The 144179-nt window shown below is 39.5% G+C and overlaps 1 protein-coding gene across 1 annotated transcript; it reads left to right on the top strand.

Moving 5' to 3' along the window:
• Window positions 1–53059: 53059 nt before the first annotated feature.
• Window positions 53060–129031, top strand: ACSL4 (acyl-CoA synthetase long chain family member 4). The gene is made up of 16 exons (XM_065901343.1): window positions 53060–53150; window positions 81143–81195; window positions 94040–94279; window positions 94518–94695; window positions 95093–95202; window positions 95320–95458; window positions 99091–99241; window positions 99387–99510; window positions 101550–101621; window positions 107925–108064; window positions 108854–109026; window positions 111388–111462; window positions 115549–115740; window positions 117317–117431; window positions 120483–120640; window positions 126193–129031. Exons 3-16 carry the CDS (start codon window positions 94052–94054, stop codon window positions 126348–126350), a joined length of 2013 nt encoding a protein of 670 aa, XP_065757415.1. The 5' UTR covers window positions 53060–53150; window positions 81143–81195; window positions 94040–94051; the 3' UTR covers window positions 126351–129031.
• Window positions 129032–144179: the final 15148 nt, after the last annotated feature.

The following is a 144179-nucleotide window of genomic DNA, read 5'->3' as shown; positions in this document are numbered from 1 at the left end:
ACTGGGATGGATATGAGTATCAGGAAACAAGTAGAGCAGATTGAAGTTCAAGCAGAGACGACAGACAGATAGGAATGACAGGGCCCCAGTTCTAGAGGAATTACAATTCTGAGATGACCAAATTAAATACGCAGAGATAAAGGAGCAAGATGAAGGCCAAGTTAAAAGAAACAAGGCAAGAATCTAATCATCAAAATCTGAGTACAAAGAAGCCAGACTCTTCTACTGGAGCCACTTTATATGAACCTTGTACAGCAATCCATTTAAGCCTGATCTGTGATTAGGTGAAAAAAGTGGGAGGCTTCTGTACTCACTTTGTCTCTAGGAGTTCTTCATGTTTGAGTTTTTTCACTCAATTCTCTTTTACTTCTAAGTTTGTTGTTACGATTTGTTTGCATTTATTTTGTTTTGTTTTGTTTTGTTTTGCCCTTAGTCTGATTCCAGACTTTAGCTCTTGCTCTCTATTGAACCTATTGGAATGCCGCTTCTGTAGTTATACAAAACTGCCTTGGCTTTGGTTCATGGCACTCTTCAGGATACCTGGAAAGCCTGGATGTGCTCTCAGGCTTTTCACACTATAGCCACAGTGAAATTGTGCTCTGTTCTGGTTCCATTACAGTAAACCGATTCGTCCTACACTTTGGCCCCCATCTGACAGGGGAGGGGGAGTCCAATATAGAGTAATACCACAGTTGGCTTACTACTGAGGCACCAGAGCTACTGGCCTAGGGCTCGTTAAATCTCTTTGACCACCATCCTTGGTCGCTGTGATCAGGGTGGGAACGAGTCTGTACGTGGGGTCTAAATGACCCAGTCAGGCAGATCATTTCACTTAACCTCCTAGTATCTTTAAAGGTCAATATAAAATTTAAACAAACACCACTTAGAAGTAATAATTGTTGTTAAGTCACTCTTGCACATTTTGACAGCACTCTAAGCTTAATAGAACAAAAATATATGACAATTATCAGGTTATTAAGGCAGAGTTACAAAACCATTTCTCATAGAATGTCTAAGACAGACATAAGATGCATATGGGCTCTTGTCTGGGTATGTCCAGACACTGGTGGGAAATGGGGAATGAATGGAGGAAGGACAGCAAAATTGGAGGGGTTAATGTTTACCAGGAGCACAAAGTGAGAAACACTGAGGTCTAAAAATCAGTGAAAGTAAATAACTAAAAGCTTATGCTTTTAAAATCACCTTCCTTTCCATGTTTCCTCAGCACCAAAGTGCCTGAATCTTCCTTCCAAAAATTATGCTTTGTCTTGCCCGTACGCTCACATCTCAGCCGGGGAGTTCCAAACAGAGACTCTCACCTACAGGGTCTCAATGAAGTTTTCCGGGATTGGTTCTTGCCTTAACAGGAATGATATTAAGCTCCAAATCTCAGACAAACTGGACCAGTGTCAAGCCCTTATTCATCCCTTTTACCTGTTGCCGGAAATTCTTACCTCTGTTCTGATTTTGGACACCAAAACTTCTAATCTGGTTTCTAACCCTTGTAACCTCTGCCTGAGTTTCAAGTCCATTCTTTCAGTGTGTTCCAGAACTGCTCTCTATTCTAACTTTATACTTTCTTAAACTTTCACTCTTGTCTGAGCATCTCATTCTGTCTACCATCTAGCTCTGCTGACCTTTCTTGTCCGGTTTCAGACTTCAAGCTTCCCGGTTACCATCCATTTCTGGGATCTTCACCAGACACGGCCTGTTTTGTACCTAGTTTTCTTGGATATCTAGCCTTAGCTTCTGTTTTTCAGTCCTGGGCTTTTGTCCTGGTCCTTGATATTGTCGGCATCCCATGTTCTTAGTTTTGACCCAGGATCGACCTGGCTTTGGTTGTTCAGTAAGTAAATTGCATGGTAGCCATGCTCTTAGGTCCTTTGGGCATTCATACTGATGACCTTGCCTCCCATTCCAGGGACTCCCACCTCACTCATTCTTCCTGTAACTGTACCCTATGTTTCCAACTTTTCTAGATTCCTCCCCTCCAACAAATACTATCTAGCTTTATGTCCTAATTTCTTACCTATACATTTAAAATAGACTAGTTTAGGGCTTCCCTGGTGGCGCAGTGGTTGAGAGTCCGCCTGCCGATGCAGGGGACGCAGGTTCGTGCCCCGGTCCGGGAAGATCCCATGTGCCGTGGAGCGGCTGGGCCCGTGAGCCGTGGCCGCTGAGCCTGCGCGTCCGGAGCCTGTGCTCCGCAACGGAAGAGGCCACAGCAGTGAGAGGCCCGTGTACCGCAAAAACACACAAAAAAACTAGTTTATGTTAACAGTTAGTTATCTAACCATTCCTTTCTTCCATGTAAATCTATATGCACTTTATTTTTTAAATTTTATTTATTTATTTATACAGCAGGTTCTTATTAGTTATCTGTTTTATACATACTAGTGTATATATGTCAATCCCAATCTCCCAATTCATCCCACTCCCTGCCCTCGGTTTCCCCCCTTGGTATCCATACGTTTGCTTTCTACATCTGTGTCTCTATTTCTGCCTTGCAAAACGGTTCATCTGTACCATTTCTCTAGAATCCACATATATGCGTTAATATACGATATTTGTTTTTCTCTTTCTGACTTACTTCACTCTGTATGACAGCCTCTAGGTCCATCCATGTCTCTACAAATGACACAATTTCCTTCCTTTTTATGGCTAATATTTCACTGTATATATGTACCATGTCTTCTTTATCCATCCGTCTGTCGATGGGCATTTAGGTTGCTTCCATGACCTGGCTATTGTAAATAGTGTTGCAATGAACAATGGGGTGCATGTGTCTTTTTGAGTTATGGTTTTCTCTGGGTATATGCCCAGTAGTGGGATTGTCAACAGCTCTTTAAAATGTGGGCATAGTCCCTGAGGAGGGAGGAAGTTAATTTTTCTTTAGTACCTATTTTCACTAACTGAAAGAAATCCAAAGAGGATTTTCAGTTTTACAAAAAAAAAAAAAAAAAGGCAAAAAGCAAAAATAGCGTTCAGCGTTTATTTTGCAGCCAGCAACGCATCTGAACAGGCAGAGTGGCACTGCCAAGCTCCTTCCCCTGGAACTACACTTAACATCTCAACATCAAGCTGCCATTGCTTTGAACTGTGTCTGTGGGCATCTGTACTTTATCTCTATTTATTTTTTGCATCCATCAGGAAGATATGTCCTAAGGTAACTGTTTCTTTGCTTTATGCCATTTTGGCTTACAAAAGATTTCATAGGAATGTTCTACTTTTGGAAAGCGGGGGAAACCCCTACTCATTAAACAAAACCTCCCCTTCCCCCCCCCCCCCCCCCCCCCCCCCGTCCCGTCCCAGGCAGCCACCATTAGCCTTGTATCTACTTTTGAATGGGGTCAGCTTCTGCTTATAACAGGCTCAATATGCATATTAAAGGAAGGCCACACTCTGTTTTTCTTTTTAACCCAAAATTATGAATGGGCGTTAAGGTAGAGTTGGTGGACCTATTCTATTCCAACAAGCAGGAACGACCTAATTAATCCTGTCCGTTGCGCTTAGTTTTGAAATGTGATGAACTCTAGAGGCAAAAAAGAGTGCTGTGGAAATCCATTTTTTCTTTCTTTGTTTAAAAGAGTCTCTTGGATCTGGAATGTGCTATGATCTTTCTCTACATTGGAAGAATTCAGCTAATTATCAACCTTAGGTCTTTCTTCCACTCTTTGTGTAGTTGACATTTTCAGAATATAAATGCAACAAGAGAGGTTTCAAGGTGCCGAACATGTTTCAGCAATATAAAACAATACCATTAAATGCATTCAGTGATAGGTTTGAACTTTGTGGACTTGCAGTAGTAAATTGTCCCATGTATGAGTACTCTCTATATTAATTTCCTCCTGGCCCACACGTTCTCCAGGAAGCTCATTTTGACTCAATTTTCCGAAACAAAGTCACAAATGCTCTCCAATGCCTATTGTCTCTTCACCCTGGAGTATTCAGAAACTTGGGGACTGCCTCCCATGACCTACACTTTGGGACATGGATGACATCAGGGCAAGGGTCATTCAACAGAATGTGACTCTGGAAAGTGAAGAATTAGATATTCAAAGTCAACATAGAGAATAAGTCCAAGGAGTTAGGCAAGGTGCGTGGGCTTCCGCAGTTCTTAAAGGAGAAGATGGGGAAGGGTCCCAAATCCAGAAAGACATGGAATTTGAAGAGCAGTGACCATGGGTACCTTATGACCTTCTTGTACCTCATTTTTATTATCTGTAAAATAAAGGGATTAGATTAGTCAATGTTATGAGTTGAACTATTTGCCTCAAAAAGGTATGTTGAAATCCTACCTACCAGTACCTCAGAATGTGATCTTATATGGAAAATAGGTCATTGCAGATGTAATTATGAGAGAAGTCATACTGGAGTAGGGTGGACCCTTAATTCAACATGACTGGTGTCTTTATAATAGGAGACTAGAGACACACAGATTTGAGTTATGAAGCTGCAAGTCAGGGGATGCCTGGGGCTACCAGAACCTGGAAAAGACAAGGAAGAATCTTTCCTAGCAGCTTTGGAGTGTGAGAATAAGTTTCTGTTGTTTCTAGCCATCCCAGTTTGTGTTACTTTTTCACAGCAGCCCTAAGAAACAAATATGACCAGCATCTAAGTTTTCTTTTCCCACTAACACTTTTTGATTGTGATTTAGAAAAGCATTTCTAATGGATATTGTAGTTTAATAGTGCTAGGCACATTTACTATCCAGTGAAATGCAGATGGCTATTCTAGGTAGCCGAGTGAAATTTATGCTGATCATAACGTTTCAAAGCTCATTTTGGAGAAAGCCACATCTTGTCTAAAATGTGACACTTTATTGATGTCCATGTGGAGAAAGTAATAGTTCCAGACTGAGCAATTATTCTAGAAGATAACAGACCTGTTCCAGAGCCACACAATTAATGCCTTTTCAAAATGCCTTAATGCAGGGGAAGAAATGAAAGTAAACGTCTTTATGATGTCTCAGGTTGAAGTAAAATAGGAAGCAAGAGTGGGAGGAGCTTAAGTCCTCAGTCATGACAAGGAAATTGGAGGAGTTAAGAGAACAGACTCCTTTTTACTTGAGTCACTACATAATCCCTCAACAGACCAAATTCAGGGCCCAGTGTGAGAAGGTATAGTAGGAACATGTGCAGATATAAACGGAAAAAAAGATAAGTCATCTTCCTTTACCCTGATTCATAATAGTAGTTGATGATGATAATTGTTGTGAGAAGCAGTCTGCCCTAGCCCCTGAGTTTTCCTTCATGCTCTTTCTGGGTATGCCAGTCATGCAAGGCCCTGACCGCCCTTTACCTGGGCCATTTCTCAGAGCTGTGTTTTCACACACAACCTTGCAAGATGAGGTGATTTCTCTTCCTGGACAAAGAGCAGGCTTGCTTACTGCTTTACTATAAAAGCTATGAATCCCCCAAGCTCAGCGTTCCTCGACAATGATTCAGACCCACTGTGTGCTCGCTGTGCTGTGAGTAAAAATCCTTTATCCCTGAACAACTAGTCTCCTGTCTTCTGCCAGCAATCCATGAACCTGCAGCAAGTTAATTTGCTGGCCTGCAAGTAGGGTGAAATCCCATACTTAACAATAATAAGATAAGCTGTCTTCATCTACTGTGGTTAATAATAGTAATAGACAATAATAATTTTAAAAGAGAATAACAATATTGAGGGCTCACTATGTGCCAGGTGCTGCTTTATGCACTTTACATAAATTATCTCCTGTCATACCCACAACAATCTTACTAAGAAGTCAAATGACTTGTCCAAGGTCACATATTCTCAAGGTGACCTGACCATTATCATTACTGTTCCTTCTTCCTTGCTAACATCTTTCTTTCTTCCTCATTTCTATCTTCTTATTGTAATTCATTTTTCTCACGATCAAGGAGACTATCATACAAAAATAATGTAAAACTTACTCCTCCAAAAAGCTCTTTTGTGTCTCATGTTTCTTCTCGTTATAGTAGAAGACTCTAGAGCCAGTCTTCACTCAGTAGCTGGTTGACGTTGGGGCAAGTTATTTAATTTCTCTGTGTGTCAATTTCCTCATTTGTAAAATGGGGGATAGTAACAGTACCTACCTCACTGGGTTGCTGTGAGTCTCAGATGGGTTAATATATGTAAAGGGTTTACAATAATGCCAAGCATATACTAATAGTTCCATTCAAGTTAGCTCTTCTTCTCATCTTTCTTCTTTTCTGAAGGCAGAATATTCCTGAATTGTCTTTTCTACCATATAAGTTCCTGATTGATGTAGTCATCTTCAATACCATCATCATCTTCAATTGAGTGCATATCATTTGCAAGGTAGGTACTATGTTTCCATCAGAATACTATTGCATTTCAATTAAGGAATCTATCCTATCAGGAATCTAACACTGCTAGATGCAACAGGGAATGCAAAGCAAGTTGAGGGCATTGTCTCCTCACCCTGGCGTATTCAGAAACATGGGGGCTGCCTCCCATGGCCTACATGCTGGGACATGGATGACATCAGGGCAAGGGTCATTCAACAGAATGTGACTCTGGAAGGTGAAGAATCAGATATTCAAAGTCAACACAGAGAATAAGTCCAAGGAGTCCTAAAGAACCTTACAATCTACCCAACCAGTGAAATTAACACACGTGAGATCATTAGAGGGGAATAAATAATGATTGGTATGATATTGCTCACATAAACTCATGTAAATAAAATACGAATTGAGAGAAGGGTGACAACAGGGTGGCTAAAGCAGGCGAGAATCATTACTTCCTAGTTTTACAATTCTTTCCTGTATATAGATTCATTCTATCTTTGTGGCAAGCCCTTCAGGTAGACAGAGAAGGCATTCTTATTCTAGCCCATAGGTGGGTCCTGATGCACAGTGGTAAGTAATTTGCCCTGGGTCTAGAGCCAGCGAGTGGAAGCACGTACCACTCCAGGTCCAGGAGAGCCTCTGCCTACAAGGAGCTTACACCTGTTCATCATGACTCTCCTAAAGGTATAAAATGAATGTGTTAAAGATTTTATTCATCTTGTTATTAATGAAAGAAGTGGTAAGATGCTACAACCAGTTCAAAGGAGTAGTTGAAGATGCACACCTTTATATGGAGTAAAGAAATGTTGAAATGAATTTAAAAATAGATGGGACACTGGCTTTTTCCATGGGGGGCAGGGAAGAGGAGGAAACTCAATTGAACCTCCACCAGACAGAACTTATTTGTATGTCTGTGGGCAAGAATTATTTTTCATTGCTACCAGTTATCTCCAACTTCCAGAGTTTTAAAATAGCTCAGGGAAAATCAAAGCCTGGAATCAGATAGCCCGGAAGAATCTGCTCTAAACAATGCATAGTTTCCAATGGAGACAGCCAGTCATCTTTTTTGCTTATTATAAATTTCCCTATTCATCTGACTTATAGACACAAACAGAATGCAAATGAAGTAGTAGCAAATGGTACCAGGCCACAGGGCTGGAAATGGGGGTTACGGATACCTGCAACCATACCTTGGGCTCCCAAGCTGGTCTGGAGCTTCTTAGGACCAGGAACCTAATCAAGGGTGAGGGAAGTTGTTTTGTATTAAAAAGAGTCATTCAGAGGGATCTGCCCTAAGCCAAGCCAGTTTTGAGTTCAAGGCAGGCTTGAAGATGAGGTTTCCAAGTTGCTAAGTGGTAGATGGTGGTGGATGCATTCCAGGCTGGCCAATTTTATAGTACCCAGGTCCAGAGATTCAGATGACTATTTAATTAAGTTTATATCTAGCACAGCTGCTTTTTTTAAAAAGAAATTAGTAATTAATTTTATGATCTCAACATGGATGCACTCTCCTTACTGCCAGAAACTAGGGGTTCCAGATGAGCAAGGAAGAGGTTTTTATTGATGTCCTAATGAGGGGGTTGCACAGACATGCACTTACGAAAGTTGCATTCATATCCATATATGTGAATATATAGCTCATCCATTAAAATGTAATTATGTACTTATGCAAGGTGACACAAATACTAATACATAGACTTGGCCTTCCATGTATGCAGCCACCTACATGGTGTGATCTGAAGGGTGATTACCAGCCTCCCTGATCCCTGATGTCCCCCTAGCGACATTAATTTATGACATTCCCACTATTAATGTTACTTCTTTGGAGAAAGAGTTAGTTCCAGAAGGCCCGTGTTAAAATGCAGCAGGATCTTTTAAAGAGGAGTAAGAAAAGAGTGGGATGAAAAGGTCTAGAATGCAGGCAGAGAGGGCAGGCCTGAGAAGGAAGCCATGGGGGCGGCTCTGGAAAGTGCCATGAGAGGTGCCATGAGAGCTCTAGATACCAAGAAGGAGGATCAGTGACAAGGAGGGCAGGAAAAGAAGAGTGGAAGCGTTAGAAAATAAAATTGACCATATCACAGAGTTGTGATGGCTCTGTAACAGTATCCAACAATACAAATACTGTACATTAAGAATTACTCTGTAGGAGAATTTAATTTCCAAAAGTCAAGTCACATATTTTATGAGAGGCATCTAATTTTCCTAATGTTAGTATGTTGTTGAAAAGTACTTGGCTGAGAACTGATACTCTGGGACAAAAGTTGCAAATCAGGTATTACCAGAAAACAAGAGTAGAAGTGGGAAAACTGGTTTATCAGCCAAGGTTAAGGACTTAAATGCAAATAGCCAGGAGAGACATCTTTACCTCCATCTGCATCCTCGTCATCCTTGGGATCAAAGCAGTCATTAAATACCTATTGGTACACGGAGCTGTAGCAAATAAGTAAGCATATACATGGTCCCCTGCCCTCATGGGATTTCTAATGCTGTAGACAATTCCATGGCAGAAGTACAGTAAACAAATTCAGAACTTGAAAATTTAATACCTGACATTAATGTAATAAATTACATGTTTTCACTGAGTGCACATAAAAGGGTAAGTGCATCTACCAGAGCACTGAGCAAAGGAGCTTGAATAAGGAATTACTGCCACTTTCTCAAGACTTGTCTGGTGGAGATAGACTTTTAAGAGCTGTTTAAATGATGGGAAAAATGAAGCTCATAGAATGAGATTGGGTATATTTTCGTAGAATATTCAGAGACGGGCATCAAATGAATGGGTAAATGACATCTGTTAGGGAACTCTGTTCCTTTACCCTCACATTTTCTTGAGGGAACATAGATTAGAGGGACCCCCATGGTCTCTGTCCTTGACCCTCCTTTATGCTTCACCCTACCAAGTGAAGAAAGACTTACCTGGGTAATGAGTTTCTGAGAAGAGATTGAGAATGCTCTGCTCTGCCATTTCCAGGTCTTCTGTGTAAGGGTTTTATTGTGGTTTTCTCTTAGCTTATGGGAGAAAGCCTGAGCTTGTCTCCCTGAATCAGTGACTAAGTGGACGAGGATCCCTAATTCAGGGGTGGAGGGAGGTGTTAGAAAAACAGCTGAGGTCTCACATCTCAGCTGTTTCTTCCAGCCCAGTTTTCTAACTGATATTTTCAGCTCCTATCTGACTCTGGTGTTTGTCTCAGTTGCTTTCAAATTAGGAAGAGGAAAAGGGGTGTTCTCTATCGTTCTCCTAAAACCCAACAGAACAATGGGTAAATTTATCAGGAAGAAGTAGAGAGGGATGATAAAAACAGAAAGAAAACTCTCACAAACCTCATGAAGAAGCTCAAACTTCACCACCTTCCGTTTTCCTTACTATAATAGTCTTCACGAAGATATGCTATCTAGTTCAGTGCTTCTCAAACCATCTATAGTGAAAAGCCAGTGTTTCTTTCTTCCTTTTTTAAAAATTCCAATCCATCATGGAATGATGCTTTTAATTTTTTTCACATTTTTTATTGGAGTATAATTGCTGAATGATGCATTTAAAAAATAAAATGAGTCCATCAACAAACAGATGAACGGATAAAGAAGAAGTGATATATATACACAATGGAATACTACTCAACCATAAAAAAGAATGAAAGTTTGGCATTTGCAACAACACGGATGGACTTGGAGGGCATTATGCCAAGTGAAATACATCAGACAGAGAAAGACAAATACTGTATGATATTGCTTCTATGTGGAACCTAAAAAATACAACAATCTAGTGAACATAACAAAACAGAAGCAGACTCACAGATATAGAGAATATAGTGGTTACCAGTGGGGAAGAGGGAAGGGGAAGTATAGGGGTAGGGAATTAAGAGGTACAAATACTATGTATAAAATAAATAAGCTACAAGGATATATTGTTCAGCATAGGAAATATAGCCAACATTGTATAATAACTATAAAAGAAGTATAACCTTTAAAAATTGTGAATCAGTACATTGTACACATGAAACATATAATATTGTACATCAACTATATCTCAATAAAAATTACAATGAGAATGAATTACTATAAAATGATAGTAAATAAAAACCAAAGACACATAAAATGCAAGCCCCCAATTTTTATTATTGGATTGGCCAAAAAGTTCGTTCAGGAAAAACGAATGAACCCAATAATTAGGTCCAACAGATATAATCAATACTGCTGCTTTGCTATAAATGTTTATAAAAGCTAACTCTTAATATCTGACTTATCTCATCACAGGCCAGTAACAAGCAGTCCGTGAACCACCACTGGTCTGCAGCCCACACTTTTTAGCGGTATTGATCTGGTCCACTCGGTTCACAGAACCCTCATCATCCTCCTGTAATGATGCAGAGTGGCATATAGTGGTTAAGAGCACGGGATCTGGCAACAGACTTCCAATTCCCCATGAATGAGTGGTGGAGTTAATACCTCCCTTAAAGGGTAGGTGTGAGGAGTAAACGGGAATTTGTGTAAAGCAGTTGACTGTGTCAAGCCTCTTGTAAGTGTTCAATAAATGTTATTTGTATTCTGGACCAATATCCATGCTGGGTGGTAGGTTTCTGCTTAATGTTTTGGAAGAGGCCTAAATGGGTGTAAATAAATATCTCCACAATTTGTTCTTTGAATGAGTCAGATTGCATTATCAATTATTATCTTATAATAATTGGGGTAATTGGGTCTTTGTGGGTTTTTTTGTTTTTTTTTTTTTGCCCAGAGGATGTGAATCAAGGGACTTGAAGACTAGGTCTCAAATCTGCATTGGTTCATCCTCGAGATGCAAACGTGACTCTCTTGGGTAAGCTCTAGAGAAGTAGTCTAGTCAAAATCATAGTCATCAATAGCTGTAAACAGTCATAGTCAGAGGTCTACCCTGGCCTCAGAAGATCACTGTGTCTGTTTCTAGCAATATTTGCAATGTTTGTTAGTGCTGCCTAATATTTTCTCCTAAAATATTGGTTCTACTTCCCATGAGACAAGCAGACCTGGAAGGCGTGCATGGAACTAGAACAACTCGGGAGTCGGGGAGGGGTGCGTTGAGGGTGCCCTGGAGCTTATAATGTACCCGACTGAGTTGGGTCAGGAAGCAAAGTGTGCCAAATGGCCTTGTAACAGTGTCACACAGAGATCTCTACTTGTCAGGGAAGCGGCTAACTGTTCCAAGCCCCGCCCCTTCCTTGGAACTTCCTATTCTGCAATTTTCCGGTGCCAGCTAAATCTACCTCATTATAAAAAAGTAATAAAGTATAAAAAAAGTAATAAAGCTACACCTGAGTGGCATAGAACATTAACTGGTTGTTTCCCCATATCAAACAAACATGCTTTTCAGAAAGGCAGAGCTAATGAAAGTCTGATTTGCTTTCACTGTTCCGGTCTGTTCAGTCTGTAGGGCCAAAGCTGAGGTGATCTGGGTCATGGGGACTCACCCGGCCGCCGAGGATCCTGCTCTGTGGAGAACCGAACCGACTTTTTTTTTCCAGTTTGGTCTGGTAAAGTTACAAGTTTCATGTTCCAAATTTACTTCAAGGCACTGCAGAGTTGAGTCCTGTGTGGTTATAAAGGGAATAGTACCTACTAAGACAGGTGAACCAAAATTCTCAGGGATTAAATTTGCTTTTTAACAGAGGGAATAAGCTCAATGATATTTGAGGGCCGGTGTGCGTGTGGTGTGATGATATTGTAAAGTCAGGCCTTCAACAGGCATGTTATGTTCATCTCTGAACTTAACGTTTCTGAAACCCCATGCATTCTCACCAATGGCAGGAAAGAGGGCCTAAGGGTTACCAGAAGAGAAGGAGATTTATTACATTGTTATATTATTGATAAAAAGAAAGCTGAGTGATGAGTAAGACATTTCCCCCTAGAAACAAGGCCATCTGGCAGGACCTTGGCAGAATCGAAAACAATACAAAGAATATTAATGCTCAAATCCTCCTTCAAAATTAAAAGCCATTCTTGTTTCTCAGCTAATGAGTAAAAATGCTGCATATTTACCTGGAATATAAACTGCAAATGCCTGTCTCACTGTCCTTGAATTTTTCGAGAGATGAGTGGGGAGGATTGCTATTTTAACGATTGAAATAAAATTACTCTCCCATTGAAATGATCCACTTCCTGGTGGGAAGCCTCACCTGGGGAATCGAGCTCTCTGTAGCCACATATTCAAATTCAGTTAAGGAGACAATGAGAAATAATAGAAGAGTCATTTAAGAGGAAGTCAATCTTTTGACGAGACAGAACAAAAGACTGACCCCCAGGAGGCTTCATGTTTCCTTCTGCCATTTTCTGAAAAGGCATAGTATAAAGTAGTCACTAGTGAATGAGAACACCTTGGTTCTGATCCAATGGAGTCCTTGGATAGCCCAGGCCACAGTGAGAAAACACTGGGCTAAAATATCCTGGTAACCTAGAGCTAATAAGCACACTGTAGAAGCCACTAATGTTCCCATGGCAGTAGCCCCCACCTACACCCCAAATTCCATCTGCCATAGATGATTCACCTGACTGTGTTCCTCCCACCATTTGAGCTTTTTCTTTTTTGGTTCATTCATTTATGCTTCAGATTAAGTGGCATTTAGTTGTGTGGGAGTCCTCTTTGGTTAATATGTGACAATCTTCTGAAGACTTTCTAGCCTGTCTTCACTCAGGGCTGACTGAACCTTCTCAGGAAGGAAGACTCAATGGTTTTTTGTTCTGGACTTACTGAAGTCCCCTGAGATCCAATCCAGACCTCCAATCAGATTCTTAAATAGTCACTGCTCTCCTGGTGTCCTCATAATTCTTGAGCTGCCCTAAGTGCAGGATGAACCTTCTAGATACAATAACTGTCTTATAAAGGGTTTCTAAACCTTACTTGACTTCCAGAAGAAATTTAAGGACCTCTTAAGCCATTCTTGGACCCAAAGATTTGGGATGAATATACTTAGTGGTCTAAAGTATACTCATCTTTTGGGGCAGGAAGGCTAGCCACCTTGCTTCTGGGGTAGAGAGAGAGAATACTTGTTACACTTAACACTTGATTAATGCTTTACCATTTTCAATGTGTTTAATATTGTCTCATTAAATCCTTCCAAGCTGTGAGGTGAGAGTGTGGGTATTTCCACAAAGAAACTGAAGTCAGAAGGTTAAGTCACTTCCTCAAATGTACTATTCCAAACTCTTTCAACTGGAAAGGTAACTTGAGCACAAAAGTGGATTTATTTGTTCTCATAACTCTGATACCTGGCAGAATTGAAGGAAGAAAATGTTGCCAGGAACCAGGGCCTCAGAGATTGAAATAAGGAATCAAAATTACCAGAAATGTCTCTCTAATCATCTTTATTTCTTCTTGTCTCTGCTTGGATTCCTTCTATATGCAGGTTCTCTTCATATGGTGGGAAAGATTGTGGGTAGTAGCCCCAATCATATGCCCTTAAAAAGTCATGATCAAAGTGAGGACTACCTTTACTTCAGACAATTCTGGGTAAGGATTCCAATTTGCTTAGCCTAGGTCACGTGCCCTCTCCCTTCGGCCAATCACCATTTCCCAGGAGATGCTGTGCTATGGTTGGTCCAGGCCTGGACCATGTGCCCATTCTTGTAGTGCAGAGTTGAGGGTGAAGGGGGAGCACTTGATTGACAGCTTCACCAGGAAGACAAGGAATGGGGAGAGGGTTCACTAAAGGGAAGATAATGTTACTAGGCAAAGAACAATGGGCAAGCGTGTGGGGTAGACGAGAACCACAACTACCACTGCCCACTACACCAACATTCCGGAAAATGCAGGTCACTCTTTCCAAATCACCACGCTAGGAGAGAGTGAAGAAAAACAAATTGGGTGAACACACAGGAGAACGTTTAAGGAATTTTAGAAGGCTAATTTAGAGCCCTTAGTCATTATTTTTGAGAAGTCATGAAGAAGAGATAGACCTGGAGATATGAAAAGTCTGCGTACAACACATAATTGAATATTTGTCTAGTTAAGAGTCATGCTTGGTAAGTTAAGAGAGCAGCAGTTTTCAAATATTTTGTTTTGAAGAACCTCTTACACTCTTAGAAATTATTGAGGGCCCTAAAGATCTTTTGTTTATGTGAGCTATAGCTATCCATGTTGATCAAATTAGAAATTAAAACTAAGACAATTAAAAATGTTTATTAGCTTAAAAATAAAAACGAATCACATGTTAACAAAAATAACATTTTAATGAAAAATAATTTTAATTTCTACCACTTCATCAAGGATATTCCTAAGCAAACTGGCATTTCTTTTTCAGTAAGTGGATGGTGGTAAAGAATACAACGACTAGTAGTATAGTTTCATGCCTCTGTCTTGATTCACACTAAGGCACAAGCAGTTTTACCCACCACTGCTTTTTCACCATCAGCACAAATGCCAACACTCCAGAAAAAAGGAAATCCTATTTTGACCTCTCCAGTGCCCCCAAAGGGTCATGGGAACCCCCAAGCATCTGTGAACGATACTTTGAGAATCACAACTGCTCTGGGGTCAAGTACTAGATAGCAATCAGCCCAGCTTTATATAAAGGGAGTCATTCCATGACATTTTAATTTCTTTCTTTGATAGAAAAATAGGCCAAGGAGTTGAGTGAAACAGTATCATTGTAATGAAGTCACTTTGAAACTGTTTAAAAGTCTTGTTAGGTTTTCACGGTCATCAACAACAGAAAGCATTTGTTAAGCTTGCAGTTCCCAAGGATAGATCCCTGTTTCTTCTAAGGATTTAAAAGTGTAAGCTAGAATATATTGACAGAGTCTGCCACAGGAATAAATATGTAAGAAAGGCAGGTGGCAAATTAAAAAAAAAAAGAGCTCAGATTTAAACAATTGAATTTATATGTCAAATACTCAGATTAATTGATTGTCAGTCTTGCCCATGATAGCATCGTCAATGGCAAGTTGCGTAGACTTGTCGATATGAACAGCACAAGGGAGCCACATCTGTCTGGAAGCTCACACCCAGAAAAGAGATACACGGTGTTTCACAGGCCGAGCCCTGGGGATGATATATCAAATCCATTCATGATTCCAAAAAGAAATGGATAGAGTGAGTAATATATCAATGTATAGCTCTAACCAGGGCACTTGGTTAAATTGGGACTGCATCTTGGGAACAGCCCAGGTAATTAAAAAACAAATATATCAGGCCACTGGACAGAGTTTTGGGGCGTTGAAGTTCTAGAGGTGGAACTTTGTTATTATAGATTTATTTGTGTGCTTGTTTAATTGTCTGCCTTTTTCCACCCCAGTATCCAGAGCCTAACATATTGTTCAGTAAATATTTACTGAATAAATAAATAAATGATTGCTTCTAGGTGTTCCTGCATGGTCTGACCTCTACCCCGCTTCCCAACCCCTTCTCCCACCACGTTCCACCTGGCTTTCTGGACTCAAGTCACAGTGACCTTATTTTCATCCCTTGACCACACCCTACTGTCTACCATCAAAGAGCCCATGCTGTTCCCTTTGCTTGGAATGATCTTCCACTCTATTCCCTAATTACTACTCATCTGTCAGGTACCAGCTCCAGTTTTAGATTTATGATCCTCAGGAAAGCCCACCTTGAGCTCCATGACTACAGCAAACCTCCTCTTATAGGCTTGGGCAGGACCCAGCACAGCTGTGGGGTTCCATTTATTTGTGCGGTTATATGACCGATGTTGGTCCCTATTCCTACCTGATGAGATTGTAAGTCACATGAAGGCTGGGACTTGGTCTGTTTTCACTCAGCATTAGAGGTCACAGCACAGTGCCTGGGGCCCGGTGAGTGTTTCACCATTACTTGTGAAATGAAGGAGAGAATGAATGGAATATGCTGTTCCCTCGTCATGGAAGACATCTAATACCATTTAGGATGGGGGAGGCACATTGGAGGAGCCACTGCTTATCCTCTGGTTTCTTCAATTCTTCTCACTCTCTTTATTCCCCTCTGCAATTTATTTGCTTTCTGTGGTTACTCAGCTGAAATGGCCATTAGAATCCTGATAGGCTAGGATAATTATTTAGAGCCGGAGTGGGCCAACTATGACCCATGGGCCAAATCTGGCCCATGGCCTGTTTTTGTAAATAAAGTTTTATTGGAACACAGCTATGCCCATTCATTTACATATTGCCTGTGACTGTTTCTGCCCCACAGCAGCAGAGTCAAGTAGTTGCAATAGAAACTGTCTCGTGAAGCCTAAAATAACTCCCATCTGGCCCTTTATAGAGAAAGTTTGCTAACTCCTTTTTACAGAAATGTACGGGCTTTTTGAAAACACAGTATCTGCGTTTAACTTCCCATGTGTTGCTGGACTTCCTAGTTACACACTTAAAATGATCACTGTGTGTGAGGGCTTAACACAAAAGGATATTAGGCAACTAGTAGTCTTTCCACACAATCTTCACAAAAGAAGGTGTTCTTTGATTTGTAGCCAAAGTCGGCCCTACTGAGCCCGCAAATGTTGAGTACCTTGCATGATGATACTTAATATTTATTGAGCACTTTCAGTGAACCAGGCTCTTAACACCTTACATGGAATTTTCTCATATATTCCTCACAACGACTCTTTGGTGCATAGATTATTATTATTATTCCTGCTTTACAGATGAGGCAAGTAAGGCCCAGAGAGGTTACACTGCATGTCAATATCACACAGCTTGTGGAAGTACCTGAGCAAGAATTTGATTTGGAAGATTCTGACTCCACGCAGGATCTGTGCTTTTAACCACTCTACCATCCTTCCCATTTGATTCCTTCACTCCAAAAAAGCCACCCCGCTTTTGATTTCTGAATATGAAGACAGTTCATGTGCTGCTGTTTCCAAGTGGGACCACTCAGAGTTTTGAGGTTTGAAGGTAAGATGTGGAAAGGTTTAAAAAAAAAAAAAAAAAAAAAATCCCAGTACTTGGCAGACTGCCAGACACATTAAAGTCAATCAATAAATGTCTTTATTGTAGTTGGAAGTGAGATGGCATTGAAGAGGAAGAGGATGAAAACAAAGAATTCTCCACTAGGAGATCCACCTCATCCTCAGTGGATGAGGATATAGTTCCAAGTATTGGATTCACTGCTTAGAGATCTGGCTACCTCTGAGCATGTGAGTGGAAGTAGAAATATCTCAATACTTTGCTTAGTTCTTCCTTGTAAACAAAATGGAAGATGGAAGCAAACAGTAATTAATTAACTATAGTACAGAATCAATAAGCCATACTCTATAAATATTAAAAATAATGAGAACACATTTCACTAAATGAATTATGAGTACAAAATCTAACTCGTTCAAATTTTCTGATATGATTAAATGGACTTCATCAAAACAGTTTTGTCTCCACAGTCAATGCTTAGCTCTTTTTTTTCTTTCTTTTTTTCCTTTTCTTTCTTTTCTTGTTCATTGCTCTTATGGGCTCTGGTTAGTTCAGTGATGTACTCTGACTATCCCCTCCTCTCATAAAATGGTCATAAGATCTCAGACACAAGATCATTTAAAGAGCGGATGCCCAAATTGCAACAAAATTAAGATTCCCGCCCCACTCCGCAACACATAGGACATATTGTGCTTCAGTTTGTGCACAAAGTTTTGCCTTGACCTTCTGTGTTGATAACTGCACCATTTGGAGTCAGCACTGGCAGCAGTAAGTTTCTGTCCTCTATTCTCTGGGTTGTTTTGCAATGAATTCAAATTGCTTCAATGCCATTAGCCTAGTTGTATTCCAGGACTTGGTTATTGGTGAATCTATCCTGACAATTAATGCTAAGTATATAGCTTGTAGCTGACCCCAACACACTTAATTTGCTAAGATAACAAGCTTAAAGGACACCTAGATGAAATGTCCAATTCCCACTAACAGGCCCATGTTGTTTTAGTGAGTGGGAACTTGTGAACCTGCTAGACTTCTCGAGGCAGCCAGATTTATTCAAAAGTTGCCGAAGCCCAGTTCTGTCGATGGCATTAAGGGCTTCGGTTAGGTCAAAATACCATGTGTAATCTTGATGCTCCTCCCCGCATTTTTGCAAAACCAACCACATGATCACGCCCAGCGGAAGCATCCTGCTACTTTGCATCCCATTCTGATTTCTTAAGTTCATGGTTTTGAGGTGCTGTGTTAGGAAGGACTTTGCCAGCCAGAGGAGTGGTAGGAATACGTTCTTTCATTCTTCCATTCAACAGCTATTTATTGTGTACCTATATGCTCTAAGTACTAAGGATACAACCGTGGAACAAACCAGACAAGAATCCCTTGCTCTCATGGAGCTTACATACTTGTTGGGAGGAAAACAGAAGAACAAATACAAGATGTCAGGTGGTTATAAGTCCTACGAAGAATAATAAAGCAAGTTAAGAGGAGGGAGTGAGAGAGAGAGACATGGATGATCAGTGTTAGGGATATGTACGACTTTAGGGAGGGCAGTTAGGGTAGTTAGGGATCCACTGAGACCTGAATGAAATGAGGGATGTCAGAGGGAATTGCATGACTAGCAGCAAAGCAAAGTCCGTGGGGAAAGACAGTGCTTGGGTTGTTCAAGGAAAAACAAGGAGGCCTTTGCTAAAGGGCAAAAGCAGAGTGAGGGAAGAGGGGGGTAGTATGTGGGGAGGTCAAGGAGATAGTTGGGAACTAGATAATGTAAGGTCTAGTGGGCTCAGATCATGTTACGATAAAAACTAATCTTGGTTTTACATTTTTTCTTTTAGAGTTTCCATTTGTAAACTGGACCATTGATTAATATAATAATGTTTAATTTAGATATTTTTATATTTAGTTGCAGAGGTAAAAGCAGCCAGCTTATATCTCAATAGCTCAGAAACCTTTAGTTTCAAAAGAAACATGGTTTGGAAATAAAACAATTAGAACAGGAATTGATACTTGTATGGTGTAACAAAGTTGTGTCTTATTCAAAACAGACTAGTTCCCAGTGGATGGCTTAATTTTTGGCATGATAATGCCTGACATTTTCAAAATGCTTTCAGATCTGTGATCTCATCAGACTCTCATAACAACTCCAAGAGATGGGGGGACAGGTGGTATTGCTGATATGGAAACGGAGGGAGTTGATATGGTTTACCCCAAGATAACCCAGTGTATGAGTCAGTATTAGAGCAAGAGACTCCTGACTCTGAATACCGCTCCCCCCAATAATCCTTTTAGCATCGCCTGCTAAAAGGATTATTGAGTAACTTTTTGACTCAGAGGTCAGCATGTTGAATCAACCAAATTATTAGCTTGTTCCTCCCTTCTACCTCCCAAGGGCATAAAAAAATGCACTATAGACTTGAGTAAGAAGGCAAGGGATTTCTCTCTGCCTCTCTGTCTCTCTGTCTCTGTCTCTGTCTCTCTTTCTCCCAGAGCAATCTTTGACCAGAAGCCTATAGACTTTGAAAGCATAGCTCTACACTCAGAGAAAGGTTGGGTACGTAGGACCCAACCATATTGAAGATCACAATAGTACGGGGGCTACCCTTTTCCCACTCTTCCAGAAACCACTCTGGAAGAGTACAGCAGCTCTCTCTGAGTCCCACGCATCTATGAATAAGGCTCATTACTTTAACAAGTTAAACTTCTGCCATCATATTCTCAACTTAACAGTATTTACAGTATATATATATATTTTTTTTTCTAGTTTTACTGAGAAGTATTAACAGTATATCTACTAACATCTTCCTAATGGTATATGGTAAAAAGTAAAAGTACCCCCTCATAAAAATAGCACAATCCCCTTCAAGAAATGGAATGTTGATTTAAAGAGGGGAGAGTTATTTTTTGGACGTTATCAAGTGATTGAGTGACAAAGCGAAAGAAAGAATTCAGGATTTTTGAATTCCGGAAGTGGAGAGAGAATCCACATATTGTCACGGCTACTTTTTCATTACAGATGTTGACTTTTCCTGAGGCCCAGTCCTCAGTCGTCTCCCATCTCTACACTCTCACCCTGGGCAAACTCACCCACATCCACAGCTTAATTGCTACATGCACACCCATGAGTTCCCCAATTTATATTTCCAGCTCAGACCTCTCATCTGACCTCAGACTGGTATATCCAAATGCCTAACTGGACCGGTCCTCTAGGATGTCCCAACGCCCCCTCAAACTCAACTTGCTCCCCAGCCTGGTCCTCTTCTAGCCTTCCCTCTCTCAGTGGATTGCCCTATCATTCTATCCAGTGGTACTTAGGGATATTTTGATACCTCTTTGTTCCTCCCCCACTTTGAAACCTGCTTTTCTGGGGTCAAATTTTGCTTATTTTACTTCCTAAAATCTCCAGAATCCATCCACTTCTTTAGATCTCCATTACCACCATCCTACCACCTCTTTCCTAGACTACTGCAATAGCTCTTCATCTACCCACATTCACTCTGGCTCCCTCTAATCTGTTCTCTTGATTGCAGCCAGAATGGTCTTAGCATAAGGGATGCCATATTGTCTTCATGCTTAAAAGCTTTATGGCTTCCCATCACTCTTAAAATAAACACAAAGAAAACCCCTTAATGTAGCCTACGAGGCCCTGCGTGACCTGGCACGTACTTATTTCTCCAGCCTTATCACAGACCCCTACACTTTCCTCACCTACTGCCACATTTGTCTTTAAGTTCTTCATGCCACCATGCTCCCTCCTGCTATGGGGCCTTTGCATATCCGGATTTCTTTGTTTGATTTCTTTGGTGTTCCTTCCTTTCTCACCTCTTATTCATCCTTTAGATCTCATTTTGAGTCCCCAAGCAGGTCAACTCCAGCTGTTATCAAGTGTCTGGGCACTGTGTACTAGCCTTTGTAGCACTTATTATAGTTCCCTTTTGACATCTGTTAGTGTGATTACTTGATTATTGTCTGTCTCCCCACTAGAGTGTTAGCTCTTTGAGAGCAAGAACTTAGCACAGTATTCCTAGCGCCTAGCACACACTATATGCCTGGCGCATAGTAGGCACTTAATAATTATTTGTTGAATGAATGACTGAGTATGTTTAAGTACATTGGGTCAGTACTTTTCTCCCTGGAGAGCAAACACTGGGCCTTTTCAGTTTTTTACATTCCTTAAAGCTACTGACTGGATTCCATGGCCATGCCCAAGTTTAAATAGTTACCCATGTTTTGTAACAGTAGATTCAAGGATGGCAAAAAATAGGCCTAGTTAGGGCTCCCATAAATTTAAATACCAGTGAAATAAAAGGCATAGAGTTTTGCAACTGGAATTTCTGATGTAAACCATTGAAAAGAATGCCACCTTATTAGTGCCATTAGAATAATTTAATTTTTAACATTTTGTCCGTTGTGGTTTTTCCCCTTTTAAATAGACTTTATTTTTTAGAGCAACTTTAGGTTCACAGCAACAGTGATCTGAAAGTACAGAGAGTTCCTATATACTCTCTGTGCCCAGGCACGCACGGCCTCCCCTGAACCAGAGTGGTACATTTGTTACAATCGATGAACCTACGCGGACACGTTATAATCACCCAAAGTCCAGAGTTTACCTTAGGGTTCGCTCTTGGTGTTGTATGTTCTATGGGTTTTGACAAACATATAATGACATGTATCCACCATTACAGTATCACACAGAATATTTTCACTGCCCTAAAATTCCTGTGTTCTGCCTATTCATCCCTCTCTCCCCCCTTATTCCCACATTCACTCTGGGTCCCCTCTTTTTATAGTGACCTTTTTATGGCAACCATAGTTTCGCCTTTTCCAGAGTGTCATATAGTTAGAATCACAGAGTATGTAGCATTTTCAGATTAGCTTCTTTCACTTAGTAATATGCATTTAAAGTTCTTCCATATCTTTTCATGCCTGGATTGCTTTCTAACGCTGAGTAATATTCGATTGTCTGGATGTACCACGGTTTATGTATCCATTCACCCGCTGAAGGACATCTTGGCTGCTGCCAGGTTTGGGGAATTATTATTTTTTTTTTTTTTAATTTATTCATTTATTTATTATTTAGTTATTTTTGGCTGTGTTGGGTCTTCGTTTCTGCGCGAGGGCTTTCTCCAGTTGCAGCAAGCGGGGACCACTCTTCATTGCGGTGCGTGGGCCTCTCACTGTCGCAGCCTCTCGTTGCAGAGCGCAGGCTCCAGACACGCAGGCTCAGTAGTAGTGGCTCACGGGCCCAGTTGCTCCGCGGCATGTGGGATCTTCCCAGACCAGTGCTCGAACCCGTGTCCCCTGCATTGGCAGGCAGATTCTCAACCACTGCGCCACCAAGGAAGCCCAGGTTTGGGGAATTATGAATAAAGCTGCTATAAACATTCATGTGCAGGTTTTTGTGTAGATGTAAGTTTTCAGCTCATTTGGATAAATACCAAAGTGTGTGAATGCTCTGCCATATACTGAGCATGTTTAATTTTGTAAGAACCTGCCAAACTAGCTTCCAAAATGGCTGTATCATTTTGCATTCCCACCAGAATCTACATCCTCACCAGCATTTGTTGTTGTCAGTGTTCTGAATTTCGGCTATTCTAACATGTGTGTGGTGGTATCTTATTGTTGTTTAATTTGCATTTCCTTAATGATATATGATGTGGAGACTCTTTTCTTATGCTTATTTGCCATCTGTATATCTTCTTTAGTGAGGTATCTGTTCAGGTCTTGTGTCCATTTTTAAAATTGAGTTGTTCATTTTCATATTGTTGAATTGTAGGACTTCTTTGTATATTTTGAGCAACAGTTCTTTATCAGATATGTTTCTTGCAAATACTTTTTTCCCAATCTGTGGTTTGTCTTCACATTCTCTTGGTGGTGTGTTTCACAGAACTGAAGCTTTTAATTTTAATGAAGTCTAGCTTATTAATTATTTCTTTCCTGATTCTGGCTTTGGTGTTGTACCTAAGAAAATCCTTGCCATACCCAAGGTCATCTAGGTTTCTTCTCCTACGTTATCTTCTAGGAGTTTTATAGTTTTGCATTTTACATTTAGGTCTATGATCATTTTCAGTTAATTTTCGTGGAAAGTGTAGCTAGATTTTTTATTTTGCATATGGATGTCCAGTTGTTCAAGCACCATTTGTTGACAGGATTATCTTTGCTCCATTGTATTGCCTTTGCTCCTTTGTCAAAGATCAGTCGACTATATGTATTTTTGTGGGTCTATTTCCAGGCTCTCTACTCTGTTCCTTTATTTTTCTGTTCTTTCACCAATCCCACTTGGTCATGGTATAGAATTCCTTTTATACATTGTTGGATTTGATTTTCTAATATTTTGTGGATGATTTTTGCTTATATATTCCTGAGAGATATTGATCTGTAGTCTCCTTTTCTTGTCATGTCTTTGTCTGGTTTTGGTATTAGGGTAATGCTGGCTTCATAGAATGTGTTAGGAAATATTCCCTCTCTTTCTATCTTCTGAAAGAGATTGCAGAGAAGGGGCATAATTTCTTCCTTAAATGTTAGATATAACCCACCAGTGAACCTATCTGGCCTTAGTGCTTTCTGTTTTAGAAGGTTATTAATTATTGATTCAATTTCTTTAATAGATATGGGCCTATTCAGATTGTCTATTTCTTTTTGTGTGAGTTTTGGCAGATTGTGTCTTTTGAGGAATTGGTCCATTTCATCCAGGTTAAGAAATATGTGGGCGTGGCATTGTTCATAGTATTCCTTTATTATCCTTTTAATGTCTATAGGATCTTTAATGATGCTACCTATTTAATTTCTACTATTAGCGATTTGTGTCATCTCTCTTTTTTCTTAATTAGCCTAGCAAGAGGCTTATTGATTTTACTGATCTTTTCAAAGAACCAAATTTTGGTTTTGTTGATTTTCTCCATTGATTTCCTGTTTTCAATTTCATTGATTTCCTCTCTAATTTTTATTGTTTTCTTCCCTGTGCTTGCTTTGGGTTTATTTTGCTTTTGAGCTTTGGAGGTTTCTACTGATATATCCTCAAGCTCAGAGATTCTTTCCTTACCTGTGCCTAGTCTACTAATGAGGCCATCAAAGGCATTCTTCATTTCTTTAACAGTATGTTTGATGTCTAGTGTTTCTTTTGTATTCTTTTCTTTAGAGTTTCCGTCTCTCTGCTTATATTGCGTATTTTTACTTTTTCTTTAGAGCCCTTAGCATATTAATCATAGTTGTTTTAAATTCATGGTCATAATTCCAATATTCCTGCCGTACTGAGTCTGGTTCTGACGCTTGCTTTGTCTCTTCAAGCTGTATTTTTTTTTTTGTCATTTAGTATACCTTATAATTTTTGGTTGAAAGCAAGACATGTTGTACTGAAAGTAAAGACCTTCCATATACAGGCCTTTAGTGATATGCTGGTAATGTGTAGCGGGGAGAGAAAGTTTTCTATAGTCCTATGATTAGGTCTCAGTCTTTTAATGAGCCTGTATCCCTGGGCTATAAAAGTCATCAGTGTTTCTCAGTCCTCCCTTCTCACCTTAGGTAGGACAGGATGGCTGGAGGGGATTGGAGTGGGTATTTTTCTTTCCTCATGTGGAAGGCTAGAGTAAGCTAAAATTGAGTATTTCATTCCCTGCAAGTAAGTCAGGCTCCACTACAACCCTAATAGGTTAGGCTCTGGTAAGATAGATTCTCTTGAGGGTTAAGTCTTGTCAAGAAAAACAGAATGCTCTGGACTATTTGAAAATGGATACTTTTCCCTTCCTCCTGCCAGAAACCTGAGGGAATTTCCCTTTTTTCCTCACTATAAGAACCTGGTAGACAAATGTAAAATAGATAGCTAGTGGGAAGCAGCGGCATAGCACAGGGAGATCAGCTCAGTGCTTTGTGACCACCTGGAGGGGTGGGATAGGGAGGGTGGGAGGGAGATGCAAGAGGGAGGAAATATGGGGATATATGTATACATACAGCTGATTCACTTTGTTATACAGCAGAAACTAACACAACATTGTAAAGCAATTATACTCTAATAAAAACGTTAAAAAGTAATTTTAAAATAGTAAAAAAAAAAAAAAAAAGAACCTGGTAGAGCTCCAGGAATAAAACTCACACAAGTGTGGGTTCTCCCCTTGAGTTTTTAACTCATAGACTTGTCCACACTAAGCCTCCAGTAATTCATCCATTACAATTCAGGTTTTCCTACCCCAGACTGGTTCCTCTGGAGGTTTCTGCTTAGATAAGCTGTGATTCTCTGTCTCTGCCTGTCTGTCTCTCCAATTTTAAGGGAACATTTTACCCTGTGACCTCACTTCTTCTGTGGATCTAAGAAGAGCTGTTGATTTTTCAGTTTGTTCAGCTTTTTACTTTTCGTCAGGATGGAGTGCCGACTTCCAAGCTCATTACATGCTGGACAGGAAACCAGAAGTTCCTGTTATGTTTTTAATGCCACCTTTCAATGTAGATGTTATCTCTGCAACGCTTAGATACAAACGTTAGAAACAAAAAGGTAATCTGATCTGTGTTAAAGAGTGAATTGCTTACTGAAATATTGGCAGGCTAGAATGACAGGCACTTCGTTGTATATTAACTGTACAACTGATCAAATAGCTATTATTCTCCCCAGGCAAGGGTTAAGCTTTTTTTTTGTAAGAAAAGGACTTCAACCTCAAAGGGTGGAGCAATAATGGTTAACTCTCAGAAGACAGGGACTACACCCTAAGCCATTCTTATTTATGATTACTTGCATCCATCTCTGCATCATCATCACCGCCTCTTGTACTATTAAGAGATGTCACTGTTGGTGGAGTCTTCAATGTGTGGAAGAGTGATTGAAGAGTCTCAAAAGTGAGGCAGTTTTCTCTACACTCATGTGTGTAAGGAGATCTAGGTGCCGTTTCTGTGGCCTTTCACAGTTCACAGCTCTAAAAGTCTATTCCCATTTGCAGTCTGTCTCTCCCAAACTTCTTTTCAGCTCTTCCCCAACATGAATCTTCTGCTCCAATCAGGCCAGTCTTCAGACTCTCCTCGACATGCCATGTTCATTCCCAGCTTCCGCCGTCACTCACATTGTTTCTTCTTCTCTGTTATCCTCTCTTGCCCTCCTTCAGGATCCGTCTGGCTCAAGTCCAGACTTCTCGGTAAAACTTTCCACTACCTTGGCCTTTTTGCACTTGTTCTGACACTTCTAGTCAGTACCAGGGCATTTAGCCCATTTGTTTTGTTTTATAGCTTCCTCTGGTTTATGTATTCAAGTCTTGTCTCCACAATAAGAGATTATATCTTATGTCTCTTTCATATCTCCCATGGCACCTAGTACAGTGGAAGGCACGTTATCATAGTTTCTGCTTGTTGATGACTTGCTTGATTATTATCTGCTGAGGATGTCTGAAATTCTATAGTAATGGGAAAATCCTCAGAGTTCTGCTTTACTTCGACTTTATGGCATTTTCCTGGGGAGAGGGACTACCTGTCTATAGTTACCCAACTTGTACCTGCTATGTGGAAACTGTTAGAATGTGCAACAGACCTGGTATAATTCCACTTACCTTCATTCTAAGACCTCTTTTTTGGTGATCCTCGTTTTTCATTTGATTTTAAAGACAATGATGATATAGTTATTAAAGAAACCCTAGACCAAACTCTGAAGATCTTTGGACTGATCTAAAGATTGATATTGCTTTAACAGTATTCTTGCTTCCTTAATCACCTGAGACATCGATTTTATAATTTTGATTTTCTGCTTTGTCCTGATAGCAAGATTTGTCACTAATTTTTAGTTGTCTATCTCCATGATTATCTTAGGATGTTATGTAATGTTTCCATTGATATAGCCAGTAAATGACCTCAGTAGTATTTGCATTTATTTCCTTGATTATTTGCACGTCATCTTGTGAATATTTTCCATGGCACACACTCAGACTACAGGAGCACTTGGATCTCGTATGAATTACATGCTTATTGAGAAGAAGATTGGAAGCTTACCCCAAAGACGAGTTTCTAAATTCCTTGCTGGGTTGTTAGTCTTGGCTACCAAAGATAAAAATGGACCTACTATGCAATCTTTTTTTTACATCCTTAGTGACTGAGGGGAATGGTCAGGATACCAATACCTACAATATAACTGACCATATTATTATGGGATCTTATGGACATTATCTGATTCTTAGCAAATAAGACAAGTGACTAGGGTTCAAGAAATCTGTGCTAAATCTTTTGTCAGTTGATAATATGTTCTAGAATTCTTCGTGTTGATTGAATTTTTTTTTGTATCTGTCACAATGCAAAGAGCATGAATGCCTGTTATTCCACATTAAGTAAATGGTTCAAAGAAAATGAGACAAGGAACAAAATAGTGTTATATTTATCCAAGAGTTGTAGAAGTCTGGATTTTCAGCCATGTAATGGTCTGAAGCTATCTACTTTCATAAAAAGAAACATTGGTCACTGAAAGAAGCAATGGCTCCCTGTGTGAAGTGTTTATAAAAGGGTATTTAGAGCTTACCATGGGGGATAAAGCTAGATGATTCCTCTGAAGGAGAAGAAGATCCTTGTTGACTTAAGAGACTATCTGAGGAAGACTAACTCTTGGGAATTTACAGAGGATGAGAACTGTAGCCAGTTAATGACATTAGATAAGATGGCTTGAAGGACTCTCAGTGGAAACTGCAGTAGAATTCCTTTAGCTCTGGGAGGGGAGTGATGGCTTAGGCCTGGAGGAGTAGCAGTCTTCTATGGTGGAGGTAGGCTTAATAAGTCCCAGTTTTCATTAGAAGTGTGGCCTTGAAGACAAGAATTATTTAACACAAATATGTCAGACTTTTCCAGAGGGTGAAATGAGATCACATGAACACTACTATCCAAATGTCATCAGCTGCAGGGCCCTGCGGGCTCACAGAGGAGTGTAACCCCCTTCCAAAGACTCTACAGTTATTTCTAGCCATCCTCAGCAAGAGGGTTCACCGCATGTGTTTATAACAGTACCATTCATATACTTATAGTCCAGCCTACTAAACAAGGCACCTCATCACTGCTTCTGTTGCTGATACCCTTCATGCAAATAGCACTGAGCTTCCAGTCCTTGAGGTATTGACATCTGGGACCCTCACCAACTTCATATTAATTTTTATCAATTTGGCCCTAAACAGCAATATTTGAGCCTAGAATCACAGAAGGTCCTTCATGAAGATGGATTCTTCAGCTTTTGGCTCTGTCTTCCACACTGAGCCTTGAATCCAAAGAATAGAGGGAAAGGTAGTGTGTCCCAGCAAAAAAAAACCAAAAAAAAAAAAAAACCCAACAAACAAAAACCCAACTTATCACTCCTTCTTCAGGCCAAACCACAAAGTCTCCATGTATGCAGAATTAGGCTAATAGGTGAAGGAAGGAATAGGAGAAAGTGTCAACTGATTTTTTTCAGACAAAGTTCTAGCACTAGCTTCAGCCTAGTCAAGATAGTCTCTTACACATATATTAAGAACATAGGCTATGTTTCTATTAGGGCCTGGGTGGAAATAGGAAGAGCATATCAGAGGAAGGAAACAGTGGTATAAAAGGAACCACCACTTCAGAAAGAGAATTCAACCTTGAAAGAGGTTTTGACTGTCTTTGTCATTCTTTCTTACTGCTCTCTTTCATTTTTTCAGGTTTAGTTTCAATATTGAGTCAAACTCTTTTGTTCATTCCTCTTTAGATCCAGAAGAGTACAGAGATTAATTAGTATTCGTGGCTGAACAGCCATGAGTTAAGATGGGTTTTCATCTTGAAACGCTATGGAAAGTGATGGGCGATGTTGAGTTTGGTAGACCTCTTTGCCTTGAATTAATTCTACTTTATATCTAAAGCAGAAGGCTTCTGTTCCATAATTCAGTGGGATATCTTTTCAGGAAAACCAGCCTTATTATGAAGATAATATCACTCTCGAACTACAGTTACTGCAACAGTGAAAACATGCAAGTACTCCCCCCATCCTTTTTTTTTTTTTTTTTTTTTTTGAGTAGAGAAAGTTTATTGCAGGGCCAAGCAGGGAGAACCGGTGGCTCATGTTCAAAAGACCCAAACTCCACAAGTAGCCCTTTTAAATTAGTTATCTCACTATGAAGATTTTCAAACCATAAAAAAGAAATAGTTGAACAATTACCTCATGTCTTGAAATGGAAGAATTTACAGACTTGATTTGTTAGATATTGTTACCCATGAGGGAAATAACAGTAAATCCCACTTCAATAAGTATGTTGTGAATTTCCAGACAAAAGTGGAGAAGAGGAAAGTTCTGGAAGCTATGGGTGATGACTCAGGAGATTTTAAAGTTATAAGAAAAATTCTTGAACATCAAGAGTTGCTGACAACATAGAGAAGAATCTCGACTTGGTAAAACATTACAAGGGATGGGAAGTGCTATAACGAAAAAGCAAATGGTTAGATTGACCTAGAGCTCTGTTTCTCAATCAGGAGACGTTTTGCCCCCTAGGTGATGTTTGGCAATGTCTGTAGACATTTAAAAAGAAACCTTTTAAACTTTAGTATAGCTTTAGAGTTACGAAAAAGTTGCTAACACAGTACAGAGACTCTCTGAATGCCTCTAGGTAGTTTCTCCTGTTGTTAACATCTCACACTAGTAGGATACATTGTTATGACCAAAGAAACAATACGGGCAACATTATTATTAACTAAATTTCATGGCTTATTCAGATTTCCTTAGGTGTTACCTAGTATATTTTTTCTGTTTCAGGATCCTATCCAGAAAACTACATTGTATTAATTGTCATATCTCCTTAGCTTTCTCTAAGTGACAGTTTCTCAGATTTTCTTCGCTTTTGATGATCTTGACAGTTTTGAGGAGTACAGGTCAGGTATTTTGTAGAGTGTTCCTCAATTGCTATTTGTCTGATGTTATTCTCATGATTAGATTGGGGTTGTGGGCTTTTAAGGGGAAGGACAATAGAGGTGAAGTGCCATTCTCATCACATCATATGTAAGGCTATCAACATGACATCACTAATGGTGTTAATCTTGACCACCTGTTGAAGATAGTATTTGTGAGGTTTCTCCACTGTTAAGTTATTCCCATCCACTTCCCGCCCTGCCCATCCCATACTCTATTCTTTGGATGCAAGTCACATGCTTGTGTAGCCCTCCCTTGCAGGGTAAGGTATGCTCCATCTTATCAAAGGGGGAGTATCTACGTAAATTATTTGGAATTCTGTACAGGAGATTTGTCTCTTCTCCCATATTTATTTATTCATTGTTCACTTACATTTGTATGGAATCCTGAATATTTATTACAGACATTTAGATTTTTATAACAGTCTGGGTAAGGTGCTTATGGCATCTAGTGGGCAGAGACAGTAGTTGCTGGTCCTATAATGCACAGGACAGATCTCCACAACAAAGAGTTGTTTCACCCCAAATGTCAATAACACCAAGGTTGAGAAACCCTGCTTTAGAGTCTTGGATGTTCTACTACGTTAGATATTGCATATGGAAATACAGGTCTAATTTCATAATTGAAGTCAGTGAATAAAAGTTGTGTTTTCAGAGAACTTTGCTGGAATACATAAAATGAATAATTCTTTTGGTGTTATATAGACATAAAGCAGGAGATTTAGTCTCTCTAAGACTATGTACAAAATGAGCTGGAAAGTTGAGGCAGCTACCCAGACTATTCAAATCCAGTGGTATCCTCCACCTATCACCCTGCTATTGAAAAATTTTGAGTAGTACAGAGTGGTAGTGTGCACTGAGTGAATTTACTGAATATTTACTTAGCACCAGTGTATGAGTTCTGGGAATCAAGAGAGGCTTTGGAATGACCCTTGAGGTGGGAAGGTGAAATGAAAAAGAAAATGCCATTTCCTTCAAAGTCTACCTCTGTACAGGCTCCTTTCCACTTCCTTGCCTTGTACTAGAATGGTGGTACTCAACCAAGGTCAATTTTGCATCCCCCCAAACATTTGGAAACATCTGCAGATGTTTTGGGGGAAGTCACAACCTCAGGGGAGGGGTGGTGCTGGCATCTAGTGAGACCAGGGATGCTGTTAAACATGGTATAATGCACAGGACAGCTCCCCAAATAAAGAATTATCCAGCCCCAAATGCCAATAGTGCCAAGGTTGAGAAACCCTGGACTAGAGGGGAAGAAAACAATCTTTCAACTTGATCAAATTAATTTCTCACAACCAGAGAAAGGTGTAGTTATCTTGGTAGAGCGCTTTTAAAATTGTGTGTGTGTGTGTGTGTGTGTGTGAGCGTGTGTGTGTGTTTCACCAAGCTATTTTCACTACTTCTTTGTCCAGATGATTTCCGGTGCTGAAAGACATTTTCAGAGCCTAGGTGCATCTGAGTAAAATCAAACTTCTTAAAAAAAAAAAAAAATCAAACTTCTTACGCTAGCCTATAAAACTCTGAAAAACCAGGCCCTCCTCACCTTTCTGTCTTCTTTCCATGCTCTTCTGCCCTTGGTTCTCTTGATCCAGCCAACTGTGAAAGGTGCAAGCCCAGACTGGCATTACGACCTTTGTATTTGATGATCCTTCTGCCTGGACCACTCTTCCCCAAGATTTAAGCATGGCTGGCTTCCTTTCATCATCCCCATCTCAGCTTAGACATCACCTTCTCAGTAAAGCTTTCCCTAATCACCCTATCTAAAGTATACCGCCACACAAAACTCTTGATCCCATAGTTTTATATTGTCCATAGCACTTACCACTTTCTGAAGTTATCTTATTCGTTTGCCTTCTACATTAACATACAAGCTCTCTAGGAGCAAGAACCATGTCTCTTTAGTTTAGCTCGTATCTGTGTGCCCCACACCGAGTCTGGCACAGAGTCAGAGTTAAATGAATATTTATTTAATGACAAAATGGATGGATAAATGAGTTTGGAGTAAAGATTTTAAATTTCTGGAAATTCGAATTTCTAAGAAATTTTTTTTTTTTTTTTTTTTTTTTTGCTTCAGTAGGCTCTTAAGAAAAAAAATGAAAATTGGGGAGTAAAAGTTCAAGTTCAGAATATTTAAAAAGAACTAGTTGTAGTTTGAAGTCTTCATCATTTAGGAGCACACTACATGGTATATAAATTTCATTAGATCATAAAATAGTTATGCTTGTTGTATTGCATATAAGTGAAGAATTTATTCAAGTAATTACAAATTCAGAATTAAATGAAAAATAATTAAACTTTCATTCCTAGATTTTTTCCCATTTAAGAGAAGTGGAAAAACCCTTGAGGACAGGTGAAAACATCAATGCTGAAGCTGTTAGGTTTTAGGATTTAGGATCTCAGGCAGAGATTGAAAACATTCACTCTTAGAAAACAAGCCAAGAGAAGTGAGCAAGAAAAATACCTCACAACTCACTGAACATAGATTTTACCCCCAGGGAACGTTGTCTACTCAGTTTTATTTTCTGAAGTATTACTATCAGCATTGAGGTATTACTGAGATATTACTGTCTTCTTTGATGCTTCAGTTCGTGATCTTTTGAAAATAGAAAGTTTATCATCTATTGCTTTGTTCTTTCAATGCAGAGTTTCAATAAATAACTTATTGAGGTGAAATTCACACAGCATAAAATTAGCTATTTTAAACTATACAATTCAGTGACATTTAGCCCATTCACAATGTTGTACAACCGCCAGCTCTACCTAGTTCCAAAACATTTCCAGAACTTCAAAGTAAAACCCTGCCCCCATTAAGCAGTGTCTCCTCTACCCTCAGCCTCTGACATTCACTTTTCCGCGTTCTGTCTCTATGGATTTATCTATTCTGGATATTTCATATAAATGGAATTATAGGGACTTCCCTGGCGGTGCAGTGATTAGGATTCAGCCAGGGCCCAGTGGGCCAGGGTTTGATCCCTGGTCGGGGAACTAAGATCCCGCAAGCCACATGGCACGGCCAAAGAAAAAGAGGAATTATACATTATGTGACCTTTTGTGCCAGGCCTTTTTCACTTGGCATGCTGTTTTTAAGGTTCATCCATGTACTAACACATATCAGTATTTCATTCGTTCTTATGGCCAAATATTATTTGATTCTATGGTTATACCACATTTTGTTTATCCATTCATAAAATGATGGATCTTTGGGATGTTTCCATTTTTTTTGGCTATCATGAATAAAGTTACTAGGAAATTGGGTTGTACATGTATTTGTTTGATTACCTGTTTACAGTTATTTGGGGTATATGCCAGGGGTGGAATTGCTGGATTATATGGTGATTCTGTGTTTACATTTTTGAGGAACTGCTGAACTGTTTTCTGCAGCTGTACCATTTTGCATTCCCACTAACAATGTGGGAGGGCTCCAATTTCTCCACATTCTTGTCAATACTTGTTATTTTCCTTTTTCTTTTTTTATAGCCTTCGCAGTGAATGTGAAGTGGTGTCTCACTGTGGTTTCAATTTACATTTCCCTGACGACTAATGAGGCTGAGCATCTTGTCCTGTGTTTATTGTACATTTTGAGTGTAGATTATTTCTGTTTTAAAAAATTTAATTTTATTTATTTAGTTTTTTTATACAGCAGGTTCTTGTTGGTTATCTATTTTATACATATTAGTGTATATATGTCAATCCCAAACTCCCAATTCATCCCACCACCACCACTCCCACCTCCCTCTTTCCCCCCTTGGTGTCCATACTTTTGTTCTCTACATCTGTGTCTCTATTTCTGCCTTGCAAACCGGTTCATCTGTACCATTTTTCTAGATTCCACATATATGAGTTAATATACGATATTTGTTTTTCTCTTTCTGACTTACTTCATGCTGTATGACAGTCTCCAGGTGCATCCACGTCTCTACAAATGACCCAATTTCGTTTCTTTTTATGGTTGAGTAATTTTCCATTGTATATATGTACCACATCTTCGTTATCCATTCGTCTGTCGATGGGCATTTAGGTTGCTTCCATGTCCTGGCTGTTGTAAATAGTGCTGCAATGAACATTAGGGTGCATGTGTCTTTTTGAATTATGGTTTTCTCTGGGTATTTGCCCAGTAGTGGGATTGCTGGGTCATATGGTAATTCTCTTTTTAGTTTTTTAAGGAAACTCCATAATGTTCTCCAGAGTGGCTTTATCAATTTACATTCCCATCAACAGTGCAAGAGGGTTCCCTTTTCTCCACACCCTCTCCAGCAGTTGTTGTTTGTAGATTTTCTGGTGATGCCCATTCTAACCTGTGTGAGGTGATACCTCATTGTAGTTTTGATTTGCATTTCTCTAATGATTAGTGATGTTGAGCAGCTTTTCATGTGCCTCTTGGCCATCTGTATGTCTTCTTTGGAGAAACGTCTGTTTAGGGTTGTTTGTTTTTTAAATATTGAATTGCATGAGCTGTTTATATATTTTGGAGATTAATCCTTTGTTGATTTGTTTGCAAATATTTTCTCCCATTCTGAGGGTTGTCTTTTTTTTTTGCAGCCATTTATTTTACTTAGATCTGTCCCCATGCTGGTACATATAGATCAATTTCATTCACATAAATATATTGAATAAATATACCATATTTTATTCGTCCACTGATGAAAAAAAAATCTTCTTCATTAAATAAGTCTTACCCATTAACAGAATGATAAGTACTTGTGTTTTATTGGAAAGACACTCTAATCCCCTTTCAAACATGTATTACAAGCATATCTTTTTAATAACCTTTTGAAGACTGCTGACATGTGATAATGAGGTCTGCTCTCCCCTCCCTGCTGAGTGTCATGAGATCTACCTGTATGTCAGAAGGCTTCTGAAAACCCAGAAAAATTCTTGAAGGGCTTTTTTAGGAAGTGCCATATACTAAAGAAAGTTTGCGGTTTTTGACATGTTAAGGAACTGAGGTATGGTGTTTGCCTAGCCTCTGGATATTAAGCATTTCCCTCCTTCCTTCCTGCAATGCCATTCTTAGTAAATGACCAAGTTTTGTTTAAAATTCTACATCTATGGCTCTTTTTTTCATAGCACCATTCTTTTTGTTTGTTTGTTTGTTTGTTTGTTTTTGCGGTACGCAGGCCTCTCACTGCCGTGGCCTCTCCCGTCGCGGAGCACAGGCTCCAGACGCGCAGGCCCAGCGGCCATGGCCCACGGGCCCAGCCGCCCTGCGGCACGTGGGACCCTCCCGGACCGGGGCACGAACCCGCGTCCCCTGCACTGGCAGGCAGACGCTCAACCACTGCGCCACCAGGGAGGGAAGCCCTCATAGCACCATTCTTTGATTAACTGACATTACATTTTCCCCAGTGATGCACTGTGCATATTTTTATGTGTCTCTTTGGGCGGAGTTTCTGTGTAAGAAACTGTGTGAAAGTTGCTGCAGAAAAATTACTTAGAAGTTGAACTGTTGGTTTAGAGGGTTTGAGTATCTTGGGGTTTATCTAAATATTGTCAAATTGCTTTGCTAGAGTTGCTATTCTAATTTGTCCTACTTTCTATATAAGATTTCCCTTTTCCCACCACTCTTACCAGCAGGTGGTGCTGTGAAACATTTAATCTGGTTGCTGAACGTGGTATCTTTTTGTTGTTTTCATCTACATTTACATGGTTATTTATGGTACTGTTCTCTGTCCTATACCGTTGATCTGTCTAGTCTTACATGAATAACACACTATTTTAATTCCTATAACTTTAAATAATAAAGAAATAACTTTAAATAATACATTTTGATATTCGTAGAAACCTATGTTCTTTCTATCGTGCAACACTGCCTTGATATCATACTTTTTACATGTACTTAGCTCTTTCTAGTATCTTATCTCTGTAAAATATTTTAAGCTTCTGGAAGTGAAAGAATGTTTATTAGGCACCATCTGTATACTGAATATGGGTTAATTTCTGTTGCTTCTTTCTTAGCACTTATTAGGGTGTGATACATATAGCAGGTAAATGAATGAATGAATAAACTAGCAGATCTCTGCCTCAATCGGTCAATGGGTGTGTGAAAGAAGATCTAATTAGGCTGTGGCCTTGCCTGATGCATTAACTCATACCATTATTGTACCAGCACCTGGCACCTACAGTAATGGGTCCTCTCAGCTTTATCAGAGTTCCTGGAAGGAGTGCTATTAAAGCCGGTTCTTATTTATAGTGTCCTTTGCTGTGCAAATCTTTTAAGTTTCATTAGCTCCCATTTGTTTATGTTTGTTTTTATTTCTATTACTCTAGGAGGTGGGTCAAAAAAGATCTTGCTGTGATTTATGTCAAAGAGTGTTCTTCCTATGTTTTCCTCTAAGAGTTTTAGAATGTCCAGTCTTCCATTTAGGTCATTAATCCATTTTGAGTTTATTTTTGTGTATGGTGTTAGGGAGTGTTCTAATTTCATTCTTTTACATGTAGCTGTCCAGTTTTTCCCGCACCACTTATTGAAGAGACTGTCTTTTCTCCATTGTATATCCTTCCCTCCTTTGTCATAGATTAGTTGACAATAGGTGCGTGGGTTTATCTCTGGGCTTTCTATCCTGTTCCATTGATCTATATTTCTGTTTCTGTGCAAGTACCATATAGTCTTGATTAGCTTTTTTTTTTACATCTTTATTGGAGTATAATTGCTTTACAATGGTGTGTTAGTTTCTGCTTTATAACAAAGTGAATCAGTTATACATATACATATGTTCCCATATCTCTTCCCTCTTGTGTCTCCATCCCTCCCACCCTCACAATCCCACCCCTCTAGGTGGTCACAAAGCACCAAGCTGATCTCCCTGTGCTATGCGGCTGCTTCCAACTAGCTATCTACCTTACATTTGGTAGTGTATATATGTCCATGCCTCTCTCTCGTCCTGTCACAGCTTACCCTTCCCCCTCCCCATATCCTCAAGTCCATTCTCTAGTAGGTCTGTGTCTTTATTCCTGTCTTACCCCTAGGTTCTTCATGACATTTTTTTCCTTAAATTCCATATATATGTGTTAGCATACGGTATTTGTCTTTCCCTTTCTGACTTACTTCACTCTGTATGACAGACTCTAGATCTATCCACCTCATTACAAATAGCTCAATTTCGTTTCTTTTTATGGCTGAGTAATAGTCCATTGTATATATGTGCCACATCTTCTTTATCCATTTATCCGATGATGGACACTTAGGTTGTTTCCATCTCCGGGCTATTGTAAATAGAGCTGCAATGAACATTTTGGTACATGACTCTTTTTGAATTATGGTTTTCTCAGGGTATATGCCCAGTAGTGGGATTGCTGGGTCATATAGTAGTTCTATTTGTAGTTTTTTGAGGAACCTCCGTACTGTTCTCCATAGTGGCTGTACCAATTCACATTCCCACCAGCAGTGCAAGAGGGTTCCCTTTTCTCCACACCCTCTCCAGCATTTATTGTTTGTAGATTTTTTTGATGATGGCCATTCTAACGGGTGTGAGGTGATACCTCATTGTAGTTTTGATTTGCGTTTCTCTAATGATTAGTGATGTTGAGCATCTTTTCATGTATTTGTTGGCAATATGTATATCTTCTTTGGAGAAATGTCTGTTTAGGTCTTCTGCCCATTTTTGGATTGGGTTGTTTGTTTTTTTGTTATTGAGCTGCATGAGCTGCTTATAAATTTTGGAGATTAATCCTTTGTCAGTTGCTTCATTTGCAAATATTTTCTCCCATTCTGAGGGTTGTCTTTTTGTCTTGTTCATGGTTTCCTTTGCTGTGCAAAAGCTTTTAAGTTTCATTAGGTCCCATTTATTTATTTTTGTTTTTATTTCCATTTGTCTAGGAGGTGGGTCAAAAAGGATCTTGCTGTGATTTATGTCATGGAGTGTTCTGCCTATGTTTTCCTCTAAGAGTTTGATAGTTTCTGGCCTTACATTTAGGTCTTTAATCCATTTTGAGCTTATTTTTGTGATGGAGGATTACTGTAGCTTTGTAGTATAGTCTGAAGTCAGGGAGTCATTCCTCCAGCTCTGTTTTCTTTTTTTCCTCAGGTTGCTTTGGCTACTCAGGGTCTTTTGTGTCTCCATACAAATTTTAAGATTTTTTTGTCCTAGTTCTGTAAAAAATGCCATTGGTAATTTAATAGGGATTGCATTGAATCTGTAGATTGCTTTGGGTAGAATAGTCATTTTCACAATATTGATTCTTCCAATCCAAAAACATGGTCTATATCTCCATCTGTTTGTGTCATCTTCGATCTCTTTCATCAGTGTCTTATAGATTACTGAGTAGAGGTCTTTTACCTCCTTAGGTAGGTTTATTCCTAGGTATTTTATTCTTTTGTTGCAATGGTGAATGGGATTGTCTCCTTAATCTCTCTTTCTGATCTTTCATCGTTAGTGTATAGGAATACAAGAGATTTCTGTGCATTAATTTTGTATCCTGCTACTTTACCAAATTCATCGATTAGCTCTAGTTGTTTTCTGGTGGCATCTTTAGGGTTATCTATGCATAATATCATATCCTCTGCAAACAGTGACAGGTTTTTTTTGGTTTTGTTTTGTTTTGTTTTGCAGTACGCAGGCCTCTCACTGCTGTGGCCTCTCCCGTTGTGGAGCACAGGCTCTGGACGCGCAGGCCCAGTGGCCATGGCTCACGGGCCCAGCTGCTTCGCGGCACGTGGGACCCTCCCGGACCAGGGCATGAACCCGTGTCCCTTGAATTGGCAGACGGACTCCCAACCACTGGGCCACCAGGGAAGCCCAACAGTGACAGTTTTACTTCTTTTCCAATTTCGATTCCTTTTATTTCTTTTTCTTCCCTGATTGCTGTGGCTAGGACTTCCAAAACTATGTCGAATAATAGTGGTGAGAGTGAACATCCTTGTCTTGTTCCTGATCTTAGAGAAATGCTTTCAGTTTTTCACCATTGAGAATGATATTGGCTGTGAGTTTGTCATATGTGGCCTTTATTATTTTGAGGTAGGTTTCCTCTGTGCCCACTTTCTGGAGAGTTTTTATCATAAATGGGTGTTCAATTTTGTCAAAAGCTTTTTCTACATCTATTGAGATGATCATATGGTTTTTTTTCTTCAGTTTGTTGATATGGTGTATCACATTGATTGATTGGCATATGTTGAAGAATCCTTGCATTCCTGTGTTAAATCCCACTTGATTTTGGTGTATGATCCTTTTAATGTGCTGTTGGATTCTGTTTGCTAATATTTTGTTGAGGATTTTTGCATCTATATTCATCAGTGATATTGGTCTGTAATTTTCTTTTTTTGTAGTATCTTTGGTTTTGGTATCAGGGTGATGGTGGCCTCATAGAATGAGTTTGGCAGTGTTTCTCCCTCTGCAGTTTTTCGGAAGAGTTTGAGAAGGATGGGTGTCAGCTCTTCTCTAAATGTTTGATGTAGTTCACCTGTGAAGCCATCTGGTCCTGGACTTTTGTTTGTTGGAAGATTTTTAATCACAGTTTCAATCTCATTACTTGCGATTGTTCTGCTCATATTTTCTATTTCTTCCTGCTTCAGTCTTGGAAGGTTATACCTTTCTAAGATTTTGTCCATTTCTTCCAGGTTGTCCACTTTATTGGCATAGAGTTGCTTGTAGTACTCTCTTAGGATGCTTTGTATTTCTGTGGTGTCCATTGTGACTTCTCCTTTTTCATTTCTAATTTTATGGATTTGAATTCTCTCCCTCTTTTTCTTGATGCATCTGGCTAAAGGTTTATTAGTTTTGTTTATCTTCTCAAAGAAGCAGCTTTTAGTTTTATTGATCTTTGCTATTGTTTTCTTTGTTTCTATTTCATTTATTTCTGCTCTGATCTTTATGATTTCTTTCCTTCTGCTAACTTTGGGTTTTGTTTGTTCTTCTTTCTCTAGTTCCTTTAGGTGTAACATTAGATTGTTTATTTGAGATTTTTCTTGTTCCTTGAGGTAGGATTGAATTGCTACAGACTTCCCTCTTAAAACTGCTTTTGTGGACTTCCCTGGTGGTGCAGTGGTTAAGAATCCACCTGCCAATGCAGGGGACACGGGTTCGAGCCCTGGTCTGGGAAGATCCCACATGCCGTGGAGCTACTGAGCCTGCGCGCCACAACTACTGAGCCCATGTTCTGCAACAAGAGAAGCCACCGCAATGAGAAGCCCGCACACCGCAATGAAGAGCAGCCCCCATTCCCACAACTAGAGAAAGCCCGCGTGCAGCAACGAAGACCCAACGCAGCCCAAAATAAATAAATAAATAAATTTATTTTTTTTTAAGAAACTGCTTTTGCTGCATCCCATAGGTTTTGGATCATTGTGTTTTTGTTGTCATTTGTCTCTTGGTATTTTTTGGTTTCCTCTTTGATTTCTTCAGTGATCACTTGGTTATTTAGTAGCATATTGTTTAGCCTCCATGTGTTTGTGTTTTTTATATTTTTTCTCTGTAATTTATTTCAAATCTCATAGCGTTGTGGTCAGAAAAGTTGCTTGATATCATTTCAATTTTCTTAAATTTACCAAGGCTTGATTTGTGACCCAAGATGTGATCTATCCTGGAGGATGTTCCATGCGCACTTGTGAAGAAAGTGTAATCTTCTGTTTTCAGATGGAATGTCCTATAAATATCAATTAAATCTATCTGGTCTATTGTGTCATTTAAAGCTTGTGTTTCCTTATTAATTTTCTGTCTGGATGATCTGTCCATTGGTGTAAATGGGGTGTTAAAGTTCTCCACTATTATTGTGTTACTGTCAATTTCCTCTTTTATATGTTGGCGTTTGACTTATGTATTGAGGTGCCCCTATGTTGGGTGCATATATATTTATAATTGTTATATCTTCTTCTTGGATTGAATTCTTGATCATTATGTAGTGTCCTTCCTTGTCTCTTGTAACATTCTTTATTTTAAAGTCTATTTTATCTGAAATGAGTATTATGACTCCAGCTTTCTTTTGATTTCCATTTGCATGGAATCTTTTTCCATCCTTCACTTTCAGTCTGTATGTGTCCCAAGGTCTGAAGTGGGTCTCTTGTAGGCAGCATATATATGGGTCTTATTTTTGCAGCCATTCAGCAAGCCTATGTTTTTTTTTTTTTTTTTTTTTTTGCGTTACGCAGGACTCTCACTGTTGTGGCCTCTCCCGTTGCGGAGCACAGGCTCTGGATGCGCACGCTCAGCGGCCATGGCTCACGGGCCCAGCCGCTCGGCGGCACGTGGGATCTTCCCGGACCGGGGCACGAACCCATGTCCCCTGCATCGGCAGGCGGACTCTCAACCACTGCGCCACCATGGAAGCGCAAGCCTATGTCTTTTGGTTGGAACGTTTAATCCATTCACATTTAAGGTATTTATCGATATGTATGTTCCTATTACTATTTTCTTAATTGTTTGGGATTTGTTTTTGTAGGTCCTCTTCTTCTCTTATGTTTACCACTTAGAGAAGTTCCTTTAACATTTGTTGTAGAGCTGGTTTGGTGGTGCTGAATTCTCTTAGCTTTTGCTTATCTGTAAAGCTTTTGATTTCTCTGTAGAATCTAAATGAGATCCTTGCTGGGTAGAGTAATCTTGGTTGTAGGTTCTTCCCTTTCATCACTTTAAGTATATCATGCCACTCCCTTCTGACTTGTAGAGTTTCTGCTGAGAAATCAGCTATTGACCTTATGGGAGTTCCATTGTATGTTATTTGTCATTTTTCCCTTGTTGCTTTTAATAATTTTTCTTTGTCTTTAACTTTTGTCAATTTGAGTACTATATGTCTCAGTGTGTTTCTCCTTGGGTTTATCCTGCCTGGGACTCCCTGTGCTTCCTGGACTTGGGTGGCTATTTCCTTTCCCATGTTAGGGAAATTTTCGACTATAATCTCTTCAAATATTTTCTCTGGTCCTTTCTCTGTCTCTTCTCCTTCTGGGACCTCTATAACGTGAATGTTGGTGTGTTTAATGTTGTCGTAAACGTCCCTTAGGCTGTCTTCATTTTTTCTCATTCTTTCTTCTTTATTCTGTTCCGCAGCAGTGAATTCCACCATTCTCTCTTCCAGATCACTTGTCTGTTCTTCTGCCTCAGTTATTCTGCTATTGATTCCTTCTAGTGTATTTTTTCATTTCAGCTGTTGTATTGTTCATCTGTGTTTGTTCTTTAATTCTTCTAGGTCTTTGTTAAATATTTCTTGCATCTTCTCAATCTTTGCCTCCATTCTTTTTCCGAGGTCCTGGATCATCTTCACTATCATTATTCCGAATTCTTTTTCTGGAAGCTTGCCTATCTCCACTTCACTTAGCTGTTTTCCTGGGGTCTTATCTTGTTCTTTCATCTGGTACATAGTCCTCTGCCTTTTCATTTTGTCTATCTTTCTGTGAATGTGGTTTTTGTTCCTCAGGCTGCAGGACTGTAGTTCTTCTTGCTTCTGCTGTTGGCCCTCTTGTGGATGAGGCTATCTGAGAGGCTTGTGCAAGCTTCCTGATGGGAGGGATTGGTGGTGGGTAGAGCTGGGTGTTACTCTGGTGGGCAGAGCTCAGTAAAACTTTGATCCACTTGTCTGCTGATGAGTGGGGCAGAGTTCCCTCCCTCTTGCTTGTTTGGCCTGAGGTGACCCAGCACTGGAGCTTACAGGCTCTTTGGTAGGGCTAATGGTGGATTCCGGGAGGGCTAACACCAAGGAGTACTTCCCAGAACTTCTGCTGCCAATGTCCTTGTCCCCGTGGTGGGCCACAGCCATCCCCTGCCTCTGCAGGAGACCCTCCAACACTAGCAGGTAGGTCTGGTTCAGTCTCCTGTGGGGTCACTGCTCCTTCCCCTTGCGTCCTAATGCACACATTACTTTGTGTGGGCCTTTCAAGAGTGGAGTCTCTGTTTCCCCCAGACCTATTGAAGTCTTGCAATCAAATCCCACTGGCCTTCTAAGTCCGATTCTTTGGGAATTCCTCCTCCCATTGCTGGATCCCCAGGGGGGAAGCCTGATGTGGGACTCAGAACCTTCACTCCAGTAGGTGGACTTCTGTGGTATAATTGTTCTCCAGTTTGTGAGTCACCCACCCAGTGGTTATGGGATTTGATTTGATTGTGATTGCACCCCTCCTACCATCTCATTGTGGCTTCTCCTTTGTCTCTGGATGTGGGGTATCTTTTTTGGTGGGTTCCAGTGTCTTCCTTTCGATGATTGTTCAGCAGTTAGTTGTGATTCTGGTGCTCTCACAAGAGGGAGTGAGTGCATGTCCTTCTACTCCACCATCTTCAGATTATTTCTGACTTTAGAATATTTCTGAACTTTTATAGTTTCTTTTATACTGTGCAGAAGATAGAAAGATCAGAAGCAAACAGGAACGAAAGAGCTAGTGTTATAAAATTATATTTGGCAGATACCCCAAATGTCTTCCTGGCCTCAACTCCTGAGAATATCACATTTTCCATAACACTGCAAAGTTCCTTTCTGATATCAGGTCTTACTGGCCTTGAATATTTGCTGATACAGGTACATTTAACTGTATCATAGCAGGAATGTCATAAAAGTGGCAGACAGGAAATATGGAAGGCATATAGATGGGGCAAGTTGACCACCAACTCCATGTATCCATTGGGTAAAGAGGAGGTTGCAACCTCCTCTACAAAGGAGTGGACCCTTGTAGAGTAGATTGACCACATGCAGATAATTGACAAATGTATTGGAAGAGTTTACTTTTTTTCTTTAACAAATTAGGTAATGGAGAAGAAATCATCTTTCCCTTCAAAATTTCCACTTGCTTTCTCAGACACATTCCACATAAATAGAACAAACCATATTTTCCTGTTTTTTTAAAATGATATTCCTGATTGTTCTTTTAATCTGAGCAATACAGGGCACTTTAATAAATGTGGTTATGGTAATTTTGCTTATGATTAGATTATCAAACGTCTGGCAAATTGACATGAGGTCGGCAATGTAGCAAAATAGGTTGAGCTTTGAGCCCAGTCAGGAGATCTGTGTTCCAGTCCCCAGTTCTGAAATAACTAGTTCTGTAAACTTGGATAAATTACTTAACCTCTTGAAGCCCCAGTTTCCTCATTTGTAAATAAATGAATGATTGGACTCTAGATTATCCTTAAAGTCCATTACAGCTCTAAAATTCTATTTGAGAAGTTCATGTGTTATGTTAAATTTCAGAGGCAATGCATACTATTTCTATGTTTGCATATATAAAAATTAAAGCTGTTGTCTCCGTTCAAACATGTATCAACAGAATAAGTTAAAAAGGAGAAAAAAATAAGGCCTAGGGACACAGGCTTTCAAGTTCTGAAGCCACACTCCTCTTTGTGTACTGGCTAAGTGCCTCGGTATTTTCTACATGTGATGATCTGTCCTCTGCCCTGAGGTTTCTTAATCTAAATTTTGCAATGTGTGTCGTAGATATTTGTTTATCAAACATAATGCAACTGGCTCAGACAGGACATAACACTATTTCCTAGTCAGTGGCTAAAACATTTCTTACCTCCTGAACTTTACCAGTCTTAAATTCCATAACTTCTGTGACCTCAAATGAAGATACCTTGACTTTCACTTAATCTGATGATGGATTTTATTTTTTGCAGGAAGATACTGGGTTTTGAAACGATCCCCTCCCTTCACTTGTGGAAAACGTTATACTAAATGATAAGGTGATTCTGCCCTGCCACCCATACAGCTTCCTTCCAGGCCTTGTGGCACAAGACCTGGGGAGATCTGGGTCATTTCATTGCCATTGCCAGGGGAGTAAAACTGACAACTCTAGTCCCTGATGAAGAGTCAAGAGCTTACGATCTATCTGGGAAGGGTTATGTTACATGTAGGTAAAGCATGTTCATAATCTTGGGATTAATATACAAAGCCAATGGAAAGGGTGAAGCTGGTCATCTCAGATGAGAGAAGCTGACGTGGTCTTTGCATTAGTATTTATTTCCAATTTTAGAGGTTTCCTCATATTAGGATGCTACCAGAAAACTACTAGAGCTAATCAATGAATTTGGTAAAGTAGCAGGATTCAAAATTAATGCACAGAAATCTCTTGCTTTCCTATACACTAACGATGAAAAATCTTAAAGAGAAATTAAGGAAACTATCCTATCTACCATTGCAACAAAAAAGAATAAAATACCTAGGAATAAGCCTCCCTAAGGAGACAAAAGACCTGTATGCAGAAAACTATAAGACACTGATGAAAGAAATCAAAGATGACACAAACAGATGGAGATATATACCATGTTCTTGGATTGGAAGAAAAAACATTGTGAAAATGACTATACTACCCAAAGCAATCTACAGATTCAATGCAATCCCTATCAAGCTGCCAAGGGCATTTTTCACAGAAGTGGAACAAACCATTTTAAAATTTGTATGGAAACACAAAAGACCCCGAATAGACAAAGCAATCTTGAGAAAGAAAAACGGAGCTGGAGGAATCAGGCTTCCTGACTTCAGACTATACTACAAAGCTACAGTAATCAAGACAGTATGGTACCAGCAAAAAACAGAAATATAGTTCAATGGAACAGGATAGAATGCCCAGAGATAAACCCATGCACATATGGTCACCTTATCTTTGACAAAGGAGGGAAGGATATACAATGGAGAAAAGACAGCCTCTTCAATAAGTGGTGCTGGTAAAACTGGACAGCTGCATGTAAAAGAATGAAATTAGAACACTTCCTAACACCATACACAAAAACAAACTCAAAATGGATTAAAGACTTAAATGTAAGGCCAGACACTATAAAACTCTTAGAGGAAAATATAGCCAGAATTCTCTATGGCATAAATCACAGCAAGACCCTTTTTGACCCACCTCCTCAAGAAATGGAAATGAGAACAAAAATAAACAAATGAGATCTAATGAAACTTAAAAGCTTTTGCATAGCAAAGGAAACCATAAACAAGACAAAAAGACAAGCCTCAGAATGGGAGAAAATATTTGCAAATGAAACAACTGACAAAGGATTAATCTCCAAAATATACAAGCAGCTAATGCAGCTCAATAACAAAAAAACAAACAACCCAATCCAAAAATGGGCAGAAGACCTAAACAGACATTTCTCCAAAGAAGATATACAGATTGCCAACAAACACATGAAAAGATGCTCAACATCACTAATCATTAGAGAAACGCAAATCAAAACTACAAATGAGGTATCACCTCACACCAGTCAGAATGGCCATCATCAAAAAATCTACAAACAATAAATGCTGGAGAGGGTGTGGAGAAAAGGGAACCCTCTTGCACTGTTGGTGGGAATGTAAATTGATACAGCCACTAAGGAAAACAGTATGGAGGTTCCTTCAAAAACTAAAAATAGAACTACCATATGACCCAGCACTCCCACTACTGGGCATATACCCTGAGAAATCCATAGTTCAAAAGGAGACATGTACTACAGTGTTCATTGCAGCACTATTTACAATAGCCAGGACATGGAAGCAACCTAAGTGTCCATCAACAGATGACTGGATAAAGAAGATGCGGCACATATATACAATGGAATATTACTCAGCCATAAAAAGGAAAGAAATTGAGTTATTTGTAGTGAGGTGGTTGGACCTAGAATCTGTCATACAGAGTGAAGTAAGTCAGAAAGAGAAAAATACCGTATGCTAACACATATATATATGGAATCTAAAAAAAAAAAAAGGTTGTAATGAACCTAGAGGCAGGACAGGAATAAAGATGCAGATGTAGGGAATGGACTTGAGGACACGGGGAGGGGGAAGGGTAAGCTGGGACAAAGTGAAAGAATAACATTGACATATATACACTACCAAATGTAAAATAGATAGCTAGTAGGAAGCAGCTGCATAGCACAGGGAGATCAGCTCAGTGCTTTGTGGCCACCTAGAGGGGTGGGATAGGGAGGGTGGGAGGGAGATGCAAGAGGGAGTGGATATCGAGATATATGTATACATATAGCTGATTCACTTTGTTATACAGCAGAAACTAATACAACATTGTAAAGCAATTACACTCCAGTAAAGATGTCAAAAAAAAACTGTACTAGATAAGATTAAGGCTCTATCAAACATTATGATCACAGAACTTTATCAGAAAAGTGATCTATTCTGCACTAACTTAAGACCTGTTTTTCATATATTTATTACTTCTTGGCTATTTTTTTGTTAATTTACAGGTGTACTTTGCATCAGTGCTTTCCTTGTGTTTCTGTATTTAGTCTTTCTCTTAGCCCTAGGTCAGCTTGTTTATTTCCCAAAAAGAAGCAGTTTCTGCAAAATGCTGGGGAAAATCCTGAATGTACACGAATAGGGATATGACTAATACATTATGGTATACCCATACTATGGAATACTGTGTAACAATGAAAAAAGGATGAGGTAAAATTCTTTAGATACCTATCTACATACAAACATAATGACATGGAATAATGTTTGTGATATATTATTAAGTGCATAAGAGCAATTTGTAGAGCAACACGCATAATCTCATTTTGAAAAAATAAGTATATGTGACTGTATATATGCACAGCAAACATTTAGAATGATATATACCAGATTGTTTACAGTTATGTCTGTGGAGAAGTATCAGAGATTCTTTTACTTCATATACTTCTATTTGAACAAAAGAAGTAAACACGCACTTCATTTGTAATAAAATATATATATATATATATATATATATATATATATATATATATATATAATAAAGAGACAATTAGGGCTTCCCTGGTGGTGCAGTGGTTGAGAGTCCGCCTGCCGATGCAGGGCACACGGGTTCGTGCCCCGGTCCGGGAAGATCCCACATGCCGCGGAGCAGCTGGGCCCGTGAGCCATGGCTGCTGAGCCTGCGCGTCCGGAGCCTGTGCTCCGCAACGGGAGAGGCCACGACAGTGAGAGACCGTCAATGGAAAGTGGGGCTTGCTGTGTGAAAATTTGCTTTGTAAATAGCCTTTCAGAAATGTATTATTCCACGTACAGTGGTGTACAGCTACTAAGAGTTTGTCCACCTTCATATAGGACCTAATCTGCACCGTGGCTCAATAAAGAGCGAGCATAGTCTCAGGCAGGAGCTGATTCATAAACTGATCTAGACTGCCATACTTAAATTTTGCCCAGGGGCAATAAAATCAGATTTGTTGAACTCTTTCATAAATACCATTGAAATGAGCTTGCAGAAAGTTGAGGTTAGCCACCGATTCAGAAAGTTGCCAGTGTGGATGTATTAGATACATATCATAGCCAAAAGTGACTCTCAAAATGTATGAATTCACCTTCAAGGTATTTGCTTTAAATGTCTTTTTATAGGAAGGGTTTTCCCTGGGTCTAATATAGAAGTAGGATGTTCCAAAATAAGACTTTGCTTCTCTCTTAGATGGGTTTATGTGATAATGAGATGGACATGTGAAACATTACTTATTCAGTCATATGTACATTTCCTCTGGAATAATAATAGTATCCACCTCATAGGCTCATTGCGAGGGTAAAATGAAATAATACATGTAATGTGTTTGGGGCAGTGCCCGGCACATACTAAGTATTCAATAACTGGTAGCCATCATTATCCAATCACTTGCTAAAGATTTTCCATTTGAATAACAATAACTTGGCCTGTACCAGTTGCCATATATGGTCCAAGTGAAGGAGACATATTTCTTACAGTATTTTAGTTTGAAAAAGGATTGCTCTGAATGAATGTTCGAAGGTTTAAGCAGAGTGAATACCTAGGTATAATGATGGGGCTTGTGGATTTCATAGAAGGCATTAGAAAGGGTATATTTAGAGGATTGAAAAGAATGGGGGTTGGCTTGGAGGTCAGAGAGTGATTTAGTGAATGAAAGTGAAGGTGGTGGTTGTGGACCACTTCGAAAGGAATTTAGCCCTTGGCTTTAAAGAAGTCGCTCAATAAATAGGAGAATCTGGAGAAAGATAGGTATGGTGTAATGGAAGGATACGAGTTTTGGTTCTAGTTTCCTTTTTTCTCATCTGTAAAATGAGGAGGTCAAAGTTAGTAATTAATAGCCACCATTTTCTACATGCTTGCCATAAGCCAGGCATCTTAGGAGCATGATTTCATTGAACCCTCCCTCAGAAAAGCCTTATGAATGAGGTACCATCATTATCCTCAACTCACATATGAGGAGGCTGAGGCTCAGAAGAGGTTATATAACTTGGTCTAGGGTGGTCCAAGTCCAAAGCCCAAATAGTTTTCCTCCTGCTACTCTGACTCTCTGTGGCCTCCTGACTCTAGTAGCCAATGATTCTGAGTAAGGGACATTTAAAATTTTTTAAATTTTAAAATTTGGCTTGTCTTTTAAGAATGGGTGATGAAATCAAATCTTCTTGTATGTGAAAAGGAAAGGAAAATAGAGATTTAAGGTGAGTTATGATATTGATGACCTTTTCCCCTAACATTACTGGGCTAGAATCACTACAGAAAATGGGCAAAATATAAAAAAAGGTAACTTTTTGCAGATTTGATGACTACCACCGCCCATTAATTTGCCTCTGGTCTTATGGATAATATGAATATCTATTTTTCTTTTGGGGAAGGTTGCTAAAGCAATTTGCAAGGATATTGTGGAGGATTTTATTTAGAGGGGATAGGAATTCGTTTTTCAAAAGAGAAAGAATGAGTTAATGAGAGACAGTAAATTCAAGTTTCATTAAAACCCTGCTGGTATTTTGATTTGGACTTTACAGATGAATTTGGGAAGAACCGAGTTTTTACTATACTCTGTTTTCCCATCCAGATGCGTTCAGTGTCTTTCCATTTGTTTTGGCTTTTCAATTAATTTAAAAGCCAGTGAAATGTACTGGAATGACAAGAAATAGTTGTTTGAAAAGATAGAAAAGTCATTTCTCAAAAAATGACATTAAATCTAGCTGCAGTGGCTTTGGCCATTTTTGAAAGGAGTAGCCTAGGTTATTATTTATGTTCACAGTGAGAGCATCTTCTGTCTAGGTTTCTGATTTCACCAGTTGTTTCAGACATGCCATTGAAGACAATATTTGGCTTGGTTATTGGGTCTGAGAAAAAAAAAAAAGGTCTCATGAACGACAAAGCATAACATCATTTGTCTATGCAAATATTATTATAAAGTCCTGCTGCTTGTAGTGGGACCAAAAAGGAAATTATTATTTTACAAACATGTGAAGTATGTTTAACATGCAAAGGCTTGTTACACAATCAATGAAGAACAGTTGTTTTCTGCCCTTCCATAAATAACTAATGCCAAGAGCAGCCTGGCTATCTGTTTCAGCTTCTTGTTACAGGAGAGTAAAATGGGCAAGGCCTATATATCAATACCCGCTAACAGCTGTCTTGGTAAATTCTGTTTGCCTTCAGTTTAATTTCCATGCTTTCGGTGGCTTTTATGTTGTATTTTGAATCTGTCAATTGCACTGTACGTTTTCCTAACTCTTCTCCATTTTCACATGTTTATCTCTTCTGTTTCTAATTGGACTAGTAGTTCTGGGAAAAACTTATTACCCAGGAAGCCTGATGTAGTGGTAGGCACGCCGGTCTAGGAGTCTTGGGAACTGTGGTAGGAAATCCGGGCTCTGCTACTAGTTAGTTGTATGACTAGACAAGTCATTTAACCTGCATCTGTTTCTCTATTTGTAAACGGGATAATAATCCCCTGTCTTCCAAACTAGTAAACAATGGTGCAAATGTTCTCTCTAAAATGTCAGACAGTTGGCTGGGGGAATGTTTTGTTCCTGGGTAGTTGTTCTGGAGGGTTTCTGAGGACAAGAAATTAAGCAAGTCTTATTTTGACCCTGAAAAAGTGAAAAAAGAGCAGCTAGAAATAGTGTGGATACACTTGGTTTCCTTTTTGTAGATGTAGCTCTTTTATCCTCTTCACCCGGGGTGTGGTTAACTGGAGAGGAAAAGGTGGGGTACAGTAGGTGATAAAGGTAGCCAGAACTGTCAGCATTAATGAATAGCGTAAGTGATAACGATCTTGAAAATTCAACTAGTTTCTTGTCTGATAAGTACCTCTATATCTATATTTACAGACATCCTTATACATAGGTATAGATGTAGACATATGCATACATACAAACAAAAACTGATAGCTTCAGGCTCTTCCCTTTATACCTTGTAAAGTTGGAGGAACTTCAGTAACCTAGGACCGACTCAGTGTTCATAGGAAGTTACCTAATTGAAAAGGTCTGGGCTCAGTGACTGCTAGTAAAGGAAATTGACAAGAGTACTCTTTCATTATGTGTTCTTTTTCATTTTGGTCTGATTTACGTGCTACACTGGGTCTGTTCTGTGTCTGTGGTTTTCTTTTTGTTTTTTTTTTTTTTTGCAGTACGCGGGCCTCTCACTGTTGTGGCCTCTCCCGTTGCGAAGCACAGGCTCTGGACGCGCAGGCTCAGCGGCCGTGGTTCACGGGCCCAGCCGCTCCGCAGCATGTGGGATCTTCCCGGACCGGGGCACGAACCCATGTCCCTTGCACCGGCAGGCGGACTGTCAACCACTGCGCCACCAGGGAAGCCCTGTGTCTGTGTTTTAATTCCACCACTAGTCACTAAGTTTATTGAGGGCAGGGATGATCATTTCTTTGATTTCGTTTGTGTTAACCCTATTGTACATGACAGTGCTCTGTCACTGTAGGTACCCAGTAAATTATATAGCTGAGAAATGATTAGTTATTTCTGGTATTACAACAAGATCTTGTAAATAAACATGACAAACTTGTTGGTTGAAGTCCTGAACTTTCTAGGTCAATCTCGAAAAAGGAAGTTATATGACTGCCATAGCAAAATTCATAGGCATATTATATATAAGTGGGTGGGCCTGTTGGAAATTGGATGAGTAATCCCACTTCAAAGAAGTAACATACAAAGGCTGTAGCTCTATGCTCTCCAACTGTGGGCCTCCAACCACGTACAGTGTCACCCGAGATGCTTATTAAAGATTCATATTTCTCAGCCCTGCTCAGATCCAGGTATCCATATTTTAACAATCACCCCAGATGATTCAGATGCATACTAAAGTCTAAGAACAACTCTAGCCTGTAACCTGAAGTGGTCACACACACACACAAACACACACGTTGTTACCTCCAGTAATTCTATGGGAAAACACAAAACAGCAAGTGAAATGACATGTCCATTCCTAGCAAGAAGAGGAAGCTAGTCCTCCATTATGCATCAGACAACTGGAAGCATACTGGCATTTTCTTTCTTTTGGTGATATATTCTTGGCAGTTTGTCGTGGCTCATTTGCAATTATGGTCTGTCTCTTTTGAAACCCCGAGACAGTTCGCCAGCATTTTATTTTTAACAACAATTTCTTGAATCTCTTAGGAACAGTATTTGTAGGACTGGCTCAGAAACAACAATCGGGGCCAGTAAGATGTCATACTGCTGCGGTGACGTTTCCTTATCAGTTATGAGCTCTTTTGCCATTACACCATCGTGGAAATGCAAGGCATTAAGTGAAAACCCTGCATTCCTGTAATATTTCATAAGTGGGGATGGCTGGATGGGGTCTTAACGTAGTGAGAGGCGAGATAAAGGGAAGAGAGGCGTTAGCTGGGGCTTGGAGAAGCAGGATGTCTTAGGCAAAGAACGTTAAGATCTCTCTCTATAGGAAGAGCAGTGAAGTCCGAAGATGAATATCTTGAAAGGGCAGCTGGAGGACGACCCGAGGGGAACTTTCATTCTGGGGTGGAGTCCTGGGAAGCGAGCGCAGGTGCGGGAGTGGGTCCGTTCTGCACCTCGCTGAAATCAGGCGCCCGGACCTCCCGAAAACACGCTCAATCACCCGGCCCCGGGGACTGGAGCTGGACCCTGCGGTGAGCCCGCGGGGCGCCGTTAGCCGGCTTAGCTCCCCCGGAGCACACCGAACACCCCCCGCCCCCCCCCGCCGCTACCAGCGCGCTCGGGCCCTCCTTTTCGGCTGACGTCGGGGTGAGCGGAGGCGGGAGCGTGGGTGGGCCGAGCGCGCCTTCGCCGGCGATTCGGCCGGCTCTGCCACACCACCGCGCGCCCCCGCTCCGCCCGCCCCTCCGGGCGCGTCTTTTCCGGGCCCGCGCCACGCTGCGCCTCGCCCCGCCTCCTCCTCCGCCGGCCGTCCGTGTGTGCGCGCGCCGCTGCGGCTTTTTCTCCGGCCTCCGTGGCGTGCCCCTCCTTGCCCCAGCGCTAGCGGGCACGCGGCCCCTTTCCACCAGCCTCTCGAGTGTCGAGTGTTGGCCGGCTGCGGAGACGCCGCAGGCAGCGCCTCTGGTGAGTAACCCCAGCCGGCGAGGCTCCTGCCCCGGCAACCCGTGCCCTGTCGCTGTGCCGGGGCCCCCGCTCCGGCCAAGCTATCGTCCCACACCTGAGCCCGGAGGAGGTTGAGGGGCCGTTTCCATTACCGGAATCCGCTCGCTTTCTTCTGGAGCTCGGGCGTTCTACCCTCCCGCCTCCTCCGGGGCCGGGAAGATTCCCGAGGTCCCGGTATCATCTCCTTTGCTGAGGTCTGGGGTCCTCGAGACCCTGGCCTGCCTCTTCTTGCCGCTCACCGCCCTCCGAGAGCCAAAAGCATCTTCCCGATCGGGGTACTAGGCTTTGCCATGACCCTTTCTTTCCAAATGAGCACATCAGGGGCTCGCCAGACCTCCAAACGACCTTTAGGGCGCTCCTGGACCTCAACTCCATTTTGTCCCCTTCGAGTCTCTCTATATCTGAGAGCTAGGGGATCTCTCTGGCCCTAGAAGCATCCGCCCTTCGAATTTGAGGGATGCCCTAGCTTCCGATATCCTCTTAGCTTCCGTATCTTTAGGTAGGTTAGAAAAACGGCTGGTTTCTAGCAGAAACATGCTCTTATTTTTTCCTGTTCTACCTATCTACATCCTTGTCCTCCATGGGTGCTGTATATTTAGCATCAGCTTTATTCACTTCCTCTTCCTCTCATTCGATTGCCCTACAGAAAGAACTGTGGTCGATGTCAATAGCACAGAGAAGAATCGAGGAGAATATGATTCACTGCCTAGCCCCCATTAAGGAGTTACATATTTTAAATAAGACGTCATTTCTTCTCTTCACTCCAGCCATCTCCTCCTTCAAAGGCATTTTTTTTTCACCCTCTTGAAATGACTTTGCTCTAATCGTTTTCACCTTAAAAAAAGAAAATCATCCCTCTAAGAAACGGCGAGATGGAGAATAAGGGCTAAATGGCATTTAAATGAACCCCTTTGAAAAAGTAAGCAGTCTGCTTTATTGGTTAATGGTTTGATCAACGCCTCAGTTTCCTCATTTACAAAAATGAGGATGTTGAACGAAGGTTCCTTCTAGTGTTTTGATCCTAGGACCTCTAAACCCATGCTTAGTAACATGTTGCAGCATAACGGAGATTTAACCTGATGAAATCCTCATTTCCCGGTAGTTGCTTGTTGCTACGTTACTTTTTCTTTTATATTGCCTGTAACAACTAGTTTTACCTGCTCTTGATACATAAGGCTGTAAGCAGAGATCCAATGACTGTACTGTCAATGAGCATATCAATCAGGATTTTAATAGTATGAGGCCTCTTCCTCGGATTGTAATAGAGCTCATCTTTACGATTGAAAAGAAGTGTGAGACTTGTAAGACTCCTGTAATAATTAACACCCTCTCTGCCACTTAGGTGGAGGATGAAACATTAAACTGTTAGTCTGCTCGCACCACAGAATAAAGTACCTTATTGTTCTGATAGGAGAAGTAATTTGACACCTAAAAATCCACAGAAGGTGTAATGCAACAATTAACATCTTGAATAAATTCAATTTTCCCCCTAAAACCCCTATTTTAAAAATAAGAGATTCAGATTAAGATTTTTTGTTTGAGTGTTTTGGGTAGGGGTGGGATGGGTGGAGAAAGGAGAGGCTTGCCCAGTTCAGTGAGAAGAGAAATGAATTAGGACTCCGGAGAGGCTCAGGTGCCAGTTCCAGTGCTAGCTGATTGTATAACCTTGAATAAGTCACTTTACCTCTCTTCATTTTTGCATCTGTCAAAGGGTCTTGATGTTGGCAGAATAATCCGTATAAGTCCCCCAATTTGAAAAATACATATATATATATATATATCTCACAATTTGCATTAAGGCTGTGCCATAAATCCTTAGTTAAACTAAGCTAAGGTAAATCCTTAGTTATTTAGAACGTTTTTCTGAAAGATCTGCTTACACTGGTTCCAATCTATATATGCATAATTCTTAATTCATCCTTATCAAATGAATTACTATATGTGGAAGTCTATAAATTGGGAAGCATTTTACAAAGGTCAGGTATTGCTAACTTAAGCTTGCAAGTGAAGGGTGTGCATACCACACTTTATTATTTTTTTTAAACATTCAGGGCTTTTAAGAAATTTGTACGGGAATGTATACATACTGCCTTGTAACTGTAATTGGCTAGGCGCTTGAAAAGAATATGCAGGCATCTCAGTCATTCATTCATTTGTTCGTTCATTCAACTTATCTTGTTCCTCCATCTGTCACGTATTTTGTGCCAGGCCACTAGGATATGATGGTTAAGAAGACAATCCTTACCCTGCAAGGTTTAGTTTTATAGTTCAGGATGGAGGTGATGATGGTGGGAGTTTTGGAGAGACAGTTTGTATGTCAGTTTATTTTTATTAACAACAGTCAAATCAGGGACAGAAGCAAAATCCTGGGGAAGTTAAGGCTCCCCAGGGGAGGAGGAGATAGATGATTGTAGCCTGTAGACTCTCTTCTTGGCATTTCTTTTTTTTTTTTTCTTTCCTTGACTTTCAGTTATTGAGACTTTAGCAAAAATGAAAGCTTTATTTTTTCCACTCTTGCTATTGGTTGGTCTTATATATTCTTTATCTTCCTTTCTCTTTTAACTGTTTATTTTAAGATAGTTGTAGTTTCTCATACAATCATAAAAATAATCCCCTTTAATTTCCCCCAGTGGTAACATCTGGCATAACTGTAGCATAATGTCACAAGGAAATTGAGACAGATACAGTCCATCCACCTGATTCAGAGATCTCCAGTTTTACATCCACTCACTTGCGTGTGTGTATTTAGTTCTATGCAGTGTTACCATATGTGTAAATTCGTGTGACTACCACCACAGTCAAGATACAGGACAATTCCATCACCCCAAAGGTCTCTGATGTTGCCCTTTTATAGCCACAGCCATCTCCCTCCCTCCCTGATCCCTGGCAACGACTGATCTGTTTTCCTTGCCTATAATTTTGTCATTTCAAGAATGGTATACAAATGAAATCATGCGATATGTAATCTTTTGAGATCGACTTTTTTTCACTCAGTGTAATTCCCTGGAGATTCAGGCAGGGAATGTGTCTTGTATCAATAGTTCTTTTTCATTCCTGAGTTGTATTCCATGCTGTGGATGTATTATAGCTTAATCGCTCACCCATCGAAGGACATCTATTTCCCGTATTTTGTAACCTATTATGAATAAAGCTCCTATGAAAAATTGTGTACTGGTTTTTGTATGAACATAAATTTCCACTTCTCTGGGATAGTTGCCCAAGAGTGCAATCGCTGTTCGTATGGTAGTTGCATGTTTAGTTTTATAAGGAACTGCCGAACTGCTTTCCAGAGCGACTGTGCCATTTTACATACCCCCGCCCGTGCCCCAGCAATGCATGAATTGTGCTCATCCTTGCTAACACTTGGTGTTGTCACTATTTTTTATTTTAGCCATTCTGATAGATATGTATATAGTGATATCTTGTCATAGTTTTAATTTGCATTTCCCTGGTGGCTAATGATGTTGAACATCTTTTCATGTGCTTATCTGCCATCTCTGTATTTTCATCAGTGAAATGTGTGGTCATGTCTTTTGTCCATTTTCTTTTTTTTACTGTTGAGTTCTGAGAGTTCTTTATATATTCTTAATACTAGTGCTTTGTTGGCTACATGGTTTGCAAATATCTTCTCCCATCCTGCAGCTTGCCTTTTCGTCGTCTTCACAGGGAAGTTTCGCAGAACAAAAATCTTTAATTTTGATGAGGTCCGGTTTATCAATTTTTCCTTTTATGGATCATGCCTTTTGTGTTAAGGGGTCTTATGTACCTTTGTTATTTAATTTTATTCCTTGCTGTTCTGTATAACATCCAGTACTTCTGTAAGCAGTGTGAATATTTTTTTCTTTGAGCAATCCTGGAGCTCAGATGTATTCTTTGAACTAGTGGTCTTGGTGGCTTACAGTGTGTGTACATACTCATACATGCTCTCACTATATTAAAATGGCTGCCATCCTTTTGTGCCTTAAAATATAATTTCTGCCTTACCAGGCAGTCAAATGAAACATTAAAATTAATATTTTAAAATTAAGTAGACACGTCATATGCCAAGGAGATTTTTGGTTTCACTTTCTAATTTTAAAATATTTTGGCAAAACTGTATAGTTTCTAATCAACATTTGTGGTAAGTAGTCCAAAGAAAAAAAATCGTGTTCTCATTTAAATGTACTTTGAAAGTCTGCTTCTGCATTTTAAGTAGTGAAGTTACGAATGTGATGATAGATTTAGTAGGCTTTTGCTACTCAGAATAGTGAATAGAAGACTGTTGAATTTGTCTGTCTAGACTGCATGTTTTTCTTTTATAGTAGCTACTTAATGTTCATTTTAATTATCTTTTAGAATAAGCATTAGTTTTAAGGTGACTTACAGTGTTATATTTTGAAAAATATATGTGCTCATATTATGAGAACTTACAGGAAGAGCTTAGTGATTGATTTTTAGAGTATTCATTTCTGTAAGGTGGTACTGAAATTATTACTTGTCCCTTCAGTGTCACCATATTTGCTCAAATAAGTGTATAGCCAGGGTAGTGGATTTGCAAAAGATCAATCATTTGTATAAGACAAGGGCTGGTAAAATACTGCCGGTGGCCAAATCCTGCCCACCACCTGTTTTTATGAATACATTTCTGTTGGAATACGGGCACATCCATTCATTTATGTATTGTCTGGCTGCATTCAAAATACAATGGCAGAGTTGAAACAGAGAACTTATGACCCTAAAAGCCAATTTACTCTCTGGTAAATTTTACACAAAAAGTTTGCCCAGAGGTAACGCAACCTTAAAAATTATTGAGTTTCTATGTTATAAAGGAAATTTGACAAACTTTACCTTGACTTTTAGTATCTTTTAGGTATATTTCCATGGGAAATTGTGGTTCAGAACAGTGTATTCATTTTCTTTAACTAAGTCTGAAGGCACTGTGGTCTAGGAGCAGCATTAAGGAATGGATAGAGAGTTGGGAAGGTTGATGTTGTTGTTGTTGTCGTCAAGTGTGGAGTATTTCAGTGTGAATGTCAATCTAAAAGTATGGCAAATAGTGAGATTCAGAAGCAGGCCTGTCCAGTTGCGATGTCCTTTGGAGATCCTGCTGTAAGCCAGAGCGGTAACGACAGAGCCAGTTATGGCAGCACTGTTGCTCCTGCTCCCCAAACTTCTGTGATCTTTTTTTTTTTTTTTTTTGCGGTACGCGGGCCTCTCACTGTTGTGGCCTCTCCCGTTGCGGAGCACAGGCTCCGGACGCGCAGGCTCAGCGGCCGTGGCTCACGGGCCCAGCCGCTCTGCGGCATGTGGGATCTTCCCGGACCAGGGCACGAACCCGTGTCCCCTGCATCAGCAGGCAGACTCTCAACCACTGCGCCACCAGGGAAGCCCTGTGATCTTTAAATACATAGTAGTTTGAGCCTAATAAGCTGACCTTAAGACTGGCTGGTTTATTACTTTGTTTGCACAGCTTCCTTTCGTACATTAGAAGTTCACACTTTAGTTCTTTTAAACGTCCTACCTACAAGTAATGTTGAAAATGGAAATTGAGTTAGCACTGTGGGCTGTATATTTGGAAAGAAATGGATCTCAGCCTCACATCATACACAAAAATACATTAAGGATGTATTTAAAAAATTTCTGGAAAGCACAAGACACCATAACAAAGTTAAAAAGGCATATGACAGACTGGGGGGAAATAACTTCTACATATGCAGTGGAAGCTTTTATTGACTTTTACTTAACTGACTCACCATATTAAATGATACTCATTTCTTTCGTAAAATACATTGTGCACTGAACACTTGCTATTAGTAGGTTGGTCTCAGGTAAGCCAGGCTTGTGGACCCACCAGTACAACAGATGCTTTTATTACTGAACCTATATATGCTCGTTGTTCTTGTTTTTGTAAATATGTAATTTATTTTCATATTTTATAATGTGATACAGTCTGAGTAGTGGGGAATTGAAGTTCTTACTGAAAATTTACATGTGAAATGATATGGTGTCTGGTATTTGCTTCAGATTATATGAGGGTTGAGGTACGGAGTGCATAGAGATGTGAAAGAAATAAAATTCAGCACGTATAGATAATTGTTGAAGCTGGGGGATAGGTTTATTATAACAAAACAAATGGTATGCTTTGGAAAGAGTTGATGAAAGCATGTTATTACTGTATAATTAGGTGTGGGTAAGACAATGATAAAAGATTTGTATAAAATAAATATAAAAATCTGAGGGGTTCTCTACTCATAGTTCCTTGCAAGTGTCTTTTAAGTTCTTTGAAGTTATATATTAAGAATTCAAATTAAATTTCTTTACAATCCATGGGCCTGGAGTTAAAGAAAGGTCTTGGCTTCTTGGCCCCTTATCAAAAGTTTGACGAATGAGCGTACATTTACCACTGATAAAATGAAGATAAAATGAAATGTTTGTCATGTGCATATTTTCTTATGACTGTTCACCTTAGTTGACCTTTTCAATTAGCTAATCAAGTGTTCCAAATACCGTTAGATAAAAAGGTTTCTACTGTGTAATATGTATGATATGTAAAGAGCTCCTACAGATCAATAAGAAAAAGGCACCTGTTAGAAAAAGTGGCACAGGGTTATGAATTGGCCTTTCACATAAGAAGAGATTGAAATGATGATTAAAAAAGAAAAGATGCTCAAAGTCATTCTAGTAATTAGGGAAATGAAAACCTTTTTTTTTTTTTTTTACCAAATACATTGGCAAAAACTATAATATCCACTTTTTGAAAGAAATGGGCACTCTCATACACTGTTAATGAGTGCAAATTGTGTAGCTTTTTGATAGAGGGTACCAAAATCCTCTCATTTTTTAAATATGCATATATTTTGGCCCAGCAATTTTGTAGGAAGCTATTCTAAGGAAATATCTGCGCATTTGTATAAAGATGCATACAAGATTTCAATGCAGTGAAACTGGTCATAACAGTGAAAACTTCACAGCAACCTAAATGTGCATCAGAAGGGGAATGATTTAAATAATGGCATGCTGTTCTGTGGAATAACATGGGGCTATTAAAGGAAAGAAGCCCTTCAGACCTATATAAACTGATGCAAGAGTTCCAAAATATGTTGTTAAAGGTGGGGGGGGGGCAGAGGAGGGAGTTATAGAACAGTCCGTATACCATGATTCCACTTATCTAAAAGAACAAAACCTTACCATGCGTATGGATAATACAAAAAAGTGTGATTGATACGCACCACAAATGGTTATCTCTAGGGCAAAAGGGAGTGGTTTTAGAGGAAGGCAGTATAGAGATACTTATACATTTTACCCTATACAACTCTACAATGCATTTTAATTTATGATTACTATTTTGATACTAATTATACAGATTCATCATATGCCACATTACACACTGGAGGATAATTACAATGCGATTCTGAAATGGAGTGAATGCCTTGTATTTAGACAGCACTCAGGTAGTTTTTAAAAATAATTTTCTCCCTTTGTTAAAGTAGTATTTGTATTGTCTAACTTTTCTGCACTGAAAATATGAGTGTAAAGAAGAATAAGAGCACCACAATCCCATACCCAGGGAGATCTATTGTCAACTTCTGGGTACACGTTTGTGTACACACATGTTTGGATGCTTGCATGCACACGTGTGCACACATACATGCACGTGTGCAAACATACGTATCTTCTTTCTACAAAAATGGGTTCTTACTGTGCATACCTATTTGTAATTTGCTTCCTTTAACTTTATACTGTGAGCATCTTTCACATTTGGTAACTCTGAATAAGTGAAAAAGACATCTTAGTGGGAAGAAGAACAACACTGTGCCATGTAATTATAGTGTTCCACTTAAAACAACTGGTTTCTAGGACAAACTATAATCTTAAAGTCATGGCCACCAAAAGTAAATAACCAAGGAACTAAAAAATCCTCAATGTTAAACCAGTTCAGTTCTGTTTGGAATTTATGCACATGTTGTTTAAATTGTAGTTACTAGTAATGATGTATAAGTGCAATGTATTAAAATGTCATTAGGAATCTTTTGGGTGGGGTTTGGTTTTAATGAAGATTTTAAAACTGAGCTTGAACGGTTATTTTGGTTCAAAGAAAAACCAACCGGTCTAATTTTTGGTAAATGTGTGGGCTTAGTTGTGTTCTTTCACAACTTACAAAAGTAAAGAAAATCTAGGTCTCTGTGGCAACATGAATCTTTGTGTATGGTAACTCAGTCTGTAGTATATAAAATTGTACATTAGGAGAACTGTGTTTGATTTGGGCAAGTATGTACGTATTCTGCTCGCATGTCCTCTAGAAGCATTTATTGAGCACATCCGCCCTAGGCTCATTATAATCTTTTCTGGGTTTATGCTGTGGGACTTAGAGGTGAAAAGACCTTAGTTTATGATGAATTCAATAGAGTATTTAACAAAAGAAGATTCTACCTTGTAGACAATGGTGTTAATGTGATGGCCTAGCGTAGCTGCTCATATTTTTGTTATGGCGATTGAGATAGCATCGCTGCTCTCCAAGGCTGTGCATCTTGTGCATTTTGGCCTTTCTGGAATTGATTTCACAGCAAGAGGATTTTTCTTTCATAGGCGCTGTGAAGTTAGCAGATTTTATGTGGGAGTCAGAATAGAGGTTTCCCATTTCTCACTTGATTGATGACAGGGACATGTGAGATGAGGCTAGTAACAGAGGTATTGAAAATATTTATGGTGGCTTCTAGTGGTTGTTAAGGCAGTGGAAGGCATGGTGAAATACCTGTTTTCTCTTAGGTATCCTGTTTATTACCTTCAATATGTGCCTAAAGCATTTTAATACTACAAAAAAAGTAATGATAGGGTTTTGAAGGACCACTCCCCTGGGGGTACCCGAGTGGTGAGTCATCAGAGAAAGCCTGCAGAAATGGGCAGAGCTGCTCCTGCTGAAATGGTGATCATTCGTTATTCTCAGAATATGTTAGTCATTTCTGCTTCTCAAACGAACTGAAAGCTGAACATTTCCCGCAGACAGGAAACAGGAACTTGGTTGAATGAGCTTAAAGTTCAGTTATGGCTTTGGAAACAGAAGAGAAGACAGAACTAGCGCTAGTATCTCATGGGACGCATCCAAGTAAAAGATGCTGTGTTCCCCATGACCACTGAAGATACTAAGTTGAGACATAGCTTAAAAGAGTAATTGAAAAATCATCACTTGACTGGGGGGTAGAACTGGGCAGAACTAGCCATAAACAACTGTCAGATGAATGTGTTTCAGACAAATAGAGCAGAAAAGAGAAAAGCAGGCTAGGATAATGGTATTCTTGTACTTGGAACGACAGAGACCTTCAGGATTTGGTGCAAGGTTAGTTTAGTATGGTTTAAAGCCTTTGGTGAAATATTTGGGATTCCGTTTGTGCCCAGGCCCTTCCTTACAGGAGTAGGTTAGAATTTCTGTGATGCAGGTGGTTTCCATACTCTGGAAACTAGAAAAGTCATGGTTCAGGCTCACTGTTTGGTGAATTACAGCAACCTGCAGATGGGAAGCTGTGTAGTGTTTATTTCCCCCAATAGAAAGAAATGTCAGTATTAGCATATTCATTCAAATATAGTTACACATTTTACATTTTCAAGCAGAATGACTGAACTCGTAAGGACATTATATAACACAGCTTTTCCACCAGAAAATTTTGGATTCCTTTGTTAGATTTTTTTTTTTTTTTGATTTTGTATTTAGTGTCAAGTATAAAGGCCAGGGTTTTTATGTGGAAGCAGGTTTTTAATTTATGCACATATTTACATTAATTTGAATATTCTCTTGATCACCAAGAGATTGTTGAATATTAAACTGTTAGTAAGGGAGTAGCTTTCTTTAGGAAGTAACCTCCAAAGAATTTACTTCTTTACAAGTAATTTTAGAAAAGACAACTGTAAAATTGAAACTTCCCTGGTGAATCTCCCACCTTTTTTTTTTTTTTTTTTTTTGCGGTAGGCGGGCCTCTCACTGTCGTGGCCTCTCCCGTTGCGGAGCACAGGCTCCGGACGCGCAGGCTCAGCGGCCATGGCTCACGGGCCCAGCCGCTCCGCGGCATGTGGGATCTTCCCGGACCGGGATATGAACCCGCGTCCCCTGCATCGGCAGGTTCACTCTTAACCACTGCGCCACCAGGGAAGCCCCCACCTCCTTTTTTAATCCATGTTTTGAAATGGAGTTCCCCAACCTCACTTTTAAGCCTTTCTTTTATGGCCTGAGTAGAATTGAATGAGGGGTGATCCTCAACCCCAGAAGTACAAAGTGTTCATTGGGGTTAAAAAGATACTTGTACTTGCCCTGCCGGCTGACTTGAATCCTAGCTCAGTAGGGTCATTCTGGAGTCACTGTAAGCCTAAGGGCTCTGCAAGGGTAGAAGAATATTCTACCTGGCTCTCGGAGGAAGAATATTCCAGTGCTCAGATAGCTTCCCGATCTCTGTCTTGTCTCAGTGGTACCCTGCATTTGAGCCGTTGTTATTTGGTTATATGAAATGTTTGTGTGGAGTGATTGGCCTGTGATTGCAGTGATATAGTACATGTGGTGCAATGGGAGAGTCATTCCTAACTTAACTTTCAGACAGCTCATCTTTTTCTCAAAAAGCCCCTAACCCTAAAGATTGTAGGGTTTTTTTTTCACCTCTTAGGGAGAAAGTGCTTCCTTACAATCTAGCTTCAAATTGTCCTCAACTGAGGAAGACTATTGACCACCTCCCTCCCTGCCTTTGACTGAAGGGTCATGTTGCTTAGGGCACTGCCCACAGGAAAGAGGAGGTCAGTGCTGTACTAGGGCATGACCAAAGGAGTGAGAGTTGGCCATGAACATATGGTCTCTAGCCAGAGCGTACCTTGAGTTTTGAAAACTAGGAATCTCAACTCCAGTTTGTTCTTTAGAGACATATTTTAAAAACAAGCTGTAGCCTGTTGGGTCCCTAAGCTAAGATTGTGTTGAGAAGCCTTGCAGTGTTTAATCTGATATCACAGTCTCTGGTGGAAATCTGCAAAAGTGAGTCAAAACTCTGTGTTTTTCCAAAGACAGGATTGTTGTTATGAAACACATATATGTTACTTTAATGACTTTGATGAGATGGAAGCAACTCGTTTTGAAGCAGCTAATTTTGGCTGAAAGAATTGCTTTTCAACCTAGAGTTGATTTCTTTAATTTTGCATCATTCCTAGCTAATGTGACACTAAGGTCATTTTATTTGTCTGGTCTCTTCTAGATGTCATAACATTTTGTCATGAGATCATGAGAAAATGCTTCTTCTGCTTTGAGACGAGTGATTAGGAGTCTGTTTAGGATGGAAAATCAATTCTTAGATTTGTTGCCTCTGCTGCTGACCTCTGCCTCCTGTGTGAAAGAAAATCGATGATGTTTCAAAGTCATACAGTTACATATTTGGGTTGCATAAAATTGTTCTGTGGGATGAGCTAAACTTTTAGAATTTGAGTTTGGTACTTGGCCAGATCCGGGGACATGTCCTGCGATTGCTAGACCTTTTTTTTTTTTTTTTTTAATTTTTTTTTCTTGATTTTACCGGCAGTAGCCCATTGCTGATGAAAGATCAGGATGTTGCCTGGACGTGGCACCAGGCGCCGAACCTCAATGCCTTTCTCTTCTACTTTCAGACATAGCAGCCCTGGAAACCATAAGATCGAGGTGCTGGAAGCATTCTGATAATCCCTTTTCTTATTCTTTAAAAATCTGGCCTGTTGCTGTCACACAACCATCAGGCCTCAAACAGAGAACGTTTGTTTTCAGAACCTCCTCTGTGTTGACCTTAGTTTTGCTTTTGAAGAAGAGTAAGCAGCAGGTTGCTCCGTATAGTACATGAGAAAGAGAACCGCCTTTACCTTTTACTGCTGCTCACGGTTTGCAGATGCTTCCAGGAGGATTGAATTATAACCTAATTTAAAGATGATGTATTTTCGCTTAACTATACACAGAAATAACTGCAAAGGGATGTCTTAAAAGCAAATTACACATTGTAGGTACAGCAGAAGTTAAATGCTTTAGGGATAAATGGGTGATATCTGCTGGTCGGAAATATCAACACTGTTGAAGTTACAGCAAGTTTCTTGGCTGACGTTTTTATGGGGACACATAACTCCCCTTCCTTAAACAGTGTTTCATGGAGATGGGAAAAAGACTTCTGCTCTGCTTGGGAGTTTTTAGAACACTGGTACTTCTCTTTAAATCTGTTTTTGAAATTCTTGTTTTGGATCTCATCTTCTGCAAAAGTGCCTTATATTGACACATTGTCAATACTCAAGTAATGAAACCTACAAGTAAGGAAACCTACAAGTAAGGAAACCCCCGTTGTGTGTGTTCTGCAGTGGAACTAACCTATTCCAAATTTTACTCTTGCTGGAGGAGGAGTATAACCAGAAGGTTATAACCTGTTTGTAACAGATGGATAGTAGTCTGCAGATGAAATTGATCCAGACCTTTTAGTTTTCTGTTTGTGTTTTTAGCTCTGCATTGTCCTTTCCTTTATTCCTTTTCAGAACCTCACTTTCAGGCTTTGCATAATTTTCCTTGCCCTAATATTTAAAGGAAATTTTTAAAAATCCATTTTGAGCAAGACAGCTGGTACCTAAGCATTAACAGGTATAACTGGATAATCCCAGAGGGTAGCTATTATTATTAACTTTTTTAAAAAGTCTGGTTGGGCTATTATTATAGGGTTGAGGGTTGGCTCATGGGTATCCCTCTTTTCCTATTATACGTATATGTCTGCTCTCTGTTAGTCTCATGTCCTCTTAAAATATTGTCTATTGAACAGTAAGCTCCAGAAGGAGTGGGCTTGGTAAATGCTCATTGAATTTTTCTTGAACGAACACATGTGCATGTACCTGTAGCTGCCCAGGATTTGGGAAACTAAATTGAAAAAAATTTTACAGATGGGGCTTCCCTGGTGGCGCAGTGGTTGAGAGTCCGCCTGTCGATGCAGGGGACACGGGTTCGTGCCCCGGTCCGGGAAGATCCCACATGCTGCGGAGCAGCTGCGCCCGTGAGCCATGGCCGCTGAGCCTGTGCGTCCGGAGCCTGTGCTCCGCAACGGGAGAGGCCACAGCAGTGAGAGGCCCGCGTACAGCAAAAAAAAAAAATTTTACAGATGAAAAGGGTGGTTACTGGCTATAATTATTTTTAATTTTTTTCCCTCAAATGTCCTTATGGTGGTTAGTCTTCAGCAGTGATGATTACAAAACCAAAGAAAATAGAGACTCAATCTTTTGTTTCCTGCTTCAGTGAGCCTATGCCCAATAGGATAACATCACTTTCATATTATGAAAGTCACTGCATATGTCATTAAGTCTTTACAACTTTCGGTTGTCATGCTAGAAGGCGTAGCTTCTTCCAAGACTTCTTTCTACCAAAGAAGTTTTATTCCACCATATTCTTGTTTAAATGTAGGAATCTCTTAACCAAATGGATTTTTTCTTCTGGATTTAAAAAATGTGATCTTAATACATGGCTTATTTTTTTAAATAAATGTTTCATTTTGGAATAATTTTACATTTACAATGAATTTGTAAAGATAGTTCAGAGGTCCTGGATATTTTTCCCCAGCTCCCCCTAATGTTAACATTTTACGTAACAGACACTGGTGCAGTACTCTAGAATTTATTTGGATTTCCCTAGTTTTACTACCAAAGTCTTTAATTTTTTTCCTGTTCCAGGATCCAAAATTGTTATACATTTTTATTTTAGAAAACATGTATGGATAAAAAAACAAAACAAAGTACGGGTAGTGCCCCTACGCAGAGACAACTATTGAGATTTTTTAGTATATATCCTTCCATATCCCCCAAACGTTTTTGGATTCCCCCCAAAAACAAAATGTGTTTTATATACTGTTTTGTAATTTGCTTTTTTACACTTAATATAGCTTTTAAATTTTTTGTGAACATCTTCCCATGTCTTCTATTTTTAATGTAGTTTAATCTATTCCCTATCCTTATTTATTTGTTTATTTATTTGGCCATGCCAGTGGCTTGAGGGATCTTAGTTCCCTGACCAGGGATTGAACCCAGGTCCCCGGCAGTGAAAGCGCCAAGTCGTTAGTACCCACTGGACTGCCGGGAATTCCCTGTCCTTAGTTATTTTTTTCCATTTCTTTGTTCAGTTAATTCTTCATGATTTAAGGCCAAACTATGCGGGTGTTCTCAACGTTTCCCCCCCCACAACAAACCTGAGAAATAGGACACTCCTATCAGTAACAATGGCTCATTAACCCAGTGGTTCTAAATATGTGTGTATTAGGTTGAACCATTTGAAATTGCTATATTTTTGTATGTAACAGCTTTTCAACTATTGGCAATTTTATGTGGTTCAACCTAATAGTTTAAAAAAGCTTTCTAGGTCATTCTGATCCCTTTCCTCCATTCTCACTCCACTGAGAACCCCTGGCCTCTCACTCTACTGAGAATCTCTGCATTTAGAATGGTGAGCTGACTCTGAAACATTTCACCAGGCAAAAATGTTGACAAATCACCTTCCAGGTGTCTCTGATAAACACAACATCCTTAAGACTTATGCCTATGTTGATGACATATGCAGAGAACTTGAACTCCGGTGAATTGCATCTGTCCATCAGCATGTTGAAAATAGACTTCTGAGCATCCAGCCTAAGCTCTGGAAAATACAGGCTGACTGATGGCTCTGAGTCCTGGTTCTGTATCTATATCGGATAGCCAGGGGCACTGGCGCCACCCAGTGGTACCTTGTAGACGAGCAGCTGATGTTGCTCTTACCTCTACTTTCACTTTTTTCTTTCTTTCCTCTTCTCCCATGTTTATGGTCTCACCTTCCTTTTCTTTTCTCCATCTGTACCAATTGCAGTAACGGGTTTCATTTAGCCCAGCTGATGAGAATCAGAGCGCTACACTAGCCATATAATTTTGCTGTGATATCCTTATTTAAGTAAAGGCTTTGGAATATGAGACATGAAATCATACGTGTAAACATACTGAGCAGACTGTTATTCGCTCTGCTTATGAAGTCATGATTCCTACCCAGAATGGGAGTAAAATTTGTACTCTGCCAGAATGTGGCCCATCTTGTGTTTAATTTCAAACTTGTCAGTGTATGAGAGTTAGCACGCCTATGTATCTCAGATGTGAGGAGGCATACATACATAGAGTGAAAGATTTAACTGGGAAATCATTCTTTGGTTTCCTTCCTCTTTAGTATGACTTGTTATTTCAGTCAAGAACTATTTAGTAAGCGCCTGCTGTGTACCTGTACTGTGCTAGGTTCTGGGGATTATAGCAGCGATGGGGACAGAGATGACTTCTGTCTTTAAAGAGCTTACAGCCCAGCCGGGGAACAGAAACTTGAACGCGTTTAGGTGCTGTGCTGGGAGAGGAAACAGCAGAGGCACCTGACGTAAAGCGGGCAAGGCTGTTTAGAAGCGTCATTCAAACTGAGACCTAAAGGAAGCCAGGAAAAGGGAGAAGAGAATGTTCTTGGCAGAGAGAAAAGGATGTGCTAGATGCAGAGGTGAGAGATTAAGCTTCGTGCTTTTGAGAACCTGAAAGAAGTTTGTGATGGCTCGGGCTGTGAGATCAACTCATTTATAAGTTTCACACCAGTCCCGGGAGGTAGGAGTAGTATTCCCTCCATGTTAGAGTTGTAGCAGATGATGCACAGAGGTGCACAGAACTTGCCCGAGGTCACCCCACTCTAGTAAGTTGTAGCGCCAGGAACTGGACCCAGGCCGTCTGGCTCCAGCACGTTGGCTCACAACTACCTCAGCAGGACGCTGCATTATAGATACTGGAGCTTCATTGTCCTCCCCCCCTCCCCGGCTCCCCCCCCCCCTTTACCCTTTGATGAAGCATAGCGCCTTATCCTGTTCATCTGTGGTCTTTTTAAGGGCCAAGTTAAATCTTTCTTAGTAAACTGAACATTAGGCTGTACTGGGTACAGCCTCTTCCAAGAACTGGAGCTTACAAATAATGTGAAAAAGTCCTTAAGCTTACAGCATCTGGGTTAGCCCGGAAAGTCTCGGGTTTGCTTTAGTCTTTTATCATTGATTGGGAATCAAATACCTCATTTGATGTGCAACTCTATGGTTGCTAACCCATATTTTCCAGAAAATCATAGATGGGAAGTTGTAATTGGTCGTATTTTTAAAAAATGAGTGTAAGGTATGTATTTCCCACAAGGCTAGAGTTTTTGTTTGCTTGCTAAAGTTGATTTGGCAATATCCCTTTCTCTGACTTAGGTTAAGTTAGTGAAAGGGTAAACACAACTTCTTAAATAGGACTATAGTCTTTAAAAGTCATATGAATTAAAAACCTATTCATGGAGATATTTTCTTACAACAGATCTGATTTGTCCTTTATGTACTTAATATACAAGTGTGTGCTTTGTAAGATGAGGAATTGACTTCAGTTTGAAATTATTAATTAAAGTTTAAGTCTAGATTTTAGAAGTTGGGTTATAAATACTCAGTTGTATATAAACTATTTAAGATTGTTGTAATTTGATATCGTTGAAACACTTGGAATAAAAAGTTGTGTGTGTGTGTGTGTGTGTGTGTGTGTGTGTTAGATGGCACAAAGCTGGTTGTTTCATTTATTTTCCCATTTGTATATGACTGTGGATTCAGTCAGGACTTAGTACTTGGAAGTGTCTTTCCAGTAGTGAGGGTAGGCTTTTGCTGATGTAGCCACACATTCTTGCCTTGTTCTCCGTGCGACCAGAGTTAGGGTTATTACTGGGGTCATCATTACGGATGTTTTTGCAAAAAGGCGGGGGGACACTCTGATAAGAATTACTCTGGGACAACATGTATAAACCAGGGGACGGACCTAGGCAAGCTGGGAAATTTCCAAGTACTAAGTCAGTCGGGTTGAGCCAGTGCTTCTGAAGCTAAGCTCACAAATTGAGGTAACCAGCAGCCACAGGTAGCTTTCCCTTTACTTTGGAGTAAAACCATTAATTTTCCAGTAACTGTATTATCGTATATCGCAGTGGAATTGTATGTGTAGCAGCTGTGTTCCTTTTAGAAGTTTGAGCATTGTGAACTCAGTGCTGCTAGGCCCTGTCGAGGTTATTGCAGGACACAGAGCTGTGTGGGCCTTACAGGAAGTGAGATTACTTAATGATACTTTACTGTTGCCTGAAACATTTTGAAATGAAAACTTTGAGGGAAAGAAATGATTCAGCCTTTTCTGCCTCCTACTGCTTTTTGAAGTCAGCTAGTACACATTAGTAAGCTGATACCACAGTTGATTGGAACATCTGAAGCAAGACATTCTTAGGTAAATGATACCCTCTAAAGTTCTGAGTAGTTGGTCCCAGAGTTCAGGTTGTAAACAAGTGGGTACTGATGGAGAGCTGACTTCTGAAATCCCCTCCCTTCACCGTCCCTCTCATCCCCTGTGTGGTAAGCAAAGAAGGGATACCCAGTTGGTGCCTTTTGCCCATGACGCCTTCATCTGGGAGGCCTCAATTCCCATTGGGCTGGGTCTGGTTAGCTGAAAAATGGTTTCCTTGTGGGGCAGAGGAGTGCCAGTATGACTCTTCTCATACCTATTAAATCTTAGGCTGGTATCATCTGGCATTTGAGTACCTGTTTGTTTTAATAGGATAAGTGAGTGGAACTCTGGGCTTCAAGGAAATTATTGATACAGTATTTCCATCTGTATGGAACCCCTCATGATTATCTGGCTTTTTGATATTGTCTATTCACTTGCCAGTAGTAGTCAATTTTTGTTAGTCGCATTTTGACAGAGGGTACCACGGGGATGCTTAGTTTTAGGAAGCATTTAACATTGTAGTTATAGCAAGAAAAAAACCCCACTCATTTTGTCTCGCTTCATAGATCATATTACATGAGCGAAAGAAGTTTATTTAACTTTGAGTCTAGTTTAAACACATAAGTGTCAAATCTTCTTTCCGTAGTGAGGTTGAAGTCAACTTTTGGCTCCTTTTGTAGCATCTCTTTACCACGTGAACAGGGCCAAATGCCTTAAGGGCCATACTCATTGTCACTTATCAACACACACATATATACACAGACACACGCCAGAATTCGTTGAGACTGGTGCTATATTTTCTACTTATGTATTGAATGATAAAAGTAATGTGTTCACTGTAGAAGTTTTAGAAAATGTAGGGGAAAATAGAAGGACAAAACTAAAAATCACCTATAATTCTACAACCCAGAGATTAACATTTCAGCTTGTAGCCTGCATATATTTGGTTAAGTTGCATCTTAAACCAATTTCACTTCATATATCTTGACCGTTTTCTCATATCCTTAAATATCTTTGACAACACTGCACTTGATGACTGTGTAGTATTCAGTCATAAGGATACATCATTATTTTACCAATCTCCTCTTGGGCATTTGATGTTGTTTCTAGTTTTTCTGTTATTTATATCACAGTGGTGACTATTGTCTACATTTTTTTTGTGTGTGCATCTCAGACTATTTCCTTAGGATATTTGTAGAAGTAGAGAGTGAAATTATTCGGTCATGAGTTATGTATGACTTCAAGTGTCCGGATGCCTATTGCCAAATTGCTTTCTATAAAGCTTGTACCAATTTACACTTCTGTCAACAGGATAAAAAGTGCCTTTCTGTATACATTTGGCAACAATGAGTAATTTCTTTATTCTTAATTGGCACTACTTTTGATGGATCCCCAGTGCATTGCTGTCTGTTTCAGCAAATAAAAATTATTCCTGGCAGAAATGAAAGTGGGGGATGTAATATTATAAACAGTAGTACTACAACGAACTGGCGGCCCCAGATACTTTGAGAATTGTTGAAGCAGGCCATATTTTAGCTCTAAGAGTCTGTGTTTCTAAAAATATATTTTTCCTTTTCAAGTAGTTTATCAATCTCATCTTTAATGTAGAGAAAAATGCTAATACTTTTCTTCTAAAATTATTGCTTCACGAACTGTACTTTGCTGTACAGCAGAAACTAACACAACACTGTAAAGCAACTATATACTCCAATAAAAATTAATAAAAAATTATTGCTTCATGAGTACTTACTGTTCATTACGTTAGTGCTTTCTGTATGTATATTTATTGAGTCATGCCTTTGAAAACAAAATGTAACTTCTGGCAAAAATAGTCCAAGTTTTTGGAACGTTTGGTTTGTTACACAGCAGTAATTTCTGGTCAGGGTCTCTTAAATTAACAGATACTTCTTTCAAATATTATTCAGTTCTTTAGTATTTTAGTAAAGGCCTTGTGAATTCGGAATCACCCATGTATCACCATACTGCTTGAGTAAACTTGGAAGGAAGAGATTTGGTAAGTCCAGTGTTTGATATTATGCAATCGATTTGTCCAACACATTTTCTAAAATCAGTATCATAAGATTGCTGGTCCTAGAGGGCAGACAGCAGAAGCAAGAAGAACCACAATCCTGCAGCCTTTGGAACAAAAACCGCATTCACACAAAGATAGACAAGATGAAAAGGCAGAGGGCTATGTACTAGTTGAAGGAACAAGATAAAACCCCAGAAAAACATCTAAATTAAGTGGAGATAGGCAAGCTTCCAGAAAAAGAATTCAGAATAATGATGATTCAGGACCTCGGATAAAGAACGAAGGCAAAGATCGAGAAGATGCAAGAAATGTTTAACAAAGACCTAGAAGAATTAAAGACCGACCAAACAGAGATGAACAATACAATAACTGAAATGAAAACTACACTAGAAGGAATCAATAGCAGAATAACTGAGGCAGAAGAATGGATAAGTGACCTGGAAGACAGAATGGAGGAATTCACTGCTGCAGAACAGAATAAAGAAAAAAGAACGAAAAGAAATGAAGACAGCCTAAGAGACCTCTGGGACAACATTAAACGCAACAACATTCGCATTATAGGGTTCCCAGGAGGAGAAAAGAGAGAGAAAGGACCAGAGAAAATATTTGAAGAGATTATAGTCGAAAACTTCCCTAACATGGGAAAGGAAATAGCCACCCAAGTCCAGGAAGTGCAGAGAGTCCCATACAGGATAAACCCAAGGAGAAACACTCCCAGACACATAGTAATCAAATTGCCAAAAATTAAAGACAAAGAAAAAATATTAAAAGCAACAAGGGAAAAATGACAAATAACATACCAGGGAACTCCCATAAGGTTAACAGCTGATTTCTCAGCAGAAACTCTACAAGCCAGAAGGGAGTGGCATGATATACTTAAAGTGATGAAAGGGAAGAACCTACAACCAAGACTACTCTGCCCACAAGGATCTCATTCAGATTCCATGGAGAAATCAAAAGCTTTACAGACAAGCAAAAGCTAAGAGAATTCAGCACTACCAAACCAGCTCTACAACAAAAGCTAACGGAACTTCTCTAAGTGGGAAACACAAGAGAAGAAAAGGACCTACAAAAACAAACCTAAAACAATTAAGAATATGGTCACAGGAACATACATATCGATAATTACTCTAAACGTGAATGGATTAAATGCTCCAACCAAAAGACGCAGGCTTGCTGAATGGATACAAAAGCAAGACCCATACGTGTGCTGTCTACAAGAGACCCACTACAGACCTAGGGACACATTCAGACTGAAAGTGAGGGATGGAAAATGATGTTCCATGCAAATGGAAATCAAAAGAAAGCTGGAGTAGCAATACTCATGTCAGATAAAATAGACTTTAAAATAAAGAATGTTACAAGAGACAAGGAAGGACACTACGTAATGGTCAAGGGATCAATCCAAGAAGAAGATATAACAATTATAAATATATATGGACCCAACATAGGAGCACCTCAATACATAAGGCAACTGCTAACAGCTATAAAAGAGGATATCGACAGTAACACAATAATAGTGGGGGACTTTAACACCTCACACCAATGGACAGATCATCCAAAATGAAAATAAATAAGGAAACAGAAGCTTTAAATGGCACAATAGACCAGATAGATTGAATTGATATTTATAGGACATTCCATCCAAAAACAGCAGATTACACTTTCTTCTCAAGTGCACACGGAACATTCTCCAGGATAGATCACATCTTGGGTCACAAATCAAGCCTCAGTAAATTTTAAGAAAATTGAAATCGTATCAAGCATCTTTTCTGACCACAACGTTGTGAGATTAGAAATGAATTACAGGGAAAACAATGTAAAAAAACCCACAAACACGTGGAGGCTAAACAATACGTTATTAAATAACCAAGAGAGATCACTGAAGAAATCAAAGAGGAAATCAAAAAATACTTAGAGACAAATGACAATGAAAACACGATGATCCAAAACCTATGGGATGCAGCAAAAGCAGTTCTAAGAGGGAAGTTTATAGCAATACAAGCCTACCTCAAGAAACAAGAAAAATCTCAAATAAACAATCTAACCTTACACCTAAAGGAAGTAGAGAAAGAAGAACAAACAAAACCCAAAGTTAGCAGAAGGAAAGAAATCATAAAGGTCAGAGCAGAAATAAATAGAAACAAAGAAAACAATAGCAAAGATCAATAAATCTAAAAGCTGGTTCCTGAGAAGATAAACAAAATTGATAAACCATTAGCCAGACTCATCAAGAGACAGAGGGAGAGGACTCAAAGCAATAAAATTAGAAATGAAAAAGGAGAAGTTACAAAAGACACCACAGAAATACAAAGCATCCTAAGAGAGTACTACAAGCAACTCTATGCCAATAAAATTGACAACATGGAAGAAATGGACACATTCTTAGAAAGGTATAACCTTCCAAGAGTGAACCAGGAAGAAATAGAAAATATGAACAGACCAATCGCAAGTAATGAAATTGAAACTGTGATTAAAAATCTTCCAACAAACAAAAGTCCAGGACCAGATGGCTTCACAGGTGAATTCTTTCAAACATTTAGAGAAGAGCTAACACCCATCCTTCTCAAACTCTTCCAAAAAATTGTGGAGGAAGGAACACTCCCAAGCTCATTCTATGAGGCCACCATTACCCTGATAGCAAAAGCAGACAAAGATACTACAAAAAAAGAAAATTACAGACCAATATCATGTTGAATATAGGTGCAAAAATCCTCAACAAAATACTAGCAAACAGAATCCCACAACACATTAAAAGGATCATTACACCATGATCAAGTGGGATTTATCCAAGGGATGCAAGGATTCTTCAATATATGCAAATCAATCAATGTGATACACCATATTAACAAATGGAAGAATAAAAACCATATGACCGGGCTTCCCTGGTGGAGCAGTGGTTGAGAGTCAGCCTGCAGATGCAGGGGACACGGGTTCGTGCCCCAGTCCGGGAAGATCCCAGATACCGTGGAGCAGCTGGGCCTGTGAGCCATGGCCGCTGAGCCTGCGCCTCCGGAGCCTGTGCTCCGCAAAGGGAGAGGCCACAACAGTGAGAGGCCCGCGTACCGCCAAAAAAATAAAATAAAATAAAAAATAAAAACCATATGATCATCTCAATAGATGCAGAGAAAAGTTTTTGACAAAATTCAACACCCACTTATGATAAAAACTCTCCAGAAAGTGGGCATAGAGGGAACCTCCCTCAACATAATAAAGGCCATATATAACAAACCCACAGCAAACATCATTCTCAGTGGTGAACAACTGAAAGCATTTGCTCTAAGATCTGGAACAAGACAAGGATATCCACTCTCACCACTATTATTCAACATAGTTTTGGAAGTCCTAGCCACGGCAATCAGAGAAGAAAAAGAAATAAAAGGATTCCAAATTGGAAAAGAAGAAGTAAAGCTGTCACTGTCTGCAGATGATATGATATTATACATAGAGAATCCTAAAGATGCCACCAGAAGACTGCTAGAGCTAATCAATGAACTTGGTAAAGTAGCAGGATACAAAATTAATGCACAGAACTCTGGCATTCCTACACACTAATGATGAAAAATCTGAAAGAGAAATTAAGGAAACACTCCCATTTACCATTGCAACAAAAAGAATAAAATACCTTGGAATAAATCTACCCAGGGAGACAAAAGATCTGTATGCAGAAAACTATAAGACACTGATGAAAGAAATTAAAGATGATACCAACAGATGGAGAGATATATCATGTTCTTGGATTGGAAGAATCAAGATTGTGAAAATGACTATACTACCCAAAGCAATCTACAGATTGAATGCAATCCCTATCAAATTACCAATGGCATTTTTTACGGAACTAGAACAAAAAATCTTAAAATTTGTATGGAGACACAAAGACCCCAAATAGCCAAAGCAGTCTTGAGGGGAAAAAACCTAGCTGGCGGAATCAGACTCCTTGACTTCAGACTATACTACAAAGCTACAGTAATCAAGACAATATGGTCCTGGCACAAAAACAGAAACATAGATCAATGGAACAAGATAGAAAGCCCAGAGATAAACCCACGCACCTATGGTCAACTCATCTGTGATAAAGGAGGCAAGGATATACAATGGAGAAAAGACAGTCTCTTCAATAAATGGTGCTGGGAAAACTGGACAGCTACATGTAAAGAATGAAATTAGAACACTCCCTAACACCATACACAAAAATAAACTCAAAATGGATTCAAGACCTAAATGTAAGACCGGATACTATAAAACTCTTAGAGGAAAACATAGGAAGAACACTCTTTGACATAAATCACAGCAAGATCTTTTTTGATCCACCTCCTAGAGTAATGGTGATAAAAACAAAAATAAACAAATGGGACCCAATCAAACTTAAAAGCTTTTGCACAGCAAAGGAAACCATAGACAAGACGAAAAGACAACCCTCAGAATGGGAGAAAATATTTGCAAATGAATCAACCGACAAAGGATTAATCTCCAAAATATATAAAGAGCTCATGCATCTCAATATTAAAGAAACAAACAACCCAATCCAAAAATGGGCAGAAGACCTAAATAGACATTTATCCAAAGAAGACATACAGATGGCCAAGAAGCACATGAAAAGCTGCTCAACATCACTAATTATTAGAGAAACGCAAATGAAAACTACAGTGAGGTATCACCTCACACCAGTTAGAAGGGGCATCATCAGAAAATCTACAAACAGCAAATGCCGGAGAGGGTGTGGAGAAAAGGGAACCCTCTTGCACTGTTGGTGGGAATGTAAATTGGTACAGCCACTGTGGAGAGCAGTATGGAATTTGCTTCAAAAACTGAAAATAGAAATACCATATGATCCAGTAATTCCACTTCTGGGCATATACCCAGAGAAAACCATAATTCAAAAAGACACATGCACGCCAACGTTCATTGCAGTACTATTTACGATAGCCAGGTCATGGAAGCAACCTAAATGCCCATCAACAGACGAATGGATAAAGAAGATGTCATACATACATACAATGGAATATTACTCAGCCATAAAAAGGAATGAAACTGAGTCATTTGTTGAGACGTGGATGGATCTAAAGGCTGTCATACAGAGTGAAGTAAGTCAGAAAGAGAAAAACAAATATTGTATATTAGCGCATGTATGTGGAACCTAGAAAAATGGTACAGATGAACTGGTTTGCAGGGCAGAAATTGAGACACAGATGTAGAGAACAAACGTATGGACACCAAGGGGGGAAAGCCGCGGGGGTGTGTGGATGGTGGTGGGCTGAATTGGACGATTGGGATTGACATGCATACACTGATGTGTATAAAATTGATGACTAATAAGTACCTGCTGTATAAATAAATAAATAAAATAAAATTTAAAAATTGCGAAAAAAAAAAAGATTGCTGGTCCTGAGTCAAGAATTATCAATGTGACAGCAATTTTCATCTATTAAAACTTTTCTTTCCCAGTGGTTGTTTCCTAATAGTCAAGCTGTATCTTAGGTGGATCTTACAAGTAGATTTTTTGATATTTGTTGCTTGAAAAAAAATCTTATTTAAATGCAGTTGTTCTATTGAGAACTTTTAAAAGAATGTGCCTTTCCCTCTTGATACTGTTGTTAGTTTCATCCAAGGTAATCAAAAGGATAGGGATAGTGCACCTTTTTTTGTTTTCTAATATTCTCACATTCGTCTTTATTTATTTATTTATTTTTTTCAGTACCCGGGCCTCTCACTGTTTTGGCCTCTCCCGTTGCGGAGCACAGGCTCCGGACGCGCAGGCTCAACGGCCATGGCTCACGGGCCCAGCCGCTCCGCGGCATGTGGGATCTTCCCGGACTGGGGCACGAACCCGTGTCCCCTGCATCGGCAGGTGGACTCTCAACCACTGCGCCACCAGGGAAGCCCCACATTCACCTTAAGAGTAAAACTAATCAATACTGATTAGAAAGAAATTCTTAATTTTGCTGTGTAGGGAAGCATATAAGATGCTTTCCTAATGTTCTAGAAAGTAGACCCTATTTTAGTCCATTTGGAGGGGAGAGGGAGGAGAGTTTGTTTTTAGAGACTAGTTCATTACTCTCATTTTAAAGCCTATTTCCATTCTGAAAGTGTGCAACTTTTGAAGTAAGGAGTGGAGTTTCTATGCATGTAGTTTATCTTCCCGTCCCAGGTGAAGTCTGGTACTTATATTGTAGGTTAGGTACTTGTCATTTTTATACACACACAATTTACATATGTGTGCTATGCAAATTGTGTGTATGTGTGATATATATAAAACCATACTAATGATAAAACTATATGTGTGTGTGTATATATATAATTTATATACATAATTTATCATACTAATTATAAGGGGAGAAGTTAAGTAACAGAAAGAGTGATAATAGAATTCTTAGCTAGAGTTGAAGTATTTCTCTTCACATTCAAACTAGACTCTGTCTTTGAGCTAGGGTAAAGACAGTGGGTATAGTATAAATAAACATTGCTTCAAAACTTAGAAAGTGAAACAAAGAACTTACCCCTGAATACTGCAGCTTTAACTACATAAAGAAATATTCATTGTTGTCATGGATATACAATTTATATGTTCTTCTAGCATTGAAAAGAATAATTTTTGACTTAGGAGTAAAATGAAAGATTTTCTGTTTGGCTAAAATTGATTATCATCATTCTGAAATATAATGGTACTTGTAGCTGTCCAGTTTTCCCAGTACCACTTATTGAAGAGGCTGTCTATTCTCCATTGTATATTCTTGCTTCCTTTATCAAAAATAAGGTGAGCATACATGCGTGGGTTTATCTCTGGGCTTACACTCTGTTCCATTGATCTATATTTCTGTTTTTGTGCCAGTACCATACTGTCTTGATTACTGTAGGTTTGTAGTATAGTCTGAAATCTGGGAGCCTGATTCCTCCAGCTCCGTTTTTCTTTCTCAAGATTGCTTTTGCTCTTTGGGGTCTTTTGTTTTTCTATACAAATTGTGAAGTTTTTTGTTCTACTTCTGTGAAAAATGCCATTGGTAGTTTGGTAGGGATTGCACTGAGAAGTAGATTGCTTTGGGTAATGTAGTCATTTTCACAATGTTGATTCTTCTAATCCAAGAACATGGTATATCTCTCCATCTGTTTGTATCATCTTTAATTTCTTTCATCAGTGTCTTATAGTTTTCCGCATACAGGTCTTTTGTCTCCTTAGGTAGGTTTATTCCTAGGTTTTTTTTTTAAACATCTTTATTGGAGTATAATTGCTTTACAATGGTGTGTTAGTTTCTGCTTTATAACAAAGTGAATCAGTTATTCATGTGCATATATTCCCATATCTCTTCCCTCTTGCGTCTCCCTCCCTCCCACCCTCCCTATCCCACCCCTCTAGGTGGTCACAAACCACCTAGATGATCTCCCTGTGCTGTGCGGCTGCTTCCCACTAGCTATCTATTTTACGTTTGGTAGTGTATATATGTCCATGCCACTGTCTCACTTTGGTATTTTATTCTTTTTGTTGCAGTGGTAAATGGGAGTGTTTCCTTAATTTTTCTTTTAGATTTTTCATCCTTCGTATATAGGAATGCAAGAGATTTCTGTGCATTAATTTTGTATCCTGCTACTTTACCAAATTCGTTGATTAGCTCTAGCAGTTTTCTGGTAGCATGTTTAGGATTCTCTATGTATAGTATCATGTCATCTGCGAACAGTGACAGCTTTACTTCTTCTTTTCCAATTTGGATTCCTTTTATTTCTTTTTCTTCTCTGATTGCTGTGGCTAAAAGTTCCAGAACTATGTTGAATAACAGTGGTGAGAGTAGACAACCTTGTCTTGTTCCTGATCTTAGAGGCCATGGTTTCAGTTTTTCACCATTGAGAACAATTTGGCTATGGGTTTGTGATATATGGCCTTTATTATGTTGAGATAGGTTCCCTCTATGCCCACTTTCTGGAGGGTTTTTATCATAAATCGGTGTTGAATTTTGTCAGAAGCTTTTTCTGCATCTATTGAAATGATCATATGGTTTTTCTCCTTCAGTTTGTTAATATGGTGTATCACACTGATTGATTTGCATATATTGAAGAATCCTTGCATTCCTGGGGTAAACCCCACTTGTAGAGTTTTGAATATTGTTTCTTTGAGCCAGGCTCAGTTACTTTTGTGAGATCCCAATAGCACGACTTTTAGTCATTTCTTGTTTTTCCTTTGGTACCTGGCTTATCATGAACTACCTGGCTTATCATGCACAGGTAATGTGAAACAGCATGTGAGGTTTCTTTTTATTTAGTGATTTATTTTTAAAAATTCATTTATTTTTATTTTTGGGTGCATTCGGTCTTCGTTGCTGTGTGCAGGCTTTGTCTAGTTGTGGCGAGCGGGGGCTACTCTTTGTTGCGGTGCGTGGGCTTCTCATTGCGGTGGCTTTTCTTGCTGCGGAACACGGGCTCTGTGTGCATGGGCTACAGTAGTTGTGGCACGCGGGCTCAGTAGTTGTGGTTTGTGGGCTCTAGAGCGCAGGCTGAGTAGTTGTGGTGCACGGGCTTAGTTGCTCTGCAGCATGTGGGATCTTCCCGGACCAGGGCTTGAACCAGTGTCCCCTGCACTGGCAGGAAGATTCTTAACCACTGCGCCACCAGGGAAGTCCGAGGTTTCTTTTTAAAGGGGATCTTTTCTCATGTCACTATACATAAATGTTGTCTCTTATTGCAGATTGGAGTCACGAAAGATACACGGGTTCTTCTTAAGAGAAAAAGAGGAAATCTGTAAGTATTTGTCCTTTAAAAATTCTAAATTTGCCATCTTGTCAGCTTTTGGAGAAAACTAAGTGACCAAACTAACAGGCATTTTTCCTCTCTTTATATTAGAAAAGCCCTGCCAGTATTTATGTTTGTGGTAAAAAGGCAATATTTGGGAAAGTAAAATAGGAAAGCTTTTTACTCTGGGCAACTTCTACAATTTAAACTGTCACTCACTTATGAAAGGGGAAGTGATGCTTAAAATCCAAATACAATCTTTTTCTTTTGAGTATTACCAAAAAATGGAGTCACAGATTGGAGTTCCAATTCTGGCTACTGAGGCGGTGTGTCTTTGACAAGCTGTTTAGCTTCCCTTTGCCTCAATTTCCTCATCTGTAAAATGAGCTTAATAAGTGTAAGTGTCCAGTGACTGGTTCATTAATATTGATGAAGTTGAATCTGTAGTAGTGTATATTTTCTCCAGTAAATTGAAGCTTATTCTAGTTACTGTTTCTCAAACTGTTTTACATATATTTCTGATCTTCAAAAATCTAAGCATCTCTACTGTCCTTTACGGAGGCATCTACTCTAGACTATAATATAGAATGAAAGAAATACAACAGAGCACCTAAAGTTAGAATTTTAGTGTTTGAGCCTTGGACCTTGAAAATTACCTAGTCCAGGGGTTCCCAAACATTGACCTATAGACCGTGCCCTCACCAGTGAAGAGTTTTTACTGGTCCATGGTGAAGTGAGGAAAATAAAGACAAAAGGCCATGAGATTTTTAGAGCTAAACTTTTTCCATTTAAATGATTGCTTCTTATTATAAGATACATCCTCCTAATTTTGAGGAGTTAGACCCATTCTGTACTTTATGAAATGATAGTGATAGTAAATGACAGGTTTATGGGTTTTGTTTTTATGTCCATACCTGGCCAAAACAAAAATTGGCAGCTGTGTCATTGCTGCCTTCTTTGTTTTTAAAACTTGTATTGGTCCATGATATCTTAAAGTCTGAATCCAACTTTCTCATTGTACAGATGAGGAAACACACAGGAGGTTATTTAATTTGTTCCAGGTAGTGCGAGCTGCTGAGCTAGGACCAAAGCCCTGTATACAATGCTGCCTCTCTTGTGTTTCTGCTCTTCTGAGAATTGCTTTCATTATGATAGATTATGAAATTGAAACAGAAGATCTAGTAGTTCTTATGTGCTAATTCAAAACACTCAGTGTTCTTGTAAAGCTAAGGCTTAAAGTCTACTGATCAGCCTGCATTAGAAAAATCTTGAACATGACCAAAGATTTTCATCAACAGGCCAGAATTAGTTGTCCCTGAATTCAGCTATATAGGCAGCATGCTATTTCCATGATTGACAAAGAAGATACCAATAAGTTTAGTGTTTCCTTTGGGAAATAGACCACAGTGCAATTGTGAGGGCTGTAGTATTCAGGCTTCTATAGTTATTTATCCAGAGAGTCTGTTTTCTCTCTCTCTCTCTCTCTCTCTCTCTCTCTCTCTCTCTCTCTCTCTTTCCCTCTCTCCCTCTCTCCCTCTCTCCCCCCCCACCACACACATCTACACACATAGATAAATACTTACAGTAGTTGGCCTGCAGCCCATCTAGATGTGTAACAGAAAAAACTACCAAGGTGAAGAGCTGGAGTTGCCAGGAGCCTTAGCGAGAGGCCAGTTGTGGCCAGTTGTGTTCAGGTGTCAACAGACACCTTGGAGACTCCTCTTCAATTGGCATAGCTCTGCCTTGGCTATCCCCAAACACACTTCAAAACAGAAATACCTAATTCCCTCATCTCCCTTGCCTCACTCACGTTTGTGAAGCTCGCATGGGCCAGGTAAACAAATGAACGTGAAGAGAGAACAGAACGGAAAGTATTACCGATCCCTAACGTGGAGACATTATCTCTAGGAGTACTTTTCCAGGGCTTCTTGTATTTGACTTCATGTGGCTTCCTTCTTTAGTTAAGAATTCTTTAATTTCTCAAATGTCAGGCACACACTAATGCAATGTCAATAATTTAAATACATATTGAATTAATAATAATGTCAACAATTTAAATACATATTGAATTAATAATAATGTTAATAAAAAATACGTATTGAATTAATAATAATGTTAATAAAAAATACGTATTGAATTTTTCGTTGTCTGGAATACCTGTGCCCTTTTCTTACCAACACTAATATTTAAGAGTTGACTGAATGGCCATAAGATTTCAGTCTTCAACAGATTTATCACTCTTTGAGTTCTTTTATTAACCTCATTTATAATGAATATTTACTACTGAAGAGCAGAGTGAAGCTTTTTTGTTTTGTTTTGTTTTCTACCGTGATACAGTTTCACATCATGGTGGCCAGGTAGCTGAGCTGTAGTGACTTAATCAGCCATTTTGTAAGAAATGGTTTAAGACTACATTGCTGCATAACTTTTAACAGTGTGAAGTACTGGGAAACAACATTAGCAGAGAACCAACCTATTAAACTGGTCCCTCTTCTAGCAAAGGTGGAAGATAGGGCATGTGGCCAAAAAAGATATAAGTTGCAAAATTCTCCCTATAACACAAAGGTACTCCTGTGGGAAGTATCACTGCTGGTTACAGATTTTTATTTGAGCCTGAGTTCATGTTTGGCAGCCCACAGTTGTATTACTTTATTATAATTAGTAGATAAGATGATAGAAGACAGATGAGTAACAAATAGGTAAGATGACAGAGTCTGCATATTTCTCACTCAGATGAAACACATGTGTAACTGTGAGCTAATTTGAAAGACCAGATCTGTAGCCCAGTTGTTTTTGATTAACTAGTGTTAAGATCATAAAGAAAAAATATCCAGTAAATGGAAGACTCTACAGACAAAATTAAAGTCTACACCATGCGTGATGGGCCGTCTAATGTAGCAGCAGGGTTTTGTCTACAGGGACCTGTAGCAGATCCTCTTTAGCAGCAGCTGTAGAACACTGGAATTGTCATTGTGCTGGCTGCTTCCCTTCTACAGCACTGAACACATAACTCCTAAAACTTAGTTTGTCTCCCCTTTTTCATGACGTCTGATAAAGTTGGATTGTAACATCATGCTTTGTCAGTAGGTGCCACTTCTAGCATCATATATCCTCAAAATTCCTTACACGTAAGCTTTGGATTAAATTATATCCAGCCCACTCTCAACTTTGGAAAGCTAGCTGGGACGAAGTGAGAGAGTAGCATTGACATATATACAGTACCACATGTAAAACAGATAGCTAGTGGGAAGCAGCTGCATCACACAGGGAGATCAGCTCAGTGCTTTGTGACCACCTAGAGGGGTGGGATAGGGAGGGTGGGAGGGAGATGCAAGACGGAGGGGATATGGGGATATATGTATACATAGAGCTGATTCACTTTGTTATACAGCAGAAACTAACAAAACATTGTCAAGCAATTATACTCCAGAAGATGTTAAAAAAAAATCGTGTGTTGCGATCACTTAAAATGAGGAAGAGATATGTAACACAGTGTTACATACACAGTGTGTGTGAAGTGCAGAAACACAACATGGGCTCCTAGATCTCATTTCGACATACTAGATCTCTTTAACACATGTGAGTAGGGTCCCAATTATATACTATCCGATGACCTAGAACAAACATTATCTGATGAATGAATGCTGAGGATGTTCTTAAGGTGTTATGGGAGGGAACACGTGCTAGAACAAGAAAGAGCATTTTCAACATGGCAGCTGAGGTGCTTTCTTTTCTGGGGAAAGCTGGGAAGAGACTAGCAGGATGGCAACTTCAGGAGTTAATACCTGTCCAGGTGATGAAGTAAACAGGTTTGGTTAATCTTGTTAGAGACAAACCCAAAGATCAGTCATAGTTGTGAGATACTCCTAGTCAAGGTAGCTAGGCACAGGTGCAATGTGATGTTAGAGAGCATCTATATATTCACCCTAGGTGTTTTTATTTTGCTTTTTTCAGTTTTCAGATGTATTTATTATAATTACTGTATACCAGGTTAAAAGTTTGCTTGTATTAGCTATTTCATATTTATTATATTGGCTTACTAACTTTGAGTCAGATGAGACTTACAAGGGGCAGACGGATGTATATTTCACATGATTATTCAGTCTCGTAGACTGCCTGATAGCAAAAGATCCTGCTAGCTACTCTTAATGACTTTTATTTTCTTAAAATATTAACATTTAAAAAGTTTTAATGTTAAAATTTTAATGTTTTAGTTTTAGTGTTAAGGGTTGACTGAATGGCTGTAAGATTTCAGTCTTCAACAGATTTATCAGTCTTGGAATTCTTTTATTAATCTCACTTATAAGGTATATTTACTGCTGAAGAGCAGAGTGAAGTTTTTTTGTTTGTTCTCTACCATGATACAGTTTCACATCATGGTGGCCAGGTAGCTGAGTTGTAGTGACTTACTTAGCCATTTTGTAAGAAAATGGCTAAATAAGTCATTTGTCTACAAATGTTTTAATGTTAAAAGTTTTAATATTAAAATATAAAGTTAATTATATTGTAATGTAGCTCCTGTAAAGTTTGATTTCATGAACCAAAGGCAACCAATTTCTTTAACATGTATATGAGCTTTCTCCTATATGTTTTAAAATCATTTGGAGCTTTTTAATAGTGTGTGAAAGAAAATAGGATTTTTTTAAAAAGCACCCCAGCCCTTTACAGAAGTCTCAGTGATGTAATATCTATGTAGAAGTATGATCTTCTAAAGTGCAACTGGTATGCTTACCTGTTTAATCTCTTGTATTTTTTTATAACTTTCTGATTTAAAGTTTAGTGAATACAGCTTATCCTTTTCAGAAGGCAAATTATCTCTTTATTTGGTGTTTAAATTACCCTTAAGTGAGGTATGATTTGAAAATGTGATTTCTTAAAGTAGCACTGACATAGTTAATCATTGATTATCAAGTTTATATTTTGTATGTTTTCATAAGGTATTATTATATCAAGGACAGATGAAGTTAATTTGCCCTACCACGTGTTTCAGCTTGGTAGATGTGTGCATCCTTCCTTGGTTTGGTCTATTTTATAAAACTTTTGGAAAAAAGTGTCTTGGCATTGACTTCAGTTTGTTAGTTTTTCTCTGTGCTGCTGGGAGAGATGAGATCTTTTAAATTCAGACTTTAATCAGTATGTAGTGTTTGTTTACTTTGTATACTGGAGCTTAATGTATTACTAATGCTTTTTGTGTTTAACCTAACTATCTCAGAGCGTTTGAAGTAACTGGAATGAAATACTTGACATTAAACTTGACCTCAAAATTAAAAAAAAATTGCACCTGATTTTCACTTACACTTCTAGGACTTACTAGACACCTAAAGGGCTTTTTTTCCCCTATAAAAATGCCTTAGGCTTTAGGACAGATCAGGGCTCAAAGCTGTCATCAGGATTTTTTTCATATACAAAGTTTGTCACTCTCACCCATTTAGATTATACCAGTATGACCAAGGTCACAGACAGTACAGCTGAAAGTATGGACTTTAAAATCAGATAGACCTGGGTCCAAATCCCTACTTAGCTGCGTTAACTTGGGCAAATGATCTGTCTGCGACTGTTATATCATCAGCTGTGTCATCAGGGTATGACTTCAAAAGGGTTTTCTGATGGACTAAATGAAATAATGTATCTAAAGGACTGACCACAGTGCCTAGCTCCTAGTACAGGCTCAATAAGTGGTTATTAATCTGATTCTCATATAGAATGCCGAACATCAACAGGAATGATTAGCTATCCCCTGACTGAAGCTGATGCCCTGCCCTTTTACAGCTGAAATACAAATGCATCACTTGATTTCAAGGAAGCGCAACTCAGAGTTTATGTCCTCCTGGTGGGACAGCGGTATTTCTCTTCATACATGGCAGGACAGCATTCCTCTCTGAAAGGCATCCTTGAAAAAGCACATAGTAAAAATTCTGTAACCCTCTTGCTTTTATAACAACTGTCCTTTCCCTCCATGTAACAGGCAGTTTTTCCAGTTTCATATTTTCTCTCAAGCAACTAAATACGTGTTCAAATTAATTACCAGGGACTTTTAAGAGTATACCATTTCCTAGAGTGTTGGCATGGACAAGTGATTTTTTAAGAAGATGACTAAGGTTGGTTGTCTTCCGGCTATTGCACTTACGTCCATTTTTACTTTATAGTTTCAGAGCAATCCATGTCCATTCCTTTTTTTTTTTTGGCTGCGCTGGGTCTTCATTGCTGTGCACAGGCTTTCTCTAGTTGCGGCGAGCGGGGGCTACTCTTCATTGCAGTGTGCACGCTTCTCATTGCGGTGGCTTCTCGTTGCGGAGCACGGGCTCTAGGCGCTCGGGCTTCAGTAGTTGTGGCACATGGGCTCAGTAGTTGTGGCTCATGGGCTCTAGAGCGCAGGCTCAGTAGTTGTGGCGCACAGTCTTAGTTGCCCTGAGGCATATGGGATCTTCCCGGACCAGGGATCTAACCCATGTCCCCTGCCTTGGCAGGCGGATTCTTAACCTCTGGACCACCAGGGAAGTACCTCCATGTCCGTTCTTATTTCAGTCAACAAGTTTATTGAACAGTTAACACACAGAGGTACTGTTGTAGGAGGATTCAGCAGCAAACAATAAACTCTCTGCCTCATGGAGCTTTTATGTTCTAATGGGGGCATTCATAATAAACATGAAAAATAAAGCATATGACATAGTAGTTACAAGTACTAAGGAGAATAATAAAGCGAGAAAGGGATAGGAGGTCTTGGGGTTCGATTTTGGAGTGGCTAGAGAAGGCCTCACTGAGAAGGTGATATTTGAGTAAAGACAAAAAGAAGGTGAGAGAATAAGCTGTGCAGGTATCTTAGAAGAACATTCCAGGCAAAGAGAATAGCATGTACAAGGACCCTGAGGCAGGGTCATGCTTGGTGTGTCCCAGAAACAGCAAGGAACAAGTGGGACGGTAGCAGACTGAGGCAGGGAAAAGTGTCGGAGATGAAGATGGAAACTTGAGGTGGAGGACAGATCCCGTCTCCTAGGTCTGAGTAAGGACTGTATTTCTGAATGAGTCATATGGGGATTCTTTGAAAGGTTTTGAGCAGAGGAATGGTATGGTCCAACTTGAACTTGAACTAGAGCACTCTGGCTGCTGAGTTTAGAATTTATTATAAAGGTGGAAGCAGGGAGATCAGATTGGCTATTGCATTTATCCAGGTGAGAGAGGATAGTGGCTTGAGCCAGGATGGTAGCAGTAGAGGTGGTGAGAAGTAGTTGAATTTGATATCTGTTTTGGAAGTAGAGCTGGTAGGATTTGCTGTTGAATTGGGTGTGGAATGTGTGAGAAAGAGAGGGGAGTGAAAGTGAACCTGGTCATCGAAGGCTTTTGGTCGAAGCAACTGGAACTACAGAAATGAGCAAGACTGGGTGTGCTAGGTTTGTGGGAGGACGATCAGTGGCTCAATTTTCAACATATGTATTAAATTTGAATATGTAACTGATATCTAAATGGATCTGTTGAGGAAACAGTTGGATATACAAACCTAGGTGCCTAAGGGAGACCTCCAGGCTAAGGGGGGACATTTTGAGAGTCATCACCATATATATGCTAATTAAAGCTGTGAGACTAAATGAGATCACCATGGGAGTGAGCATAGATAAAGAAAAGGTTCAAGGACTGAGCACTATAGCGTTTAGAGGTCAGGGAGATGAGGAAGAAGCAGCAAAGAAGATGGAGAAGGAATGGCCAGGGAAGTCGGAAGAAAACCTGAAGAATGGGGTCTACTGGAAGCCAAGTGAAGACGTTTCCAGCAGGAAAAGAGGGGTCAACGGGGCTAAAGGCTGGTAGTGGGTCAAAGGGGATGAGGACTGAGCTTTAATTGACCTTGGGATCTGACAACATGGAAGTCATCAGTGAACTTGATCAGAGCAATTTTGTGGAATGGTAGAGGGGAAAGCCTGAGCGTAGTGGGTTCAAGAGAAAATAGGAGGAGGGAGCTGGGTGAGAGAGCACAGAGACAACTCTTCTCCTTCTCCTACAGAGAGGGAGTGGTTTTTAAGATGAAAGAAATAAAAGCCTGTTAGGATGCTGATGGAACCGATTCGAGCCGGAAAAATTAATGAGGCTGGAGAGAGAGGGAAGAATCAGTAGAGTGGCACCGCCAGGTCTTTCTGGTCTAGACAGGGGTGTCACACACAAGTGAAGGGGTCGGCCTTAGCTAGGAGCATCACCAGGCCATCTCTAGTCATGGGAGAGAAGAGAGCACATGGCCACAGATCCGAGTAGATGGGGAGACACACTGGTGGGAGTCTGTGGAAGTTCTCTTCGGACGGTTTTAGTTTTCTCAGCCAAATGGTAAGCCAGGTCAGCAGCTGAGGATGAGGATAGCAGAGGAGCCTCGGTGGTCTGAAGAGAGAGAACAAGGTGTAACCCCAGGAGAGCAAGCCTCTGGATGGCCTAGTGGATGCTAGGGCAGCATGGTTTCTGTGCAGCTTCAAGGGTCCCTTTGAGGGAGCAATCACGGATCTAAAGGGGGACGTTCAGCGCAGCTGGGTTTTTCTCCAGCCAAATTCAGCTGCATGGGGACGGTTGCAGATTAGGTGGCGGACAGGATTTAACCAGGTTGTGGTTTAGCTGAGTGAGTACAATGAAGAGGGAGAGATGCAAGCAGGTCGAAAGTGTATTCCAGGAACTGATTATTAATGCTCATGAAATTGAAGCTGGATCAGACGAAGGATTCTCCCAACAGTGGCACGAAGTAGATAACACAAGCGGTATTCCTGTTTTACCCGCAATGTCACTGGTACAGAGCTTTTAGGTGAGAGGTCATATATCTCATCCGAAGTCACACATAAGAGCAGATGCTGAGGTTAGAAGCCAGACTTCCTAACTTCGTTTAGTCCGTTTACCACCCAGGATATCAGACTTTCTCTTCTTTAGAGAACAATTCGTTTTCCCCTAACATAATAGTGGGGTGCATAGTCTTGAGTTGCCAAATCATCATACACGTGTCTCTTATAGTATAGTGGCGTTCTAGTAACGTTGACTCTGAAATAATTCAATTTTCCCATTGACTTAGATCATAAAAGGGGAACAGCACTTTCCACAGAAAGCTCGAAAGCATCTGCTACTCTACTTGCTGTTTTCTGATACATCCTGCAGTTCTGCCCCCATCCATTCCCCAGTCCATGAGGACTGTCCTCATTTCCCAATCTTTGTCCTCTCCTTTTGAAAACATATCCATCCTTCATACCGACTCCAAATACTGTGCTATTTTGTGAAACCTTTCTGGATGGTTCTCCTTCCTCCCTCTTTTTGTCCCCCCAAAACTGGATGTAATCTCATCCCTCTTTTGAATACCTTTAGTGTTTCATTCTTGTTTCTCTGATGGGATCTATCATATTCTACCGTATATATTTGTGAACTCATCTCCCTGCACCCTACCATACATATGGACACATATGTACATGCACACGTGCATGTAAAGGATTGAGAACATGTTTTACTCATCTTTGTGTTAAGTGTTCAAAACTTACACATAGTAGGTGTTCAGATCTTTTTTTTTTTTTTAACGAATGTATCAATAGGCTGGATGTAACACTGGGGACAGGCCTTGGTTACAGTTTGTACTGTCACAACATTTGCTTCTCTTTGAGATGAAAGATCAGACAATATCAGTGGCTCAAATATTCAGCTGAAATGGAGGTTCCAGTGTGCCCCCACAAAAGCAACTCTGCCTTTTGCTTTTATCTGTACTTGTGTTTTCACGTCCACATAAGATTTTATTCAAATGAATGAGCCATGCCTCGCCCCCTGCCCCCAGTACCACCAGAAAGAATTAGAAAACTTCTGGACTAAATGACCTCTCTGATCTCTCTTTACCTGAATGTTCTTTGAGCCTTGTGTACTGTGTGTGTGTGTGTGTGTGTGTGTGTGTGTGTGTGTGTGTGTTTATGTGTATGTGTCTCTGTACTACGAGGATTAAGTAGATGTTTCCCTACCTCCAAGACTTAAGGCAAATCTGTTTAAAAAATTAAGTGTATGTGACAACATGAATGACTGAACACATACAATACAGTTTAAATCTAGCTAGATTGTAAGCTCTTCAAAAGCTGTCTTCTACTTCTTCAGCCCCAAGGGTGAGCCTGAGGTGGTACTTCTGGTATTGTCCCTGATAATTTACATATTGAAATAAGTATTTATTTTGAATTGATTTCCTTTCAGTACTTCTTTATATTACCAGTAAAGAATTATTTTAAAAAATAGTGTGTGTGGGTAGACTATCATCTGGGACTATCATCTGTGACTGTCTTTTAAGGTTTATAAAGGAGTATTATGAAGTATTTGTTATAACAAAGAGGTGTTGGGTTTGATAGGGTTGAGAACTCCTGGTCTGTGCCCTGTACTTAGGTGCTTAGATGTTTAAAAATGATGGTATAATCAAGGATCAGAATGAGTGGTAGACATTTCAAGTGATGTGGGAAATTAGAAAAAGGAAAGATTATCAAGGATTTGGGTAGTCATGGAATGTCTGATGGAGGAGAGGATTGTTAGAGGGAATCTTGCATATTGAGGATCAGGCACTATGATAGACACTTGATGTACCTTGTCTTGAAAAAATGAATGACCAGACTTGTCAAAGAGACTGAGAAAGCAATTTCTAGGTATAGTAAATCATAAAATTAAAGTTGGAAGGGCCCCAGGAAATCATCTAGGCCAGAAATTTTTAGTGTAAGGGTGGTGTCACCCTTTGGTGTTCATGGATGGATTCCAGGGAACTCAGGAATCCCCTGAATTTGTGTATACCATTTTGCCTATCTTTCTGAGGGGAACTGGGTTCATAGTTCTCATTGGATGCTGAAAGGGGCCCATCACCTCTAGGAAGTTAAGGGCTACCGATCTAGTCAGATCCTAAGCTCAGACAGATTGTTTTGCCCAAGGTTACGCAGCCGCCAGTCAGTGACAGAGATGGGGTCTGAAACCCAGGTCTTTTCACCTGTAGTTTCTTGCTCATTTCACCACACTCAGTTGAAGGACATGAACAAAAGCAGAGGCAGGATTAAGGATTAAGCTAACCATTTTATAGTAGTTGGTGTGGTGTAAAAACGCACAACTCTCTTGGGGTCAGTAGTCCATTTCCACAAGAGTTGCAGGAGAATGCACTTCAATTTGTCTCCTCAAAGTGAACTAATATTTTAATTTTTGTAGTTGAAATACACTGCCACTCTCCAAAATAGCTTTCTCAGCTGAAGGCAAGTTCCTGGAGAGACATTATTCTCCCTGAGGCTGTTTCTGCAGTTCCTTTCCATTTGGCACTGTTTTTTCTGACCTGCAGTGGCCTCCAGTTTCCTGTCAAATCAAATCAAAACTACTTTGCCTGATTTGTCAGACCCTGTACTACTGTGGCCTGTTTAGCCAGCGAGTACTCTGTGCCCCACTCAGGTGAGTGTCCTTTTTTTTTGGCAGTCTCTCCTCTCCCGAAGTCCTTTCATTTCTACGTCTTTATCTTTTATCATGTGGTTCCCCAGCCCAGAATGACCTCCATTCTTTCTCCTTTGTTTCCAGATCCCTGACATAAGGTCCAGCTTAAGTCTAATCTCCACAAAGCCTCCCCTAGTAACGGTGGACCATTTTGCACTTGCTCTGAACTGCTATCGCATTTATTGCTTGCAGTGCACACCGTAGCACTTAGGTATTTCCACAGGCTTTTCATCGGAAAGGGTCCAGTGGTCACTTTGGGAGTGGGATTCCAGGAAGTCCAGGGTGGGACTCTGGGCACCCCCAATCCCTGCTTCAGCCAGAGCAGTTCCACTGTAGTGTCTATATATGGGAAGTCTGCGTGATCGTTTATTTGAAGAAATGGTTTTGCTGCCACACCTTCTCCTGCAAACAAAGTTTGAAAACACTGGACCTATCTTGTGTGCTGATGGCCTCACAAGTGTTAACTCGTAATGAGCAAGGGCCAGGACTTACACTACTTTGGACTTAATACTACCACTCCCAGGCAACTAGTGCAATTTTGAGCACAAAAGTGGGCAAGTAGGAAATGATTTTATGATTGTATTGCTCCAGTTTGGGGGATAGGAGGTAGTGAATAGCATTACCAAGAAATTATTTTAAAGAAGAACTCAGAATAATATTTCTGGTTTGATCTGTGAGAAATAAACCAAAATTGGTAGAATTTTTCTCTCTTTTGGAAACAAAACCAAATCCTATTTAAAGCTGTCCAGTTTACATATACATATTTAAGAGAAACCTCAATATTTGGCATTCACTACTCTCCCCAAGTTTAGCCAAACTTAAATACCACATGCCTGCACTCATATAGGCCCTATAAGTGTTACACGACTGACTTACAGAGTGATGTGTAGTATACCTAAAAACCTATAAAAATTAAATTTAAAATTTATGGCCAGAATGATTAAAACTGGAAAGTGCCAGTCTTTCAGACCAGTTATTTCCGCTTCCTTGTATCAAATCAATTATAGAAACTAATAAAGACCTGAGTATTTAAATCAATGGTCTATCAACTTGCTAATACTCTTTTGTTTTGTTTTTGTTTTGTTTTGTTTTCCCTGCTCTCTGCCTGGTTCGTTGTCTTCGCCTACAGGTGTACTTTATTGTCGGCTTCCAAAGATTACTAACTCTTGTCTGTATCATTAAAATTGAACTGCCTTGACTCTTCTGCTACTCTCACTACTGCTTCCATTATTGCCTTCTTCAGCAAAATCAGGCTTTCTGAAGCCAAAGAATAACAAGAAATAAACACCATTTTAGAAGCCTTGCCACTATGAAACTTAAGCAAAATGTGCTCACCGTTATTTTGCTGCCTATCCACTTGTTAATAACAATATACAGTGCCCTTGTATTTATTCCGTGGTATTTTCTTACCAATGCCAAGAAGAAAAACGCTATGGCAAAGAGAATAAAAGCTAAGCCCACCTCAGACAAACCTGGAAGTCCGTATCGCTCTGTCACGCACTTCGACTCACTAGCTGTCATAGACATCCCTGGAGCAGACACCCTGGATAAATTATTCGATCATGCCGTATCCAAGTTTGGGAAGAAGGACAGCCTGGGGACCAGGGAAATCCTAAGTGAAGAAAATGAAATGCAGCCAAATGGAAAGGTTTTTAAGAAGGTAAAGCATTTTTGTGCTTCCTATTGTTTTTAAAGGGGAAGGTACACTTTATTATAAATCAAGTGCATTTAAAACATGCTGGCATTCCATTATAGTGCCCATAACTAATTCTCAGAAGGTGCTCACAGCATCTGTGTAATTCACTTAAGGGTATTTTTAGAGTTCTACACTTTGAATAGTATGTTAATTGCTTGTTTGAGTACATATGCTAATATTACAGAATGTCTCACTTTAACAGTTAATTCTTGGGAATTATAAATGGATGAACTATCTCGAAGTGAACCACAGAGTGAATAACTTTGGTAGTGGACTCGCTGCATTGGGACTGAAACCAAAGAGCACTATTGCCATTTTCTGTGAGACCAGGGCTGAATGGATGATTGCCGCACAGACCTGCTTTAAGTACAACTTTCCTCGTAAGTGCCTGGTGTTTTTGGAGGGGGAGAGAGTGGGCTTTGCTTACATGTGAAATTGTCCTGAGAGCCTCTTGTTTTCCAAGCAGGTGTTCAGCCAGAACCTATTGGCCTTGAGAAACTGAATTGACTGATGATTTTTGCCCAGTTTGTGGCACTTCCAGTATTTCTGGGTTTCTTTAGGTTTAAAAAGTTAGAAGCCCGAAAATTTGTAAGAAAGATTTGTGACTACCAGGAAGTTTGAGGCAAGGTTGAAGGGTAATAGCAGAGACTATGAAATCAAATGAGATTATAAAATGTCTTTGCATCTGTGAGTATATCTGTCATTAAAAGTTGACTTAAATAATGTATCTAAGAAATGTTTATCATTTAACTTTTGTGTTCATTTTTTATTATGTAGTTGTGACTTTATATGCCACACTTGGCAAAGAAGCTGTAGTTCACGGGTTAAATGAATCTGAGGCTACCTATCTGATTACTAGTGTCGAACTTCTGGAGAGTAAACTTAAGGTAAGTACGAAATTTTCTTTTAATTCATGGCAGTGTTTGACAGCATAGGAGAATATTCAAGAATTGAGTTTATTGCATACCCATATTTAATAACTGGATTTTCTTTCTGCTCAACAGACGGCATTGTTAGATATTAACTGTGTTAAACGTATCATTTATGTGGATAATAAGACGATCAATAAGGCAGAATACCCTGAAGGATTTGAGATTCACAGCATGCAATCGGTAGAAGAGTTGGGATCCAAGCCAGAAAACTGTAAGTAAAGCAGTTAAAACAAATGTATTAATCTCTTCAAGGCTTGTTATTCCAGTAGGTTAGGAAAAGCAGTAATGCAAGTGAAAGCTGTAAAGTTCTCTGATTTAAAACAAGTGTTGTATAACTCAGTAAGAAAACTTTGAAAGTGTTTAAAAACTCTCAAGACCATATACGATGAAGATTTTTCTCTCCCTTTCTCCTCCAAAAGGTAACCACTATTTGAAATGTTACTAAATGGCTGAGGCCTATGGCAGTTGCTGCCAAACTTCTCTTTTTTCAAAGAAACCCACTGTAACCTTCCAAACTGGACTCACGTAAGGCAAAGATCTGAGGCCTTCCATTCAGTAAACTTTTTTTTTTTTAATGCTTAATGCTGCTGATTTTCATCATGTCTCAGAGGTTGCAGAGCTGTTTGCCAAAACCATACTTGGCTTATTCTACCACTGATACGGTAGTTGGTATTTCATTTGAAACAAGTTAAGTGTGTCTTATATCAAAGTGGCAGTTGGTCATCAGGACAGAGGGTTGAGCAAATGAAGTACTCCACTGAAATATTTTTCTTTCTCATGTTTAATGAGAAGATCACAATACTCTACTAGATGAGTAGTCCGAGTCTTTTATCATAGGCATAAGTATGCCTGCCCTTTGCTCTGGGGAAAGATATTATCTTTATTGTACTGGACAGTGAACATGCCTGCTCTTTGCTCTGGAGGGAGACACTTTCTCTGTCTTCCAAGGCTGTTCACTGTGCAGTCATCCTCGCAAAGACAGCCTGGAACAGTCAGTGCCTCTGCTCGCAAGATGTACAGAAACCCAAGAGACCCGTGGAGAATTATCTCTCAACACCAGGTTGACCCTGCAAGATCGCGGTAAACTTGACTGGGAAGTCCTGATTGGTAGGGATTTGTTGGCACAAAACTGTGGGGGGTATTGGTCCTCATAATTTTGTGTGAGCCAGAGCATGATAGACCACAGGTCCCACCTAGTCCACTCATCTCTACAGTTAATAAGACACACATGTTTGGGGTGATACTTTACCTGAGTAGACAGTTGTTATGATGATGACAAGAAGTGAAGTGTCACATTGTGTGCTTAGCCTGAGAAGACCCTTGACATATCTACTGCTGCCGCTTCCATCAGTCATCAGAAGAAGGATGCAGTCCCTATTTGCTTGATTTATAAACTATGACAGTAGATACCTTTAAGGAGCACTAACATCACCCCATTTAAGTATAGCTTTATCTTTGGTTATCTCAGTACTAAATCATACTGTTTAAAATGGTTATTTTAACTTGTATATATAAATGTGATTCATTTTATAAACTGATTTGTAAAAAAGTTTATTTTGTAGAGCAGTTTTAGGTTCACAGCAAAATTGAGGGGAAGGTACACACGTGCACAGCGTCCCCCATTATCAGCATCCCAGAGTAGTATGTTTGTTACAATTGATGACCTTACGTTGACATCATTATCACCCCAAATCCATAGTTCACATTAGGGATCCCTCTGGGTGTTACACATCCTACGGGTTTGGACAAATGTATACTGACATGTATTATCATTATAGTATCATACAGAGTATAAACTCATTTTTTAGCATCCAACAACCTTATTAAACTTTTATTTATTTAATTGCGATCATATACCTGGGGATTCTTCGTTATTTTGGTGTATTCTAGAAAGGAAAGGAGATTACTGGGTTGGCACAATACACTGTCTTGAAAGTGGAAGCCCCAGTGTGCTGTTTAAAACTTAGCATGTTAGAATCTTAGAGTTGATGTCGCCTTAAAGATCAAATCAAAACAACAGCAACAACAAAGGAACGCAAGGAAACTTAGGGAAGTGATGGACACGCCTGTTGCCCTGATTGTGGTGATTGTATCACAGATGTTTGTATATGGTCAGTCATCAAAGTGTACACATTAATATATTCAGTTCTTTATATTATCAATTATACCTCAATAAAGCTATTAAAAAACTATATGAACAGTTTAGATATACGTTATCTCTTGTGGGCAGCACTGTTGTCCATCCAGCCTAGGTTAGATAGATTAAGAGCTGGAAGCAAATTCATGTCACGTTAAAATTTAAAATACTGACACACACACACATATATATATATATATATATATACACACACAGTGTTTGTTTAGAGTGTGCATGTAGGCAGTTAATAAACGGGGAATTGAAATTTCACTCAACTTTTTGTTCAGTTAATATCGTGGAATGACAAAAAAAGTTACGTCTTGTAACAGCAGTTCTCTTTATTAATAGGCTGAAAGATACTTTCAAGGAACATTTACAGGTTCTCTAATTCTTTTTCCCTGCGTGTGACTATTCTAATTATATTTATTGAAATGTAATTTGTTGCCTGTTTCATCTAAAAATTTTAAGCTTCTACGTTACGTCTTTTTAACTGCGTTGTTCCAGTAATTCATTTTTATCGTATTTTACAAATGCACCCATCCATCAATTATTAGGGGGAAAAAGGGTCCTCACAGCAGATAGTTTGAGAAGCACAACTCTTAACAGACAGGTTAACAAGCTCCAGCCTGCATCTGTTTCTCTAAATGAAGTTGGATTGGAACACAGTCACATCCATTTGTTTAACAACTGCCTATGGTTCCTTTCACTCTATAGCAACAAAGTCGGGTAGTTTGGGCACAGACCATATGACCCTCCAAGCCTAAAATATTTACTGTCAGGTGCTTTGCAAAGAAAGCCTGCAGATTCCTGCTCAAGATGGCTGACTGTATTCTGTTGGGAAGACCTCTCTATTTCCCTCCCCCAATCATTCAATAAGCAGAGATGGCACTGGGGCTCAGGACCCTTATGATTAAACGTTCCTACCTGCAGACAGAGGGCAAGAAGAAACGAAGTTTAGAAGCTGTTTAGATATTACCTTTGGTAGGAAATGAAGGGCTTGTAAACCCCTTTAAACTGTCTCTTTTTCTTAGTTTCCAAAAATTCCTGTCTGATTTTGGTTAAAAAGAGTCAAAGTATGGTATGCCCTGATAGGGGAAAAAGCACTAATTCTGGGAGATGCAAAAGAATCCCCAATCCAGACACATACTAAGTATTCTAACTACAGGAGTGAGTGAAAATCAAGTCCAGTGGCTTTCAATCAGGAGTGTGTACGAGTGTCACCTGTGGAGCCTTTGATCCATTTCAGACATATAGAATCAGAATTTTCAGAACTAGGGTCCAGAGATAGTATTTTATTTAAGTCCCACAGGTGATTCTCATGCCCACCAGTGGTTAAGAACCATAATCTCGTCCAACAGTCTCGTTTTAGAGATGAGAAAACGGAGGCTTGAGGAGCTCACACAAACTACTCTATCTCCCTGATTGTCCGAATCTTAGATATCTTTCCACAACAAGGCCCTGTAAACAGCACTGTGGAGAGGTATGAACAGACAGGGATTAGGTTAAACATCCAGAAGATGGGCCAGATTGAGTTTGAAATTCTCATTGCAGGTAACCAGAATTTGATAACCATTTTCGTGGTGATTAACAGTAGAGAGTATTTGTTTTAAATAGTTTACCATTACGCCAAAATCTGAAAGTCTTACCTTTGCTTAACAATTTGACTTGTAAACTAGAGAAATTTTGGTGCTTTGTCATTTATTTAGCAAGCGTTCCTCCAAATAGACCAACTCCTTCGGACTTGGCTATCGTCATGTATACCAGCGGTTCTACTGGCCGACCTAAGGGAGTGATGATGCATCATAGTAATTTGATAGCTGGAATGACAGGCCAGTGTGAGAGAATTCCTGGACTGGGGTAAGAGAGAATTATTCAGCTTTCTTCTTAGAAATCAGAGCTCATGTTTGGCATTCTCTAGTCTGTATTAAAACGATAAGGTCATTGATGTTTCTCATTGTGTCTTTGTAAGAATGGCTAAAATGTTTCTCTTACTTTGTTTTAGACCAAAGGACACATATATTGGCTACCTGCCTTTGGCTCATGTACTAGAATTGACAGCAGAGATATCTTGTTTTACCTATGGTTGTAGGATTGGATATTCTTCTCCACTTACTCTCTCTGACCAGGTGACAAGCTTTTCAGTATATTGGCATGATCATACTAAGTTACAGTGTTTGGCTGAGAACAGATTACTAAAACATGAGATATTTTAATTCAGCTAAAACTTTCTCCTTGGTTTCAAAAGTATGCAGCTGTAGTAAATAACCTTGAGGATTTGTTAGCATTGCTTTATTTTACATATTTTAAAATTATTTTGAGACAAATAATTACTTCCATTGTCTTCAGTATTCTGTCAGCCAAAATGTTATCAAATTAGTATTTCTGTGTGATGTTAGTTGATGTTCATAGTGGTGACTTTGAGATGTGGCTTTGCCTTTTGGCTAATCAAAGAAAGTTAAAATTATCTTCAGGCTTGTTTCAGTGCTTTATCTACCTTAGTTGAAGTTTTTTGCTTTTTGTTTTTGTTTTTGTTTGAAAATGGATGGTCTGTGCTATGTGTGATATGTTATTAATAAAAATGCTCAGTTTACCAAGATATCCCATTTTCTTTTATCCTGGATCAGAGTTTCTCCTCTAAGAAAGGCTGAAATGTGCTAGAAGAAATAATCTACATCATAAAGCACTTATGCACTCATACCTCAGACTTGTAGGTTACGTTAGTTGGAACAGATAACTCACAGAGCAGTAGAGATAATATTCCATGTGTAAATGTTTGTCTTTGCCCTAATGGTAGGGCCAGACACTATCAAACTCTTAGAGGAAAACATAGGCAGAACGCTCTATGACATAAATCACAGCAAGATCCTTTTTGACCCACCTCCTAGAGAAATGGAAATAAAAACAAAAATAAACAAATGGGACCTAATGAAACTTCAAAGCTTTTGCACAGCAAAGGAAACCGTAAACAAGACGAAAAGACAACCCTCAGAATGGGAGAAAATATTTGCAGATGAAGCAACTGACAAAGGATTGATCTCCAAAATTTACAAGCAGCTCATGCGGCTCAATATCAAAAAAACAACCCAATCCAAAAATGGGCAGAAGACCTAAATAGACACTTCTCCAAAGAAGATATACACATTGCTAACAAACACGTGAAAGAATGCTCAGCATCATTAATCATTAGAGAAATGCAAATCAAAACTACAACGAGATATCATCTCACACCAGTCAGAATGGCCATCATCAAAAAATCTACAAACAACAAATGCTGGAGAGGGTGTGGAGAAAAGAGAACTCTCTTGCACTGTTGGTGGGAATGTAAATTGATACAGCCACTATGGAGAACAGTGTGGAGTTTCCTTAAAAAACTAAAAATAGAACTACCATACGACCCAGCAATCCCACTACTGGGCATACACCCTGAGAAAACCATAGTTCAAAAAGAGTCATGTACCACAATGTTCATTGCAGCTCTATTTATAATAGCCAGGACGTGGAAGCAACCTAAGTGTCCATCGACAGACGAATGGATAAAGAAGATGTGGCACATATATACAATGGAATATTACTCAGCCATAAAAAGAAACGAGATTGAGTTATTTGTAGTGAGGTGGATGGACCTAGAGTCTGTCATACAGTGACGTCAGAAGGAGAAAAACAAATACTGTATGCTAACACATATACCTGGAATCTAAAAAAAAAAAAAAAATGGCCACGAAAAACCTAGGGGCAAGATGGGAATAAAGACACAGACCTACTAGAGAATGGACTTCAGGATACGGGGAGGGGGAAGGGTAAGCTGGGACAAAGTGAGAGAGTGACATGGACACATATACACTACCCAATATAAAATAGATAGCTAGTGGGAAGCAGCCACGTAGCACAGGGAGATCAGCTCGGTGCTTTGTGACCACCTAGAGGGGTGGGATAGGGAGGGTGGGAGGGAGGGAGATGCAAGAGGGAAGAAATGGGGATATATATGTATATGTATATCTGATTCACTTTGTTATAAAGCAGAAACTAACACACCATTGTAAAGCAATTATACTCCAATAAAGATGTTAAAAAAAATGTCCATGTTTGCTCTTGTTAATACTTGAATTATAACATTTTCTGCTGAAAGTTTCTTTCCTTGATCCTATTTACTTTTTCTTTACTCTAGTCCAGCAAAATTAAAAAGGGAAGCAAAGGAGACTGTACTGTACTGAAGCCTTCACTCATGGCAGCTGTCCCGGTGAGTATAGAATGTATGTTATTCACTGCCTACACTTGGACTTGTAAAAAAGTAACACTCTTAGGTATTTTTCTACATTTTAAAATAATTTTACTTTGGGGAAATTATGGCCAAACGTGTCCCTTAAAATCTTAGCTAAGCACTGGGAAAAGATGAAATGGCAAACTTCTGAAGTGTATGCCTGTTAGGGTTTGCCAATTCTTGAAAATTAAGCGATGAAACTGACCTAGCTCAAATTACCTAGTCTGGGAATTGGTCATAATATTTTAAAGGTAGAATGCACTCTAAAGATCATTTTGTTTAATGACTTCATTCAAAAGTGAGGCAACCTAGGCCATCCTAGAGAACTGGGGCAGTGTACCCAAGCTTGCAGAGCTGATTCATGGCAGAGCTGATTCTAGAATCCAAGCCTCCTGACCCTTATGGTGGCTAAGAAAGAGTAAGGAAACTGTCATTTGAGAGAACTCCCAGAGAAAAAAGTTGAATTCTAGATATTCAAAATCCTTATGTGAAATATCGCCTTTTATAAAAATAAGATGTTACATTTTATAGCCTTATAATGATAAATTATGAGATATTTAACACAGTGTTTCTAACTTGTATAATCAAATATATTCTAGCGCTTTAGGCTTCTGAAACTCCAGTGGGAGTATCACCACTGCTTGTATCATGATCAGACTTTACATCTTATCCCAGTATCTTTCAAAGAATTGTTTTTGCACACGGAAAGCCTGCGATTACACAATGAAGTGTTCAGTTTTTTCTAAGAATTACAGATGGAAGATAATGTTTTCTTAGCTTCTAATTACGAAATTACCAAATAACGAAAGAATTAGAACAGATCAGTGTAGCCTTTGCTTTTTTATTTCCAGGTGCCATAGAATTCAGCAAGTTGACAAACTAAAAGGAGAGGCTTCTGATTAAAAGCATAATACAATGGTGATAATAGGTACCATAGTACTTAAGTATGTTCTAGACACTGTGCCAAAGTGCTTTAGATGGATCATCTCACTCAATCCCCCCTAAGACTCTGCTAGGTGGGTCCTGTTGTCCCCATTTTATAAAGAAAAAAAAAACTTGCCAAAGGTCACAGAGCCCATAGGTGGTCATTAAAGCTTGAACTCTTAGCAGTCTGATCTCAGAGATTTCTTAACCACTATGGCTGTCTATTTAGGATTGTGTTTTGTTTTGGGAAGCAATGTGTTGGATTTATTACCCAGGAGTTCCTAGGAAACAGTATCAGAGAACATAATTAGGGAGCGGGAAGGGCCGAGGAGTCTAGGAAGTGTAATGTCTGAATATAGGCCTGAAAGATAAACAGGAGTTAGCTGATATGCTATGTATCCTTTAATTACCCATTGTTCATTCTTCTTTACTTTGTGTCTTGGGAGGCTAGGTTCTGTGGATGAATTACCAGGAGGACTTGCTTGCCTTCTGATTTCTGGTGGGCCGTAGCCACTTGTTGGCGCTCATGAAAGTTCAGAGGGCAGGGAGAGAGGTCTGCATACTTACTGCCTTTGCCTCTCCCTGCTGGGCTGCGATTTTTGGCACTTGTTGCCAGGTGCTCATTGGACAGTCTCTTTCCTGTTGGCTCTAACCAGGTCTTTCCCATGGTTACCATCCTCTACCAGGGTCCAGTAATACTTCTCTCCTCTTATTTCTTCAGACCTAGGAATAGTAAATGGCCTCCTGTGTTGCTAGTCCATTGATGCTTCACCAAGCCTTATTGGCTCCCTTAGCTCCTCCCACTCGTCTGTAAATAGGCCTTTAAAAAATCTTATTATTGACAATTGTTTTTGATAGATTCTATCTTCTGAGTTTGTTTCTTTCCTGAGTCAGAATAAAAGATCCATTTAGTATTGTGATGGTCACATATTCACGGTGTGAGAATTCAGACTAAATCGCTGCTGATAAGCAGTGACTCCACCGAACGTCATGCAATGTTAGGTTGAGGTAAAGGGTGACTGAATGTGCTAACAATAAACCCTGCCAACTTGCTGCAGCTGTGTTGTGTTCCTTACTCATTAAGCCCTTTCTGTGCCTGTGATTGGTATATAGTATAGGAAGGAGCGCTGGAAGTGGTTCTCACACATCTGTCTCACTCCCATATGCTCTCTTCCACCCAACATACTTTCTTTAAAAAAATGACATACACATGATTTATTGGTAGGGTACACATGGTACAATTTATTTATTTCCTTTCGGGGTGATTTTTAAAATTGAAGTATAGTTGATGTATAATATTACATTAGTTCCGGGTGTTCTACATGATTTGACATTTGCATACCATACACTTTTCTTTTAACATCTTTATTGGAGTATAATTGCTTCGCGATGTTGTGTTAGTTTCTCCTGTATAACAAAGTGAATCAGCTATACATATACATATATCTCCACATCCCCTCCCTCTTGCATCTCCCTCCCACGCTCCCTGTCCCACCCCTCTAGGTGGTCACAAAGCACCGAGCTGATCTCCTTGTGCTATGCGGCTGCTTCCCACTAGCTATCTATTTTCCATTTGGTAGTGTATATATGTCCATGCCACTCTCTCACTTTGTCCCAGCCTACCCTTCTCCCTCCCCGTGTCCTCAGGTCCATTCTCTATGTCTGAGTCTTTATTCCTGTCCTGCCCCTAGGTTCTTCATGACCACTTTTTTGTTTATTTTTTGGATTCCATGTATATGTGTTAGCATACGGTGTTTGTTTTTCTCTTTCTGACTTGCTTCACTCCATATGGCAGACTCTAGGTCCATCCACCTCGCTACAAATAACTCAATTTCGTTTCTTTTTATGGCTGAGTAGTATTCCATTGTATATACGTACCAAATCTTCTTTATCCGTTCATCTGTCGATGGACACTTAGGTTGCTACTGTCCTGGTTACTGTAAATAGAGCTGCAATGAACACTGTGGTACATGGCTCTTTTTGAATTATGGTTTTCTCAGGGTATGTGCCCAATAGTGGGATTGCTGGGTCGTATGGTAGTTTTATTTTTAAAGGAACCTCCATACTGTTCTCCATAGTGGCTGTATCAATTTACATTCCCACCAACAGTGCAAGAGGGTTCCCTTTCTCCAGACCCTCTCTAGCATTGATTGTTTGTAGATTTTTTGATGGTGGTCATTCTGACCAATGTGAGGTGATACCTCATTGTAGTTTTGATTTGCATTTCTCTAATGGTTAGTGATGTTGAGCATCCATTCATGTGTTTGTTGGCAATCTGTATATCTTCTCTGGAGAAATATCTACTTAGGTCCCTGCCCGTTTTTGGATTGGGTTGTTTGTTTTTTTGATATTGAGCTGCATGAGCTGCTTATATATTTTGCAGATTAATCCTTTGTCAGTTGCTTCATCTGCAAATACTTTCTCCCATTCTGAGGGTTGTCTTTTGGTCTTGTTTCTGGTTTCCTTTGTTGTGCAAGAGCTTTGAAGTTTCATTAGGTCCCATTTGTTTATTTTTGTTTTTATTTCCATTTCTCTAGGAGGTGGGTCAAGAAGGATCTTGCTTACATTTAGGTCTTGAATCCATTTTGAGTTTATTTTTGTGTATGGTGTTAGGGAGTGTTCTGATTTCATTCTTTTACATGTAGCTGTCCAGTTTTCCCAGCACCACTTATTGAAGAGGCTGTCTTTTATCCATTGTACAGTCTTGCCTCCTTTATCAAAAATAAGGTGACCATACGTGCGTGGGTTTATCTCTGGGCTTTCTATCTGTTCCATTGATCTATATTTCTGTTTTTGTGCCAGTACCATACTGTCTTGATTACTGTAGCTTTGTAGTATAGCCTGAAGTCTGGGAGCCTGATTCCTCCAGCTCTGTTTTTCTTTCTCAAGATTGCTTTGGGTATTCAGGGTCTTTTGTGTTTCCATACAAATTGTGAAATTTTTTGTTCTAGTTCTGTGAAAAATGCCATTGGTAGTTTGATAGGAATTGCATTCAATCTGTAGATTGCTTTGGGTAGTATAGTCATTTTCACAATGTTGATTCTTCCAATCCAAGAATATGGTGTATCTCTCCATCTGTTTCTATCATCTTTAATTTCTTTCATCAGTGTCTTACAGTTTTCTGCATACAGGTCTTTTGTCTCCTTAGGGAGGTTTATTCCTAGGTATTTTATTCTTTTTGTTGCAGTGGTAAATGGGAGTGTTCCCTTAATTTTTCTTTCATATTTTTCATCCTTCGTGTATAGGAATGCAAGAGATTTCTGTGCATTAATTTTGTATCCTGCTACTTTACCAAATTCGTTGATTAGCTCTAGTAGTTTTCTGGTAGCATGTTTAGGATTCTCTATGTAGTATAGTATCGTGTCATCTGCAAACAGTGACAGCTTTACTTCTTTTCTGATTTGGATTCCTTTTATTTCTTTTTCTTCTCTGATTACTGTGGCTAAAACTTCCAAAACTATGTTGAATAATAGTGGTGAGAGTGGACAACCTTGTCTTGTTCCTGATCATAGAGGAAATGGTTTCAGGTTTTCACCATTGAGAAGGATGTTGGCTGTGGGTTTGTGATATATGGCCTTTATTGTGTTGAGGTAAGTTCCCTCTATGCCTACTTTCTGGAGGTTTTTTTTTTATCATAAATGGGTGCTGAATTTTGTCGAAAGCTTTCTCTGCATCTATTGAGTTGATCATATGGTTTTTCTTCTTCAATTTGTTAATATGGTACATCACATCGATTGATTTGTGTATATTGAATGAAGAATCCTTGCATTCCTGGGATAAACCCCTCTTGATCAGGTGTATGATCCTTTTAACGTGCTGTTGGATTCTGTTTGCTAGTATTTTGTTGAGGAGTTTTGCGTCTATGTTCATCAGTGATATTGGCCTGTAGGTTTCCTTCTTTGTGACATCCTTGTCTGGTTTCCATACACTTTTTAAAGCAGGATAGTTATAGGATGTTGAAGTCCTTTTAGGGAACTTCTGGGATTTCTCAGTCACAGATATAAACAAAGATTTCAGTTAGCCAGCAGTGATACCTTTTGTGGAAATGTAGAAAACAACACTGTACCATGCACCACCCCCCGCAGCTTTATTGACATATAATTGACACGTAGCATTGTGTCAGCTTAAGGTGTACAGTGTGATGATTTGATATACATATATATTGTGGAATGATTACCACAGTAATGTTAATCAACACATTTACCACCTCACATAGTTACTATTTGTGTGTTTATGATGAGAACAGTTAAGATCTATTGTTTTACCAACTTTCAGGTATATGATACAGTCTTGTTAAGTGTAGTCACCATGCTGTACATTAGATCTCTAGACTTACTCACCTGGAAGTTTGTACCCTTTGACCAACATCTCCCCATTTCCCCCACCCCCTAGACCTGGCCAACCACCAATTTACTCTCTCTTGCCTATGAATTCATCTTTTTTAGGTTTCGCATGTGAGTGAGATCATGTAGTATTTGTCTTTTTCTGTCTGACTTATTTCACTTAGCATAATGCAAGGGCTGGTTCTGCTGTCCTCATTTGCGAATGACTGTGTTCTAATATTGAAAGAGCCATCCATAGAGTTATTCATTGTAGCACAACTGAATTTACATTAATTGCTATTTTAAATATTTAAAACTAGGTATTTATAAATAGGTGTGTTTTATGCAATAACTCTTGTTAATTTGTGCTAAGTAATGCCAAGAAAACATCATTTAGTGATAGTTGGGGCTTTTATTGGTTTGTTTGGTGTTTTTTTGTTTTCTGTTTTGCATGTATTAGCTTGGGAGTCAGTATATCCCAAACCTAGTCCTACGTCTAATTTTCCAAGGAGCTGTGAACAAGAATCCTATTTTTGTTGTTGTTGTTGTTATCTTAGCTTCTATTAAAATGGAATAATAGAAATGCCTAAATTATAGGGACATAAGAATTTTAAGAAACTAAAACTCTCTGCCAGGCTGTAAGAGTCACAAGGTAGTAGTAAGAAAGACATCAGGATTAGATTCAACATAGTTGGATGTTTTAGTGCTATTTGAGAGTAAGTGAATATATTTGAAGAAAAGAATTTTTTTAAAAATTATCTTTATGTGATAGGTGAATGAACTATTTATTCTCCAGTCAATTTTTTAAAAATTTTAGATAAACTTAGTGTGTCGAACTGAAGAAACCCCTATACTTGTCCTTAGTGTTTTTGAAATAGTGAACAAGTTAGTGAAATTAATCCCACGATATAATAAATATTTCCGTTCTACTAAAGACTTTTACCTAAGATATTGTAAATAAGGTGTTTTCGACTAAGACTGTCTCAGTGTTGGTGTAGTTCTTTTCAGTTTATTTAATATGTTGCTTGCCTTTTAGGAAATCATGGATAGAATTTATAAGAATGTTATGAGCAAAGTCCAAGAGATGAATTATATCCAGAAAACTCTGTTCAAGATAGGGTATGATTACAAATTGGAACAGATCAAAAAGGGATATGATGCACCGCTTTGCAATCTGTAAGTATATCTCATAGACTCTGTAGTTTGAGCCTTTAAATCTTTTTGTGTTTTTACATCGGGAAGATGAGTAAGTAAATGACAAGTTAATTTAGTTTGAGCATCACCACCATGATCATAACGTTGAATTTCTCTTTTATTCACTTCTAAGCCTCATTGCTTATATAGCAAGCAGAGGACCTTGAACTCTGATCTTGGCAAATTAACAAATTTTAATAATTGAGTACATATTTAAGAGCTAATTATAATATTTGGTCTCATGAAGAAAAACTAGAGTAGACTTTTGTGTCAAGACAATTGAGTTTAAAAAATGCCATTTCTAACTCAAAAAAGTGATTTTCAAGATTTATTTGGCGTGAAGGTTTCTGATTTATTGTATTCATAAAATAGCATATTAAGTGTGTGAATATAACGGTTATTTTAAATGTGGTGCTGGGGAGTTGAGATGGGGAAACATTTTTCACTGAAAAGGAAATAAGATAGATGACTAAATGTTCCAAAGGTAACTTTACATTTTTTCCTTTGACATCATCCTTTTCTTTCATTTACTGTGTGTCAAAGTAGTTTCCTGACACCATACCTTTTTCTTTTTGCCTTTTTAAGAGTTCTTCTGGCATTTTTTTCAGTGTGTTACTAGTTGTTGCTTTGTTCACCTCTCATTATCACAATGGTCCTGAAATATAGGTGTTCAACCAAAGTTGAGAAATCTTTTCCAGAGCCTATAAATTAGTGTGTCACCAAGAATAATCTGTGCATATATTAAAATCATTTATCACCCCTTTTATCAAGGATACTATTTAAAAAGGTGAAGGCTCTGCTAGGAGGGAATGTCCGTATGATGCTGTCTGGTGGAGCACCCCTGTCTCCGCAGACACAACGATTCATGAATGTCTGCTTCTGCTGCCCGGTTGGTCAGGGTTATGGACTGACAGAATCGTGTGGTGCTGGCACAGTTACTGAAGGTAAGCATTTTTAATGGGGCAAATAATTATGTTAATTTCTACTGGTAAGGCCAATTTGCATTGGCTTTGGGAACCATGGTAACTTTATACCTCTTAAGTAATAATCAGATTCAATGAAAATCTACATATTTTAGTTTTAGAAACTTGTAGTTGAGTCATGTGTACCCTTTATTTTTAAGCCTCGTAAATACTTATGACACATTGTCAGTCCTGAAAGTTCTGTCACCCTGGTCTTGTAATCTTCTTTCTCTAAATGATCACTTCCTCGGAGAACTGCACTCTTGGAATAAGGTATCACTTTTGTGTTCCCTCTCGAATCTATATTCCTGCCCTGACTTCTTGTTTGCTTTCTGTTGTTTTCAACAGCCTATAGCAGGGTTTCTCAACTTCAGCACTGCTGAAATTTTGAACCAGATAATTCTTTATTGTTGGGAGCTCTCCTGCACATTGTAGGATGTTTAGCCCCTAGATAGCTGCCAGATAATATGACAGTGAATTATATCTTGAGATGTTACCAAATATCCCTTAAGGGGCAAATCACCCTAGGTTGTGAAACAATGCGGTATAGTAATCGTTTTACTATCTCACTTTCACTTTAAACTTACGTCCAAAGTCAATGCCATTCTCCAAAACCATCTTTCCATTGCCGAATTGTTTTGACAGTGTTATTACCATCCTTAAAATCATTCAGGGCATTAGCTTTGAAGTCATCTGATTGTTTATTTTTAATATCTTTAACTTTCACCAGATCTTCCCACTTTTTCATGGGATTGCTCCCTCCACTGCCTGCCACCTTTGGCATCTAACCTTTTATTACTTCACACTGCCCTGTGGTAACAGCCTTTCAGCTGCTGTGTCTGCCTCTATTACATTGCTTCTGATTCATCCTCTGTTCTTCTGTTAGACACATCCACCTCAAACACTACTTCATACCTGGTGAACGTAGCTTTCAAGACGTCTCTCACCTGGCACCATTGTACCTCTTCATCATTATGTGCCACCTGTGTACACACCAGGATTCTTGTTTCCAAATAAGCCAATCTTCTTACTCTCTCTTGTATTTTCTGTTCCCTTCTCTTTTACATTTTTTTTTTTTTTTTTTTTTTTTTTTTTTTTTTTTTTTGCTGTGCGCGGGCCTCTCACTGCTGTGGCCTCTCCTGCTGCGGAGCACAGGCTCCGGACGCACAAGCCCAGCGGCCATGGCCCACGGGCCCAGCCGCTCCGCGGCACATGGGATCCTCCCGGACCGGGGCACGAACCCGCGTCCCCTGCATCGGCAGGCGGACTCCCAACCACTGCGCCACCAGGGAAGCCCTGTTCCCTTCTCTTGCAATGCCCTTTTTGCTATCTGGTCGCAGCCATCTTCTCACGTGCAACTCTTCAGTTAAGTGTTTCCCAGACATTTCATCTTACATTGATCTTTCTAGTCTCCAAGGTGCTATTGTTCTCACCATCAGTACCATGCAGTTTAGTATTTAAAAGTGCTCTAATTATTTCACGTGCTTTTCTCTCCAGGTAGTTTGTTCGTAAGCTCATTGAGGGCAGGGTCTCCTTACCTTTAATGTGTTTTCCTCACAGTGTTTAATATAACGCTAGGTACATAATAGGTTGTCCATAAATACTTGATTACTGCGAGCAATAATCACAAACTACAAAAGGATAATATCATCATCATCATCACGTTGGATGATAGCCGCTGACATTTATTGAACACTTTGTTTTTTGCCAAGAAGTGTTAAGCACGTCTACGAATCATCTCATTTAACCCTCACAGCATATCCCTATATGAACTGGGTTCTGTTATTATCCCCTTTTATATAGATGAGGAAATGGAGGTTTAGAGAAGTTAAGTAACTTGTCCAATTTATACATCCAATCAGTGAGTTGTAGAGGAGGACTTCCAATCAAAATCTGTCTTACCAGAATCCTACGTAGATAATGGTGGAGCCAGCTCTCCTCCCTTAACAGATTTTTATACTTAATTATCTGAAATGTAGCCATGAGAAGCCAAAATGGTGTACCAACATTGAAATCAATTACACTGTTAAAATGAAGCTGAAGGGACTTCCCTGGCGGTCCAGTGGGTAAGACTCCATGCTTCCACTGCAGGGGGCACGGGTTCGATCCCTGGTCGGGGAACTAAGATCCCACACATTGTGCGGTGTGGCCAAAAATAAATAAATTTTTAAAAATGAAGCTGAATTATTGAAAAATGGTCACGCTTTGCATTCCTCTCGCTATGGCCTCTTCTTTTGTCATCTTTCAGAATCTGGCTCCAACTTTAATATTCCTGTAATCACATTAGTGGGAGTCTGAAATGTGTTTCACTAATTAATATCTTTGTTGCTCTTTCCCTTATAGTTACTGACTATACTACTGGCAGAGTTGGAGCCCCTCTTATTTGCTGTGAAATTAAGCTAAAAGACTGGCAGGAAGGTAAGCATTTTATGACAAGCTCTAGTGTTTCTAGATATGCTAAAACCTACCGCGAGCCTCTAGACTTCCATTTTTAAAAAGCATTAGGTTGTCTGCGGTAGCAAGCGAGTCTTTGCTGTTGCTTGTTCCCTGTGCTTTCTTTTTCTTCAGTAACATTGTTAGGTTCCCAAGAGGAAAGGGAAATCTCTAGAATCTAGGCATGATGATTCTGAACTTGGGAATACTCGATGGTAAAGAGGAAAAAATTCTTAGTGGGGCATTCCCTGGATTTGGAGAAGGATGTATATCCTATCTTTTGAAGCTAGATTTTGCTAGTGAGTAGGTTTGGGCTGGGAAATGAAACCCCATATTTTCAGGGGATAGAGTGACTAATCACACACACACATACCCCCCAACTTCTTAGAGCTTGACCCCAGCAAACATTTTTTTTTAAAGAGAGTTAACTTTTATTAAATATCTTATAGGTTCCAGGCAAAGGACCAGACACTTGATGTGAATTGTTTCATTAACTTCATCAGCTGTTTGTAGTGAGATAGGCATATACAAATAAACCCATAGACTGACAAACAAGTAAATTAAGAATTACTTAACACACAGCACATTCAATGGCCAAGGAAATTGAAATTCAGAGACATTAATTGCACAACTAGTAAGTGGCAGACCGTGAATCACACCTAGAACTGTTTGGCACTAAAACTGATGCACTTTCTACCATACTTTGCTGTCTCCTAAGTCACATCCCTGGTTTGGCTCAATCAAACTTTTGGTAAACAGTGAATCAGCATATGATTTTGCAGTGGAGAACAAGCTCTTGGCAAGATCTCATATCAGAAAAGACACCAAGGAGAGAATTATTTTGAAGACATTTTCCTGGACCTGACTCCTGGTACATCCTGAAGTTTAGTAAGGCAAAAACAGTTCCACTGGATTACTCGAGGCAAATGGGAACCTTGTGGAGGAAAATAAAAAGAATGGATTGGGTCTGAACAAGGAGTAAGAAAATCTAAAACTTAATCCAGGTTTTGCATTTAATTCACCAGTGCACCTTAAACTCACTTATTTGCTATTCCAAACAACTAAGTGAAAGGAGGAAGTTAACAAACAGCATTATGTAAACAATATTAAGTAATTTTTTACTGGCTTTTCAAAAACTACCTTCTTTACTCCCTGTCTTATCTATATGGCCTTATAACCTCACAGAGAATGTAGCAATGGGGACAGATTTTCACAGAACCTGGCATATAGAAGAGTGGTTCCTACTCTTTCACATGCATGAGAATCATCTAGAAAGCTGATAAAACACAGATTCCTGGACCCTACCTCCAGAAAGACTCATTCAGTAGATCTGAGGAGACCTGATAATTTGTATTTCTTTTTTTGTTTTCGCTTGGTCACTGTGCATGTTATTCAGTTCACATACAGACAGCAAGATCCATGTATTGCTTAGAATAGAACCATTTAACCTTGAAGTATTTTGGAATTTTCCAGCTTTTTTTTTTTTTCGCACACACACACACTGTATTTTATTTTTACAAGAGATGAATAAACTGGCACCAAGCATTGTAAATGGATGACCACAACAAAAGCAACGATGATTGCAATTACGAAACACACTCATACTACGTCATAATATTGACATTCAGTCCAGTAATCCTCCACTGTAACCGCTCCTTTACTTTGCAGTGAAAATTGCTTTGTATATTTCTTGCCTCTGAGTCCTTGTGGGACTTTTTTTCATTCAAAAAGAAAGTCACAAAAATTATAATCATCCTCATTAGTTCACTCAGTCCCATGTAATTAATTTTTTTTATCTTACTCTTTGTTAGCACTTTTATGAGTTCATCAGTTTTCCATTAGAGTTCTGAAAATGCTTATCCATTCAGTTCAGCCGTATAGTCAGTTATCAGAAACCTGTACTTGTCAGAGTCTTTTCCATGAATTCCTTGAAGATGAAACCCTTTTATAGGAACATATTTGCAAAAGCATCAGAGTACACCCAGAACTGTCTGTAAATGACAAAAGACTTAAAAATGACCACGGTTAAAGATTTGATGAAAGTTCATAATAATGCAATTGACAAGGAAATTTAGTTATTTCTGAGATATACATTTTAAAGTAATAACTAGAATTATGACTTATAACATTATACCAGAACATAGAAGATTTTTAGAAATTTCATGTAATGTCTGAAACATTTATATTAACATATTCCCATACAAATAACCCAAAGAAAGTTTAGTATTAGTTGTTGTTTTTGTTTGTTTTTTTATACTGCAGGTTCTTATTAGTCATCAATTTTATACACATCAGTGTATACATGTCAATCCCAATTGCCCCCAGGAAACATCTTTATAGTTGATAATCAATTGTCCAGCTATTTGTATAGTTTAATTTTTATAAGTAACTGCAGAAGGCGAGCCACTTAGAGGAAACCTGTGCTTTACAGACACTGGTGATAATCTGCAAAAGTAAAGCAGTCTTCCTATGATGAAATTGTGAAAAATATTAAACATATTCATTAACTGCAAAATAATTAATAGCCTAGCCATGCCAGATAAAGGAAGAATAATTAAAAAGCTTAAGATTTTCTTTTATTTTTTTAAATTTATTTATTCATTTTTGGCTGCTTTGGGTCTTTGTTGCTGCGCACGGGCTTTCTCTAGTTGGAACGAGCGGGGGCAACCCTTCATTGAGGTGCACGGGCGTCTCATTGTGGTGGCTTCTCTTGTTGCGAAGCACAGACTCTAGGCGCAAGGGCTTCAGAAGTTGTGGCACGCAGGCTCAGTAGTTGTGGCTCGCAGGCTCCAGAGTGCAGGCTCAGTAGCTGTGGTGCATGGGTTTAGTTGCTCTGCAGCATGTGGGATCTTCCCAGATCAGGGATCAAACCTGTCACCCCTGCGTTGGCAGGGTGGATTCTTAACCACTGAGCCACCAGGGAAGTCCCTCTTTAATTTTTCAATTTGGTATATTTGACATACAACATTCTGTAAATTTAAGGTGTACAACATGTTAATTTGATACATTTACATGTTGTAATATGATCGCTGCCATAGCGATATTTAGCATCTCTATTACATTACATAATTGCCTTTTTAGTGGGTGGGATAGTTAAGTTTTAGTCTCTAAACAAGTCTGATGAATATAGTACAATATTGTTGTCTGTAAAGAGCCATAGACTGAACCTTTAAAGGACCAGTTACCTTGTAGGACACATCCCTTAGGTTGTTTGAACCCAAGAAAATGAATGAGCTTTGTCTGACATAAATTTGAAGTTTCAAAAAGTGTTTCTCCTATGTGACTTTTTATTATGTGCATTACCGTGGTGCTCTATGAGCAAACAGCCGTTCCTTTTTAAATACCACACTGAAAGGCCAAATTTATTCCCAAGCGTTTTACATCTTGGGAATAAGTCCTCCTTTCTCCCATGGTAATGCCTTTCCAATTTTAGAATGAAAATCTTTAAAAATATAGGGAGTGTGTGTCTATGTATATTGGGCACCAGCATCAATATTGCTTTACTAAATGGGTTATTTATTAAGCAGTGGAATCAGAGAAACAAGGTATATTGTAAAACTTGGTAAGGAGAATTCTGCCTTTAATTTTTATTTTTCTAATTTTTCTGGTACTGGGCTTTAATGTCAGTTTTGGAGAGTGGGTCCATATTTGGAGTTTTCCTTGCTATGAAAGAACCTTTGCTTTATATAATGAGTTTAATGTTTTGTGTACAGTGGGTTTTGTCATACTGAAATATTGAATAGTTTTAAATTTATAACTACCTATGCTCTTTGATTAAAACCTTAGAATATATCTGAAACACATTTGATATCAACATATTAATAATTTACTTCTAAAAACTTCACGTGTTACCCTTCTTGGGGGTGATTTTATCTTAACAGAACTCTGTGAACCCTAAGCTTGAATGATGTTCTAAGTATGAAATTTTGATCCTGGGAAATATTAACTAATATGCTCCCGTAAAGTGAAGTAAAATTTGATCAGCGGAAAAATAGTAGCAAAGGATCTTTAAGAATTAATACAAGTAAATTTGTTTTAGAACAATAACTGATTTGCTTTTATGACTTCCAGGTGGTTATACAGTTCACGACAAACCAAACCCCAGAGGTGAAATTGTAATTGGTGGACAGAATATCTCCATGGGATATTTTAAAAATGAAGAGAAAACAGCTGAGGATTATTCTGTGGACGAAAATGGCCAAAGGTGGTTTTGCACTGGTGATATTGGAGAATTCCATCCCGATGGGTGTTTACAGATTATTGGTCAGTGTATTCTCTTTTTGTGCTTTTCTTCAGTTTTTGCAACTTCCACATATATGAAAGGTAATATTGGTCAGGTCATTAATAGGGTTGATGATTCCATTGGTTTAAACTTTAGAAGAGTTATTTAACTTTGGTCTGTGCTTCTCCATCTGTGAAATAGGGACAACAGTACTGACCTGGTAGGGGTTTTGTTAGGATTAAATGAGTTGTTACATGTAAAATGTTTAGAGCAGGGCAGTGCCTGCACCTTACTGAGTGGTAGCAGAAGCAGCATTGGGGTAGGGAGGGTGGGCAGGAAAAGAGCAGTTGGCAGTGAGAAAACAAAAATTGCTCAGAAGAGGCTTTCTTTGTTTGTTTCTTTGTTTTGTTTTCTTTTGGTCAACTGTTGATACGTTCGGTTCCGTATAACCATCTACTGTAACATACCCTATTCTAGGCCTTCCTCACCATTTACCTCCCCACCCAAGAAGCATTGTGGACATGTTATTTTCCCTAGTGGCCATTTATATGACTCTAACTAGCCTGGACTCTTAGAAAAATATAATATCAGTCCTCAACATGAATCGGTTCTTCTGAGAATGTCAGTTGGCTTGGCACTGCCCTTATTGAGCCTACTGAAATAGACTAAGTTCAAAGCTACTCCAGAATAGCCCTTACACTATTCATTTTAATCAGGCAAAAGTTAAAAATTTGACTAGCCGATAAGGACCACTCTGTTGGGTCCCATTCAGATCCTTTTCAAGCCATAAAATTTCCCCAGTCATTATCTCTAGTGGTCCGTTTAAGTCTGTCTCTGGACCCATATGTGACCTGAATATAGTTAGAGATTTCCTGGGAAAATTGGTTCTTCGCCTAGAAGTTTGATCTGCCAGGGGAATTCCCAGGAAACACGGCTCAGTCTAGAACCAGTAACTCCCCCACCTACACCATCACCGCCTTTTTCCCCTTGATCCTTAATTGTGCTGGAATCAAAGGCTGGCTCTGGTGGCATGTGTGCTGGGTTCCCAGCCTATGGGTAGGCAAGTCAGCACTCACACGAAGGATGTAAGGCAACCTGATGATGTGCCATCCTATGCCAGCATGTTATTAGTGCACTGTCATTTTAACAAGATAATGACAAATCTGGAAAATGGAGAATTAACATTTATTGACTGTTCTGTATGTCAGACATTGTGCTACATGCCAGTATGAGGTAGGCATCATTATCCCTGATAAAATTTGAGGGTTGGAGCGGTCAAATGACATGTCTAGGATCACATAGCTAGTAATGGGCAGAGCTACCATTCAAATCTAATGCCCCAAAGTCTTTGTTCCTTCTATTAAATTCATGATAATATTAAACATTATAGTAAGATATTAAAGCTTTTGGTGTAGGATATAACATTTTAGCCAGTACTTCTTTAACTAGGCATTTTCTTTTTAACTGATGTGTTTGGGCAAACATTAGATATAACAAGATTTTAAAAGAAATATCTTTATAAATAAAGATTAAGGTGATGAGACTGAAAGAAAATCAGAATTGGACATACCTTAATCAATGTACTATGGATAACATAACATGCTTCATGACTTACAGATCGTAAGAAAGATCTGGTGAAGTTACAAGCAGGGGAATATGTATCTCTTGGGAAAGTAGAAGCTGCACTGAAGAACTGTCCACTTATTGACAACATCTGTGCTTTTGCCAAAAGGTAATTTTAAAGTTGCATTTGTGTTTCATATACTTACAGTAAAAGGATAATTGGGGAAAGATTGATATAATCATAAGGGAAACATCCAACTTTCAGAGTTGGGGAATGTTAGAAATCTATGAAAGTTCTTGAATTCAACAGCTTAAAGGTCATTTGAGATAATCCAGGCATTTTAACTGTTTACTGGACCACCTACTGTGTCTTTCTAAATACTTAGCTATGCCACAACAGTTATTTCATTTAACATCCATAACAACTGAAATTTAGCATAGGTAATTTTCCCAAGAGGGTAACACAGCTAGTACAAGTTTTCTAAATAAAAAAACCTGAGAGATTGAACCATTTTCTTTCTTTATGTGTTAATATGGTTTATTTTTCTGGGCTTTATTACTCCCTTTAAAAAATTTAATTATAAAAAACACAAAACCTAAATTTACCATCTTAACCATCCTAAGTGTACCATTCACTAGGGTTAAGTATATTCACACTGTTGTACAACCAATCTCCAGAACTTTTCAGCTTGCAAAAATGAAACTCAGTATCCATTAAACCACTCCCCATTTCCCCTCCCCCCACCTAGCCCCTGGCCGCCACCATTCTACTTTCTGTTTCTGTGAATTTGACTCCTCTAGCTACCTTGAATAAATAGAATCATACAGTGTTTGTCTTTTTGTGACTGGCTTATTTCACTTAGCAGAATGCTCCCCAGGATTCATCTACATTGTAGTATGTGTCAGAATTTCCTTCCTTTTTAAGGCTGAATAATATTCCATTGTATGTACAGACCACATTTTGTTTAGTCATTCATCCATCAATGGACAACTTGGGTTGCTTCTACCTCTTGACTATTGTGAATGATACTGCTATGAACATGGATATTCAAATATTTCTTGAAGATCCTGCTTTCAATTCTTTTGGGTATATACCCAGATGTGGGATTGCTGGATCATATGGTAGTTCTATTTTTATTTTCGGAGGAACTGCCATACTCTTTCCATTATGGCAGCACTATTTTTTTTTTCCTTCCCATCAACAGTGTACAAGGGTTTTAATTTCTCCACATCCTCAGTAACATTTGTTTCTACTTTTTAAATTTTTTTTATAATAGTCACGGTAATGAGTTTGAGGGGATATCTTGCCCCTAAGGATTAGTGATGTTTGAGCATCTTTCCATCTGCTTGTTTGGCTGTTTGTATATCACCTCTGGAGAAATGTCTAATCAAGTCCTTTGCTTGTTAAAATTTTTTTCCCTCTTATTTTTGATTATACAATACAGTGTTATCAGCTGTAATCACCATGTTACACATTAGATCATCAGACCCTATTCATCTTATAGCTAAAAGTTTGTACCCTTTTATCAGCCTCCACCCCCAGCCCCTAGCAACCACTTTTCTACTCTCTGTTTCTATGAATTTGACTTTTTTTTTTTTAAGATTCCACATTTAAGCAATACCATGCAGTTTTTGTCTTCCTCTGTCTGGTTTGTTACACTTAGCATGATGCCCTCCAGCTCCATCAATTTTATCGCAAATAGCAGAATCTCTTTCTCATGGCTCAGTAATATTCCACTGAACGTATACACCACATCTTCCTTATCCATTCATTTGTTGATGGACACTTGGTTGTTTCTATATCTTGGCTGTTATGGACTAATGCAGCAATGAACATGGACCAGATATCTCCTTGATATCCTGTTTTCATTTCCTTTGGATTTATACCAAGAAGTTGGATTGCTGGATCATATGGTAGTTCCATTTTTAATTTTTTGAGGAGTCTCCATACTGTTTTCCATAGTGCCTGTACCACTTTGCCTTCCCACCAACAGTGCACAAGGGTTCCCTTCCCTTTTCTTCACATCCTCACCAAAACTTGTTATTTCTTGGCTTTTTGATAATAGCCACTTTAACAGGTATGAGGTGATATCTTGTTGTGGTTTTGATTTGCATTTCCCTGATAACTGGTAATATTGAGCACCTTTCCATGTACCCGTTGGCCATCTGTATGTCTTCTTTGGAGAAACGTCTATTCAGTTCCCCTGTCCATATTTTAATTGATTTTTTTTTTTTTTTTTTTTGCTATTGAGTAGTATGCGCTCTTTATGTGTTTTGGATATTAACCCCTTATCATATATGATTTTCAAATACTTTCTCCTATTTTGTAGGTTGCCTTTTCATTTTGTTGATGGTTTCCTTTGCTGTGCAGAAGCTTTTTAGTTTTATATACTCCCACTTGTTTATTTTTGATTTTGTTGCCTTTGCTTTTGGTGTCAAATTCAATAAGTCATTGCCACGACCTATGTCAAAAGAGCTTCCCCCTATGTTTCCTTGTAGGAGTTTTATGGTTTCAGGTCTTTGCCCATTTTTAATGGGGTTATTTTGTTGTTGTTTTTGTTGTTGAGTTGTAGGAATTCTTTATACATTCTAGATATAAACCCCTTATCAGACATATGATTTGCAAATATTTTTATCCAGTTCCATAGATTGCCTTTTTACACTCTGTTGTGACCTTTGATACACAGAACATTTTTTATTTTTGTTGTACTCTTCATCTATTTTTTCTTTTGTTTCCTGTGCTTTTTGGTGTCATATCTAAGAAAGCATTGCCAAATCCAATGTCATGAATCTTTTCCCCTGTGTTTTCTTCTAGGCATTTTATAATTTTAGCTCTTATAGATTTAGGTCTTTGATCTATTCTGAGTTAATTTTTGTATGTGCTATAAGGTAAGGGTCCAACTTAATTCCTTTGTATATGGATATCCAGTTCTTTTAATACCACTTGTTGAAGAGACCGTCCCCACTGAGCGGTCGTGGAACCATTGTTGAAGATCATTTAACTATATGTGCAAGGGTTTATTCTGGACTCTCTGTATCATTGGGCTATCTATGTGTCTGTCGTTATGACAGTACTATGGGCTTTATTACTTCTTAATGAAGCTGTAACAAATAAGAGAAAAATATATTCAGAATTATGTGTACTATTTCTTTGCATAATTTATGAATAATTGTTATTAATGTTCTAATTTCTAGTTTGTTTTATTTTCTAATTTTTTAGTGACCAGTCCTATGTGATAAGTTTTGTGGTTCCTAATCAGCAAAGGTTGACGCTTTTGGCACAACAGAAAGGGGTGGAAGGCACTTGGGTTGATATCTGCAATGACCCTGCCATGGAAGCTGAAATACTGAAAGAGATTAGAGAAGCTGCAAATACCAGTAAGTAAGAAGTGGCTTATCTGTTGATGTCCCTAAAAGTTATTTAATGAGGTCCTGTGCATTAGACTCTTCAAGATGTCTATTTGGTTTGTTTGTTTTAAATTTTTATTGGCGTATAGTCGATTTACTATGTTGTGTTTTACAAAGCCTGCCTCCTAAATATACATAATGAATTTCCACGTTGGAAGGATCTTTAAATGTTATATGGTAGAATAACCTAACTAGTTCTTTGTTGCATGTCACGGCATCCCTGCTAGGTGGTCATCTAGTCTGTGTTTGGAATGGTCCATCTTCGTTCTGATAGTTCATACTAATGTGCCCTGGTGTGAATCTTTTATCATTTATCATTGCATATACTTACTTGGTGTGGGCCCTTTCAATCTAGAGATCTCTGCCCTATGGTTCTGGGAAATCTCCATTTACCTTTTGTTGTTTGTCTGCTTTTCTTTCATTGCTTTTCCCCTCTGAGTTTTGTGTTCATGTTTTTATCTGGGACTACTTTTATATGGTTGTTGACCTTCTACTTTCATCCCCTAATTTTATTATCTTTTTTTTTCTTTTGTAATCTATCTTGCCTTTTATTATTATTATTTTTTTTTTGCGCTGGGGGTGGGAGGATTGCAATTTATTTATTTATTTATTTTACATCTTTATTGGAGTATAATTGCTTTACAATGGTGTGTTAGTTTCTTCTGTATAACAGAGTGAATCAGCTATACATATACATATATCCCCATATCTCTTCCCTCTTGCGTCTCCCTCTCTCCCACCCTCCCTATCCCACCCTTCTAGGTGGTCACAGAGCACCGAGCTGATCTCCCTGTGCTATGCGGCTGCTTCCCACTAGCTATCTACCTTACGTTTGGTAGTGTACATATGTCCATGCCACTCTCTCACTTCATCCCAGCTTACCCTTCCCCCTCCCCATGTCCTCAAGTCCATTCTCTAGTAGGTCTGCGTCTTTATTCCTGTCCTGCCCCTAGGTTCTTCGTGACCATTTTTTTTTTAGATCCCATGTATATGTATTAGCATTCAGTGTTTGTTTTTCTCTTTCTGACTTACTTCACACTGTATGACAGACTCTAGGTCCAGCCACCTCACTACAAATAACTCAATTTCTTTTCTTTTTGTGGCTGAGTAATATTCCACTGTATATATGTGCCACATCTTCTTTATATCTTGTCCTTTTTGTTTTATATTCTGGCAGATCCCTCAGCTTTATCATTGCCTCAGTCTGTCGAGCTTCCAACTTCCAATATCAGAATTTCAATTTTCAAGAGTTCTTTCCTGCTTTCTTAGTGTCCTTTTAATAGCGTCCTGTTGATATTTCATGGGTGCAGTCATCCTCTGAGGATGTTGAAGGGATTCCTTTTATGAAGTTTCCTTCTCCTGTTATTGTTTCTGTTTCCTTCAAGTTCCACTTTCTGCTTGCTTTGGTCGGCCTCGCATATATCTGCTGATCCTTGTCTGTCCATTCATATTTGAGAATGAGGTTCTAAAAAGCTGTTTGGAAAGCTTGCTGGGCTTCACTGAAAAGTTATTCAGATGTTAGTGTCTTGAGTCATTCCACTTCTCCAGAGGAGACTTCTGCAGTCTCTTACCTGGGAGATATTAGCATGACTGCCAATATTCTGGTAGCCCAAAAAAAAAGGGCATTGGAAGGGGGCTGGGGCTGGGGTGGGTAGGTCTTCCCCTCACTGAACCTTTAGGTTTTCAGCCTTACTCCCTCCCTCTATTGTAAGTGTCCTGAGTCCAGAGTCTCTTTAGTTCAGTTTTTCCAAAAGGTAAATCTATCTATCTCCAGCCTGGTTGGGGAAGAGCAGGATGAGGGAGAACTATCCTCTGAACAGATGAGGGCCAGCCCTGCTGTTTTCAGCAGGCCCCTCATCTCTGTCTTCTGTCCCTCAGCTTCTGTCTACGGGTTCGGGAGATTGGTTTGCCTCTTGTTGGCGTTCTTCGATGTGGGCAGTTAGCTTTTAGCTCTCTTGGCTCCCAGTCAGTTAACTGCTGGCCTGTTTGCTTTTGGTCTTCTAAGATTTTGTTGGGCCTTCTCACCCAGTGTCCTCTTTCTCTCATTTCTATTTTTCCTTTGTGGTTAATACCTTTTGAATTTAAAAAATTATTTTTAAACTGTTTATTTTCCAGGGGAGCAGAGATAAACTATGTACTCTTCATGTTTAATTGGAAGCGATTAACCTAGTTTTAACCTATTGCTTTCCCTCCTAAAAAATGAAAATGTCATTTTTCTGATTACAGGTACCTGTATTCATTATAAAGTACTGGACAATACAGAAAGTTTAAAGGAGGAAGTAAAAATCACTTGATAGTAGTTACCTTTGGGTGGTGACATTACATTTTGTTATATATACTTAACTTACCAACGTCATCGACTTTCTTCTAAGTCAGTAGATATAGAATTGAATTACCGTTTTTTAAGCTAAATAGTATTCCAGTAAAGGAGTGTCCACTTAAGTCCTTATTGTTAGACTTTTCCCCTCCACTGTAAACAAATAGAATATATATCTTTTACTCTCATTTATTTTCTTATGTAATTATTTTTTTAATATGGATTATCTGAGTCAAGAAAAATGTATATTTTAAAAGCTTTTATCCCTTATGTTGCCAGATAACTCCCTCTTCCCCTCAGAAAAACTGGACTAGTTTATACTCCTGTCAGAGATACATGAGCACACCTGTTTCCCTAACTAGGCTACTATTATTTATTTTTTAAATTAACTACTTGGGTTCCATTTTGGTTAAAAAATATAGTTTGTAACATCTGTTAGCAAGTTGAAGTTGAAAAACTATTTTCCCCAAGAAGAACATTCTTCTAGTTAACTCTGGTCACTGTAAAGTTTTAAATAGCAGTTACCTATTAACATAATCTGCAAAGTAAGTTACTGTATAAGCATAAAGACAGTAGCTTAATTTTTTTCTTAAAGTTGGTTTTGTTAATTATAGTATTATTGACATATCACACTTTTTAATGTTAATATCACCAGGCTTCCAGAATTTTCTTTGATACAAATCCTCATTTTTTTCTTTAAATGTAGTATTTTAAAAAGTATTTCAGGGCTTCCCTGGTGGTGCAGTGGTTGAGAGTCCGCCTGCCGATGCAGGGGACATGGGTTCGTGCCCTGGTCTGGGAAGATCCCACATGCCGCGGAGCGGCTGGGCCCGTGAGCCATGGCCACTGAGCCTGCGTGTCCGGAGCCTGTGCTCCGCAATGGGAGAGGCCACAACAGTGAGTGGCCCGCGTACCACACAAAAAAAAGAAAAAAACAAAAGTATTTCAGCCAATAGGCTGTTATTCTTAGTCACTCTCTGAACGTACTAATGGAGCAGAACGTGACTTGAATAATTTGTCATTGAATATTCACCTGTGTAAAAGCAACAGTGGGGAAAGTTTTTCAGGCTGGAAAATGGAATACAATTCTAGGACCTGCTAGGCCTGCATAACTTTCCTGTGCTTGGATTGAGGCGTGAAATCGAACAATTCATGATTTGGATAATGGACACTAATCATGAGCTAAATCTAAATAACTCATAAGCTCGTGAAGATTTATTTTGCTAACCTTTTGCTTCAAATTATAATTTCAGAGACTTAGGCCAAAAGGTATAAAATAGTTTTGATTGTTTTCAGTTAAATCTGCCTGAAATCATACATCGTTCATAGCAGGCCCCTTCATGTTTTAAATATAAGTGCAAGGTATAGATAGTATCCTAAGAATGCAAAATAATGGTTTTGGGGGGATTTGACAACTATCAGTGGCTAGAAAAATTGACATTTGCTGCCACCTGCAGGTCACATTTCATAATGTCCTAGGTAATTCTGATAAAATGCCACGTGTAAAATTGTTTTTGTTTTTTTCTTCCCCTAATCTTTTTCACTTGTTTGCAATTTATAAATTTATTTAATTTATAGGAAACTGTGTGATTGATTGCCCGTTGCTCTCTATAGCTTGTGGTACTAGCTAATGTTTAGGAGTTTCCAAAACTATGAAACCTCTAATGCAGCATTAAAAAAAAAATGCTTAATTTGCTTGTGCACAATTGAAATAACGTACCTGCTTTGTCCCATTGTTGTCAGTGTTTCTGGAACACGACCTGTGTAAGTAGGTAAAGTAATATGAAATGAAAGGTTTGGGAGCCAGATCAGTATTTGAGAATTGAACTATTCCCTTGAGATCCAAATGTGACCTCATTTCAGGCACCTCTGTATAACTGAGCTATAATCTATCATCAGAGTAGATATGGTTAATTTGAACAAGTTTTATATTCCTTTGTTACCTTTTTAGGCATTACTTTTAGGAAGTTGGTTCTAAGTAATTTGAAACATTACTTTTCACACTCAGCTTTATATTTTTCTCTTATTTTAATGAGAAACTCGCTAATTCACCCAAGCTTTCATAAAGCTCAGACTAGCATTAGAACAAAAACTTCATTGAATTTGAGTTCTTTGTGCTTATCACTGAAACCAAGTTGTTTCTCAGGTTACCTAGGCTGTTTTAAAACATGCAGATGTTTGCTTCTTCGAAATTGCTATTTTAAATAATTGCATATAAAATAAAGCTCATCTGTAGATTAACATTACTGTTAGTAGGCCTTCAGAATTTTAAGGATGACCTTGTATTAATAATAAGTAACTTCATTGAATATAATTTATTGAGTTTAAAATTATTGAGTACTGTATGCATTGCTTCTGTGTCCTTATTTTCACCATTTTCTTACATTTCTTTCAACATGTGTTGTGTTGTGTAACTCAACTCCAATATGTGCTGCATCAATTCTTATATCATTTAAGAGTATGAAACTCGCAACCCCCCCTTTTGATTCTTATTTGAATTAAAATAAAGCTTGCGAAGAACAGTTGTCTAGAGGCTATTTTTCTGTAGAATGAATGAATAAATTTGTATGTTTCTTGAGGGCTCAGTGTAGCCTATGGATGGCAGTGAACAGAACAAAGCCCCTGCTTTCATGGAGCTTACGTTCTAGTAGGTGACATAAATACATAATATATGAGGTGGTGATAAGTATTTTGCAGAAGACATAGCATAAGAGGATACAGAGAGACAAAGGGACTTCTGTTTTGTTAGGAGTGGTCAAGGGAGTCCTCTCTGAGGCGGTGGCATTTGAACAGACACGTGGATGGGGTAGGGAGGTGAGCCATGCAAGTACAGCAGGGAAGGCCATCCCAGGCAGAAGGCGCAACAGATAGAAAGACTCTGAAGAGGAGGGTGTCTACATACATATAGGGAAAAAAAACTGCATAGTCCAAAACCATTCAACTGAAACAACTGATGTGTACTTTGAGAAATATAAAATGAAATTGTAAGGTGGTGGTATCATTAATTAACTCTAACATACCATTAAGTTTGCCTCATCACCTGCATCATCTAGGTGACTCCTGCAAAATTCATGTTTTATTGTTTCTCTCTCTCCCACTCGCCCCCATTTTCCTAACCCTCATCACTCTTCCCCCTTCTTTCCCCTCTCTCTCCCTCTCTTTCCCTCTTTCCCCCTCATTCCTACCCCCCCCTTTCTCATTTCAGTGAAATTGGAGCGATTTGAAACTCCAATCAAGGTTCGCTTAAGCCCAGAGCCCTGGACCCCTGAAACTGGTTTGGTCACTGATGCTTTCAAACTCAAAAGGAAGGAACTGAAGAACCATTACCTCAAAGACATTGAGCGAATGTATGGGGGCAAATAAAATGCTGCTCTCTTACTTACAATTGTGGTTTTTCAGTTCTGGAGTTTTCAGCCTTGTTGAGCTGTCTGTTAGAATGTAAAGTGTATCATTCTAAAACCATGGTAATAAAAAAACAAAACCCAAAGTGATTAAAATAGTTGTTGAGTCTACTTTGACTTAGTTTTGCATAGTTCTAGTGAAGCTGAAACTGAAAAGTTATTTCCCTGTAGCTGTGTTATTAATTTTAGAGCAAGATTCCTGTTTTTTAAAAATTAGCCTAAGATATACTTGTTTCATTAAAGAAAAATATTTAATGTTGAACAAAATAAGTTGGAGCTGGAGTAGAATGTAGTTTGAGGAAATTTGGAACTTCCAATGTCTACTGTCTTCCTAGTTCAGAAGATGCTCAAATATTAAGCATGACCAAAAAAAATATATTAACACTACTCAAAGCAGAAGTGCTGCAGGGCTTTAAAATTCTCTTCCAACCATTTGTCTTGAATCATAATATACAGAATCAAGTAATACCTTGGAAACCATTTTAGCATTCATAATCGTTGTGTAGGTTACACATAGAATCATAACATTGTGAGTAATTACGGTGCCTGAAGCAAGAATAAAACAATATAAACGCACCCAAAACTATCTAGTAATATATTTAAAGGGAAATTCAACTGCTTGTTTGAAACTTGGAGATGTGAAATCAGTAACTGTAATTATCTGAATGACGTAAGAGTAAAAGTACATCTTAAAAAATGCCGAACATTGCGTTTGTTTGTTCAAAATAAGACAAACCAAGAGTTAAAATAATAGAAAGTTAATCAAATTTTAACAGGAAGCATTTTCTCTGTTAGAAAAGGTGATGAAATCATAAGTATTTAGAATTCCAACCCTTGCACAGCACTGAACCTGGGAGAGGATTTCGACTTTGAACTTATCTTTGATAGCAGGGATTGATTTTAAAGTGTATTAAATCACACTTGTAATTTAAGGTCTGTTTGCTGTTGCTGATTTGATTCTTGATCAGTTATTTGTATTACCAAAAGCCTTTCATTTTGCTTTAATTTTAGCAAAAGCGGGTTATGATGAATGACTTCCCTACTATCTTGATTTAATCTCTGAATTATTAATTAACTTGGACGACTTTTAGGAACTTAAAGGGAAGAACACACTGTTACCACTTTTTTTCTGTTTGAGAAGAGTTCAGAAACTGGAAATGCTGGATTTGGGAGAAGGGAAGTTACTCGCTAAGGGACTGATACTTGTGCAGTAACTTGGTATGTGGGCTTCTTTTTGAATCTTTAATTAAAATCTGGGATTATATGTCCCTGATAGGTATTCACACTTGAACCATAGTTACTGTAAAAAAAAAACAAAAATTCTTAATACTGTTATTCTTTGCACTTTTTTCTTAGTCATTTTATATATATATATATATATATATATATATACACACATATATATATGCTGCTTACATTGCTTTGTACAGATGTGGGCCACCACTGCAACAAAACACATTCTGTTTGCTCTAGAATATTTATAAAGAAAATATTTAAATGTTATGTATATGGTGGTATAAAGGAAAAATCATCTGGTGTTATTATAAGCAAGAATGTTCAGTGTTCTGCAATGTAAAATTTGAAGCAAGGTCTCCCTGAGTTATGTGTATGTGAGTATTCTCATTCTTCCCAACTTGCCTTCTAAGAGTGAAAAACCATTCTTACCAAGTAGACTACTATTCAGCTTCCACTGTTCTGGCCCACTGTTGATCCTCTAAGGATGGTGTTCTTAGACTTTTTCAGTATGTGAGTCCCCTCCTTTTGGAATGGTGATTTTAAATGTGTGAGTGCATGCGTACTCAGATATTTGAACCCTCACCCGCTCCCATCTCCCAAAAGCTAGAACACTGCCAACTAATCTGTTGTATGGGTCCTTTAGAAACGTGTAATCAACACTTAAGGTTGGGTGCTGCTAATTCTTTGCGAAAATCCAAATATTGTTAACGGACCAGGGAGATGCCACTACCCCCTGATTTTTCCTCAGCAAATATACGTGTTTATGTAAACAGATCTTTCCATATTCATAGTGACTTTTCAAGTATTTGAGCGTAAAGATTTTGATCCTACCTTTTTTATACCTGTTTAAATCGTTCATTGTTATTATTACATGTCAGCCATCAAATATAGTTGTACTTAGAAAATTTCCTGCAATTATGTACATTTTAAGACGAACCCTTGTGACTTTGCTTTAATTACATGAAAGTACCTTGCCTCCTTGATATTTGATATTCGTGTTGATTTTTTTTTTCTGGAATGGAGGTAAAATTGTGTCACTTTTTGGAACTGAGATACACGTGAATGATTCAAAAAGTCAGAAGTTAAGGAGAATAATGTTTCTTTGGTCATAAAGACTGATTAATAATCCTTGCCTATATTTTCCTGCTAGCATGTGACAGATGTTTCTGGAGTAACAAGATGAGAACAGATTAAAGATTGTGTGGTATTTGGGATTCGGAGAGAAATATTTTAATTTTCAAATGTAGTTACAAATTAGAATGTATTCGTATTTCTACTTTCTGTTAAAATGCACGATTGCAGGATTGTTACTTAGGTTTTCACGTTTTCCTTAATGAAAAGCTTCGTTTGTTCTGGTTTTTAAGTTTGCACTCGGATCTTAAGAAATAAATCCACCCACGTTATCAAGCCAGTTTGTGCTTAATTATGCGTCAAGATAAAGTGTGCAAGTTTGAAGAATACTAGCCAAACTTTTAAACACATATTTCAAAAGTCCTCCTCTCTAGGTTTATAGAATCGCATTAAGCAGATAACCTGGGTTGTATAAATCATATCCATTAGTTTGGAGGATTTGAACCCAAAGCTGTTAACTTTCATACAGTTAATAGAGTAGAATCCCTCTGCAGCACTGATACTGTGGGACAAAACATAGTCATGTTGTGTGGATTATTAGTACGTGCTAATAAATGGTAACTGTTACCTTTAGGCTAATTAAAATTTAGGGAGAAATTAACTTATCTGAGTTTGCCACTCACTCGCTGTGTGACTTTGGGCAGTTCATTAACATCCCTCCACTGCGTTTCTCCTTCCCGAAAAATGGGGTTGATTGATAAAATAGGATCTACTTCAGAGGATGGTTGTGAGGGTAAAAATTAGTTAATCCGTATAAAGTGTTTAAAACATATGTTAGCTGTTATCATTATCATTGTATCCAGGTAACATTCATGAGTCAAGTTATTTAACGTATTGGTTTGCACCTAAGGGCCTTAAAGGACTGCTTGCCCCTGAAGACTTAGAAGAAAAACTTCTGGATTTAGAGGTGAGGAGACCTGGGCTTTTTCTATCACTAGTTTTGTAGCCATGGACAAATCTCAAAATAACCCCCCTTAGCTTTAGTTTCTTCTTCCTGTGTCAAAGAAAGAGGGGGGGGGGAGACAGAGGGAGAGAGAGGGAGAGAGGGAGAGAGGGAGAAAGACTGGACTTCAAAAAAAGACGCTTTGTAAAAAGGGAAAGATGAATGACAGAAGAAATAGGGAGTGTATTTGTCCCCAAGGCCCATCACATCTAGCTTTCATATTGTGATTTTGCTGTCCCAAGGTGATTTTCGGTTTGTTTTTTAATGATGCCCTAGGTCCCAAGTTTCCTATAGGGATATGAGGCTGTGGCTGATGCCATCACAAGAAGTGAGGATTCTACTAGGTACAAGGAACTTCTGTTATCCTCACGTTCTCTCTCTTTAAAAATGAGAGTTGTGCACACATAATTTAAAGCAGTGCTTTCATTTTTTTTTACTGTGATCCACGATGCTTTGCACACATGCTTATGTGTATATAAAACAATATTTTATGTGAAATGTTTATGTGAAAACAATGTTTATGTGAAACAACAATACTAATGAGACTTCCTATTTCATTTATTTAAATGTTGGTTGTCACCCTCTAAACTGATTTCATGACCCTGCAAGATAGTGCTGTTCGACGGAACTCCTGTGAGGTTGGAAATGTTCCATATCTGTGCTATCCATTATAGTACCACTAGTCATGTGTGGCCATTGAGCATTCGAGATGTAGTTAGTGTCCATGTTGGACAGCACGGCTTTAGAGAGTCTGCAAGCCACAGTTTGGAAAGCACAGGTTGAAAGCTATCCTACGATGTCCATGAAAGAAAGCTATCCCCTGCCATCATACTCCCACCTCCTCTACCTCAGTGGCAACCACACTCTTAGACCTCCCAGTCAGTACTAGTACTCTCCTCTTAAATGAGAAGGCAAGGATTACCAAACCTTGGAAGACTAGAGATAAAAGCAAGGAGAAAAAAGCAAATTGGAGTAAATTGGTTCCGCAGGGTAAATAAAGAAAGCTTTAAAAAAAACTTTTAAAACTACCATTAAACAAGAAGAGAAGGCTGCAAAAAAGGAATATATAGAAAACAAAAAAAAATAAAAACATCTCTTAGAAATTATAAACATGATGGCTGAAATGAAAAATTCAAGAGAAAGGAAGTAGAACTTTTGGAGGGGCCAAATGTTTTTTATTGTGGTAAAATATATATAATAAAGTTTGCCATTTTAGCCGTTTTTGAGTGTACAGTTAGGTGACAATTACATTCACGGTTTTGTACGACCATCACCGCTATCTAATTCCAAACAGTAATTTTTAAAGATGAAAACTAGGAACAAAAAGATAAGAATATTAAGGGATCAGCCCAAGTGATTCCTCATCTGAATAACAGAAGTTCTAGAGAGAGAGAATAACAACCAAAAAAAGGGATTACAAGAATTAAAGAAAATTTCCCAGAACAGTGTGGGTGGGGCTTGTTAACAAAGCTTTGCTATAAGTTGATCCCATGTCAGCAGTATTCATAATGACCCACAAATTGGAAATAACTCTAATGTCCATCAGCAGGAGAATGGACAAAGAAATTGTGGTATATCCAATACAAGAAAATGCTACCTAGCAAGTAAAAAGAGTAAACTGCTGCTACATGCAAAGACATGGATAAATTATGTTCACAGATAATTATGATGTACGAAAGAAGCTATTCACAGTACATTATGATTGTATTTATATGAAGTTCGAGAATAGGCACAACAGACCTATGGTGATAGAATCCAGGATAATGGTTTTCTCTGAAGAGAGTGGTATTGCCTGGAAAGGGGCATGAGGGAATCTTCTGGCATGCTGAAAATGTCCCATATCTTGTTTACATGAGCATCCAGGGTAGGTAGGGTCAGACATGTCCGGCATGAGCAGGTAAGATTGATAATATGGAGGAGAAGTTGAAAGTTGGGTGCATTTCGGTGTGTTGGAGGAGAAGAGGATGAACCAATCGGGTTCATCATATTCTGTTCGGCATGTACTAATCATCAAACTGGTCAGTCTTTGGAACAAATGTGTTTTAATTAAGGGTGTGGGAGAACCTGAAAGGTTCATCTGATGAGAAGCATCTTTGTGGGCTTGATTGGGCGGAAGTAGACCTAGGTAGCTGTGAAGTAAGGGACACAGACAACTTGGGTGAACTTAAAATACCTGAAGTATGTCAGGATATTTCAGTGTTTGCACCCACTTTCAGTCTCAGTTGGGCTTAGTTTTTGAGAGACATGACGTCATGTGCCTAAAGTTCATTTCTTACTCTCTTCCCGCTATTACCACCCTACATCAGACCTTCACCCCTTTTCACCTCGAAGAGCTATACCGACCTCCTGACTAGTTTCTTGGCAAGTCTTTTCTTTCCATCCCTGCCAGGATACTCAGTATACTCCATCTTGTACAGAGATCTGCCAAACTTACCTTCTTAAAATACCACCTTGTTGATGCTGTTCTTATTCAAATCAAAATGTCAGGTTGGTATTCAAGTCCCTGAATCAGAAGATCTCTCTTCACCTGTCTTACCTTAACTCCATTCTCTTTCACTTCCGTGTTCTCCAATCTGCCAAGCTCATCCCTCCAAGTTGTTCTTCACCCTGGCTGCACTTAGGAATCACATGGGAAGGTTAACAGCAATAACAGTGACCAAAACCCAAACAAACAAAAAACAGTACCTGTGCCTCGTCCTCTCTCATTGGCCAACAGTGACCTGTTTGCTGGATCTGTAAATTCCTCTATTAACACCTGTCCTTAGGATTAAACTACAAAATAATTCACAGAAGAGAGGGCAGTTTTCACAGGTTACCAAAGAAGGAGGCTCCTGGTTAACTGTAGGCTCCCCTAACCCTCTCCTGTTGATATGGGATTGATTTTTCTTTTGTGTTGATAGATTAGCTATTTCCTTTGACACTTGAAAACCTGAGGGATTCTGAGAGAATGAGGTCTAGAACCATTTTATTTCTTAGAAGATACTCCTAAGGGTATCAAGAATCAGAAATGGGCTCTAGGGGTGGGACTGCTTGGAAGTGCTAAACATCAACTTTACCTAATTCATATTTTTGCCTTGGGGCTGTGAGAAATCAATAATAAAAAAGAGTCAAGAGACTCCTAGGGACAAGGGAAAAGAAGAGAGAATATGTTGACCCATCCATGTATCTCTTCAGAGTGACTTTTGAAGCAGAATTATGAAAATGATTCCTTTGAAGTCAGGTATTTCTTCTTGTGCCCAGCTTTTTCTAGCTCGTAGAGTTATAAGAAGCTCGGAACAAGGTGTGTGTGTGTGTGTGTGTGTGTGTGTGTGTATATATATATATATATATGTATATGTATATGTATATATTACAGACATGTCCACACACATTTTCTTCTTTATGGTCAACAGCTCTACCTTAGCAGTATCTTTGACATTCCTTAGGATAAGGCATTCCAATGCCCACGTTCAGTTTGGGATGGTGAATTGTATGTGTCAGTATAGGAAAGTAGCAATGTAGCTTCCCAAGAGTGGGAGAGAGACGGGGCCAGAGAGGGAAATCAGGAAGGTTTCCTGCCTAGTAACTGAATCACGAACTATTTGAGCAAGCAATGCACAGAGATGAGTTAAAATTTGTCAGATTTGCCCCCCAGCCTTCCTGGAGGTTGCATCATTTCTAAACTGGATCTGCATTTCATTAGCCATCAGGATTCTTGATGCTGAGAGAATTAACCTTTCTCAGGGAGTCCCAGTGAAGGAAAAGATGTGGACTCTTCTGTTTCATTTCAGCAGGAGTCTTTGTTTTCTCTGCAAGACGCCCCTTTGGCTCTCTTTGCTTGTGAATTCTTCCCTTTTGCTCATGATATAAACAATAGCTCTCTCGACCCCATCTCCTGGGGTTGTGGGATATCTTGGTTGGCCTTTGGTTGTGCTCAGAGAAGAAAAACTCCAAACTGGCCTGGAGCTGGATGACCTCATTCTCTTACAGCTTTGGGATTTCTTCTCTGAAGTTTTAAAAGATGGCTTGGGTACTGAACTTTTCTTAGATAGCAAAGCCGTTTCCATTTGAAGGCCCTCTTAAGTTCCAATAAGATTTCTTTTGTCTTGAACCGTGACACTTAAGAAGTACTTCTGAGCCCTCTCATGTGTAGTATTGCTATAGAGGAGACAAAAGATGGTCTTATGCTCTCAGCATACAATGTCAGACTATGGGGGTGAATTAGAAGCTGAACTGTGAGCTGAAGACTCTAAATATGTAGGAATTTGGAAAAGACAGAGATCCTTTTAGGCTTCAGTTGTCTGGGAAGGCTTCCTTGGAGCCTCCGGTCTGCGCCTAATGCTGAAGAGGCAAGAGTGACTCTTACCAACTTCTAGCTAATAACAAAGAGCGTGTAGCCGTCTGCGGCAGCATCCCTTCTGTGCCCATCAGCCTGCAAGGACAAAGTGGGGTGAGAGCAACAGCAATGCCATGGGCCATAGCTTGAGATTCTCAACCAGAGATCTCCCAGACATGCTAGGTGTGCCTGAGGTATTGATGCCCTCTGCCCTTGGAGTGGCCAGAGCTCCCTGGCAGGCTGCTTTCTTATCCATTTATCCTAGGGGGTCATATATGTTATCTATGTGTGCTATGTGGTGAAAACAATTGGAAAGCACTATTCTAGATATATCCCTTGTCTGAGAAAGCCCTGGTAACACGTGGTCACAGTGCTTTGTTTTCATGTCTGTAGTTTCAGACAGACTGTCAGCTCTGGGAAGGTAGACAGATTGTGTTTGTCTTGTTCACTGCTATATCTCTAGCGCCTGCCACTGTGCCCAGCACATAGTACATTCTCAGAAAATATTTCATGCAAGTCAAAACCACAGTGAGCTACTACCTCACACCTGTTAGGATGGCTATTATCAAGAAGACAAGAAATAAGTGCTGGAGAGGGTGTGGAGAAAAGGGAACCCTCATGCACTGTTGGGTGGGAATGTTAATCGGTGCAGCCACTGTGGAAAACAGTATGGGGGTTCCTCAGAAAATTAAAAATAGAACCACCATGTGATCAAGCAATTCCACTTCTGGGTGTTTACCTGAAGAAAATGAAAACATTGATTTGAAAAGATATATGCATCCCCATGTTCACTGCAGTATTACTTACAATAGCCAAGATAGGGAAACAATCTAAATGTCCATTAATGGATGAATGAATAAGGAAAACGTGGTGTATATATACAATGGAGTAGGTGAAATAAGTCAGACAGAGAAAGACAAATACCGCATGATCTCACTTCTATGTGGAATCTAACAAAAAAAAAAAAGCTCACAGATACAGAAAACATTGGTAGTTGCTGGGAGGTGTGTGGGAGAAAAGGGTGAAGGGGGTCAAAAGTACAAACTTCCAGTTATAAAATAAATAAGTCCTGGGCATGTAATGTACAGCATGGTGACCATAGTTAATAACACTGTGCTACATATTTGTAAGTTGCTAAGGGAGTAGATCTTAAAAGTTCTCATCACAAGAAGAAAATGTGTAACTCTGTGTGGTGACGGATGTTAACTAGACATTGTGGTGATCATTTCACAATACATACAAATATCGAAGCATTATGTTGTACACTTTAATGTTATAGGTCAATTATACATTAATTAAAAAAGAAAATATTTCATGAATGTATGAACAAATGAGAAAGTCTAGACCTTGAAGGACGAGTAAAACTTGGACAATGTGGAAGGGTTAAGCATTGGCAGGGAAAAACAGTATGAACAGAATCAGATGTGGTCATGGTGCGTGCCAGGCAAAATTTCGAGAGCAGCTGAGAATTATTCATGTTTTGAGGCAGTGGGAAATGAGCAGGCTCCATCCTGCCTATTGAACATAATGTTGGATGAATAAAGAGCTGCTGAAGCATCATTGCCCCCAAACAAAGTCAAAATTAAAACAAACACGTGGTAGTTGACACAACTGGTCTTGATTTTTCTCTTAGCATCTAATTTCAAGTCAGGCTTTGCCTACCCACTGTGGGAACCAATTTCTCACTGTTGTTTTCCTTATTCATACGTTGCGGATATTGCTTTCCACGTGGAGAAAGGGTCCGAATGGCTACTTCCTATTCAAAACATCTCAGATGTCACATCCGCGGGGACGTCTTCTCTGAGCTCTCTCCAAGGTTGAGTTAAATGCCTCTCTTCTGGGCCTCACAGCACCACACGCTTATTGTTAATAATGAAGTAACCACAGCTGACATTTTTGAACATTTAATACGTTCAAGGCACTATGCTAAGTGCTTTCCCAGCATTATCTTATTCAGTCCTTGCCACAAAATCCTACAGTGAGCGCTTTCTATTATTATTTCCATTTTACAGAAGAGGAAACCGGAGCACAGAGAAGTTAAGTGACGTTGCTCAAGGTAACACAGCTGCTAGGTAGCCAAGCCAGAACGAAAATGCAGGTTTGTCTTATTTGCCTCTAACAGGGCCTTGACCACATGGCGTTGTAAGGGTCTGGGTAGCCCCCCCGCCCCCTAGAGTTTTAGCTCCATTACGTCAGGAAGCAAGTCTCATCTAGATCCCCGGCTCCTAACGCAGGGCGTGACACAGAAAAGGGCAACAAACGTGTGAGCAGAAAAACGAAGAAAAACAAAAACGCAAGGCTTCCACCAGATGGCGATGTGGGAGTCCAAGAGAAAAATGCCCTCTGGCTTCTTCCTTTCCCATTCCTTTCCCACAGAATACCCCAAGTCTTCACATTGTTTTCCAGAGAAGACTGAGTGGGCAGGAGAAACATTTTTCATGATAACGTTTAGGTATGAATTGACACAAATTTGACAATTTATGACCTTATGTTTTGGCCCCAAAGGGAAGGTTGACCTTACTCCACCCTCCTAGATTCACGCGCGTCTTTCAAAGATCTCAAAGTGGTTTTCAGACTCTTGTACACTAAAAAGCTAGAAATAAAATCCGAATTGCCCAAAGCATTGAAGGAGGCTGGGCACTGGAGTGGAAAGATTTCCTGACTGGGAGGCAGGAGACTTGGATTCTGATGGCTCTGCCATTAACTAATAGGGGACTTCAGGCAAGTCCTTTCTCCTCTCTGGGCCTTCGTATCCTCAGCTGAAAAATAAGGGGGTTAGATGAGGGAACACAGAAGCTCTTTTTTTTTTTTTTCCTGCTAGCCTCTGGACAAAGGACCTTAGGCAGCAGCATTATAGCATGATGGTAATAGATTACGGACTCTGGTTCAAGTCTTGGCCACCTACAAGCTATGTGACTTTGAGCAAGTTAACCTCTCTGGGCCTCAGTTTCCTCATCTGTATAATGGGGTTCCTGTAAGGATTAAGTGAGATAATGCATATAAAGTGCCTAACACAATGCTCGGCACACATAAGCTTTCAGGAAAAGCTATCATCTCATAGAGTTAACTCACATTTTAGCAACTCCATCTAGAGTTTGGCTATACATTTAGTAGTCAGGAAAATGGGGGGGGGGAGCTTTAAGTAATAAACCACAAACAATCAGGGTTGGCCCTATCATAAGAGTAAACGCATGTCATGTGTACAAGACAAAGTTAAGTGTGCGATTGAAGCAAAGAGCTGCAAAAGTAACCACAAACAATTGGAATCCTCATACATTACTGGTGGGAGTATAGAAAAATACAACCACTTTGGGAAAAGGTCTTGCAGTTTCTTATAAAGCTAAGCTACATCTTCCCTGTGACCCAGCATTTCTCCTCCTAGATATTTACCCAAGAAAAAGGAAAACATGTTTACAAAAAGATTTGTTTGAGGGCTTCCCTGGTGGCGCAGTGGTTGAGAGTCCGCCTGCCGATGCAGGGGACACGGGTTCGTGCCCTGATCCGGGAAGATCCCACATGCCGCGGAGCGGCTGGGTCCGTGAGCCATGGCCGCTGGGCCTGCGCGTCCGGAGCCTGTGCTCCGCAACGGGAGGGGCCACAACAGTGAGAGGCCCGCGTACCGAAAAAAATAAAAATAAAAAAAAAAGATTTGTTTGAGAACATTCATAGCAACTTTACTTTTAATAGACAGAAACTGGAAACAACCCAAGTGTCCATCAGTAGGAGAATGGATAATGGATAAATGGATAATCAATAAACAAACTGTGCTATTGTCATACAACGGAGTACTACTCAGCAGTAAAAAGGAACAAACTACAGGTACATGTGACAACGCGGATGATTCTCAAAATCATCAGGCTGAGTAGAAGAAGCCTTATACAAAAGACTTCATACTATATGATTTCATATATATGAAGTTCTGTAACAGGCAAAACTAATCAATGATGGAAAAAATCAAAGCAGTGGTTGCCTCTAGGGGTGAAGGGAGGGGATCGCCTGGGAAGCGGCAAGAGGAAACTTTCTTGAGTGGTGGTAATGTTCTACATCTTAGTAGGGGGCTAAGTTACGCAGTTACCTTTGTCAAAACTCAGCACATATACAATTAATGTTTGTGTATTTCATCGAACATATATGTTACTTCAAAAGGAAAACAAAAGAATAATAAACAAATATTGAACTCTAGTTAAGGATGGGTATGTGGAAGGCGCTTACGGGTGAAGTGTACTGATGTCTGCGACTTCAAAAAGAAAAGACACTGGATAGAGAGACAGATGGATAGGTGAGGGAGGGATGGATAAAGCCAGTATCAGAAAACATTAGCGGTAGAATCTGGCTAGTAACAAGGCACCAGTGGAAAATTCTTTCAACTCCGCTCTATGTTTGAAATTTGCATAAATTTTTGGAAAAAAATGTATCCACAAAGTTCCGTATCCTGAATGGAGCCAATTTTTTTTCAAATTTAAAAGCCTTCGTTGGAGGAAGGCAGACCTCAAACCCAGGTAAATATTTCCTGATCACCTACTATAATGCCAGGCACTGTTTCAGGCTAGGTGAGGAATACGAAGAGGAAGAATACAGCCCTTGCCCTCAAAAGGATTGTTGGGGCCATCTGACAAGCACACATATCACTGTTATCCTATGCTGTCGAGTTGCTAAGGACAGTGAGATTTCATCTAGCTGAAGGAGTGTCTTAAAAGTTCTCCCCACAAAAAAGAAATGATCATTATGTGAAGTGATATAGGCATTAGCTAACGCTACGGTGGTAATCATATTGCAATACACATGTACCAAATCAACACATTTGACACCTCAAATTTACAGTGTTACATGTCAATTATATCTGAATAAAAAATAATTTGTAAAAAAGAAAGAAAAGGTTCCTGGTATTGGAGACATGTGGGTAGTTATTGCTGCAAGTATGATTGGAAGGCGTCTTCAAGCCAGAGCACAGAGAGTCTTGAAGTCCACACTAAGGTGATAATTTGTCAATCTGATGGGGCACATTCAAGAATTTTGAGCCAACAAGTGGCATCCTTAGAAAATTGCTGGGAGAAAGGGGCAGCTGCAGTAGATATCATTGCTTTAGAGGAGTCAGCAGGCGAGGGATCTTTTCATGTACCTGCTATGAACACAGGGAGCAGTGGAGGCATCCACAGGGAGGAAGGGGGTTCAGAAAGACCTGGGACAGCTCTGAAGTCCAAGGAGATGAGATCTTGGTTTCATCTTCTGGGAAACGGGAAGCTATTTGGTCTGTGCCCCTCTCCTACCTCTTTGCCCCATGATGTTGTGCCTCTGTAAGGCTATACTGGTTGTTTACAGCCAGCATCTATTCTGATTGTTTGCTAGTCCATTCTGATTGGTCAGTGTCCAAGACATAGGGCTGTTAGATAGATTTTTAAATATTTATTTATTTATTTATTTATTTTTGGCTGCGTTGGGTCTTCGTTGCAGTGCGCGGGCTTTCTCTAGTTGCGGCGAGTGGGGGCTACTCATCGATGTGGTGCATGGGCTTCTTAGTGTGGTGGCTTCTCTTGTTGCGGAGCACGGGCTCTAGGCACGTGGGCTTCAGTAGTTGCGGCACGCGGGCTCAGTAGTTGTGGCACATAGGCTTCAGTAGTTGTGGCGCATGGGCTCAGTAGTTGTGGCGCACAGGCTTAGTTGCTCCGCAGCATGTGAGATCTTCCTGGACCAGGGCTCGAACCCATGTCCCCTGACCTGGCAGGCAGATTCTTAACCACTGTGCCACCAGGGAAGTCCCTGTTAAATAGTTTTAATATCAACCCTACCCACATCATAGGGGTGCTGTAAGGTTAATTAATAGCACATGCTAGGCATTTGATAAATGAGATCAGGGACTATATTCAATGCTCCAGTATGTGGCCTGATATAGGGTGACCCCAGCACAAGCCCACCAAGACCCTCAAGAAATCTTTAAGGTAGGCACTCGAAGCCCCTGGGGTGCATTCCAACCCATAAATATTGATCTTTATCAAACCCCAGTCCCCCCACCCCAAATAGAGCATATATTCCCATAAAGCAACTGAGAAGCCCCAGTTAGACCCAGGAACTATCCCATTTACTCTCCTCCCTCTTTTGAATAAAGAGGGATCTTCCTTTTTCGAACAAGGCTTCGGACTCCAGTATTTGGGTCCAGAGTCAAAATTCTCTCCAGGGCTTCCCTGGTGGCGCAGTGGTTGAGAGTCCGCCTGCCGATGCAGGGGACACGGGTTCGTGCCCCGGTCCGGCAAGATCCCACATGCCGCGGAGCGGCTGGGTCCGTGAGCCATGGCCGCTGAGCCTGCGCGTCTGGAGCCTGTGCTCCGCAACGGGAGAGGCCACAACAGTGAGAGGCCTGCGTACCAAAAAAAAAAAAAAAAAAAAACTCTCCAAATCAGAATTCTCGCTGGATTTCATGCCCACTGCTCATCCCACTCCAGATCCTGGCACTTGTCCCCCGTTCACAAAGAAGTGGCTGTAAGCCATCAAAGCCACAGACAGTTCACCAGTGTGACTTGTTCACTGATGTGTCTCTAGGACCCAGCACAGTGCCTTGCACAGTGTAACATGCAACAAGTGTTTGTTGAATAAATGAATGAATGAATGAGTGATTCATTCTGGGTCTGTAGTTGGTGCTTCACGAAGACTTTTTTCCTCCCCTCCCTCAGAGCGCATTGTGGCTTTGCCAACCTCCTGGACTCCAACAGTGCTTACCATCTGTGCCCGTCCTTTGGCAACTAGCCAAACTCAACTCAGTTCAATTCAACCAACTTCCATGGAGCTGCACTATTGGCAGGAAGCATTCACAGTCTCAAGGAATGGTGAAAGCATTTCCTAGCCCATGGCGCCTCAATTGTACTTTTAAAACAACCTTGGCATGGAACAGAACCTTTTCCAAGACTTTTTGAAAGTCTAAATACATGATTATAAATTACTTCCCTTTGTCAACACACTTGATTACCGTTCAGGAAATAAGTGAGTTCTGGACAATAGATCAACAGATGATTATGGGGCAGGTATGGGACAGGTGTAGAGGGGCTGGAAGTCTGGGGAGGAATGAGACTCAGTCCTTGTCTGATGGATTCGGACTTTCATTGAGTGTGGGGAGGAAAAGGAGGTTGGCATCTCAGCCATTCAGGGCTGGGATTGAAGGGATGTCCAGCAGCTCCTTGAGTGAAAAGAAAGCCAGAGTCTCCCACACACACACCTGTTGTTTTTTTCTGAGGGTTGGGCCTTTTTAAATTTTATGACTAGTCTCCATTCCTGTTTCCACCCCCTTCTATACATCTCTTGCTTCCTATGCCAGTCTTCTGTAAATTTCTAATTTGCTTTCTCTCTGGTAATTATTTATTTTAATGGAGTTAGTTAGAATTGGCCTTGTATGTGTTCATTAAAACATTATCTTTAAGAGCGAGAACCTGGAAATTAATCAGAAATCTTACAATAAGAGCTAATTTAAATACATACTAGCAGATCCATAGTCTGGAATACTGTATAGGTAGTAAAATGATGTTGTAAATAATACTAATTGACACGGGGAAAAATTACCGGTCTCTTGTTAAGTGAAAAAATAGGCTACAAAACAATGATGTATAGTGCCTGTGTGTGTGTGTGTGTGTGTGTGTGTGTGTGTGTGTGTCCATGTGCGCTATTGTTGACTTTTCTTATTGGTGTTTTTCTGTGTTTTCCAAATTTCTGCGCTGAATGCTGCAGTCTGAATTGGGGCACTATCAAGAGGGGTGCATTGTAGGGACTCTGAGAGCACAAATAAGGGGAATCAAGCAAGACTTCCTTTTGTGAGTGTATTTTGAGGAAGGTGAAAGGCACAGAGTATTGGAGAGGAACTCGAGGAATATGCTGTTTTTCAAGTGCCAAGGAAGAAGGTGGTGTCTACTGGTGGTGAGGACTTCAGGTCCATCAAAGAAGACTGGGCTCCATTAAAGAAGCAGTGGGGAGCAACTCTGGGTCTCTGAACACAGGGGTGAGTGGATGGAAGTGGTGTTGGCAGAGGATTATTCCAGCCATAGCAGGGTGGACTGGGTTGTAGGCAGGGTGATCTGCCAGGAGACTCTCAGTTTGCATATTTGACCTGAGGTAACGAGAGCTTGGATTAAGCTTGTGGCAATAAAACCAGAAAGGAAGGAGCGGATGGATTTGAGAGATGTTACCAAGAAAGAATCAGAGCTAGAGATTCAAATTTGGCTAAATATATGCCAGGTGGTAGGTGAAAGCATGTAAGGAGACACTTTCCAAGGAAATGGATGTTAAGAGAGAATAGCTGAGGATTGAGTCTTGGGGAATTCCAACAGTTAATGGGAGGAGGAAAGAAGAGGGGCCAGCAAAGGAGACAGAGAGTGATGCGTCAGAGAGATAAGAGGAGAAACTTGAGAACTCAATGCCATAAGAGCCAAGGGCAGGACAGGAAGGAGTGGGTGGTTGATGGTATCAAATTCATCCTTGAGGTCAAAGATGCAAACTGAGCAGAGACCCTTAAATTTGGCCGGCAGGCCGCTGGTGAACTTACTTACAGAGAGTGGTTTGGGCAGAAAGCGCTGGACTCTAGAAGGTTCCAGGGAAGGGAGTGGTGGGGAAATGGAGGCAGCCCATGTGACAAGAGTCATGTGTTATGACAGAGAACAAGGTCAAACTTTATTATTCTAGACCTGCTGCTCAATCATTTGAATCTACTGGCTCATAAGGCTGTTAAAAGTACAATACACGTTTAAATGATTGTTTTTATGCTACAGTGAAGGGACTTCTTCCTCCCACTGCCCCAAACCAAAAAAAACCCCTAGAGATTCTGGGCATGTTTTAACAGATCAGAGGAGTCTTTTAGCTTAACAGTCCTGTCTCTAGGTTGGTACTGCTTTGAGAATTTCCTAGCTGTGTCCTCTGTCGTTAGTCATGCCAACTCACTTGAACAATTCTTCCCTGAGCCCCTCTGAGGCGAGGACATTGAGGCAAGGTGATTAGGAGGGAGCCAGTGGTCAGGGGCACGTGGAATGTCTCTAAGATGTATGTAGAGGCTGTTAAGCGAGGCTCCGTTTGAGACCCTGGATATAGTTTGGTGCCAACCTCACTCCAACACACAGAAGGCTACAGCCCAGAGTGGACAGTGGGCTGAAGGGTGACTGAAGCAGAGGCATCAGAAAACCTTCTTTTTCTAACCCATGGCCCCTGAAGATTGAATGGTCCCTGGACCCAATGGTCTTGAACAGGCACCTTGGTTTGCAAGGGATACATAAAGGCATATAGCTTTGTTTCATTCCTTCTATTACTTGGCAATCATATACAACCCGACCCGACCAGCACTACTTCATTTTTTTTTCCTACTCTCTGTCTAGAAATCAATCCTTTGAGCGCTCTCCCTTTGTGAATCCCAGTCTGTTTCCAGTTTGACATACTATGGATTTATTTGTCTTAGTGACTTGTTTTCCCCTAAAGGAAGATACCCTCTGAGAAAAAAAATGGCTGCCTCATGAGCCAGCAGGGCCTAGACCTGTTCCCAAGCCCCAGAGAGGCACAGAACTATCTGGCTAATTGCATGTGGAGGTAAGCATATTCTCTAGAACTGGCACTTTTCAGATCCCGAGACGTCTAGGGAGTGTAGCCAAAGGGCCTTTTAAATGTCCCTGCTCCTTTTAATGGAAGAACTTGGTTGCATTTCTGGGAAGATGGCTTGCCGCCCACGGGAAACAGGGTCATATCATGGATGGTACACTCACACGCTAAGATGTGGAGGCCCCTCTAAAGATGTGATAGGAAATCGGAGCAGGGGTACTTCCCAGGAGGCTGGTATAATATCAGAAACCTTTTTTGGAAGCCCCGGGCGTCCTGCTCCACTTCAGTCACCAAATTTGTCCTGAGCATCTTCTGAATAAGATGCTCACCTCGGCCCAGGGGAAGCCGTGAGGGCTGGAAAGATAGGCCAGGGTTCTGGTCCCTGGGAGTAATCACCCGTCCTGAGATGTGGACCCGCGGTCTCGGCTGCCGTTTCGTGAGTGCTGATGGAACCCCGGTGCAGGACCCGCCTCGTGGGGGCCAGATGCTGTATCTGGGCCAAAGCTGGGCCTGCAGGGCAGGTGGCCAGAACGTGGAAGGAATTCTCTTCCGCAGCCCGGGGTCTACGCTTGGCCCCAGCGAGCCGCCCTGCCAGCCTCTGCCGCCCG

Source organism: Phocoena phocoena, chromosome X (assembly GCF_963924675.1).
Source record: "Phocoena phocoena chromosome X, mPhoPho1.1, whole genome shotgun sequence".
Classification (NCBI taxonomy): Eukaryota; Metazoa; Chordata; class Mammalia; order Artiodactyla; family Phocoenidae; genus Phocoena; species Phocoena phocoena.
Note: the sequence above shows the minus strand (reverse complement) of the source record. Positions and strands in the feature narration are given on the sequence as shown.

Coding starts and splice junctions, on each gene's coding strand:
- ACSL4 (XM_065901343.1), top strand. CDS start 94,052: ATGGCAAAGAGAATAAAAGCTAAGCCCACCTCAGACAAACCTGGAAGT. Junction 99,242..99,386: donor GAGAGAATTCCTGGACTGGG/GTAAGAGAGAAT, acceptor ACTTTGTTTTAG/ACCAAAGGACACATATATTG. Junction 99,511..101,549: donor CACTTACTCTCTCTGACCAG/GTGACAAGCTTT, acceptor TCTTTACTCTAG/TCCAGCAAAATTAAAAAGGG.